Source organism: Cherax quadricarinatus, chromosome 8, assembly GCF_038502225.1.
Source record: "Cherax quadricarinatus isolate ZL_2023a chromosome 8, ASM3850222v1, whole genome shotgun sequence".
NCBI classification, from domain to species: domain Eukaryota; kingdom Metazoa; phylum Arthropoda; class Malacostraca; order Decapoda; family Parastacidae; genus Cherax; species Cherax quadricarinatus.
The window spans coordinates 16,614,402-16,758,580 of record NC_091299.1 but is presented as its reverse complement, the minus strand read 5'-3'; the positions used below and the strand labels follow the sequence as shown (position 1 = coordinate 16,758,580).

The window sequence follows — 144,179 nt, the reverse complement described above, 5'->3', positions numbered from 1 at the left end:
TTTTGTTGAAAATAAGAAAAAGTTTTGGAGTGAGATTAACAAGTTAAGAAAGCCTAGAGAACAAATGGATTTGTCAGTTAAAAATAGGAGAGGAGAGTTATTAAATGGAGAGTTAGAGGTATTGGGAAGATGGAGGGAATATTTTGAGGAATTGTTAAATGTTGATGAAGATAGGGAAGCTGTGATTTCGTGTATAGGGCAAGGAGGAATAACATCTTGTAGGAGTGAGGAAGAGCCAGTTGTGAGTGTGGGGGAAGTTCGTGAGGCAGTAGGTAAAATGAAAGGGGGTAAGGCAGCCGGGATTGATGGGATAAAGATAGAAATGTTAAAAGCAGGTGGGGATATAGTTTTGGAGTGGTTGGTGCAATTATTTAATAAATGTATGGAAGAGGGTAAGGTACCTAGGGATTGGCAGAGAGCATGCATAGTTCCTTTGTATAAAGGCAAAGGGGATAAAAGAGAGTGCAAAAATTATAGGGGGATAAGTCTGTTGAGTATACCTGGTAAAGTGTATGGTAGAGTTATAATTGAAAGAATTAAGAGTAAGACGGAGAATAGGATAGCAGATGAACAAGGAGGCTTTAGGAAAGGTAGGGGGTGTGTGGACCAGGTGTTTACAGTGAAACATATAAGTGAACAGTATTTAGATAAGGCTAAAGAGGTCTTTGTGGCATTTATGGATTTGGAAAAGGCGTATGACAGGGTGGATAGGGGGGCAATGTGGCAGATGTTGCAAGTGTATGGTGTAGGAGGTAGGTTACTGAAAGCAGTGAAGAGTTTTTACGAGGATAGTGAGGCTCAAGTTAGAGTATGTAGGAAAGAGGGAAATTTTTTCCCAGTAAAAGTAGGCCTTAGACAAGGATGTGTGATGTCACCGTGGTTGTTTAATATATTTATAGATGGGGTTGTAAGAGAAGTAAATGCGAGGGTCTTGGCAAGAGGCGTGGAGTTAAAAGATAAAGAATCACACACAAAGTGGGAGTTGTCACAGCTGCTCTTTGCTGATGACACTGTGCTCTTGGGAGATTCTGAAGAGAAGTTGCAGAGATTGGTGGATGAATTTGGTAGGGTGTGCAAAAGAAGAAAATTAAAGGTGAATACAGGAAAGAGTAAGGTTATGAGGATAACAAAAAGATTAGGTGATGAAAGATTGGATATCAGATTGGAGGGAGAGAGTATGGAGGAGGTGAACGTATTCAGATATTTGGGAGTGGACGTGTCAGCGGATGGGTCTATGAAAGATGAGGTGAATCATAGAATTGATGAGGGAAAAAGAGTGAGTGGTGCACTTAGGAGTCTGTGGAGACAAAGAACTTTGTCCTTGGAGGCAAAGAGGGGAATGTATGAGAGTATAGTTTTACCAACACTCTTATATGGGTGTGAAGCATGGGTGATGAATGTTGCAGCGAGGAGAAGGCTGGAGGCAGTGGAGATGTCATGTCTGAGGGCAATGTGTGGTGTGAATATAATGCAGAGAATTCGTAGTTTGGAAGTTAGGAGGAGGTGCGGGATTACCAAAACTGTTGTCCAGAGGGCTGAGGAAGGGTTGTTGAGGTGGTTCGGACATGTAGAGAGAATGGAGCGAAACAGAATGACTTCAAGAGTGTATCAGTCTGTAGTGGAAGGAAGGCGGGGTAGGGGTCGGCCTAGGAAAGGTTGGAGGGAGGGGGTAAAGGAGGTTTTGTGTGCGAGGGGCTTGGACTTCCAGCAGGCATGCGTGAGCGTGTTTGATAGGAGTGAATGGAGACAAATGGTTTTTAATACTTGACGTGCTGTTGGAGTGTGAGCAAAGTAACATTTATGAAGGGATTCAGGGAAACCGGCAGGCCGGACTTGAGTCCTGGAGATGGGAAGTACAGTGCCTGCACTCTGAAGGAGGGGTGTTAATGTTGCAGTTTAAAAACTGTAGTGTAAAGCACCCTTCTGGCAAGACAGTGATGGAGTGAATGATGGTGAAAGTTTTTCTTTTTCGGGCCACCCTGCCTTGGTGGGAATCGGCCAGTGTGATAATAAAAAAAAAAAATATATATATATATATATATATCCCCTTTCTGGCTAGCTTGTTCACGCTGTGTGCTACATCACAGTTTGTCGTTAGCCAACCTCTCTTAATTCTATTTGATCTTTTCTCTTTAGTCACTCGCTTTGTACTTTGTATATTTGTAACAATGTGGCAACAAGTGCCAACTAGGCCTCAACGAACTGGCACTTTGAAATTTTGTTGTATAATTTCAGGCTTTCTCTCGCCTTTACTTTATTTATTTTTGCTAATACTTTGGTTATCACTTGTAGGGTTGTTCACTGACGTTGTCACTAACACTGGTTGCTTCTAGCTGCTAAAACACGCCCTAAAAGCACTAAGATTCTCGGAGCCTGGCGCTTGTGACCCACTACACTACGTGTGTGTGTGTGTGTGTGTGTGTGTGTGTGTGTATTATTGTGCCTGAAGAGCTAATATAACTAAGTGATAATTAAGGGGTTCAGGGAAACTGGCTGGACGGACTTGAGTCCTGGAGGTGGAAAGTACAGTGTCTGCACTCTGAAGGAGGGGTGTTAATGTTGCAGTTTAAAAACTGTAGTGTAAAGCACCCTTCTGGCAAGACAGTGATGGAGTGAATGATGGTGAAAGTTTTTCTTTTTCGGGCCACCCTGCCTTGGTGGGAATCGGCCAGTGTGTTAATAATAAAAATAATAATAAAGGAGCAGTGTGGTATGGTGGGCCAGGTAGTGTTGAAACCGGTGGGATGTGTGTCAGGGATGCAGGTGACAGTGATGGTCGCTTGGGTCTTGTTGACGGTGTTCGGTGAAGAGTGTCGTAGTCTTGAAGACTACGACACTCTTCACCAGCTACAAGACTGAGGGACTGATTACCTTATCTACGACTTCAAGGGTGATGGACTGATTACATCGTCTTCACATCTCTACTGCTCCTGCCTAGTTTCTGTACTCGACTGAAGAAGCCTACTGTGTAGGCGACACGTTTCGAAATAAAGTTGCCTAAATGTTGCCTATGTGTCTTATCTACCAACCTCATCTTTTGTATATAGTTTTATATTCTTCACATTATATCCTTGTATTGACGAAGCCACTGGATGGCGAAACGTCTACAGTAAAGATACCCAGATGTTGCACAGGTCTATAATTCTTCCTTCTATCGTTATTATATACCATCCATATAGAACAGTTGAAGAATGAGACATGCAACATATGCGAATCTTTACTGAAGAAACGTTTCGCCACACAGTGGCTTCATCAGTCTAATACAAATCAGAAGGGTGTAAGGAGAGGAGGAGTTTGAGGTAATCTGTCCCTCAGCCTGGAGTCGATGTGTTCAGTCCATTAATCTTGACTGATGGACAGAACACATCGGACGAAACTCAGGTTGAAAGTAAATAAAAATATGGTCAGAACACAGCAGCTGCCGTGTGACGGAGTGTGAGGGAGGTGCGGAGAACCTCTAGTATATTAAATACGTTAATTTTCCGCAGGTGTAGCTCTAGGCCCTGTCAACACCGACCAGGCGAGTGGGGCGCACCTGAGGAATAATACAAAAAAAAAGAAAAGAAAAAAAATCGCATAGGAGAGGTAGCAAAAATATCTGAGGGCAACAATAAGTGCTGAATGTTAGTTGTGTCACCTGTACGTGAGGTCACTACAATCACCTGTTACCAAATAAACGCAAAACATGCAGTCTTACCAGAGCAAGTGGGAGTCTGTAATGAAGTGAGTCCCAACTGACGCCCAGCTTGCCAAGTGTGATACATGGCGCTGCCAACGGTCACCCTTTAACTCCAGTTAATTATCATTCCAAATTACAGTTCCTTAATTTATATACTAGACGTTTTCCATTACGATGAACGCTGCCAGCCCTACACGACCACACCCAGCCCTACACGACCACATCCAGCCCTACACGACCACACCCAGCCCTACACGACCACACCCAGCCCTACACGACCACATCCAGCCCTACACGACCACATCCAGCCCTACACGACCACACCCAGCCCTACACGACCACATCCAGCCCTACACGACCACATCCAGCCCTACACGACCACACCCATCCCTACACGACCACATCCAGCCCTACACGACCACATCCAGCCCTACACGACCACACCCAGCCCTACACGACCACATCCAGCCCTACACGACCACATCCAGCCCTACACGACCACACCCAGCCCTACACGACCACATCCAGCCCTACACGACCACATCCAGCCCTACACGACCACATCCAGCCCTACACGACCACACCCAGCCCTACACGACCACACCCAGCCCTACACGACCACACCCAGCCCTACACGACCACATCCAGCCCTACACGACCACACCCAGCCCTACACGACCACACCCAGCCCTACACGACCACTCCCAGCTCTACACGACCACACCCAACCCAAGACCACCCCATCAGTCTTACATGACCCCCTACACCAATACGACCCCCTCCATCCTAAAACGACCACCACCCACCCCTAAACAGTCACACTTATTTTTAAACTGGAAAGCGCCATGTGTAAAGTCAAGCAGCGCCTGGGTAATGTAAGATGACATCTGAGGATGATGACCCAGCTGGCTCCCATTCTGTGGATCAACATCCTTTCACAGGCATCAGGGTGCCCCTTCCCCTCCCCAGCTCCGAGGATAACTACTGATAGTAAGTTTCGTCAGGAATAATGATGGTGGTGGAGCCTCGTGAGTGAGATCAACCAGACTGTGATGTGTCGGCTCCTTGTTAACCTGTGGTACTTCTAGCCACACTCCATCTGTGCCTCTCTTTACTTTACTTATCATGATGATGATAATAATAATAATAATAATAATAATAATAATAATAATAATAATAATAATAATAATAATAATAATAATATTATTATTATTATTATTATTATTATTATTATTATTATTTGTGCTGTTAACGGTTTTTGATGCTATTATCGTATTTTCAATTTTCTTACTGTTATCATATTCTGACCTTTTTAAGTCACCGTTCCTTGTCAGTTTTGGGAGCGCGGTTCGAGCCCCTCCTGAACCCTTCTGTTTATTTGTCGACAGTTGTTTACCGTACCTTAATTTTTGTTTATACACGATGTGAGCTTGAGAGAGGTAAGAAGAGATCTACTGTTAAAGCTCCTGGGCCGAGGGAAGGAGTTTAGTTGAGTTATAGTTGCTGTCTCTGACGGAATATAATATAATATAATATCGCCTCCGAATCCAATCTTTCAGAGGCCTGGGTGGGCCTAGAGGCCAGAGGTCGGGGAATCAGGGCTAATTATCCCAAATGGGGAAAAATGAAAATCTCGGGGGTAATGAAGGCTCAATGAACAAATAAATAAATTTGCACAAAAATTTATTATTTAATAAATAAAAGCAAATTATATTGTTGTATCGCGTATGATATATACTTTTCAGGTTGTATGACTGTATTCTCCATACAAATAGGTTCAATACACTTTTCTGAATTTGAATGCTCGTTGTGTTCTCCGGATTCTGTGGACTTTCAAGTCTAGTGGGTAATTTCCCTGTGCACATATTTGTTTTGGAGTAATACCCAAAAAAAGTTCGCTGTGGCCTAGACGGTACAGCGTCGGACTATCAATTTACGGAGAGCGGTTCGAGCCCCACGTCCACCCTCTTGTTCTGCAGAAATACAGGATCCTAGCTGCACCGGTGCCATTACCGAATGAGAGATTCTCGCTGCTTCAGTAACAAAACCTCGTGCATCACTGGCCTACATGTTATGCACCTTTTCAACGATGGGATCATCTTAACTGGACTTTTTGTCCAGTTAAGATGATCCCATCGTTGAAAAAGTGCATAACAACATGCTCAAAGATGCAACATCCAAAAGGGAGATTACCTGTCTCAAAGCTGTGAATGCGCCTCACTCTGGGGACTTCCTCCAAACAGTTTCCATTTCGGCAATGGGAACACCACTTGGCCCATAGACCCTCCGTAATGTACACGCTCTCCGCCTTGCTGCCCTAATTCAGACGGCATAATAAGTATATTCACGGCGATGCGCAAGCCGACCATTATGGTCTAAACTGCTTCCAAACCAAGGGCTGGCACGCAAGACACAATGAAATCAAGGACAATATGAAGAGGAGCCATGCTACAGCTGGATCCCCGGCTGAGACAGCCCCGATCCCTAGCATTTAACAGTGCTCACAGTCACACAAACTACCCCGATGGGATCACCGTCTATCCTTAGAAGAATGGCAGGCTTTTATCATGGGACTATACCTACGTGTCGACGCTGCCTAACACCTACATCTGTCAGTGTTGGGCAACAGATAGGAGCTGCTGATCACAGGGAGGAGTACAAGATCACCAAGTACAGAGACATAAGGATCAGAGACCTTAGGATCATGGGGAAAGAACGCCACACGTTTACTCAAAGGACTGGTTTCCAGACTTAGTGACACCACCACGACCACTTTCATGTTGCAGTCTGGCCACCCAGATACATACATACATATATATATATATATATATATATATATATATATATATATATATATATATATATATATATATATATATATATATGTATGTATATATATGTATATATTTATATATATATATATATATATATATATATATATATATATATATATATATATATATATATATATATATATATATATATATATATATATATATGCAAAACAACCACTCTGAAAGAATAGAGAAATTCCAAGCGCTTTCGTGACTACTCACATTATCAAGGAACTATGAAAGTAAAGCATCCAAGGAAGCTATATAAGGGGTCTGGTCGGCACCTCATTATCAGATCCCACAACGGTTTAAACACGTGACGCGCGGCGAGCCAACTTGGAAAGGTCCTTGGCACAACTCACACCACAAATTATTCTACCCAAGAAATAAGAAATTTTAAAGATTATTTGTCCAGTGTATTATTAAATTCTTCCCAAATTCTATTAATTATAAATGGATCTAATTTATATAAACCAAAGGAAATATTCATATTATTGTCAAAACTGCTTTTTATGAAACAAGATTCAATTATATTCCTGTCGACCATGGACTTGCTTGATACTACTTTCTCAACTTTTTGAAAATCAATTGGATGGTTAAAATCTCTTACATGAATAAATAGAGCATTGGAATCTTGTAAATCTTTTAAAGTTGCCAGAAATACTTTTTACAATCCAAAAAGGGACAACCAGCCTTATTCAAATAAAAATATGTTGGTTCTCCCTTACCATGAAAACTTGGTTGATATGCCTTCTCTTCTTAAGACTTTTAATATTAAAGTTGTATTCAAAAATCTCGATACAGTAAAAAAACTTTTGATAAAGAATTCCCCCCAAAATGCTGATGGATGTGTCTATAAGATTCCTTGTAAAATTTGCGATAAAGTTTATTACGGTCAAACTGGTAAAAATCTCGAACTAAGATTAAAACAACATAAATATAGCATTAGAACTGGACAAGATTCCAATGCTCTATTTATTCATGTAAGAGATTTTAACCATCCAATTGATTTTCAAAAAGTTGAGAAAGTAGTATCAAGCAAGTCCATGGTCGACAGGAATATAATTGAATCTTGTTTCATAAAAAGCAGTTTTGACAATAATATGAATATTTCCTTTGGTTTATATAAATTAGATCCATTTATAATTAATAGAATTTGGGAAGAATTTAATAATACACTGGACAAATAATCTTTAAAATTTCTTATTTCTTGGGTAGAATAATTTGTGGTGTGAGTTGTGCCAAGGACCTTTCCAAGTTGGCTCGCCGCGCGTCACGTGTTTAAACCGTTGTGGGATCTGATAATGAGGTGCCGACCAGACCCCTTATATAGCTTCCTTGGATGCTTTACTTTCATAGTTCCTTGATAATGTGAGTAGTCACGAAAGCGCTTGGAATTTCTCTATTCTTTCAGAGTGGTTGTTTTGCATATTCTGAACTCACCTGTTTACTGTGATCTTATTGCATATATATATATATATATATATATATATATATCTATATATATATATATATACATGTATATATATATATATATATATATATATATATGTATATATATATATATATATATATATATATATATATATATATATATATATATATATATATATATATATATGTATATATATGTATATATATATATATATATATATATATATATATATATATATATATATATATATACATACATATACAAACATATATATATATATATATATATATATATGTCGTGCCGAATAGGCAGAACTTGCGATCTTGGCTTAAATAGCAACGCTCATCTTGCCATATAGGACAAGTGAAAATTTGTGTATGCAATAATTTCGCCAAAATCATTCTGAACCTACCGAAAAAAATATATTTGATTGTGTTTGTTTAGTATTAAATTACTGTAAACAAATTTAAAATATATTTAGTTGGGTTAGGCTAAAATAAATTGTTCTTGTTATAATAAGGTTAGGTAAGTTTTCTAAGATTCTTTTGGTGCAAAATTATATATTTTTTGCATCAACATTAATGAAAAAAATATATCTTTAAACGTATAAGAGAAAATTTCAGAAAGGACTTAATTGTAAATGAGTTCTTGCTAATTGACCAGTTTTACATATTCGGCACGACATATATATATATATATATATATATATATATATATATATATATATATATATATATATATATATATATATATATATATATATATATATATATATATATATATTATATATATATATATATATATATATATATATATATATATATATATATATATATGTATATATATATATATATATGTATATATATATATATATATATATATATATATATATATATATATATATATATATATATATATATATATATATATATACACATACATATACAAGCATATATATATATATATATATATATATATATATATATATATATATATATATATATATATATATATATATATATATATATATATATATATATATATATGTATATATATATATATATATATATATATATATATATATATATATGTATATATATATATATATATATATATATATATATATATATATATATATATATACATACATATAAAAACATATATATATATATATATATATATATATATATATATATATATATATATATACATATATGTATGTATATATATATATATATGTATATGTATATACTTACAGTAAAGTATTCTGTAGGATTTAGTTTAAGATGTAGTTCTTGTCTCACAAATCAACTATTTCCATGCATGGCATTAGCAAATAGATATATTTAAGCAATATAAAAATTGAGGACTTGGTGAACATGTTTGAATATGATGGTGAGAACATGTATAGGATCCCTAGCTTTATTGACAAGTTATTTTCAGGTTAAGGATTCCAAACTTTATTGACAAGCTAAGAGCTGTTACCTACATCAGCTCACTTGAAAGCATTTTTATTGTTATGAGACATACAAGTAGGGAACAGGATGAAGTTGGAGCCATCTGTGGGCCAGCATTTTCATTTGATCAACTGACTTTATCTCGTTGACATCATTATGCTGTACGAATGTGTTCCATACTCGAGTCATCCTGGGTATATGTGATCTCAGATGGAGTGATGTTCTGGAGAAGGGTACAGCCAGAGTGAAGTTGCTGCTTTCTGCCCGTCTTGTGGCATAAAAGCTTGTTTCACGCTGTCCTCGAAGTGGATCCAAGTGTGGTACTTTGACAATATTGGCCTTGTACATAACAGTAAGGCCACCCACATCCCTCCTGTGTTGAAGGCTCTGCTGAAATGACAGATCTATCCAGGATGGGTCCAGGCGAGAGATGAGACGTCTTGCTCTGTTCTCTACTCTGTCAAGCAGTCGCAGATGAGAGGGGAGGGGGGCAGGCAAACCAAGAAAGTGGAGCATACTCAAGGTGTGAGCGTACTTGTGCCTCGTACAGAATCTTGCAACCCCTACTGTCAAGCAGATGCGAGATACGGCGAAGTGCTGTAAGCTTCCTGGTGCCTTGTTTGCAAGATTTACAACATGGTTCTTCATGGTAAGTTTGGAGTCAAATTTCACCCCAAGGATATCGACTTCTTCTCCAGGTGCCAACACCCTCCCATTCATCCTTACTACTGCACCAGCATTACCATCATGGTGCCTAGAGACGATCATCACTTGCGTTTTCTCAGGTGCAAATGTTACTTGCCATCTATTTCCCCAAGCTGATACAGCTCTCAGCTGGTGATTGATGTAGCTTAGAGCAGCTGGCATTTATTCTCTTGGATAAGTGAATGTCAGTGTACAGTCGTCTGCATATGCATGTGATTCTGGGATGAGATGAAGAAGGTCGTTGAAGTAGACATTCCATAACAATGGACCCAGCACGCTTCTTTGTGGAACACTTGTCCCAATAGGATGTCTTGCTGATTCCGTTCCATTGAGAACTACACTTAGAGATCTACCATGAAGGTAATCACTGAGGAGATATAGCGTAGAGCCTGCAATTCCCAGTGCTTGAAGTTTTGCAAAGAGGCCCTGGTGCCACACCCTGTCGAAAGCGCCAGCAATGTCCAGTGCTACCACACAGCTGACTTTGGATTCATACAGTGACTGGTGCAACTTAGTGAAGAGGTTTAACAACACATCTCTCTCTCTCTCTCTCTCTCTCTCTCTCTCTCTCTCTCTCTCTCTCTCTCTCTCTCTCTCTCTCTCTCTCTCTCTCTCTCTCTCTCTCTCTCTCTCTCTCTCTCGATAATGGAAGCATCACCCAAAGCACAATTTTTTTGGAGTGTGATGGGTGAGGAAGGATAAGGAGAGAGTGAGGGAGGTAGGCAGGGTGAGAAGGAAGGGCGGGGGCAGGGAGGGAAGGCAGGAAGGGAGGGCAGGCAGGGAGGGCAGACAGGGAGGGCAGGCAGGGAGGGCAGGTAGGGAGGGCAGGCAGAGAGGGCAGGCAGGGAGGGCAGGCAGGGAGAGCAGGCAGGGAGGGCAAGAAGGAGGACAGGCACAGAGAGCAGGTAGAGAGGGCAGGCAGGGAGGGCAGGTAGGGAGGGCAGCCAGGGAGGGCAGGCAGAGAGGGCAGGCAGGAAGAGCAGGCAGGGAGGGCACGCAGGGAGAGAGGGCAGGCAGAGAGAGAAAGGGCAGGCAGGGACGGCTGGCAGGGAGGGCAGGCAGGGAGGGCAGGCAACGAGGTCAGGCAGGGAGGGCAGGCAGGGAGGGCAGGCAGGGAGGGCAGGCAGGGAGGGCAGGCAGGGAGGACAGGCAAGGAGGGCAGGCAGGGAGGGCAGGCAGGGAGGGCTGGCAAGGAGGGCAGGCAGGGAGGGCAGGCAGGGAGGGCTGGCAGGGAGGGCTGGCAGGGAGGGCAGGCAAAGAGGGCAGGCAGGGAGGGCTGGCAGGGAGGGCTGGCAGGGAGGGCAGGCAGCTAGGGCAGGCAGGGAGGGCAAGCAGGGAGGGTAGGCAGGGAGGGCTGGCAGGGAGGGCAGGCACCGAGGGCAGGCAGGGAGGGCTGGCAGGGAGGGTATCCAGGGAGGGCAGGCAGGAAGGGCAGGCAGGGAGGGCTGGCAGGGAGGGCAGGCAGGGAGGGCAGGCAGGAAGAGCAGGCAGGGAGGGCAGGCAGGGAGGGCAGGCAGGGAGGGCAGGCAGGGAGAGAGGGCAGGCCGAGAGAGAAAGGGCAGGCAGGGACGGCAGGCAGGGAGGGCAGGCAGAAAGGACAGGCAGGGAGATCAGGCAGGGAGGGCAGGTAGGGAGGGCCGGCATGGAGAGCAGGCAGGGAGGGTAGGTAGGGAGGGCTGGCACGGAGGGCAGGCAGAGAGGGCTGGCAGGGAGGGCAGGCAGGGAGGGCAGGTAGGGAGGGCAGGCAGAGAGGGCAGGCAGGGAGGGCAGGCAGGGAGAGCAGGCAGGGAGGGCAAGAAGGAGGACAGGCACAGAGAGCAGGTAGAGAGGGCAGGCAGGGAGGGCAGGTAGGGAGGGCAGCCAGGGAGGGCAGGCAGAGAGGGCAGGCAGGAAGAGCAGGCAGGGAGGGCACGCAGGGAGGGCACGCAGGGAGGGCAGGCAGGGAGAGAGGGCAGGCCGAGAGAGAAAGGGCAGGCAGGGACGGCAGGCAGGGAGGGCAGGCAGAAAGGACAGGCAGGGAGATCAGGCAGGGAGGGCAGGCAGGGAGGGCAGGCAGGGAGGGCAGGCAGGGAGGGCAGGCAGGGAGGACAGGCAAGGAGGGCAGGCAGGGAGGGCAGGCAGGGAGGGCTGGCAGGGAGGGCAGGCAGGGAGGGAAGGCAGGGAGGGCAGGCAGGAAGGGCTGGCAGGGAGAGCTGGCAGGGAGGGCAGGCAGGGAGGGCTGGCAGGGAGGGCTGGCAGGGAGGGCAGGCAGCTAGGGCAGGCAGGGAGGGCAAGCAGGGAGGGCAGGCAGGGAGGGCTGGCAGGGAGGGCTGGCAGGGAGGGCAGGCAGGGAGGGCTGGCAGGGAGGGTATTCAGGGAGGGCAGGCAGGAAGGGCAGGCAGGGAGAGCTGGCAGTGAGGGCAGGCAGGGAGGGCAGGCAGGTAGGGCAGGCAGGGAGGGCAGGCAGGGAGGGCACGCAGGGAGGGCAGGCAGGGAGAGAGGGCAGGCCGAGAGAGAAAGGGCAGGCAGCGACGGCAGGCAAGGAGGGCAGGCAGAAAGGACAGGCAGGGAGATCAGGCAGGGAGGGCAGGTAGGGAGGGCCGGCATGGAGAGCAGGCAGGGAGGGTAGGTAGGGAAGGCTGGCACGGAGGGCAGGCAGAGAGGGCTGGCAGGGAGGGCAGGCAGGGAGGGCTGGCAGGGAGGGCAGGCAGGGAGGGCAGGCAGGGAGGGCAGGCAGTGAGGGCTGGCAGGGAGGGCAGGCAGGGAGGGCTGGCAGGGAGGGCAGGCAGGGAGGGCTGGCAGGGAGGGCAGACAGGGAGGGCTGGCAGGGAGGACAGGCAGGGAGGGCTGGCAGGGAGGGCAGGCAGGGAGGGCAGGTAGGGACGGCAGGCATGGAGAGCAGGCAGGGAGGGTAGGTAGGGAGGGCTGGCACGGAGCGCAGGCAGAGAGGGCTGGCAGGGAGGGCAGGCAGGGAGGGCAGGCAGGGAGGGCAGGCAGGGAGAGCAGGCAGGGAGGGCTGGCAGGGAGGGCACGCAGAGAGGGCAGGCAGGGAGGGCAGGCAGGGAGAGCAGGCAGAGAGGGCAAGAAGGAGGGCAGGCACAGAGAGCAGGTAGAGAGGGCAGGCAGGGAGGGCAGGTAGGGAGGGCAGCCAGGGAGGGCAGGCAGAGAGGGCAGGCAGGGAGGGCAGGTAGGGAGGGCAAGAAGGAGGGCAGGCACAGAGAGCAGGTAGAGAGGGCAGGCAGGGAGGGCAGGTAGGGAGGGCACCCAGGGAGGGCAGGCAGAGAGGGCAGGCAGGAAGAGCAGGCAGGGAGGGCACGCAGGGAGGGCAGGCAGGGAGGGCAGGCAGGGAGAGAGGGCAGGCAGAGAGAGAAAAGGCAGGCAGGGACGGCAGGCAGGGAGGGCAGGCAGAAAGGACAGGCAGGGAGATCAGGCAGGGAGGACAGGAAGGGAGGGCAGGCAGGGAGGGCAGGCAGGAAGGACAGGCAAGGAGGGCAGGCTGGGAGGGCAGGCAGGGAGGGCTGGCAAGGAGGGCAGGCGGGGAGGGCAGGCAGGGAGGGCTGGCAGGGAGGGCTGGCAGGGAGGGTAGGCAAAGTGGGCAGGCAGTGAGGGCTGGCAGGGAGGGCTGGCAGGGAGGGCAGGCAGCTAGAGCAGGCAGGGAGGGCAAGCAGGGAGGGCAGGCAGGGAGGGCTGGCAGGGAGGGCTGGTAGGGAGGGCAGGCAGGGAGGGCTGGCAGGGAGGGTATTCAGGGAGGGCAGGCAGGGAGGGCAGGCAGGGAGGGCTGGCAGGGAGGGCAGGCAGGGAGGGCAGGCAGGGAGGGCAGGAAGAGAGGGCTGGCAGGGAGGGCCGGCAGGGAGGGCAGGCAGGGAGGGCAGGCAGGGAGGGCTGGCAGGGAAAGCACGCAGGGAGGGCAGCCAGGGAGGGCAGGCAGGGAGGGCTGGCATGGAGGGCAGGCAGGGAGGGAAGGCAGGGAGGGCAGGCAGGGAGGGCAGGCAGGGAGGGCAGGCAGGGAGGGCAGGCAGGGAGGGCTGGCAGGGAGGGCAGGCAGGGAGGGCTGGCAGGGAGGGCAGGCAGGGAGGGCTGGCAGGGAGGGCAGGCAGGGAGAGCTGGCAGGGAGGGCAGGCAGGGAGGGCTGGCAAGGAGGGCAGACACGGAGGGCTGGCAGGGAGGGCAGGCAGGGAGGGCTGGCAGGGAGGGCAGGCAGGGAGGGCTGGCAGGGAGGGCAGACAGGGAGGGCTGGCAGGGAGGGCAGGCAGGAAGGGCTGGCAGGGAGGGCAGGCAGGGAGGGCTGGCAGGGAGGGTAGAGAGGGAGGGCTGGCTGGGAGGCCAGGCAGGGAGGGCTGGCAGGGAGGGCAGGCAGGGAGGGCAGGTAGGGAGGGCCGGCATGGAGAGCAGGCAGGGAGGGTAGGTAGGGAGGGCTGGCACGGAGGGCAGGCAGAGAGGGCTGGCAGGGAGGGCAGGCAGGGAGGGCAGGCAGGGAGGGCAGGCAGGGAGAGCAGGCAGGGAGGGCTGGCAGGGAGGGCAGACACGGAGGGCAGGCAGGGAGGGCAGGCAGGGAGGGCAGGCAGGGAGGGCAGGCAGGGAGGGCTGGCATGGAGGGCAGGCAGGGAGGGCAGGCAGGGAGGGCAGGCAGGGAGGGCAGGCAGGGAAGGCAGGCAGGGAGAGCAGGCAGGGAGGGCTGGCAGGGAAGGCTGGCAGGGAGGGCAGGCAGGGAGGGCAGGCAGGGAGGGCAGGCAGGGAGGGCAGGCAGGGAGGGCAGGCAGGGAGGGCTGGCAGGGAGGGCAGGCAGGGAGGACTGGCAGGGAGGGGTGGCAGGGAGGGCAGGCAGGGAGGGCTGGCAGGGAGGGCAGGCAGGGAGGACAGGCAAAGAGGGCAGGCAGGTAGGGCAGGCAGGGAGGGCTGGCAGGGAGGGCTGGCAGGGAGGGCAGGCAGGAAGGGCTGGCAGTGAGGGCAGGCCGGGAGGGCTGGCAGGGAGGGCTGGCAGGGAGGGCTGGCAGGGAGGGCAGGCAGGGAGGGCTGGCAGAGAGGGCTGGCTGGGAGGGCAGGCTGGGAGGGCTGGCAGGGAGGGCTGGCAGGGAGGGCAGACAGGGAGGGCAGGCAGGGAGGGCTGGCAGGGAGGACTGGCAGGGAGGACTGGCAGGGAAGGCTGGCAGGGAGGCCTGGCAGGGACGGCTGGCAGGGAGGGCTGGCAGGGAGGGCTGGCAGGGAGGGCTGGCGGAGGGCTGGCAGAGAGGGCTGGCAGGGAGGGCTGGCAGGGAGGGCTGGCAGGGAGGGTTGGCAAGGAGGGCTGGCACGGAGGGCTGGCACGGAGGGCCGGCAGGGAGGGCCGGCAGGGAGGGCCGGCAGGGAGGGCTGGCAGGGAGGGCTGGCAGGGAGGGCTGGCAGGGAGGGCTGGCAGGGAGGGCCGGCAGGGAGGGCCGGCAGGGAGGGCTGGCAGAGAGGACTGGCAGGGAGAGCTGGCAGGGAGGGCTGGCAGGGAGGGCTGGCAGGGAGGGTTGGCAAGGAGGGCTGGCACGGAGGGCTGGCAGGGAGGGCTGGCAGGGAGGGTTGGCAAGGAGGGCTGGCCCGGAGGGCTGGCAGGGAGGGCTGGCAGGGAGGCCTGGCAGGGAAGCCTGGCAGGGAGGGCAGGCAGGGAGGGCCGGCAGGGAGGGCCGGCAGAGAGGGCTGGCAGGGAGGGCTGGCAGGGAGGGCTGGCAGGGAGGGCTGGCAGGGAGGGCCGGCAGGGAGGGCTGGCAGGGAGGGCCGGCAGGGAGGGCTGGCAGGGAGGGATGGCAGGGAGGGTTGGCTGGGAGGGCGGGCAGGGAGGGCTGGCAGGGAGGGCTGGCAGGGAGGGCTGGCAGGGGGGGGCTGGCAGCGAGGGCAGGCAGGGAGGGCTGGCAGGAAGGGCAGGCAGGGAGGGCTGGCAGGGAGGGCTGGCAGGGAGGGCTGGCAGGGAGGGCTGGCAGGGAGAGCCGGCAGGGAGGGCTGGCAGAGAGGGCTGGCAGGGAGGGCTGGCAGGGAGGGCTGCCAGGGAGGGCTGGCAGGGAGGGCTGGCAGGGAGGGCCGGCAGGGAGGGCTGGCAGGGAAGGCTGGCAGGGAGGGCTGGCAGGGAGGGCTGGCAGGGAGGGCTGGCAGGGAGGGCTGGCAGGGAGGGCAGGCAGGGAGGGCTGGCAGGAAGGGCAGGCAGGGAGGGCTGGCAGGTAGGGCTGGCAGAGAGGGCTGGCAGGGAGGGCCGGCAGGGAGGGCCGGCAGGGAGGGCTGGCAGGGAGGGCTGGCAGGGAGGGCTGGCAGGGAGGGCTGGAAGGGAGGGCTGGCAGGGAGGGCAGGCAGGGAGGGCAGGCAGGTAGGGCTGGCAGGGAGGGTTGGCAGGGAGGGCTGGCAGGGAGGGCCGGCAGGGAAGGCTGGCAGGGAGGGCCGGCAAGGAGGGCTGGGAGGGAGGGCTGGCAGGGAGGGCTGGCAGGGAGGGCTGGCAGAAAGGGCTGGCAGGGAGGGCCGGCAGGGAGGGCCGGCAGAGAGGGCTGGCAGGGAGGGCTGGCAGGGAGGGCTGCCAGGGAGGGCTGCCAGGGAGGGCTGGCAGGGAGGGCTGGCAGGGAGGGCCGGCAGGGAGGGCTGGCAGAAAGGGCTGGCAGGGAGGGCTGGCAGGGAGGGCTGGCAGCTAGGGCTGGCAGGGAGGGCCGGCAGGGAGGGCTGGCAGGGAGGGCTGGCAGGGAGGGCTGGCAGGGAGGGCTGGCAGGGAGGGCTGGCAGGGAGGGCTGGCAGGGAGGGCTGGCAGGGTGGGCTGGCAGGGAGGGCTGGCAGGGAGGGCTGGCAGGGAGGGCAGGCAGGGAGGGCAGGCAGGGAGGCCTGGCAGGGAGGGCTGGCAGGGAGGCCTGGCAGGGAAGCCTGGAAGGGAGGGCCGGCAGGGAGGGCTGGCAGGGAGGGCTTGCAGGGAGGGCAGGCAGGGAGGGCAGGCAGGGAGGGCTGGCAGGGAGGGCTGGCAGGGAGGCCTGGCAGGGAGGGCAGGCAGGGAGGGCAGGCAGGGAGGGCTGGCAGGGAGGGCTGGCAGGGAGGGCAGGCAGGGAGGGCAGGCAGGGAGGGCTGGCAGGGAGGGCTGGCAGGGAAGGCTGGCAGGGAGGGCTGGCCGGGAGGGCAGGCCGGGAGGGCTGGCCGGGAGGGCTGGCCGGGAGGGCAGGCAGGGAGGGCAGGCAGGGAGGGCTGGCAGGGAGGGCTGGCAGGGAGGGCTGGCAGGGTAATATTGCTCGTCACTTTAAAGTTACATAAAAATACTCGTATTTTGTGTCTCCTTAAGTACTGAAGCTGACCCCGTGTGTCACTGTGACCCCGTGTGTCACTGTGTGACCCCGTGTGTCACTGTGTGACCCCGTGTGTCACTGTGACCCCGTGTGTCACTGTGTGACCCCGTGTGTCACTGTGTGACCCCGTGTGTCACTGTGTGACCCCGTGTGTCACTGTGACCCCGTGTGTCACTGTGTGACCCCGTATGTCACTGTGTGACCCCGTGTGTCACTGTGTGACCCCGTGTGTCACTGTGACCCCGTGTGTCACTGTGTGACCCCGTGTGTCACTGTGTGACCCCGTGTGTCACTGTGTGACCCCGTGTATCACTGTGTGATTCCGTGTGTCACTGTGACCCCGTGTGTCACTGTGTGACCCCGTGTGTCACTGTGTGACCCCGTGTGTCACTGTGTGACCCCGTGTGTCACTGTGTGACCCCGTGTGTCACTGACCCCGTGTGTCACTGTGTGACCCCGTGTGTCACTGTGACCCCGTGTGTCACTGTGTGACCCCGTGTGTCACTGTGTGACCCCGTGTGTCACTCTGTGACCCCGTGTGTCACTGTGACTCCGTGTGTCACCCCCGTGTGTCACTGTGTGACCCCGTGTGACTGTGTGACCCCGTGTGTCACTGTGTGACCCCTGACCCCGTGTGTCACTGTGTGACCCCGTGTGTCACTCTGTGACCCCGTGTGTCACTCTGTGACCCCGTGTGTCACTCTGTGACCCCGTGTGTCACTGTGTGACCCCGTGTGTCACTGTGTGACCCCGTGTGTCACTGTGTGACCCCGTGTGTCACTGTGTGATCCCGTATGTCACTGTGTGACCCCGTGTGTCACTGTGTGACCACGTGTGTCACTGTGTGACCCCGTGTGTCACTGTGTGACCCCGTGTGTCACTGTGTGACCCCGTGTGTCACTGTGTGACAACGTGTGTCACTGTGTGACCCCGTGTGTCACTGTGTGACCCCGTGTGTCACTGTGTGACCCCGTGTGTCACAGTATGACCCCGTGTGTCATTGTGTGACCCCCGTGTGTCACTGTGTGACCCCGTGTGTCACTGTATGACCCCGTGTGTCACTGTATGATCCCGTGTGTCACTGTGTGACCCCGTGTGTAACCGTGTGACCCCGTGTGTCACTGTATGACCCCGTGTGTCACTGTGTGACCCAGTGTGTCACTGTGTGACCCCGTGTGTCACTGTGTGACCCCGTGTATCACTGTATGACCCAGTTTGTCACTGTGTGACTCCGTGCATCAATGTGTGACCCCGTGCTTCACTGTGTGACCCTGTGCGTCACTATGTGACCCCGTGCGTCACTGTGTGACCCCGTGCATCATTGTGTGACCCCGTGCGTCACTGTGTGACTCCGTGTGCGAGTGTGTGAACCCGTGTGTCACTGTGTGACCCCGTGTGTCACTGTGTGACCCCGTGTGTCACTGTGTGACCCCGTGTGTCACTGTGTGACTCCGTGTGTCACTGTGTGACCTCGTGTGTCACTGTGTGACCTCGTGTGGCACTGCATGACCCAGTGCGTCACTGTGTGACCCCGTGCGTCACTGTGTGATCCCGTGCATCACTGTGTGACCCCGTGCGTCACTGTGTGACTCCGTGTGTCACTGTGTGACCCCGTGTGTCACTGTATGACCCCGTGTGTCACTGTGTGACCTCGTGTGTCACTCTATGACCCCGTGTGTCACTGTATGACCCCGTTTGTCACTGTATGACCCCGTGTGTCACTGTGTGACCCCTTGTGTCACTGTGTGGCGCAGTGTGTCACTGTGTGACCCCGTGTGTCACTGTATGACCCAGTGTGTCACTCTGTGACCCCGTGCGTCACTGTGTGACCCTGTGCGTCATTGTGTGACCCGGTGCGTCATTGTGTGACCCCCTGCGTCCCTGTGTGACTTCGTGTGTCACTGTGTGACCCCGTGTGTCACTGTGTGACCCCGTGTGTCACTGTGTGAGCCAGTGTGTCACTGTATGACCCTCGTGTGTCACTGTATGACCCCGTTTGTCACTGTATGACCCCGTGTGTCGCTGTGTGACCCCGTGTGTCACTGTGTGACGCCGTGTGTCACTGTGTGACCCCGTGTGTCACTGTATGACCCAGTGTGTCACTGTGTGACCCCGTGCGTCACTGTGTGACCCTGTGCGTCATTGTGTGACCCGGTGCGTCATTGTGTGACCCCCTGCATTCCTGTGTGACTTCGTGTGTCACTGTGTGACCCCGTTTGCCACCGTGTGACCCCGTGTGTCACTGTATAAACTCATTATGATCCCGTGTATAGTATATATTTTAATGTTTGCTTGTTAGGTTTAAAGACTGTCGACTACACGACGGTCATCAGGCTGACTTGACACTACCTATCAACACCATGGTGTAGACGGAAGGATTTAAACCATATAATTACCTATCAAGAACATTTGTATACATGTATAATACATTGTTTTTTTTATTATAAAACGGTTTGTCTTGCATTTTACCTCAAGCGCACACACACACACACACACACACACACACACACACACACACACACACACACACACACACACACACCACACACACACACACACACACACACACACAGAACACACACACACCACACACACACACACACACACACACACAGACCACACACACACCACACACACACACACACACACACACACACACACACACACACACACACACACACACACACACACACACACACACACACACACACACACACACACACACACACACACAAACACACACACACACACACACACAGACCACACACACACCACACACACACACACACACACACACACACACCACACACACACCACACACACACACACACACACACACACACACACACACACACACACACACACACACACACACACACACACACACACACAAGCAGGGATCCAAGCAGGGATAACAGGGAAGGCACTACAATGGATCAGGGAATACTTGTCAGGAAGACAGCAGCGAGTCATGGTACGTGGCGAGGTGTCAGAGTGGGCACCTGTGACCAGCAGGGTCCCGCAGGGGTCAGTCCTAGGACCAGTGCTGTTTCTGGTATTTGTGAACGACATGACGGAAGGAATAGACTCTGAGGTGTCCCTGTTTGCAGATGACGTGAAGTTGATGAGAAGAATACACTCGATCGAAGACCAGGCAGAGCTACAAAGGGATCTGGACAGGCTGCAGACCTGGTCCAGCAATTGGCTCCTGGAGTTCAATCCCACCAAGTGCAAAGTCATGAAGATTGGGGAAGGGCAAAGAAGGCCGCAGACGGAGTACAGTCTAGGGGGTCAGAGACTACAAACCTCACTCAAGGAAAAAGATCTTGGGGTGAGTATAACACCAGGCACATCTCCTGAAGCGCACATCAACCAAATAACTGCTGCAGCATATAGGCGCCTAGCAAACCTCAGAACAGCATTCCGACATCTTAATAAGGAATCATTCAGGACCCTGTACACCGTGTATGTTAGGCCCATATTGGAGTATGCGGCACCAGTTTGGAACCCACACCTAGCCAAGCACGTAAAGAAACTAGAGAAAGTGCAAAGGTTTGCAACAAGACTAGTCCCAGAGCTAAGAGGTATGTCCTACGAGGAGAGGTTAAGGGAAATCAACCTGACGACACTGGAGGACAGGAGAGATAGGGGGGACATGATAACGACATACAAAATACTGAGAGGAATTGACAAGGTGGACAAAGACAGGATGTTCCAGAGATTGGACACAGTAACAAGGGGACACAGTTGGAAGCTGAAGACACAGATGAATCACAGGGATGTTAGGAAGTATTTCTTCAGCCACAGAGTAGTCAGTAAGTGGAATAGTTTGGGAAGCGATGTAGTGGAGGCAGGATCCATACATAGCTTTAAGCAGAGGTATGATAAAGCTCACGGCTCAGGGAGAGTGACCTAGTAGCGATCAGTGAAGAGGCGGGGCCAGGAGCTCGGACTCGACCCCCGCAACCTCAACTAGGTGAGTACAACTAGGTGAGTACACACACACACACACACACACACACAGAGCAGCCTCCAGGGACATTAACAGTCAATCACTAAGATTAAAGACAGTCTTCCCTGGAGGTAGTCGGAGCTTGATAAACAAACCAGTGATAAACAAACCAGTGATAAACAAACCAGTGATAAACAAACCAGTGATAAACAAACCAGTGATAAACAAAACAAACCAGTGATAAACAAACCAGTGATAAACAAACCAGTGATAAACAAACCAGTGATAAACAAACCAGTGATAAACAAACCAGTGATAAACAAACCAGTGATAAACAAACCAGTGATAAATAAACCAGTGATAAACAAACCAGTGATAAACAAACCAGTGATAAACAAACCAGTGATAAACAAACCAGTGATAAATAAACCAGTGATAAACAAACCAGTGATAAACAAACCAGTGATAAACAAACCAGTGATAAACAAACCAGTGATAAATAAACCAGTGATAAACAAACCAGTGATAAATAAACCAGTGATAAACAAACCAGTAATAAACAAACCAGTGATAAATAAACCAGTGATAAACAAACCAGTGATAAACAAACCAGTGATAAACAAAACAAACCAGTGATAAATAAACCAGTGATAAACAAACCAGTGATAAACAAACCAGTGATAAATAAACCAGTGATAAACAAACCAGTGATAAACAAACCAGTGATAAACAAACCAGTGATAAACAAACCAGTGATAAACAAACCAGTGATAAACAAACCAGTGACAAACAAACCAGTGACAAACAAACCAGTGATAAACAAACCAGTGATAAATAAACCAGTGATAAACAAACCAGTAATAAACAAACCAGTGATAAATAAACCAGTGATAAACAAACCAGTGATAAACAAACCAGTGATAAATAAACCAGTGATAAACAAACCAGTAATAAACAAACCAGTGATAAATAAACCAGTGATAAACAAACCAGTGATAAACAAACCAGTGATAAACAAACCAGTGATAAACAAAACAAACCAGTGATAAATAAACCAGTGATAAACAAACCAGTGATAAACAAACCAGTGATAAATAAACCAGTGATAAACAAACCAGTGATAAACAAACCAGTGATAAACAAACCAGTGTTAAACAAACCAGTGATAAATAAACCAGTGATAAACAAACCAGTGATAAATAAACCAGTGATAAACAAACCAGTGATAAACAAACCAGTGATAAATAAACCAGTGATAAACAAACCAGTGATAAACAAACCAGTGATAAATAAACCAGTGATAAATAAACCAGTGATAAACCAGTGATAAACAAACCAGTGATAAATAAACCAGTGATAAATAAACCAAAAACCAGTGATAAACAAAACAAGCCAGTGATAAACAAACCAGTAATAAACAAACCAGGGATAAACAAACCAGTGATAAACAAACCAGTGATAAATAAACCAGTGATAAACAAACCAATAATAAACAAACCAGGGACAAACAAACCAGTGATAAATAAACCAGTGATAAACAAACCAGTAATAAACAAACCAGGGATAAACAAACCAGTGATAAACAAACCAGGGATAAACAAACCAGTGATAAATAAACCAGTGATAAACAAACCAGTAATAAACAAACCAGTGATAAACAAACCAGTAATAAACAAACCAGTGATAAACAAACCAGTGATAAACAAGCCAGTGATAAACAAACCAGTGATAAACAAACCAGTGATAAACAAACCAGTGATAAACAAACCAGTGATAAACAAACCAGTGATAAACAAAACAAACCAGTGATAAATAAACCAGTGATAAACAAACCAGTGATAAACAAACCAGTGATAAATAAACCAGTGATAAACAAACCAGTGATAAACAAACCAGTGATAAACAAACCAGTGATAAACAAACCAGTGACAAACAAACCAGTGATAAACAAACCAGTGATAAATAAACCAGTGATAAATAAACCAGTGATAAACAAACCAGTGATAAACAAACCAGTGATAAACAAACCAGTGATAAACAAACCAGTGATAAATAAACCAGTGATAAACAAACCAGTGATAAACAAAACAAACCAGTGATAAACAAAACAGTGATAAACAAACCAGTGATAAATAAACCAGTGATAAACAAACCAGTGATAAACAAAACAAACCAGTGATAAACAAACCAGTAATAAACAAACCAGGGATAAACAAACCAGTGATAAACAAACCAGTGATAAATAAACCAGTGATAAACAAACCAGTAATAAACAAACCAGGGACAAACAAACCAGTGATAAATAAACCAGTGATAAACAAACCAGTAATAAACAAACCAGGGATAAACAAACCAGTGATAAACAAACCAGGGATAAACAAACCAGTGATAAATAAACCAGTGATAAACAAACCAGTAATAAACAAACCAGTGATAAACAAACCAGTAATAAACAAACCAGTGATAAACAAACCAGTGATAAACAAGCCAGTGATAAACAAACCAGTGATAAACAAACCAGTGATAAACAAACCAGTGATAAACAAACCAGTGATAAACAAACCAGTGATAAACAAACCAGTGATAAACAAACCAGTGATAAATAAACCAGTGATAAACAAACCAGTGATAAACAAACCAGTGATACGTTTTTCGCACCACATTATCTTATCAGTCACGGCAGTATCTTTTTATGTCGAAACGTTTCGCCTACACATGATGTTTCTTCAGTGGAATGTGGAGGAGACTAAATGTGGAGTTAGATTAAGCAGTGGAAAGGTGGAGATGATGTGATTCCCACAGCCTTGAGGAGGTAGTTTTAAGGTGGCATCAAGGTACCCAATCATCAAGGCACCCCGGCATCAAAGCACCCCGGCATCAAGGTACCATAGCACTGAACCACCCCAGGCTTCAAGTCACCCTGGCATCAAAGCACCCCGGCATCAAGGCATCCCAGTATCAATGCACCCCGTCATCAAGGTACTCCCGGCATCAAGGCACCCCGGTATCAAGGAACCCCATCATCATAGTGCCAGCATCAAGGCACACCAGCATCAAAGCACCGTGACATCAAGGCACCCCATTATCAAAGTGCCAACATCAAGGAACCTCAGTGTCAAGCCACCCAAGCATCAAGGTACCCCAGCATCAAGGCACCTCAATATCAAAGAACCTCAATATCAAAGCACCATAGGCATCAAGAAACTAACGACATCAAGGTACCCCAGCGTCAAGGCACTCCCGTCATCAAGGCATTAACGGCATCAAACCACCATGGTATTAAAGGCACCCTGGTATCAAGGCACCATGGCATCAAGGTATCCCTGCGTCAAGGCACACCCGTCAAGGTGATCAAGCACCATAGCACTCCCGTCATAAAGGTACTACAGCATCAAGGCACTTCCATTATCAAGGTATTCAGGCATCAAGACACTAGAGTATCAAAACACTCCCGTCATCAAGGTACTCCAGCATCAAGGCACTCGTATCATCAAGGTACTCCAGCATCAAGGCACTTGCATCATCAAGGTACTCCAGCAACAAGGCACTCGTATCATCAAGGTACTCCAGCATCAAGGCACTCGCATCATCAAGGTACTCCAGTATCAAGGCATTCGCATCGTCAAGGAGCTCTAGCATGAAGGAACTCGCATCATCAAGGTACTCCAGCATTAAGGCACTCGCATCATCAAGGTACTCCAGCATCAAGGCACTCGCATCATCAAGGTACTCCAGCATCAAGGCACTAGCATCATCAAGGTGCTCCAGCATCAAAGCACTGGCATCATCAAGGTACTCCAGCATCAAGGCACTCGCATCATCAAGGTGCTCCAGCATCAAAGCACTCGCATCATCAAGGTACTCCAGCATCAAGGCACTCGCATCGTCAAGGTATTCCAGCATCAAGGCACTCGAATCATCAACGTATTCCAGCATCAAGGCACTCGCATCATTAATGTACTCCAGCATCAAGGCACTCGCATCGTAAAGGTACTCCAGCATCAAGACACTCGCATCATCAAGGTACTCCAGCATCAAGACACTCGCATCATCAAGGTACTCCAGCATCAAGACACTCGCATCATCAAGGTACTCCAGCATCAAGACACTCGCATTATCAAGGTACTCCATCATCAAGACACTCGCATCATCAAGGTACTCCAGCATCAAGACACTTGCATCATCAAGGTACTCCAGCATCAAGACACTCGCATCATCAACGTACTCCAGCATCAAGACACTCGCATCATCAGGGTACTCCAGCATCAAGGCATTCGCATTAAAAAGGTACTCAAGCATCAAGACACTCGCATTATCAAGGTACTCCAGCATCAAGGCACTCGCATTATCAAGGTACTCCATCATCAAGACACTCGCATCATCAAGGTACTCCAGCATCAAGACACTTCTATCATCAAGGTACTCCAGCATCAAGACACTCGCATCATCAACGTACTCCAGCATCAAGACACTCGCATCATCAGGGTACTCCAGCATCAAGGCATTCGCATTAAAAAGGTACTCAAGCATCAAGACACTCGCATTATCAAGGTACTCCAGCATCAAGGCACTCGCATTATCAAGGTGCTCCAGCATCAAGACACTCGCATCATCAAGGTACTCCAGCATCAAGATATTCGCATTAACAAGGTACTCTAGCATCAAGGCACTTGCATCATCAAGGTACTCCAGCATCAAGACACTCGTATCATCAAGGTACTCCAGCATCAAGACACTCGCATCATCAGGGTACTCCAGCATCAAGGCATTCGCATTAACAAGGTACTCAAGCATCAAGACACTCACATTATCAAGGTACTCCAGCATCAAGGCACTCGCATTATCAAGGTGCTCCAGCATCAAGACACTCGCATCATCAGGGTACTCCAGCATCAAGGCACTCGCATTAACAAGGTACTCAAGCATTAAGACACTCGCATTATCAAGGTACTCCAGCATCAAGGCACTCGCATTATCAAGGTACTCCAGCATCAAGACACTCGCATTATCAAGGTACTCCAGCATCAAGAAACTCGTATCATCAAGGTACTCCAGCATCAAAGCACCCGCAATATCAAGGTACTCAAGCATCAAGACACTCGCATTATCAAGGTACTCCAGCACCAAGACACTCGCATCATCAAGGTACTCCAGCATCAAGACACTCGCATCATCAAGGTACTCCAGCATCAAGACACTCGCATCATCAAGGTACTCCAGCATCAAGACTCTCGCATCATCAAGGTACTCCAGTATCAAGAAACTCGCATCATCAAGGTACTCCAGCATCAAGAGACCCGCATTATCAAGGTACTCCCGCATCAAGACACTCGCATTATCAAGGTACTCCAGCAGCAAGACACTCGCATCATCAAGGTACTCCAGCAGCAAGACACTCGCATCATCCAAGTGCTCCAGCATCAAGACACTCGCACTGTCAAGGTACTCCAGCATCAAGACACTCGCATTATCAAGGTACTCCAGCAGCAAGACACTCGCATCATCAAGGTACTCCAGCATCAAGACACTCGCATCATCAAGGTACTCCAGCATCAAGACACTCGCATCATCAAGGTACCCAGCATCAAGACACTCGCATTATCAAGGTACTCCAGCATCAAGACACTCGCATTATCAAGGTACTCCAGCATCAAGACACTCGCATTATCAAGGTACTCCAGCATCAAGACTCTCGCATTATCAAGGTACTCCAGCATCAAGACACTCGCATTATCAAGGTACTCCAGCATCAAGACACTCGCATTATCAAGGTACTCCAGCATCAAGACACTCGCATTATCAAGGTACTGCACCATCAAGACACTCGCATTATCAAGGTACTCCAGCATCAAGACACTCGCATTATCAAGGTACTCCAGCATCAAGACACTCGCATTATCAAGGTACTCCAGCATCAAGACACTCGCGTCATCAAGGTACTCCAGCATCAAGACTCTCGCATTATCAAGGTACTCCAGCATCAAGACACTCGCATCATCAAGGTACTCCAGCATCAAGACACTCGCATTATCAAGGTACTCCAGCTTCAAGACACTCGCATCATCAAGCTACTCCAGCATCAAGACACTAGCATCATCAAGGTACTCCAGCATCAAGACACTCGCATTATCAAGGTACTCCAGCATCAAGACACTCGCATTATCAAGGTACTCCAGCATCAAGACACTCGCATTATCAAGGTACTCCAGCATCAAGACACTCGCATTATCAAGGTACTCCAGCATCAAGACACTCGCATTATCAAGGTACTCCAGCATCAAGACACTCGCATCATCAAGGTACTCCAGCATCAAGACACTCGCATCATCAAGGTACCCAGCATCAAGACACTCGCATTATCAAGGTACTCCAGCATCAAGACACTCGCATTATCAAGGTACTCCAACATCAAGACACTCGCATTATCAAGGTACTCCAGCATCAAGACACTCGCGTCATCAAGGTACTCCAGCATCAAGACTCTCGCATTATCAAGGTACTCCAGCATCAAGACACTCGCATCATCAAGGTACTCCAGCATCAAGACACTCGCATTATCAAGGTACTCCAGCATCAAGACACTCGCATTATCAAGGTACTCCAGCATCAAGACACTCGCATTATCAAGGTAATCCAGCAGCAAGACACTCGCATCAAGGTACTCCAGCATCAAGACACTCGCATCATCAAGGTACTCCAGCATCAAGGCACTCGCATCATCAAGGTACTCCAGCATCAAGACACTCGCATTATCAAGGTACTCCAGCATCAAGACACTCGCATTATCAAGGTACTCCAGCATCAAGACACTCGCATCATCAAGGTACTCCAGCATCAAGACACTAGAATCATCAAGGTACTCCAGCATCAAGACACTCGCATTATCAAGGTACTCCAGCATCAAGACACTCGCATTATCAAGGTACTCCAGCATCAAGACACTCGCATTATCAAGGTACTCCAGCATCAAGACACTCGCATTATCAAGGTACTCCAGCATCAAGACACTCGCATTATCAAGGTACTCCAGCATCAAGACACTCGCATTATCAAGGTACTCCAGCATCAAGACACTCGCATCATCAAGGTACCCCAGCATCAAGACACTCGCATTATCAAGGTACTCCAGCATCAAGACACTCGCATTATCAAGGTACTCCAGTATCAAGACACTCGCATTATCAAGGTGCTCCAGCATCAAGACACTCGCATTATCAAGGTACTCAAACATCAAGACACTAGCATCATCAAGGTACTCCAGCATCAAGACACTCGCATTATCAAGGTACTCCAGCATCAAGACACTCGCATTATCAAGGTACTCCAGCATCAAGACACTCGCATTATCAAGGTACTCCAGCATCAAGACACTCGCATCATCAAGGTACTCCAGCATCAAGACACTCGCATCATCAAGGTACTCCAGCATCAACACACTCGCATCATCAAGGTACTCCAGCATCAAGACACTCGCATCATCAAGGTACTCCAGCATCAACACACTGGCATCATCAAGGTACTCCAGCATCAAGACACTCGCATCATCAAGGTACTCCAGCATCAAGACACTCGCATCATCAAGGTACTCCAGCATCAAGACACTCGCATCATCAAGGTACTCCAGCATCAAGACACTCGCATCATCAAGGTACTCCAGCATCAAGACACTCGCATCATCAAGGTACTCCAGCATCAAGACACTCGCATCATCAAGGTACTCCAGCATCAACACACTGGCATCATCAAGGTACTCCAGCATCAAGACACTCGCATCATCAAGGTACTCCAGCATCAAGACACTCTTTTTAACGGAGTGTAACAGTTCAATTTTTTTTATCACAAAATATGGTCTATATGTTTTATAATGTCACCGTATTACAGAATGGATATAAATTCTCTGGAAAATGTACAAAGGAGGATGACAAAGATGTAGACAGGACTCGCAGCAATGGTTTTAAGTTGGAAAAATTCAGATTCAGGAGGGATATAGGAAAGTACTGGTTTGGTAATAGAGTTGTGGATGAGTGGAACAAACTCCCAAGTACCGTTATAGAGGCCAGAACGTTGTGTAGCTTTAAAAATAGGTTGGATAAATACATGAGTAGATGTGGGTGGGTGTGAGTTAGACCTGATAGCTTGTGCTAACAGGTCGGTTGCCGTGTTCCTCCCTTAAGTCAGTGTGACCTGACCTGACTAGGTTGGGTGCATTGGCTTAAGCCGGTAGGGACTTGGACCTGCCTCGCATGGGCCAGTAGGCCTTCTGCAGTGTTCCTTCGTTCTTATGTTCTTATGTTCTTAAACCAGTGATAACTGGTATAGTATTAAGATAATTAACCAGTGATGACTGGTATAGTATTAAGATAATTAACTAGTGATAACTGGTATAGTATTAAGATAATTAACCAGTGATGACTGGTATAGTATTAAGATAATTAACTAGTGATAACTGGTATAGTATTAAGATAATTAACTAGTGATAACTGGTATAGTATTAAGATAATTAACCAGTGATAACTGGTATAGTATTAAGATAATTAACTAGTGATAACTGGTATAGTATTAAGATAATTATCTAGTGATAACTGGTATAGTATTAAGATAATTAACCAGTGATAACTGGTATAGTATTAAGATAATTAACCAGTGATAACTGGTATAGTATTAAGATAATTAACCAGTGATAACTGGTATAGTATTAAGATAATTAACTAGTGATAACTGGTATAGTATTAAGATAATTAACCAGTGATAACTGGTATAGTATTAAGATAATTAACCAGTGATAACTGGTATAGTATTAAGATAATTAACTAGTGATAACTGGTATAGTATTAAGATAATTAACCAGTGATAACTGGTATAGTATTAAGATAATTAACCAGTGATAACTGGTATAGTATTAAGATAATTAACTAGTGATAACTGGTATAGTATCAAGATAATTAACCAGTGATAACTGGTATAGTATTAAGATAATTAACTAGTGATAACTGGTATAGTATTAAGATAATTAACCAGTGATAACTGGTATAGTATTAAGATAATTACCTAGTGATAACTAGTATAGTATTAAGATAATTAACCAGTGATAACTGGTATAGTATTAAGATAATTAACTAGTGATAACTGGTATAGTATTAAGATAATTAACCAGTGATAACTGGTATAGTATTAAGATAATTAACTAGTGACAACTGGTATAGTATTAAGATAATTAACCAGTGATAACTGGTATAGTATTAAGATAATTAACTAGTGATAACTGGTATAGTATTAAGATAATTAACCAGTGATAACTGGTATAGTATTAAGATAATTAACTAGTGATAACTGGTATAGTATTAAGATAATTAACCAGTGATAACTGGTATAGTATTAAGATAATTAACTAGTGATAACTGGTATAGTATTAATATAATTAACCAGTGATAACTGGTATAGTATTAAGATAATTAACTAGTGATAACTGGTATAGTATTAAGATAATTAACCAGTGATAACTGGTATAGTATTAAGATAATTAACTAGTGATGACTGGTAGAGTATTAAGATAATTAACCAGTGATAACTGGTATAGAATTAAGATAATTAGCTAGTGATAACTGGTATAGTATTAAGATAATTAACCAGTGATAACTGGTATAGTATTAAGATAATTAACCAGTGATAACTGGTATAGTATTAAGATAATTAACTAGTGATAACTGGTATAGTATTAAGATAATTAACTAGTGATAACTGGTATAGTATTAAGATAATTAACTAGTGATAACCGGTATAGATAATTAACCAGATAACTTATAGTATTAGGATAATTAACTGATCACTTATATAGTGATAATTAACCTGGTATAGTATTAAGTGATAATTATTAAGATAATTAACCAGTGATAACTGGTATAGTATTAAGATAATTAACTAGTGATAACTGGTATAGTATTAAGATAATTAACCAGTGATAACTGGTATAGTATTAAGATAATTAACTAGTGATAACTGGTATAGTATTAAGATAATTAACTAGTGATAACTGGTATAGTATTAAGATAATTAACCAGTGATAACTGGTATAGTATTAAGATAATTAACTAGTGATAACTGGTGTAGTATTAAGATAATTAACCAGTGATAACGTATATAGTATAAAGATAATTAACTAGTGATAACTGGTATAGTATTAAGATAATTAACTAGTGATAACTGGTATAATATTAAGATAATTAACCAGTGATAACTGGTATAGTATTAAGATAATTAACTAGTGATCACTGGTATAGTATTAAGATAATTATCGAGTGATAACTGGTATAGTATTAAGATAATTAACTAGTGATAACTGGTATAGTATTAAGATAATTAACCAGTGATAACTGGTATAGTATTAAGATAATTAACTAGTGATAACTGGTATAGTATTAAGATAATTAACCAGTGATAACTGGTAAAGTATTAAGATAATTAACTAGTGATAACTGGTATAGTATTAATATAATTAACCAGTGATAACTGGTATAGTATTAAGATAATTAACTAGTGATAACTGGTATAGTATTAAGATAATTAACCAGTGATAACTGGTATAGTATTAAGATAATTAACTAGTGATAACTGGTAGAGTATTAAGATAATTAACCAGTGATAACTGGTATAGTATTAAGATAATTAGCTAGTGATAACTGGTATAGTATTAAGATAATTAACCAGTGATAACTGGTAAAGTATTAAGATAATTAACTAGTGATAACTGGTATAGTATTAAGATAATTAACCAGTGATAACTGGTATAGCATTAAGATAATTAACTAGTGATAACTGGTATAGCATTAAGATAATTAACCAGTGATAACTGGTATAGTATTAAGATAATTAACTAGTGATAACTGGTAAAGTATTAAGATAATTAACCAGTGATAACTGGTATAGTATTAAGATAATTAACTAGTGATAACTGGTATAGTATTAAGATAATTAACTAGTGATAACTGGTATAGTATTAAGATAATTAACCAGTGATAACTGGTATAGTATTAAGATAATTAACCAGTGATAACTGGTATAGTATTAAGATAATTAACTAGTGATAACTGGTATAGTATTAAGATAATTATCCAGTGATAACTGGTATAGAATTAAGATAATTAACTCGTGATAACTGGTATAGTATTAAGATAATTAACTAGTGATAACCGGTATAGTATTAAGATAATTAACCAGTGATAACTGGTATAGTATTAAGATAATTAACTAGTGATAACTGGTAGAGTTTTACGATAATTAACCAGTGATAACTGGTATAGTATTAGGATAATTAACTAGTGATAACTGGTATAGTATTAAGATAATTAACTAGTGATAACTGGTATAGTATTAAGATAATTAACCAGTGATAACTGGTATAGTATTAAGATAATTAACCAGTGATAACTGGTATAGTATTAAGATAATTAACTAGTGATAACTGGTATAGTATTAAGATAATTAACTAGTGATAACTGGTATAGTATTAAGATAATTAACCAGTGATAAATGGTATAGTATTAAGATAATTAACCAGTGATAACTGGTATAGAATTAAGATAATTAACTAGTGATAACTGGTATAGTATTAAGATAATTAACCAGTGATAACTGGTATAGTATTAAGATAATTAACTAGTGATAACTGGTATAGTATTAAGATAATTAACTAGTGATAACTGGTACAGTATTAAGATAATTAACCAGTGATAACTTGTATAGTATTTAAATAATTAACTAGTGATAACTGGTATAGTATTAAGATAATTAACTAGTGATAACTGGTATAGTATTAAGATAATTAACCAGTGATAACTGGTATAGTATTAAGATAATTAACTAGTGATAACTGGCATAGTATTAAGATAATTAACTAGTGATAACTGGTATAGTATTAAGATAATTAACCAGTGATAACTGGTATAGTATTAAGATAATTAACTAGTGATAAGTGGTAGAGTATTAAGATAATTAACCAGTGATAACTGGTATAGTATTAAGATAATTAACTAGTGATAACTGGTATAGTATTAAGATAATTAACTAGTGATAACTGGTATTGTATTAAGATAATTAACCAGTGATATCTGGTATAGTATTAAGATAATTAACCAGTGATAACTGGTATAGTATTAAGATAATTAACTAGTGGTAACTGGTATAGTATTAAGATAATTAACTAGTGATAACTGGCACAGTATTAAGATAATTAACAAGTGATAACTGGTACAGTATTAAGATAATTAACTAGTGATAACTGGTACAGTATTAAGAAAATTAACTAGTGATAACTGGTACAGTATTAAGACAATTAACAAGTGATAACTGGTACAGTATTAAGATAATTAACTAGTGATAACTGGTATAGTATTAAGATAATTAAGCAGTGATAACTGGTATAGTATTAAGATAATTAACTAGTGATAACTGGTAAAATATTAAGATAATTAACCAGTGATAACTGGTATAGTATTAAGATAATTAACTAGTGATAACTGGTACAGTATTAAGATAATTAACCAGTGATAACTGGTATAGTATTAAGATAATTAACCAGTGATAACTGGTAAAGTATTAAGATAATTAACCAGTGATAACTGTCATAGTATTAAGATAATTAACTAGTGATAACTGGTATAACATTAAGATAATTAACTAGTGATAACTGGTATAATATTAAGATAATTAACTAGTGATAACTGGTATAATATTAAGATAATTAACCAGTGATAACTGGCATAGTATTAAGATAATTAACTAACCAGTGATAACTGGTATGGTATTAAGATAATTAACCAGTGATAACTGGTACAGTATTAAGATAATTAACCAGTGATAACTGGTACAGTATTAAGATAATTAACTAGTGAAAACTGGTACAGTATTAAGATAATTAACTAGTGATATCTGGTATAGTATTTAGATAATTAACCAGTGATAACTGGTATAGTATTAAGATAATTAACCAGTGATAACTGGTAAAGTATTAAGATAATTAACGAGTGATAACTGGTATAGTATTAAGATAATTAACTAGTGATAACTGGTATTGTATTAAGATAATTAACCAGTGATAACTGGTATAATATTAAGATAATTAACCAGTGATAACTGGTATAGTATTAAGATAATTAACCAGTGATAACTGGTATAGTATTAAGATAATTAACCAGTGATAACTGGTATACTATTAAGACAATTAACCAGTGATAACTGGTATAGTATTAATATAATTAACCAGTGATAACTGGTATAGTATTAAGATAATTAACTAGTGATAACTGGTATAGTATTAAGATAATTAACCAGTGATAACTGGCACAGTATTAAGATAATTAACAAGTGATAACTGGTACAGTATTAAGATAATTAACTAGTGATAACTGGTACAGTATTAAGAAAATTAACTAGTGATAACTGGTACAGTATTAAGACAATTAACAAGTGATAACTGGTACAGTATTAAGATAATTAACTAGTGATAACTGGTATAGTATTAAGATAATTAAGCAGTGATAACTGGTATAGTATTAAGATAATTAACTAGTGATAACTGGTACAATATTAAGATAATTAACCAGTGATAACTTGTATAGTATTAAGATAATTAACTAGTGATAACTGGTACAGTATTAGGATAATTAACCAGTGATAACTTGTATAGTATTAAGATAATTAACCAGTGATAACTGGTAAAGTATTAAGATAATTAACCAGTGATAACTGTCATAGTATTAAGATAATTAACTAGTGATAACTGGTATAACATTAAGATAATTAACTAGTGATAACTGGTATAATATTAAGATAATTAACTAGTGATAACTGGTATAATATTAAGATAATTAACCAGTGATAACTGGCATAGTATTAAGATAATTAACTAGTGATAACTGGTATAGTATTAAGATAATTAACCAGTGATAACTGGTATAGTATTAAGATAATTAACTAGTGATAACTGGCATAGTATTAAGATAATTAACTAGTGATAACTGGTATAGTATTAAGATAATTAACCAGTGATAACTGGTATAGTATTAAGATAATTAACTAGTGATAAGTGGTAGAGTATTAAGATAATTAACCAGTGATAACTGGTATAGTATTAAGATAATTAACTAGTGATAACTGGTATAGTATTAAGATAATTAACTAGTGATAACTGGTATTGTATTAAGATAATTAACCAGTGATATCTGGTATAGTATTAAGATAATTAACCAGTGATAACTGGTATAGTATTAAGATAATTAACTAGTGGTAACTGGTATAGTATTAAGATAATTAACTAGTGATAACTGGCACAGTATTAAGATAATTAACTAGTGATAACTGGTACAGTATTAAGATAATTAACTAGTGATAACTGGTACAGTATTAAGAAAATTAACTAGTGATAACTGGTACAGTATTAAGACAATTAACAAGTGATAACTGGTACAGTATTAAGATAATTAACTAGTGATAACTGGTATAGTATTAAGATAATTAAGCAGTGATAACTGGTATAGTATTAAGATAATTAACTAGTGATAACAGGTATAGTATTAAGATAATTAACTAGTGATAACTGGTACAATATTAAGATAATTAACTAGTGATAACTGGTACAGTATTAGGATAATTAACCAGTGATAACTTGTATAGTATTAAGATAATTAACCAGTGATAACTGGTAAAGTATTAAGATAATTAACCAGTGATAACTGTCATAGTATTAAGATAATTAACTAGTGATAACTGTTATAACATTAAGATAATTAACTAGTGATAACTGGTATAATATTAAGATAATTAACTAGTGATAACTGGTATAATATTAAGATAATTAACCAGTGATAACTGGCATAGTATTAAGATAATTAACTAGTGATAACTGGTATAGTATTAAGATAATTAACCAGTGATAACTGGTATAGTATTAAGATAATTAACCAGTGATAACTGGTTTAGTATTAAGATAATTAACCAGAGATAACTGGTATAGTATTAAGATAATTAACCAGTGATAACTGGTATGGTATTAAGATAATTAACCAGTGATAACTGGTACAGTATTAAGATAATTAACCGGTGATAACTGGTACAGTATTAAGATAATTAACTAGTGAAAACTGGTACAGTATTAAGATAATTAACTAGTGATATCTGGTATAGTATTTAGATAATTAACCAGTGATAACTGGTATAGTATTAAGATAATTAACCAGTGATAACTGGTAAAGTATTAAGATTATTAACCAGTGATAACTGGTATAGTATTAAGATAATTAACTAGTGATAACTGGTATTGTATTAAGATAATTAACCAGTGATAACTGGTATAATATTAAGATAATTAACCAGTGATAACTGGTAGAGTATTAAGATAATTAACCAGTGATAACTGGTATAGTATTAAGATAATTAACCAGTGATAACTGGTATAGTATTAAGACAATTAACCAGTGATAACTGGTATAGTATTAATATAATTAACCAGTGATAACTGGTATAGTATTAAGATAATTAACTAGTGATAACTGGTATAGTATTAAGATAATTAACCAGTGATAACTGGCACAGTATTAAGATAATTAACAAGTGATAACTGGTACAGTATTAAGATAATTAACTAGTGATAACTGGTACAGTATTAAGAAAATTAACTAGTGATAACTGGTACAGTATTAAGACAATTAACAAGTGATAACTGGTACAGTATTAAGATAATTAACTAGTGATAACTGGTATAGTATTAAGATAATTAAGCAGTGATAACTGGTATAGTATTAAGATAATTAACTAGTGATAACTGGTACAATATTAAGATAATTAACCAGTGATAACTGGTATAGTATTAAGATAATTAACTAGTGATAACTGGTACAGTATTAAGATAATTAACCAGTGATAACTGGTATAGTATTAAGATAATTAACCAGTGATAACTGGTAAAGTATTAAGATAATTAACCAGTGATAACTGTCATAGTATTAAGATAATTAACTAGTGATAACTGGTATAACATTAAGATAATTAACTAGTGATAACTGGTATAATATTAAGATAATTAACTAGTGATAACTGGTATAATATTAAGATAATTAACCAGTGATAACTGGCATAGTATTAAGATAATTAACTAGTGATAACTGGTATAGTATTAAGATAATTAACCAGTGATAACTGGTATAGTATTAAGATAATTAACCAGTGATAACTGGTATAGTATTAAGATAATTAACCAGAGATAACTGGTATAGTATTAAGATAATTAACTAACCAGTGATAACTGGTATGGTATTAAGATAATTAACCAGTGATAACTGGTACAGTATTAAGATAATTAACCAGTGATAACTGGTACAGTATTAAGATAATTAACTAGTGAAAACTGGTACAGTATTAAGATAATTAACTAGTGATATCTGGTATAGTATTTAGATAATTAACCAGTGATAACTGGTATAGTATTAAGATAATTAACCAGTGATAACTGGTAAAGTATTAAGATTATTAACCAGTGATAACTGGTATAGTATTAAGATAATTAACTAGTGATAACTGGTATTGTATTAAGATAATTAACCAGTGATAACTGGTATAATATTAAGATAATTAACCAGTGATAACTGGTAGAGTATTAAGATAATTAACCAGTGATAACTGGTATAGTATTAAGATAATTAACCAGTGATAACTGGTATAGTATTAAGACAATTAACCAGTGATAACTGGTATAGTATTAATATAATTAACCAGTGATAACTGGTATAGTATTAAGATAATTAACTAGTGATAACTGGTATAGTATTAAGATAATTAACCAGTGATAACTGGTATGGTATTAAGATAATTAACCAGTGATAACTTTTATAGTATTAAGATAATTAACTAGTGATAACTGGTATAGTATTAAGATAATTAACTAGTGATAACTGGTAAAGTATTAAGATAATTAACCAGTGATAACTGGTATAGTATTAAGATAATTAACTAGTGATAACTGGTATAGTATTAAGATAATTAACCAGTGATAACTTATACAGTATTAAGATAATTAACCAGTGATAACTGGTAAAGTATTAAGATAATTAACCAGTGATAACTGGTAAAGTATTAAGATAATTAACTAGTGATAACTGGTATAGTATTAAGATAATTAACCAGTGATAATTGGTATAGTATTAAGATAATTAACTAATGATAACTGGTATAGTATTAAGATAATTAACCAGTGAAAACTGGTAAAGTATTAAGATAATTAACTAGTGATAACTGGTATAGTATTAAGATAATTAACTAGTGATAACTGGTATAGTATTAAGATAATTAACCAGTGATAACTGGTATAGTATTAAGATAATTAACCAGTGATAACTGGTATAGTATTAAGATAATTAACTAGTGATAACTGGTATAGTATTAAGATAATTAACCAGTGATAACTGGTATAGTATTAAGATAATTAACAAGTGATAACTGGTATAGTATTAAGATAATTCACCAGTGATAACTTTTATATTATTAAGATAATTAACTAGTGATAACTGGTATAGTATTAAGATAATTAACCAGTGATAACTGGTATAGTATTAAGATAATTAACTAGTGATAACTGGTATAGTATTAAGATAATTAACCAGTGATAACTGGTATAGTATTAAGATAATTAACCAGTGATAACTGGTAAAGTATTAAGATAATTAACCAGTGATAACTGGTGTAGTATTAAGATAATTAACCAGTGATAACTGGTATAGAATTAAGATAATTAACTAGTGATAACTGGTATAGTATTAAGATAATTAACCAGTGATAACTGGTATAGAATTAAGATAATTAACTAGTGATAACTGGTAGAGTATTTAGATAATTAACCAGCGATAACTTGTATAGTATTAAGATAATTAACCAGTGATAACTTATATAGTATTAAGATAATTAACTAGTGATAACTGGTATAGTATTAAGATAATTAACCAGTGATTACTGGTATAGTATTAAGATAATTAACCAGTGATAACTTATATAGTATTAAGATAATTAACTAGTGATAACTGGTATAGTATTAAGATAATTAACCAGTGATAACTGGTATAGTATTAAGATAATTAACCAGTGATAACTGGTATAGTATTAAGATAATTAACCAGTGATAACTGGTATAGTATTAAGATAATTAACCAGTGATAACTGGTAGAGTATTAAGATAATTAACTAGTGATAACTGGTGTAGTATTAAGATAATTAACCAGTGATAACGTATATAGTATTAAGATAATTAACTAGTGATAACTGGTATAGTATTAAGATAATTAACCAGTGACAACTTATATAGTATTAAGATGATTATCTAGTGATAACTGGTATAGTATTAAGATAATTAACCAGTGATAACTGGTATAGTATTAAGATAATTAACCAGTGATAACTGGTATAGTATTAAGATAATTAACCAGTGATAACTGGTATAGTATTAAGATAATTAACTAGTGATAACTGGTATAGTAATAAGATAATTAACCAGTGATAACTGGTATAGTATTATGATAATTAACCAGTGATAACTGGTACAGTATTAAGATAATTAACTAGTGATAACTGGTATAGTATTAAGATAAATAACTAGTGATAACTGGTATAGTATTAAGATAATTGACCAGTGATAACTGGTATAGTATTAAGATAATTAACTAGTGATAACTGGTATAATATTAAGATAATTAACCAGTTATATCTGGTATAGCATTAAGATAATTAACTAGTGATAACTGGTATAGTATTAAGATAATTAACCAGTGATAACTGGTAAAGTATTAAGATAATTAACCAGTGATAACTGGTATAGTATTAAGATAATTAACCAGTGATAACTTGTATAGTATTAAGATAATTAACTAGTGATAACTGGTATAGTATTAAGATAATTAACCAGTGATAACTGGTATAGTATTAAGATAATTAACTAGTGATTACAGCACCTTTCAAGGCAGGTGAAATTGCTGTACCTAGAAAATGTACAGAGAACTTTCACGGCGCGCATAACGGAGATAAAACACCTCAATTACTGGGAGCGCTTGAGGTTCCTAAACCTGTATTCCCTGGAACGCAGGAGGGAGAGATACATGATTATATACACCTGGAAAATCCTAGAGGGACTAGTACCGAACTTGCACACGAAAATCACTCACTACGAAAGCAAAAGACTTGGCAGACGATGCACCATCCCCCCAATGAAAAGCAGGGGTGTCACTAGCATGTTAAGAGACCATACAATAAGTGTCAGGGGCCCGAGACTGTTCAACTGCCTCCCAGCACACATGAGGGGGATTACCAACAGACCCCTGGCAGTCTTCAAGCTGGCACTGGACAAGCACCTAAAGTCAGTTCCTGATCAGCCGGGCTGTGGCTCGTACGTTAGTTTGCGTGCAGCCAGCAGCAACAGCCTGGTTGATCAGGCTCTGATCCACCAGGAGGCCTGGTCACAGACCGGGCCGCGGGGGCGTTGACCCCCGGAACTCTCTCCAGGTAAACTCCAGGTATGGTATTAAGATAATTAACTAGTGATAACTGGTATAGTATTAAGATAATTAACCAGTGATAACTGGTATAGTATTAAGATAATTAACCAGTTATAACTGGTATAGTATTAAGATAATTAACTAGTGATAACTGGTATAGTATTAAGATAATTAACTAGTGATAACTGGTATAGTATTAAGATAATTAACCAGTGATAACTGGTATAGTATTAAGATAATTAACTAGTGATAACTGGTAAAGTATTAATATAATTAACTAGTGAAAACTGGTAAAGTATTAAGATAATTAACCAGTGATAACTGGTATAGTATTAAGATAATTAACCAGTGATAACTGGTAAAGTATTAAGATAATTAACTAGTGATAACTGGTAAAGTATTAAGAAAATTAACTAGTGATAACTGGTAAAGTATTAAGATAATTAACCAGTGATAATTGGTATAGTTTAAGATAATTAACCAGTGATTACTGGTATAGTATTAAGATAATTAACCAGTGATAACTGGTATAGTATTAAGATAATTAACCAGTGATAACTGGTATAGTATTAAGATAATTAACCAGTGATAACTGGTAAAGTATTAAGATAATTAACCTCTAGAGAAGACCCGGGCCGGAAGTACCGGCAAATCTCTAATGAATGAATGATAATTAACCAGTGATAACTGGTAAAGTATAAAGATAATTAACCAGCGATAACTGTTAAAGTATTAAGATAATTAACTAGTGATAACTGGAAAGTATTGACGCAATTTACCAGTGGTAACTGGTAAAGTATTAAGATAATTAACCAGTGATAACTGGCAAAGTATAAAGATAATTAACCATTGATAACTGGTAAAGTATTAAGATAATTAACCAGTGATAACTGGTATAGTATTAAGATAATTAACCAGTGATAACTGGTAAAGTATTAAGATAATTAACCAGTGATAACTGGTATAGTATTAAGATAATTAACCATTGATAACTGGTAAAGTATTAAGGAAATTAACCAGTGGTAAGAGGTAAAGTATTTACGTACCGGTCTGTGAGTTTTAGAACTCACTTGCTATGGGTTCAAACCCCATCCGTTCCCTTATAAACAAAAATCCAGGTCTCAGGTCATGCTGTCACGGTAGAAAAACCCACGAAACCTTCCACAGGTATGCTACAGGTAATCTTTAGCATACACACACACACACACACACACACACACACACACACACACACACACACACATATATATATATATATATATATATATATATATATATATATATATATATATATATATATATATATATATATATATATATATATATATATATATTAGTTGAGTGTTGAAATGGGGAGGTGTTTGTAGGTACAGACACAATTGTATGGACTGACAGATGTGAGACTACTCCCAAGAGACAGACAGGGCAATACAGAGAGAGAACCAACTCTCCCAGGGCAAGGTATGAAGGCACAGCTCCCCCTGTCCACGAGGACAAGGCAAGGAGAACCTCATCTCCCCCAGACCACGAGAACTAGGCAAGGAGAACCTCATCTCCCCCAGACCACGAGAACTAGGCAAGAACCTCATCTCCCCCAGACCACGAGAACTAGGCAAGGAGAACCTCATCTCCCCCAGACCACGAGAACTAGGCAAGGAGAACCTCATCTCCCCCAGACCACGAGAACTAGGCAAGGAGAACCTCATCTCCCCCAGACCACGAGAACTAGGCAAGGAGAACCTCATCTCCCCCAGACCACGAGAACTAGGCAAGGAGAACCTCATCTCCCCCAGACCACGAGAACTAGGCAAGGAGAACCTCATCTCCCCCAGACCACGAGAACTAGGCAAGGAGAACCTCATCTCCCCCAGAAAGCCAGGAAAATTTGCTGCACATAAGGAGATTGTAGTGATCCAGCATTGAGTGGTGGGTCAATCGCTGCCTTATTGAGAAAGATTCACGTGCACCTGGATGTTGGGCGAGCAACTCTAGCCCACAAATATCACAAAAGAATACCATAAGCACAGTGGTTGAGGTAAAGCCTTAAACCCGAGTGGGCTTTTCACTGTAACGTAGCCATGATCTCAATCTGAAATTAAATTCTGGCGCTTCTGAGGTCACTGGTCATTACAACAAAGTGAACATTAGCATCGGTTTGAGGGACGAGTTGGGTGAGTGTGTGATGGACGGCCTACATGTATGTCCTATAGAATTATTGGTAATTTGTATATTATATAATTTAAAATATTATTCCACTAACCAAGGTGTGCTGTAAAATAAACTATGTTGTAGCTTCATTTTATACAATTAGTGCATGTCTCGCAGATAATAATAATAATAATAATAATAATAATAATAATAATAATAATAATAATAATAATAATAATAATAATAATAATTCTTATTTCTACAAGTACATGATATAACTTATACAGGCAATAGCTGACATCAATGACATACTATATAGAGCCGCTTGTTATGCAGAGCATTTCGGGCTACCTAAGTTAATTTTGTCCCCCCACGATGCGACCCACACCAGTCGGCTAACACCTAGATACCTACTTGCTGTTTGGTTAACGGGCACAGAAAGTGTAAGGAAACAGGCCCAACGTTTCCACGCGAACCGGGGATCAAACCACGGACACTCAGTGTTTGAGCTGAGTGCGCTACCAACAGATCTTCGGACTCCTACAGCGCATTAGTACCCCTTTTTTCATCCACTCTATGGTTTTTAGCTCTGTGAGAACAAGTGGTGTTTCGAGGTCGTTCAACTGCAGTACCTCATATGACTGTGTTTTGAAGAGCGAGAATAAACTGCCCTGTCAGATTTGAGGACACTGATATCTTCATTACGAATTTCCTTTAGAGGTGAATTATAGCAGCATACTGGGAGTCGTGGTGACCTTTGTTAATCAGCCTGAATTTGTTGTCTACTGATGGTTTGTCATGCCCGGTCTGAGACAAGAAAACACCTGCCAACCTTCACCATCTTGTATTTCTGTAGTTGGGATGGTTATCTGTTGATGCATTCCTATCCCAGTGGCCCGGCTGCTTTCACTTGTCTCGCTGTCAGATGAGACCAGCAAATGGTCTCGCAGCTTCCCCAACATTGTGCCCTACATTTCCTCATCAGAGTCCTCGGCTGTGTCCTTGTAACATCCTCATGTCCTCTTTCTTTCTAAAGAAGCCATGTGCAACAACACTGCTGTACATGGCTGGTGACGCGGCTATTATATGACCTGACTCCTCCACAAGATGTTTACCAGTGATTTGTTTTCTCCACTATTTATACTGTCGTGTTCTCTCTTGTATTATCAGCAGCGACCAACCTTCCAGTACAGGAATGTTTCAAATAAAAATGTCTTAAGTGAATATATGATACTCTAGTATTCTTTCTTCCATACTGTTGGTACTATTGTACCTTCTACTTTCAAGAAAGATTATCATAGCCAGTCCCATAAAGGTTATCATTGCCAGTCCCATGAAGGTTATCATAGCTAGCCCCATGAAGGTTATCATAGCTAGCTCCATGAAGGTTATCATAGCTAGTCCCATGAAGGTTATCATAGCTAGCTCCATGAAGGTTATCATAGCTAGCCCCATGAAGGTTATCATAGCTAGCCCCATGAAGGTTATCATAGCTAGCCCCATGAAGGTTATCATAGCTATCCCCATGAAGGTTATCATAGCCAGCCCCATGAAGGTTATCATAGCCAGCCCCATGAAGGTTATCATAGCCAGCCCCATGAAGGTTATCATAGCCAGCCCCATGAAGGTTATCATAACTAGCCCCATGAAGGTTATCATAGCCAGTCCCATGAAGGTTATCATAGCTAGCCCCATAAAGGTTATCATAGCTAGCCCCATGAAGGTTATCATAGCCAGTCCCATGAAGGTTATCATAGCCAGCCCCATGAAGGTTATCACAGCTAGCCCCATGAAGGTTATCATAGCTAGCCCCATGAAGGTTATCATAGCCAGTCCCATGAAGGTTATCATAGCCAGCCCCATGAAGGTTATCATAGCTAGCCCCATGAAGGTTATCATAGCTAGCCCCATCAAGGTTATCATAGCCAGTCCCATGAAGGTTATCATAGCCAGTCCCATGAAGGTTATCATAGCTAGCTCCATGAAGGTTATCATAGCTAGCCCCATGAAGGTTATCATAGCTAGCCCCATGAAGGTTATCATAGCCAGCCCCATGAAGGTTATCATAGCTAGCTCCATGAAGGTTATCATAGCTAGCCCCATGAAGGTTATCATAGCCAGCCCCATGAAGGTTATCATAGCTAGCTCCATGAAGGTTATCATAGCCAGCCCCATGAAGGTTATCATAGCTAGCCCCATGAAGGTTATCATAGCTAGCCCCATGAAGGTTATCATAGCCAGCCCCATGAAGGTTATCATAGCTAGCCCCATGAAGGTTATCATAGCTAGCCCCATGAAGGTTATCATAGCTAGCCCCATGAAGGTTATCATAGCTAGCCCCATAAAGGTTATCATAGCTAGCTCTATGAAGGTTATCATAGCTAGCCCCATGAAGGTTATCATAGCCAGTCCCATGAAGGTTATCATAGCTAGCCCCATAAAGGTTATCATAGCTAGCTCTATGAAGGTTATCATAGCTAGCCCCATGAAGGTTATCATAGCTAGCCCCATGAAGGTTATCATAGCCAGCCCCATGAAGGTTATCATAGCTAGCCCCATGATGGTTATCATAGCCAACACCATGAAGAAGGTTATCATAGCCAGTCCCATGAAGGTTATCATAGCTAGCCCCATAAAGGTTATCATAGCTAGCTCCATGAAGGTTATCATAGCTAGCCCCATGAAGGTTATCATAGCTAGCCCCATGAAGGTTATCATAGTCAGCCCCATGAAGGTTATCATAGCTAGCCCCATGAAGGTTATCATAGCCAACACCATGAAGAAGGTTATCATAGCCAGCCCCATGAAGGTTATCATAGCTAGCCCCATGAAGGTTATCATAGCTAGCCCCATGAAGGTTATCATAGCCAACACCATGAAGAAGGTTATCATAGCCAGCCCCATGAAGGTTATCATAGCCAGCACCATGAAGGTTATCATAGTCAGCCCATGAAGGTTATCATAGCTAGCCCAATGAAGGTTATCATAGCCAACCCCATGAAAGTTATCATAGCCAACACCATGAAGAAGGTTATCATAGCCAGTCCCATGAAGGTTATCATAGCCAACACCATGAAGAAGGTTATCATAGCCAGCCCCATGAAGGTTATCATAGCCAACACCATGAAGAAGGTTATCATAGCCAGCATCATGAAGGTTATCATAGCCAACACCATGAAGGTTATCATAGCCAACACCATGCAGAAGGTTATCATAGCAATCATCATGAAGGTTATCATAGCCAACACCATGAAAGTTATCATAGCCAACACCATGAAGAAGGTTATCATAGCCAGCATCATGAAGGTTATCATAGCCAACACCATGAAGGTTATCATAGCCAACACCATGAAGAAGGTTATGTCAGCATAGTTGCTGATCCTCCTTTACATGTGTTGTATGTATAGATTAGTTGAGTATCATAGTACCATCCATGTGTTTATATAGAAGATCCCTTAGGCCTGTGACTGTATGACGTCACGGGATGCAGCGAGCGAGTGGGTCGCTGTGCCTCGTTCTCACTCGGCGTATAGACATCCAGGCAGTAACACGGAAGGCTGGGCCCATCCCTTCCTTACCACAGTCTGACAATATATATATCGTTACCATCCAACAAGTGAGTTTACCTTATCCATCATTCTCCTACCGAACCCCCTACGACAGTTATCATAGCCAGCATCATGAAGGGTATCATAGCCAGCCCCATGAAGGTTATCAGAGCCAACACCATGAAGAAGGTTATCATAGCCAACACCATGAAGAAGGTTATCATAGCCAACATCATGAAGAAGGTTATCATAGCCAGCATCATGAAGGTTATCATAGCCAACACCATGAAGGTTATCATAGCCAACACCATGAAGAAGGTTATCATAGCCAGCCCCATGAAGGTTATCATAGCCAACACCATGAAGGTTATCATAGCCAGCCCCATGAAGGTTATCATAGCTAGCCCCATGAAGGTTATCATAGCTAGCCCCATGAAGGTTATCACAGCTAGCCCCATGAAGGTTATCATAGCTAGCCCCATGAAGGTTATCATAGCTAGCCCCATGAAGGTTATCATAGCTAGCCCCATGAAGGTTATCATAGATAGCCCCATGAAGGTTATCATAGCTAGCCCCATGAAGGTTATCATAGCCAGTCCCATGAAGGTTATCATAGCCAGCCCCATGAAGGTTATCATAGCTAGCCCCATGAAGGTTATCATAGCTAGCCCCATGAAGGTTATCATAGCCAGCCCCATGAAGGTTATCATAGCTAGCCCCATGATGGTTATCATAGCCAACACCATGAAGGTTATCATAGCCAGTCCCATGAAGGTTATCATAGCTAGCCCCATAAAGGTTATCATAGCTAGCTCCATGAAGGTTATCATAGCTAGTCCCATGAAGGTTATCATAGCTAGCCCCATGAAGGTTATCATAGTCAGCCCCATGAAGGTTATCATAGCTAGCCCCATGAAGGTTATCATAGCCAACACCATGAAGGTTATCATAGCCAGCCCCATGAAGGTTATCATAGCTAGTCCCATGAAGGTTATCATAGCTAGTCCCATGAAGGTTATCATAGCCAACACCATGAAGAAGGTTATCATGGCCAGCCCCATGAGGGTTATCATAGCCAGCACCATGAAGAAGGTTATCATAGTCAGCCCATGAAGGTTATCATAGCTAGCCCAATGAAGGTTATCATAGCCAACCCCATGAAAGTTGTCATAGCCAACACCATGAAGAAGGTTATCATAGCCAGTCCCATGAAGGTTATCATAGCCAACACCATGAAGAAGGTTATCATAGCCAGCATCATGAAGGTTATCATAGCCAACACCATGAAGGTTATCATAGCCAACACCATGCAGAAGGTTATCATAGCAATCATCATGAAGGTTATCATAGCCAACACCATGAAAGTTATCATAGCCAACACCATGAAGAAGGTTATCATAGCCAGCATCATGAAGGTTATCATAGCCAACACCATGAAGGTTATCATAGCCAACACCATGAAGAAGGTTATGTCAGCATAGTTGCTGATCCTCCTTTACATGTGTTGTATGTATAGATTAGTTGAGTATCATAGTACCATCCATGTGTTTATATAGAAGATCCCTTAGGCCTGTGACTGTATGACGTCACGGGATGCAGCGAGCGAGTGGGTCGCTGTGCCTCGTTCTCACTCGGCGTATAGACATCCAGGCAGTAACACGGAAGGCTGGGCCCATCCCTTCCTTACCACAGTCTGACAATATATATATCGTTACCATCCAACAAGTGAGTTTACCTTATCCATCATTCTCCTACCGAACCCCCTACGACAGTTATCATAGCCAGCATCATGAAGGTTATCATAGCCAGCCCCATGAAGGTAATCATAGCTAGCCCCATGAAGGTTATCATAGCTAGCACCATGAAGGTTATCATAGCCAACACCATGAAGAAGGTTATCATAGCCAGCCCCATGAAGGTTATCATAGCTAGCCCCATGAAGGTTATCATAGCTAGCATCATGAAGGTTATCATAGCCAACACCATGAAGAAGGTCATCATAGCTTACCCCATGAAGGTTATCATAGCTAGCCCCATGAAGGTTATCATAGCTAGCCCCATAAAGGTTATCATAGCTATCTCCATGAAGGTTATCATAGCCAGCCCCATGAAGGTTATCATAGCCAACCCCATGAAGGTTATCATAGCTAGCCCCATGAAGGTTATCATAGCTAGCCCCATGAAGGTTATCATAGCCAGCCCCATGAAGGTTATCATAGCTAGCCCCATGAAGGTTATCATAGCCAACATCATGAAGGTTATCATAGCCAACATCATGAAGGTTATCATAGCTAGCCCCATGAAGGTTATCACAGCCAACACCATGAAGAAGGTTGTCATAGCCAGCCCCATGAAGGTTATCATAGCTAGCCCCATGAAGGTTATCATAGCCAACACCATGAAGGTTATCATAGCCAACACCATGAAGGTTATCATAGCCAACACCATGAAGAAGGTTGTCATAGCTAGCCCCATGAAGGTTATCATAGCCATCATCATGAAGAAGGTTATCATAGCCAACACCATGAAGAAGGTTATGACAGCCAACACCATGAAGGTTATCATAGCCAGCATCATGAAGGTTATCATAGCTAGCCCCATGAAGGTTATCACAGCCAACACCATGAAGAAGGTTGTCATAGCCAGCCCCATGAAGGTTATCATAGCCAGCCCCATGAAGGATACCATAGCCAACGCCATGAAGAAGGTTATCATAACCAACACCATGAAGGTTATCATAGCCAGCATCATGAAGAAGGTTATCATAACCAACACCATGAAGGTTATCATAGCCAACGCCATGAAGAAGGTTATCATAACCAACACCATGAAGGTTATCATAGCCAGCATCATGAAGAAGGTTATCATAACCAACACCATGAAGGTTATCATAGCCAGCATCATGAAGGTTGTGGAAAATTGCATTTATCTGAATGTAACTAATTATGTACATAACAGTAAATGATAACAAAGATAATTATTATTTATCAATGTTACATAGACAAGTAGGAATTTGGGACACCTAGGTCGCAAAAAAATGTCCTCCTTCGATACCTACCACTGTCATAACTACAAGTTGCTATGGACCTATTAAGTAAATGAAATATACATATTGATCCTCACTTAGTGGAGCAGTGCCGCGTGCCTCATTGTGCTCCGGGTTTTCTCGTGTTTACACGGTCGCTCTTACGTGCTAGAACTTTAATTTGTGCCATCAATCCTATACGATACATCCCTCTAGCGCCTGGAACCAATCTTGGGCGGAAAACATTATATACTGAGTCAAAAAAGGAGAATTAGTGTGCAGTACCTAGCAGAGTTTACTGCCAGAGGGGAATCATAGGCCTGGGTGCCGTGTGCAAAATAATAATAATAGAACTTTTCTTTGTCAGAGGAAAGAAAGTCGCCCTGATAACATTGTGTATACATAGTGTATAGTGTATACTACAGTGGCTCCCTAGTATATAGATGATAAAGGCTAAAGTGTCATTTGAAAACAGGTGAATTTGTAAATGAAGTGATAAGCCTATAGAGGCAGGTGCCAGAAGTCGCCAGAAACTTACCACAGGTCAGCTGTTTTTAATAATCTTTCTGGCCTGCTAGTGTACTCGCATATAATCTAGTGATACCAGTGAATAGCAGAATACAGTGTTGTAGTAGCAACTAACCAGTATTATAATGGTACTTAGTGGAGTGGAGTGACTTTCATTAGTTTCTTTTTTCTTGAAATACCAGACGTATACTGTGAATTTCATATAACCTGTAGTTACCAGCGGTCGCAATATACACAACGAGAAGCAATTATTACTACAGAAAAAGCGTCCTTCCTCCAAAATTTCCACCAGTCAACTATAGTGATAATATAGCATTTATTGTGGTGGAGACGAAAAAAAAAAAACTAGAAAAGCTAGATACAGCGATTGATAAACACGGGTTGAGGCTCGACCGTTCGTCATTGTAGGAGCTGCCAGCAATCACCGGCTCTTCAACATGCAAGTTATACTTTTGTATCAATCAAATCACATATTACTCGGGTAGATAATTTCAAGTAGATCCTTCATGTGTTAGCCCAAATCACCGACTAGTATGTTTTAAATAAGTGACTCACTGATCAGATCAACTGGTCCGAACCCTTGACTGGTCCGAACCCTTGATGGTCCGAACCCTTGACTGGTTTCAAATGGATTCGTTGGACAATAAAGCAGACTGTAAACGGATGGGGTTGTAGGCGCCCTTATCAAACACAAACAATAAATGTAAATCAGGAACGTACACGGTAAGCTGTCCAATTAGTTAGAAATAGAAATACAAATAGCTAGAGCTTCATTTAAGGAGGTTATTAATAGAGTATTCAAGAGGTTGCTAGTAGAATTACAGTAAATCAACCACTCAAATCATTATGAAGCTCTGTATAGTCTGCAGTCAATCAAACAAACGGGCTTCCACATGGATAAATTGTCATTTTTCTGGAAATTGGTGTCACGCCCCTTGTGCAGATATCCAAGAACTAGCTACAAGCAGTATTAAAACAGGGAAGTGTTTTTGGGTATGCCCAAATGAGGAAAATCTGTGGACTAAAAACACAAGGGTATTAAAAGAGGATAACATCAAAGCTGCTTTCATAGACAACCTGGAAGCTTTCTACAACAGATGGGAACATAAAAAGTCTGGGCTGAATGGTACTGCCCTTGATACTGGCCATGTAGTCAGAAACTGTAAGGCTGGAGGTGATGTCCTGGTAGTCAGTAAATGTGGGGCTGATAGTGCTGTCCTGGGAGACAGTAATGGTGAAGCTGGAGGTGCTGTCCTGGGAGACAGTAATGGTGAAGCTGGAGGTGCTGTCCTGGGAGACAGTAATGGTGAAGCTGGAGGTGCTGTCCTGGGAGACAGTAATGATGAAGCTGGAGTTTTTGTCCAGGTAGTCGGGAATTATACGCAGGAAGGAATATATATAAATGACCTCATAGGAGACAGGAGCCGTAGTGGGGAAACAAGTGTAGTCAAAGATAAGATAAAACCAATATTGCAAACTAGAAATACCACAGGAAATAGCAAACAAGAGGACTCCACTAGCTATAGTGAGGATATATTACCAAAAACAACTGGTGGGAGCTCCATTGTTGGTGCTAGGGAGGATAGGAATAAGACAGGGAAACATGCACCAACAGGGAATACAGTCACAGAAACCCAAGGCAAACGGAAACCAAGCCTGTGCACATACTATGCACTTGGTATCTGCAGACATAGGAAATCTGGAAATACAGATGGGACGTGCAACTATGACCACCCTAGAAAATGACATGCCCATATGACAACAGGAAAATGCAAACTCCCTTCCTGTAAGCTTTTTCACCCTGAAATGTGTACCTCTTCAGTACAGAAAAGACTGTGCTATAACTTAAATTGCCAGGCACACCATCTAAAGGGTACAAAAAGATACAAAACATCAAGACCATGGGAAAACCTGGGTAGCCACAGCCACTCAAGAGGGAGAGGTTTTTTAGTGCCAGGAAGGAAAAAAAACTGGCAGGAAATGGCAGAAATCGTACACCAAATCCAGTCATTCCTGGAGTGGAACCACAGTCGATGGCCTCCACTCCAAACCAACAGATACAGATACTAATGCCGGAAAAAAAATTCCCCCCCAGTACAAACAATACCACCAGTCCGATGACATTCTTCTTTGCAAATATACAGGGTCTAAAGCCAGCAACAAACAACAAAATACCTTTCATCCGTGGACTGCTTGCAGAGGCAAAGGCAATGTTCGCGGCTTTCACTGAGACCAAACATAAAGGATAACTTGGACAACGAAATATGGATCCCAGGTTACAACCTATACAGATGTGACAGAGTGAACAGGCAAAAAGGGGGGGGGTTGGCCTGTACATTGCAGAGTCACTTGTTTGCACAGAACTGCTAAATGCCTCAAATGATGTAGTGGAAGTTTTAGCAGTAAAGGTCGAGAACCAAAACCTAGTCATTGTGGTAGTCTACAAGCCTCCGGATGCAACATCCCAGCAATTCCAGGAACAGCTGTTAAAAATTGATCACTGTCTGGAAAATCTTCCAGCTCCTGCACCCAACATCTTGCTCCAGGGGGATTTCAACTTAAGGCACCTAAAATGGAGGAATATAGCAAATAATATTGTTGCAGTAATAACACCAGGAGGCAGCTCTGATGAAAACTCACACTCACACGAGCTTTTAAATCTCTGCACAAAATTCAATTTAAACCAGCAAATAATAGAGCCTACTAGACTGTTGAATACACTAGACCTCTTCTTCACTAACAATGATGATCTGATAAGAAATGTCACCATATCAAAAACAATATACTCAGATCACAACATAATTGAGGTTCAGACATGTATGTGTGGAGCCCCAGACCGACATAATGAGACTAGTCACGAGGGAGCATTCACCAAATTCAACTTCAATAACAAAAACATAAAGTGGGACCAAGTAAACTATTACAACCTAGGATTTCAAATGGCCTGTTATCCCAGGTGTAATGGGAGCAAATAAACACAGTAGAAAAAGTTTAGACTTATATTATCCTTCACCAATTATAACAGCAATATGTACACTATGTACAGTGATAAATATAGTGCACTCCACGGTAAGCAAGGCAGAAATAGAAGCCACAAGATAGCACACCGTGCTTCAACCAGCTCTAGAGTGGGAATGACAAGGGCAGACAGGAGAGCGGTATCCACATAACCTCTGCGATTGTCAATCCCACCTTCTTATTGGCTAGAACCTGGTCACTAGTTGAACGATGGGGCCCCATCATCAACTCTTAGCAACCTGGTTCGCTGGTTGGGGGAGATAGCCTGTAAATGAGGGTGTGTCCATGCGCCGAATAAAGGTTACGTACTCTTTGCATGCCACACCCCCACCCCCGAGAAGGCTCAGGATTAGGCTGCCACCTCCCAGTGGTAACCGTGCCGCCATGGCACAAAATAATGGGACCGCCTATCCTCTCCACCATCCCACTCTTAGATAGAGCTCAGCTTTCCTAGTGACCAAAAGCCAAACCCTAAACTCAGAGTGAGACAGCAGTCAGATAGGCCAACATAGGTCCAAGATACAAGCGGACGGTAGCCCGTATCCCCTCACTAAAAAAAAACCCCCACATCAGGGGATAAAAAAAAAGAGCTTGAAAGGGGGGTTACCACAAATACATCCTAACCTAAATAAAATATTAAACTAGACTCTTGACAAAGAGTCTGCCAACACATTTTCTTTGCCGGCAATGTACTGAATTTTGAAATTGTAGGGCTGCAGCCTGAGCGTCCAACGCATAAGCCTTGTGTTGTGATTCTTCATGGCTTGGAGATAGACTAACGGGTTGTGATCACTGTAGACTGTGACCACCTGCGATGTCTGGCCCACATAAACATCGAAATGTTCCAAAGCCAGTACCAGCGCGAGGGCTTCTTTTTCAATGGTAGAGTAAGCTCTCTGATGTGGCTGGAACTTGGCTGAAAAGTATGCTACAGGCTGCAACTCCTTGTTCCCGATTTGTAATAGTACCGCCCCAACCCCAGACTCACAAGCATCAACCTGTAATGAAAAAGGTTTGGAGAAGTCTGGAGACAGGAGAATGGGTGCAGAGCACAATAATCTTTTTGCTTTATTAAAAGCAGTGTTACAATCTGACGTCCAATTAAAGGGAACTTTATGACTGGTAAGAGAGGTAAGAGGGGCTACAATATCTGAGAAATTCTTACAGAATCTTCTGTAAAATCCTATCATGCCTAGGAAACGTTGAAGAGATTTCCTATCATGAGGAACTGGATAATCTTTAATCGAAAGAACTTTAGCAAGTTTAGGTGCAACATTACCACTACCTACTTCATGGCCTAGAAAAGTGATAGTGGCCTGGCCAAAGGAAGATTTAGATAAATTAACTGTTAATTGGGAATTCTTAAAGGTCTCAAACAGAGCTTTAAGTCTAAGTAGGTGTTGATCCCAAGTATCAGACACCACAACAATATCATCTAGGTATGCTGCCGTGCCTTCAAGTCCTTTAATAGCCTGATGGATGAGTTTCTGGAATGAAGAGGGGGAATTTTTCATTCCGAAGGGGGTAACTGTATACTGATAATGACCTCCTGGAATTACGAAGGCAGAGATTTCCTTCGCCTTATCTGTCAAAGGTACCTGATAGTAACCTTTAAGGAGATCTAATTTGGACACAAAAGTAGCCTTACCCACAAAGTCAATTACGTCATCCAGACGAGGAAGAGGGTAAGCATCTGTAATTGTGACCTCGTTCACTTTACGGTAGTCTGTGCACATACGAAACCCTCCATCAGCCTTCTTTACTAGGATGCACGGTGAAGCCCATGGACTAGATGACTCCTCCACTAAACCATGTTCTAACAAGAAGTCTACTTCCTGCTGAAGTAGCCTTTGCTTTTCAGGATTAGCTCTGTAGGGGGAGAGTTTAATTGGTTTAGATTTTCCCACATCTACATCATGGTAACCTAACGTACATTTTTTCGGCACATCCGAAAAAATATTAGGATATGACTGTAGAAGCTCAGTTAAATTGGTTGCTTGTATTTCAGATAATCCATCCATTAAAGGGCTAGGATCCTTGAGGAGGACAGAATTGGAAAGTTTAGTATTAATTTCAGAGATAGAGTGCAAAGAGTCAGAGTCGTCCTCAGAGGTAGAGGACAGAGTCATTACTGGGACTTTATCTGGTGTATGAAAGGCCTTGATTTGATTAATGTGGTAAGTTTTTGTTTTTGAGGTCTTACCAATGGGAGCTACCACATAATTTAAATCAGATAATCTACTTACTATCTGCATAGGTCCCGTAAATCTAGCTTTCAAGGTGTGGCCAGGTATAGGTTCCTGCACCAACACCTTGTCTCCTGGATGGAAGGAGCGGAATTGTGCACTTTTGTCATACCTCTGTTTCATCTTACTTTGAGCTATCTTTAGGTTAGCCGTGGCTAACTCACGTGCCACCTGCAACCTTGAAGACGGGTTGTAGAGTGCTGAGCTTACGTCTTCTCCCATCCATCCTTCTTTGAGCACCCGAAGAGGACCTCGTACATTGTGCCCAAAGATCAGCTCAAACGGACTATACCCTGTAGACTCTTGCACCGTCTCTCGTACTGAGAACAGCAACAAAGGTAGTGATTCATCCCAATCTGTCGGAAAGTGCATGCAAAAACTTCTCATCATTGTTTTTAATGTTTGGTGGAATCTTTCCAAGGCGCCTTGGGACTGAGGGTGATAGGCAGTGGATAAGTTGTGAATTATCCCTAACCTAGTTAATACTTCCCTAAATGCTTTGGCAGTGAAGTTAGTACCTTGATCACTTTGTATAGTTTTAGGAATGCCAAAACAAGAAATGAATTTTGTTAAAGCTTTGAGAATAGCTTTAGTATTGATACTACGCATAGGGATTGCTTCAGGATATCTGGTTACTTTATCCATAATTGTAAATAAATACTGATTTCCAGACTTTGACTTAGGTAGTGGACCTACACAATCTATAATTAAATCTGCAAAAGGTTCTCCATCAGCAGGTATGGGTTGGAGAGGTGCAGGTTTAATGGAATGTCCAGGTTTCCCAACTTGCTGACATTCTCGGCAACACCTAATATGATTCTTCACATCTTTCTTTAATTTTGGCCAATAAAATTCTTTTGTGATTCTATACAAGGTTTTTGTAATTCCTAAGTGACCTCCTAATGACGTATTATGAGCTATATTTAATATCTGAGGTCTATACTTGGTTGGAACCACTAACCTGTCGTATAATTGCCGGCCCTCTATCTCCTTACCAGTCTCAGTGCATACCAAATAATCATTTTTAACTTCATACTTGACTGGATGACCCAAAGAGGATTTACCCATGGCTGCCTCAAAAGCGAATTTTAAAGAAGGGTCCTTTCGTTGTTCCTCCCGGAAGGACAGTCCCTCGGGCATGGAAACAGAGACATCTGGGAATCCTGCAACCTGGGAATAGGAAGGCTTGATCGGGGTCTGTTCACTTGATTTACGAGACTCCGGCCGGTGTGTCTCATAAAACAACGTGGCTATTCCGAGATCGGAGTCGTCCAAGGATAGGTCAACATTCTCCCCAGACAACCCTTGGGATGTTGCCCGAGTTATGGCCAACACTGGAGAAGCATTAATCATTATAGGTTCAGGACACGAAGTAACAGTAGTAATGTTATTACCCAGTAATAACATGGCATTTTTCATGGGAAATCCTTTTGAGATACCTACAGTCAAGTACCCAGTGTAATATTTGCACTGTACATAAATTTTATGCAAAGGAACTGAATATATAGCTCCTCCGTAAGCTTCCAATAAAACTGAGGAATTCAAGGAAGTATTCTCTGAAAGGGGTAATATTCCTTCTCTGACAAGTGAGCAATATGCTCCAGTATCTCTAAAGGTATTTACTTTAGTTGGTTCTGAGTTTTCCTGAAGGGAAATAAGACTTTCGCAATAATAAGGGGCCATACCTTTTTCTACTTCTCTAGGGGACATGTTACTAGGGATATTAGAGATTTTCCCGATGGGTTGAGGTTTTTGAGGGCAGTTGGAACTGATGTGACCTACTTTATTGCATCTGAAGCAGACGACAGGCTTGCCCTTTACTCCCTGATGACGTTGCAAGTGGTGTCGTTCTGGCTGGTGCCTCTCTGGATATTGTTGTCGAGATGCTCCATAAGTAGTTTGCCTCTCCGCAGGGGGACCATATGTTGAGAAGCGTGGCTCACCAGGTGACTTATTTGGATGACGTAGACGCTCTCCCTCCTGCTGGCACTTCATTCTCCAATGTTGTCGATCTCTGCTCACGCCAGACTGTTGAAAAGAGAGACAGGACCGCTCGGACAAGGAGCGGTTCGTTTCGAAGGTATCAGCCAACCTGGCCGCCTCCAATGCAGTGGTTAAGTCACGATCCTGCAGAAAGACACGAACCTCTGGTCCCACAGACTCCAGCAGGTTATCAATCAGAATAAGCTGCACCAGCTCCTCAAAGTTAGAGACACCACTCGCTTTATACCAGCTGGTAAAAGCTTTGGTTTGCTGTCTCACAAAGTCCACCAGGGATTGACCAAGCTGCCGCCTGTTCAATTTGAAGGTCTTACGATATTTAGCTGGGATACATGTATATGCTCCCAACACTGTGGTCTTCACTACTTGATAATCAGAGAATTCAGCGTCAGTTAATACCGACGTAAATTCCTGTGCCTTACCCAATAATGCTGTATGAACCAACGCTGCCCAGTGCTGTTCCGGCCACCTCAAGGCTCGAGCCTGATTTTCGAGGCTTTCGAAAAATTGCTCTGGTTCGGCCTCATTGAAGCGGGGAACAAGCTGTACTGCTTTTTGTAAACTGAAATCGTTTACAGAATGCGAAAACTGCCTCCTTTCTCTTTCCCTATCAAATTCTTCCCTTGCGAATGCTCTCTGTTCCCTAGTTTGCTCAAGATTGATTTTTGCCAGCTCAAGTGCCAACGACGCTGATTCACCCTGAGACAACCCAGCTGCACTATACTGACCATTTTGCTCCGTAGGTATATCATCTTCCTCCTGCGAGAACATAGTAGTTTTTGCCCTAGCTCCCGTAGAGGGAGGAGTTTGATGTGCCATCTCTTCTTCAATAAGTATGTCAGCAATAAGTGAACGCAGTTGCGCAGCTGTAAGAGTGCGTTTATAGGGAATGCCAATCGAACGAGCAATTTGCCAACAACGCTGTAGAGACAATTTAGGTAGGTTATGCAAAGTATATGCCGACACCAGGCGTCTGACTCGTCTAGGTGGCATAAGTTATTCGCTATGCACAGTACGAATACCCCAACGTAACACGTTAATTTGCAGAACACGCTTAGCTATGCACAGTACGATTGCAGAATACGCATACAAGCAAAGCCGACTGCACACAAGATTGACCGTAGCGAAGCGAGCACACTGAACAAGCTAGTAGCGAGCTGTTGAACGATCACACAATAGCAAGGCTGATCATAAGCAACTGACACGCAAAATTTTTAAAGCGAAGCGAAACAGCAAGCTACACAATGTTCCTGCTACAAGCTTCACCCTAAGCTCAACCGTTTCTCTAAGTTCAGCTCTCGGACAGGCTACCCATATTACAACCTAGGATTTCAAATGGCCTGTTATCCCAGGTGTAATGGGAGCAAATAAACACAGTAGAAAAAGTTTAGACTTATATTATCCTTCACCAATTATAACAGCAATATGTACACTATGTACAGTGATAAATATAGTGCACTCCACGGTAAGCAAGGCAGAAATAGAAGCCACAAGATAGCACACCGTGCTTCAACCAGCTCTAGAGTGGGAATGACAAGGGCAGACAGGAGAGCGGTATCCACATAACCTCTGCGATTGTCAATCCCACCTTCTTATTGGCTAGAACCTGGTCACTAGTTGAACGATGGGGCCCCATCATCAACTCTTAGCAACCTGGTTCGCTGGTTGGGGGAGATAGCCTGTAAATGAGGGTGTGTCCATGCGCCGAATAAAGGTTACGTACTCTTTGCATGCCACATAAACCAAGTCCTAACCGATATAAGCTGGGAAGATATACTAAGCAACGCAGACCCCAACGTATGCCTAGAACAGATTAACTTGGTGGCACTCGATGTATGCACAAGGCTTATTCCTCTAAGAAAAAGGAGGAGTAGATGTAAAATAGAAAGAGACAGGCGCTCCCTTTACAGGCGACAGAAAAGAATAACAGAGCGGCTAAAAGAGGTCAATATATCTGAAATGCGTAGGGAGACACTGGTCAGAGAAATAGCAAGCATCGAACTCAAGCTAAAGGAATCTTATAGGAGTCAGGAATCGCGGGGAGAACTAAAAGCCATAAATGAAATCGAAAGAAACCCAAAGTATTTCTTCTATGCCAAATCAAAGTCGAGAACAACATCCAGTATTGGGCCCCTACACAGATGACAGCAAGGAAATGAGTGAGCTACTCAAGTCCCAATATGACTCAGTTTTTAGCAAGCCACTAACCAGACTGAGAGTCGAAGATCAAAATGAATTTTTTATGAGAGAGCCACAAAATTTGGTTAACACAAGCCTATCTGATGTTATCCTGACGCCAAATGACTTCGAACAGGCGATAAATGACATGCCCATGCACTCTGCCCCAGGGCCAGATTCATGGAACTCCGTGTTCATCAAGAACTGCAAGAAGCCCCTATCACGAGCCTTTACCATCCTATGGAGAGGGAGCATGGACACGGGGGTCGTCCCACAGTTACTAAAAACAACAGACATAGCCCCACTCCACAAAGGGGGCAGTAAAGCAACAGCAAAGAACTACAGACCGATAGCACTAACATCCCATATCATAAAAATCTTTGAAAGGGTCCTAAGAAGCAAGATCACCACCCATCTAGAAACACATCAGTTACACAACCCGGGGCAACATGGGTTTAGAACAGGTCGCTCCTGTCTGTCTCAACTATTGGATCACTACGACAAGGTCCTTGATGCACTAGAAGACAAAAAGAATGCAGATGTAATGTATACAGACTTTGCAAAACCCTTCGACAAGTGTGACCATGGCGTAATAGCGCACAAAATACGTGCTAAAGGAATAGCAGGAAAAGTCGGTCGATGGATCTATAATTTCCTCACTAACAGAACACAGAGAGTAGTCGTCAACAGAGTAAAGTCCGAGGCAGCCACGGTGAAAAGCTCTGTTCCACAAGGCACAGTACTCGCTCCCATCTTGTTCCTCATCCTCATATCTGACATAGACAAGGATGTCAGCCACAGCACCGTGTCTTCCTTTGCAGATGACACCCGAATCTGCATGACAGTGTCTTCCATTGCAGACACTGCAAGGCTCCAGGCGGACATCAACCAAATCTTTCAGTGGGCTGCAGAAAACAATATGAAGTTCAACGATGAGAAATTTCAATTACTCAGATATGGTAAACACGAGGAAATTAAATCTTCATCAGAGTACAAAACAAATTCTGGCCACAAAATAGAGCGTAACACCAACGTCAAAGACCTGGGAGTGATCATGTCGGAGGATCTCACCTTCAAGGACCATAACATTGTATCAATCGCATCTGCTAGAAAAATGACAGGATGGATAATGAGAACCTTCAAAACTAGGGATGCCAAGCCCATGATGACACTCTTCAGGTCACTTGTTCTATCTAGGCTGGAATATTGCTGCACACTAACAGCACCTTTCAAGGCAGGTGTAATTGCTGATCTAAAAAATGTACAGAGAACCTTCACGGCGCGCATAATGGAGATAAAACACCTCAATTACTGGGAGCGCTTGAGGTTCCTGAACCTGTATTCCCTGGAACGCAGGCGGGAGAGATACATGATTATATACACCTGGAAAATCCTAGAGGAACTAGTACCGAACTTGCACACGAAAATCACTCGCTGCGAAAGCAAAAGACTTGGCAGACGATGCAACATCCCCCCAATGAAAAGCACGTTAAGAGACCATACAATTAGTGTCAGGGGCCCGAGACTGTTCAACTGCCTCCCAGCATACATAAGGGGGATTACCAACAGACCCCTGGCAGTCTTCAAGCTGGCACTGAACAAGCACATGAAGTCGGTTCCTGATCAGCCAGGCTGTGGCTCGTATGTTGGTTTGCATGCAGCCAGCAGTAACAGCCTGGTTGATCAGGCTTTGATCCACCAGGAGGCCTGGTCACAGACCGGGCGGCGGGGGCGTTGACCCCCGGAACTCTCTCCAGGTAAACTCCTGCTTTTTCTTAAAGGAATAAGCCTTGTGCATACATCGAGTGCCACCAAGTTAATCTGTTCTAGGCATAAGTTGGGGTCTGTGTTGCTTAGTATATCTTTCCAGCTTATATCAGTTAGGACTTGGTTTACTTGGTCCCACTTTATGTTTTTGTTATTGAAGTTGAATTTGGTGAATGCTCCTTCGTGACTAGTCTCAATATGTCGGTCTGGGGCTCCACACATACATGTCTGAACCTCAATTATGTTGTGAGTTTTCATCAGAGCTGCCTCCTGGTGTTATTACTGCAACAATATTATTTGCTATATTCCTCCATTTTAGGTGCCTTAAGTTGAAATCCCCCAGGAGCAAGATGTTGGGTGCAGGAGCTGGAAGATTTTCAAGACAGTGATCAATTTTTAACAGCTGTTCCTGGAATTGCTGGGATGTTGCATCCGGAGGCTTGTAGACTACCACAATGACTAGGTTTTGGTTCTCGATCTTTACTGCTAAAACTTCCACTACATCATTTGAGGCATTAAGCAGTTCTGTGCAAACAAGTGACTCTGCAATGTACAGGCCAACCCCCCCCCTTTTGCCTGTTCACTCTGTCACATCTGTATAGGTTGTAACCTGGGATCCATATTTCGTTGTCCAAGTGATCCTTTATGTGGGTCTCAGTGAAAGCCGCGAACATTGCCTTTACCTCTGCAAGCAGTCCACGGATGAAAGGTATTTTGTTGTTTGTTGCTGGCTTTAGACCCTGTATATATGCAAAGAAGAATGTCATCGGACTGGTGGTATTGTTGGTATGGGGGGGGGGGGTTTCCCCCCTGCTGCAGCCGCAGCAAGCAGCAACAAGGCTGCTCCTATATCTTGCCGTCCCCTGGGCCTATCCGAACTCCAGTGATGGCCAAATTTGCAAGTACTGCTGGCATTCAAGTACCAGACCTGCTGCCAGACGTGAAACAGACACGAGACGTTTTCCACTACAATGAAATAACTGACCTTCATATCAACTGCACCAGTGTTTAACGGGAAGACAACATGGCAGAAAACCTGATCAACTAAATCTCCAAGGAAATGACAGGTCTGTAGGACTTTTTTCTTCAGTGCCAAACAAGGGAAAGAATTGAGCCTTTAAACATGGCTGACCAGCATCCAAACAGCAGCTACTGCCAGACGTACAACTAGCGAAGTGAAATTCTCATCTTTACTGACGTTCATCTGTTGACAGTAGCATCATATCTGTACCACCATCATATCACCTGTACCAGTGCTAACGAGAGGGAAACACAGGAGACATCGTCAAATCAACAGTACAAAACTCCAAGGTATAGGACGGTTATCCCTCAGTGCCAGTCGTGGGAAAGAAGTGAATAGTTAAATAGTCAAGGTTAATGTTTTAGTAGCTGACCTATATTCAGCTGACGAGTGTACAGTGAGAGAATCATAGCAGAAAAAGCCAAATATACCTATAAACTCAAGGAAAGTCAGGTTGTAGGTGGCATTACTCCCCTCAGTGTTTTAAAAATGGCTGAGTCAGCAGAACAGGTCAGGAGACAACAACACGACACAACCCCTGATAAATGGAATTGAGGGGGATTTGGAAGGATAAAACCATTGATTAAACCTTTCTGGTCTACCAGAATGGAAAGGAGTTAGAAGTTAATTGGTGAAGCCAGACTGTGAAGTGAGGTGGGTAGGGGAGTGTGTAATAAGAGGTTAACTGTAAGGGTTTTGTGAAGTTAAGGGAAAAGTGAGCAGTGAAGAGGGTTTTGAAGAGGAAATTTTACTAGTAATTCAGTGTGATTGCTAAAGCAGATACTAAGTGTACTAGGGACTGGAAAAGAGAAATAAATATTATTGTATATGAGTAAAAGAGCGAAGAGTGAAAATGGCAGGCATTAGAGGGGTACAGGCTGCCATAATTATATTTATATTTCTTCTTCAATTCCATGAAGAAAGAAATCAGTCATGGGGGCTGGAAAAGGTGAATGGAGTAACAGCGCCCTGGACAGTAAAAGCCCAACAGTTGCCATCCTACCAGAAAAGTAAACCTCACTATCGCCGCAAGGTATGGCAACACCGCATACCCAAACAAAAACAGTGGCACACAGCTCTTATTGTAGCGCTCTTAAGTGGTGATATCCAAATTAATCCAGGACCTCAAACTATTGTGCAGAGGCAAAACAGACAGATAAATGACGGCGATAATGACGGTCTAGTAGCTAGGAATGATAACCTTAACTCCATATGTAATGCATACATAGGTCAATGTGAGACAATACAGCCATTATTATCTCAAACACTACCAAACAGGTGCATACACTGTACTAAAGTACGCATGAAAAACAGAAAAGGCACCTTATGTAAAATGTGTAAGGGGTGGGTGCATGATGGATGTATGTACAATTATAGCAATGGTGCCAGAATTCATTTTGTGTGTAACAAATGCACTTTGGCACAGTTACCCTTTAGCAGTGATGACATTGATTTACCTAATTTTAATACAAATGACCCATTGCCATATATTGATGATTGATGATTGTTTTATGAAAACAGGCCTTCACTTTATTCATGTCAATGCAAGATCACTTCTTCCTATATTGGCAGAGATTAGGATTCTAGCTAACAAAATTAGGGCGGCAGTTATACCCATCTCTGAATCTTGGTTGGATGATACGGTGACTGACGATGAGGTCAAAATAGAAGGTTACAATATAAAACGCTTAGATAGGAACAGAAAGGGTGGCGGAGTATGTGCCTACATTAGAAATGACTTAGCTTACAACCCAAGACCTGATTTAAATAACAATAAACTGGAGATTCTATGGTTTGAAGTGCTGCTTCCCAAGACCAAACCCATCTTAGTAGGAACTAGTTACCGCCCTCCTACCCAGGACCAGTTCTTAGAAGACTTTTCCAGAGTCTTGTCCGGAGTTGAAAACAATTGCGAGACAATAATACTGGGCGACTTCAAAATCTGTTTTCAGCAGCAAAATAACGGGCTATGCAAAAGGTATAAGCAAATTCTAGGATTAAATAGCTACACCCAACTAATTAATACACCAACCCGGATCACACAGTTCTCAGCCACCCTAATTGACCACATACTTTGTAACCCCACTGAGAACATTAGTCAGTCAGGCGTCATTACCACAGGTCTTAGTGATCATTTCATCATTTACTGCACCAGGAAAATCACTAGGGATAGGATAGGCCTACACAGGACAATAAAAATGAGGTCAACTAGAAACTACAGTAAAGAAACACTGGTAAATAGGCTACACAATTGTGACTGGACAGAGATAACAAGTTGCACGGACGTAAACGATGCCTGGGAAAAATTCAAAACAATGTTCACTACCATTCTTAATAATATTGCACCAGTTAAAGAGGTTAGGATGCGTGTACCGCTCTTGAGAGCATGAAATGAAATATCTCTACCAACATGACGCAGGAGCGCTTTGCCAATACTATGGTCAGAAAGGTAGGCAGAAGTCAGTCTTAAAGTAAAGAATTTAGTTCATTGTGTGGTCCGAAACTGAGTGTGGAGAGGGAGTGCATGACATGTCGGTCTTTTCCGAGTAGAATGGGAAGGTAACGAAGGAGCATCATCAGAAGATTGACGTTGGCGTTTAGGAGTAGGACCGGAGTTGGTCCGGCGTGAAATGGGCGGGCGATTCGAAAATTGCCATACCCTAGAGGGAGAAGCCGGAAGCATAGTCAAAGGAGAGCGGAGTTCAGACAAATCGAAGGAGTCAGTGAAAGCCCCGGTACCTGAAGCGGGTGAGGAAACAGCACCAGCAAGAGGTACAGGGGCATCAGGAGTGTCCGAAGAATGGTCTAAAAACGAGGCAGGGTCAGAATGGGGTGCGGTATCAAGAAGGGGCCTGGGGGTAGTGGGTTCATGGATTGGGTTCTCCATGGTTAGGTTACTCCTTTGCTTTTTGTTTTTAAGAAAAAAAAGAAAGAAAAGAAAATAAAATTAAAAAAAAGAATAAAAAAAAGGGGGAAGCCGGGAGGAATAGTTCCCAGGAGGAATGAAAGGGCCGGAAATCTCCCTCCGCGCCCAAGAGGACCTCAGCACCGCTAGTAGGGCAGATGCAGCATGGAACCCGTGCCATACCCTACCCATCATGCTAGTAAACCAGCAATCCGGGATAGCAACCTCACATCTGCCGAGCTACCTCGGTGAACAAGAGAGGGCGGCCGGGTATCTGCCACAAAGCATACCTCCTTCGGCCACCACCCCCGGAATCCGAAAGGTGGCTTCCAGAGATACACCCGTCGCCCGAAAGACCCAAAGCTACTCCGGATACCAGAGAGGGATCGGGACATCCCCAAGCGATCCAGATTCCACAGCAAACTACACCACTGCCAAGAACCTCAATGGAATGGGATGGACCCCGGTATCCTTTCCCCTACCTAGGAACTAGCGTGCCTGTGGGAGAAATCCCAAAGTCCAAAAAGAGGAAGGGCAAAAGGGAGGGGTGGGGAGGAGGAGGAGGAGGAAAGGAAAAAGGGGAGGATGGGATAGGGGAGGGGAGATTGGGGGGTAATTAGGTTCAGTCTGAGGAAGACCGACAGGTCTAATTCCTCAGACCAAGAGCCTCTTCACCACGCCAAGGAGCCCTCCTTGAAGAGGAGCGAATGAACAGATCTTTTGGTATGTATGATATTATAATCAAAAGTGCTAAACCAAATGGAATGGTATACCAGAACGTACAAGACGTGCACTTTCATTAAGTTCCATCGGGAAAAGGAATGGATGAATGCAATAAAACAAATTATTATTATCAAAAGAAGGGTTAAACCACAAGGGTTATACAGTGCAATAAAACAGCCCGAGAAGCGATAGGCATTATTATTATAATCAAGGGGAAGCGCTAAACCCGTAGGATTATACAGTGCCTGTGGGGGGGATGGAAGGTATTCAGGGAACTGGAGCAGAGATCCAGTTCCCTAGATCAAGAGCCCCTCACCAGCATCAAGGAACCTTCCTTGAGGGGCGATAGGTAACAGTGGAGCGTAATTCAGGTCTTTGTAAACACACAAACTGGGAGAGCAACACCCTAAGCTCACCCAGATTACCCTTGACGCCACAAATATTCCACTGTAAATAAGTCACGATTTGCGAAGAGAAGTATACCGGTAACATGAAGCAGTATGTGACTACGGACTAGGAGGGTTAGTCAAGTCTACATGTGGAGGTAGCAGAAAACTAGTAAACAGCGAAAGACTGGAACGCTGCGAAATTGTGCAGATGATTTAGAAGAGTGAAGAGAAGCGATGGGAGGTGGATCAGGGTCTATTAATGGTTTTGTGTCTAACATTTTCGGAGAAAGTTTTCAAGAGTTTCAGAGGACAAGGATTATAATCATGGGGGAGCGCTAAAACAGACAAGGAAGTTGAATGTGGTACATCAGAGATAGAAGGGGAGGGTAGATGGATGAATTAGTTACCAAAGAGAAAGGAGGGAGGGGGGGGGGTGTAAGGTTAGAATTAATTTGGGAATAAACTGTTCGAGGGGGAGGATGAACCTCCACTCCTAACAAAGCTAGTGTAAGCTAAAGAAATAGGTACAGAGACTGGAAAAATGTTTGGTAAGGATAAGTGAAGGAGGGTTTAAGATTTGAACCTTGGGTGTTTTTTTAGACTGGAGTAGAGGCGAAGGGATGGTGTAGTTGTGCGAGCTTGAGAACATGCGAGAGATCGACCAAAGATTTTATTATAATCAAAAAGAGGCGCTAAGCCACAAGGGCTATACAGCGCTGCAATGGACTCAAGAACAGTATGAGGTGACGAGGTCCAGGACTGCAAAGGTTAGATACAGAGGTGACGATGTTCTGACCAGAGGCCTCTTAGTAACTCGAGAATATTCTAAAGTCTTTCAAGTCTCCCCTGGAGACAGATTAGACTGCCATGGCATACGTTGAACCCTCCTCTCTTAGACAACTAATTTCTCGATTTAGGTAAACTTGGCAACAGCGAGAATAAGCCGGGTGTCATTACAATTAAGGCAAGAGGGAGGCAAGTAGGCTGTAGGATGTGTTGGTATGGTCAGCAGTACCAGACTGGTATGTCATGAACCTACGATATTCCCCATGAACTATGACCCCTATGGGTTTGTAGATTCCCCATAAACCTTGGGTTTGTAGATTCCCCATAAACCTAAGTGCTAAACCCATAAGGGTCATGCAGCTCTGCAGAGGGGGGTAGGTATTAGCAGAGGTGGGAATTACAAGAGGAAAATGGAATTAAAGTTGGTGCATTATTATGATCATTATGTGCTAAACCCACAAGGGTAATACAGCACTAAAATATTAAATAGTAATAATACAGGGAGTGCATTCAAGGAGGGACTAAGCGAGGTCAGAGAGAGTTGCCAACAAGGAATCTCCCAAGGGATGATTGAATGGAAGGGGCAACTCAAAAACAGTGAAAAGAACCTTTTACTTATCTTTAGGGTATAGAGCCCTCCATCACCATCAAAGCACCCATATACACTTTTTTTAAGGTAACAGATCCAGTTGAAGCACTGAATCTACCTGGGAAATTAGTAGTTATCAGGTCTCATCAGAAGGAATGGTAAAATTAGCGGGATCAAGCACTCTTCACCTGCAGAGGCATCCTCTCCCTTAAGGGTCTCCATAAGGCTACATTTTCCACTAACTTCTTTACTTGCAGGTAGATGAAATGATAAAAATAATTAAGAGGCTTTATTTAGGAAGAGGTATCCAGAGCAGTGAGTTTCTCTTTGTCCTTTCCTTGTCTTGCAGCACGCCCTGCTGCTCTCCTTTCTATGATCTTCTTGCGGTCTTTGTCCATTTTGAGCTTCACCACGCATACCTAGAAAGAGATTTAATTATATCTTTAAATTAGCACTTCAATTAAGCTCATAAAATTCAAAATTAACCTTAACTCTAAAATGACTGAATTCAAAGCAATTAAAAATATTTAAGGGCTAAAATGTTTATACATATTTATATTCAGAAGCAGTTTACTCGTCTTAAGAGCCAGGCAAGTACATGCCTGGTGCAAAAGCTAGAAAGCCTGTGTGTCAGGTGGAGAGATGGACAAGAGAACCTTGCCCACACACCAGTGACTGCACACTGTGACAAAGCCACAACTTTCCAACCACTGCATCTCTCGGAGAATGGATTGCATTATCATCATGTTACACAAATTATACATAAGCATCAATATGGATTATCTAAATGGAAATTACCTTAGAGGGATGGATGCCAACATAAACAGAGGCACCATTTGCTTTTTCTCTCTGGATTCTCTCTATGTAGATGCAGTACTTCTTACGATACACACTAACAATCTTCCCTACTTGCTGGCCTTTGTAGTGCCCACGAACCACCTAGAGAACAAGAACATACATTAGACAAAAGTTGTTTTTAAACCCAGCGAGTTTTGTTGCATAACACCAGTAAAAATTCCCTGCAAAGAAATTAACTAATTTTTGTAGATCCACAAAGGTCTATCAATAAATATGGCATCTGAAGTGAGTTACCTCACTGCCACTTAATTTTACTGTCAACAAGTAATCTGTTGGACATCAACAGCTAATGCAAAAATTACTAATGCCCCATCTGTTAAGACTTCCAGAAATTGATTTATTCTCAATAAATTTTCATGAAGTACACACAAGATTGTTTTTCCACGTACAGTACACAAATAACCCACTCATTAATGGTCCAATTTGAACAGAAATGGTGTCATAATCTTCAGTCTCCCAAGTGTATTCCAGCCACTGCACAATACTTTGACATATTTTGACACTGCTTCCATTTGAACAAATTACAAACCAAACAAATCTCGATGCAAGAATACTTCACTAATGCAGCAAGTTAGGTTCCAGACTACCGCCATAAAAAAGTATCCCCTTAAAGTGAATAACAGCCTTATTTACCCCCCATTTGCCAGTGCATATAATTACCCCACTTGCCAGTGCATATAAAAGTCTAAAAAAATGTTTAAATAATTTATTAAATGCACAATAGCACTAGACCTAAAAAAAGTTACCTTAAAAATAAAAATGAATCGCTGGTGAAAAAATAAAAGCCAAAAATAAAACATGAATAATTGAAAAGCGTCACATTAATGAAGCACCCTAAAGCGAGGTATGCCCGTTATGTATTTTGTAGGTGAAATACCATCTTCAATATATTTGCTAAGAACATAAAAGCACAATACACACATACTTTTACTGGAACACACACAAACAACCCAGCATATAGGAGAAAGAAATTGACGATGTTTCAGTTCAACTTCAACCATGAAATACTCCCACACTAAAACATGAAGGTAAAGGAACTAAACTGCCACAGGCTTCCTTGTTCTCTGGAGGAACAAGGGTTAAGTTTTGGAGGAACACACTATCTTGAGTGACATTTTAGTTCTTATGCCAATTAACCCTTTTAGGGTTTCCTAAGTACAGTGGACCCCTGGTATTCGATATTAATCTGTTCCTGAGAGCTCATCGTATACCAAAATTATTGAAAGGCGAATTAATTTTCCCCATAAGAAATAATGGAAATCAAATTAATCCATGCAAGACATCCAAAAGTATGAAATTTTTTTTTTTTACCACATGAAGTATTAAGTTTAATGCACACAAACTGAAGAAGACATGCACAGTTTGTAGTACTCTACTAACAATAGAATACATGACGCTTACCTTTAATGAAGATCTGGTGATGATTGATGGGATGGGAGGAAGGGAGAGTGTCGTAGTTGTTAATGTTTAGAAGGGGAATCCCCTTCCATTAGGACTTGAGGTAGCAAGTCCTTTTCTGGGGTTACTTCCCTTCTTTTAATGCTACTAGGACCAGCTTGAGAGTCACTGGACCTCTGTCACACAACAAATCTGTCCATAGAGGTCTGTACCTCCCGTTCCTTTAAGATTTGTCTAAAATGGGCCATAACATTGTCATTGTAATAGTCACCAGCACGGTTTGCAATAGCTGTGTTAGGGTGATTTTCATCCATAAAGGTTTGCAGATCAACCCACTTTGCACACATTTCCTTAATTTTTGAAGTAGGCACAATGGATTCCACAACTGGCATAGGCTCCTCAGGGTTAGCCCCAAACCCTTCAAAATTTTTCTTAATTTCCATACTAATTCTCACCCTTTTTACCACAGGGTTGGCACTAGAAGCTTTCTTGGGGACCATGGTGACTTATTTTGCAGAAACAAGCACCAAAAACACCGTGATATTATTTATACCATTTCTACACTAGCATTAGTCTGCATAACAGTAAATCTTCTATTTTTGTGAGAATAAAAATTCAAAGTGGAAAGCAAAAGAAACAGAGAGGCCTGGGGACGTGACTAATGAACAGAGGAAATGATATTTTAGTGCCAGGAATGTCTGTCTCGTTTATTCTGGACCCTATTTGGAAATTGGCATCTTTTGAAATTTGTGTGAAATTGGCAAAATTGCTAATTTCTGACCACTTTATTGGATAGTTGAAATCGGTAAATGGGTGGTTTCTTGTACTCATTTGATAGAAAAAATGGAATTCTAGCGAAAGTTATGATTTTTGTCGATTAGTACACTGAAACTGACTGAAAATAGGGCTCAGAGTGGGCAAAATCGCCGATGCATAAACATCATCGAGACCGCTAACTTCACGAGAGCATAATTTCGTAAGTTTCCTATTAAATTTCATACTTTTGGTGTCATTATGATCGGGAAAAGATTCTCTATCTTTTCATAAGAAAATTTAATTTTTTTCCAAAAAAATTTTCGACCCTGAGAACCCATTTAGGAGAGGGCCTCTCGACCCTGAAAGGGTTAAAAAAAAAAAAAAAGGGGGATGGTGGCCTTTGCATTAAATTTTTGTTTTGGTTGCATCAATTTTAATATCAAAACTAAGCTCAATTGAAATCAGTCGTATTTCTTAGAGCCTAATAGTAAGATGCACCTAACTCTTGACAAAATGATTGCAGAGGCACAAGTCCCTCACATCTGCCTCCTTAAAGGTGGGTGCAGTGGGAGTTCCCCCATACATGCCTCCTGACATTCTGTGCGGGGCCAAGTCTCCTTGAGCACCCTCCCCCCAATAAAAGAAAAACAAACCCTAAGAATGGCTAATGAAAAATGTTCATTTTCACAGTTGTAGCATATCTTACAAGACTAATATATCAGGGCAACACCAGGTTATCCTGCTAATGTTATTAATAAAAGGTCTAGTTTATTATGCATTTTTCCACCAGCCCCAGGTAAATGCAACTGTAACAAAACCTCAAACTGCAAGCTTTCAGATCCTTTCCAGTGTAAGGAGACAATTCACCCTGTAATCACATAAATCTTACTGTATTCCTGTGAATTATCAATGAAACCTTGCAGTGTCATGCCCAACATGGCTGACAAGTATAAATCAGCTGATAAGTCATGCGACTGAAAAACTTCAACTTACAAAACTAGTAACATGTAGTAGACCAGAGCCTATTTTTTTTTTTTTTTGCTTTGACAATAATAAACTTACCATTCAACCAATTTACTCTTATGTATTTCTCTACATCTTAAAAGCAGTGTATGAAATAAGTGTGTGTAGTTACCGATTATTTACACGTAAATGAACACTTCTGTACAACTACACGTCCTCACTCATAACTACGCTGAAGACTGATTACTGTCAGGGTAAATTTGTAAACAGCATTGCTTGCAATGCAACTGGCCAATATTATGAAATTTTATAATACAGGTCCGCCATCACAAATCCGGCAATCAGTTATTCGGCACTAATTTCAGCTAGCATAATTTCAAATTTCCAGGGTCGCCACATCAACCTGCTGGTACTGTTTGGTGGCGCTACTTGCTGCATAAGTCATTATTTCTTTTTCTCCATTTATTGTTATAACCTGCTTACTTTTAGCCCTAGCCATGGTTCCAATGAATAAAAGAAATGCTTTTCGTTGTGTAAAGCACCTACACAGTAGTACAATGTCCATTAGATAAGGTGGCTTTGAAGCCACTGTCGGTTGCCATGAGCTCAGTCTCGTGATGCAGGGGGTTATGCTTTATTATTACGCTAATATCAACGCTACAGCTTATTGCCTACCACAATTGATCTAATATGACATAATAAACAATATAAATAATATAAAACATGTTAAATACTCCAGAATGAATAACATTTGGCATAATACCGAGCAGTTTGTCGGAGGTATGGGATACAAGTACCATTCTCCTATCCCAGTCTTGGGGGCTTATATTAGAGAAAACGGAGTACAGTGGACCCCCGCATAACTATCACCTCCGAATGCGACCAATTATGTAAGTGTATTTATGCAAGTGCGTTTGTACGTGTATGTTTGGGGGTCTGAAATGGACTAATCTACTTCACACTATTCCTTATGGGAACAAATTCGGTCAGTACTGGCACCTGAACATACTTCTGGAGTGAAAAAATATCGTTAACCGGGGGTCCACTGTATAGCACATGGCTGTGATATACACTCGTACTGTGCCATAAACCTGAAACAAAAAAGCTATTTTCTCTAGATTATTACATATAGCAGCATATGTGTAAAGAACCTAGGATAACCCAAAAAAGTCAGACAACATGGCTTATTTCTGGTACCTGGCTTGGGTTAGCCATATATGATTTTTGGTAAACATTCGATTACCAGTGAGGGTAGAAACACTGGGCATGTTCCTTTACACCTGTTGTCTATGTTCACCCATCAGTAAAATAGGTACCTGGGTGTCAGTGGACTGGTGTGGGGCACATCCTGGGACACACCTAATTTGCTTGAAATACTCTGCATAACAAGCAGCTTTCTACATAGTAGTATGTCACTAATATCAGCTAGACCTGTATACCTTGTACATGTAGTAAATAAAATTATTATTATTTTCTCAACGGTTTGTTGGATTATTTTATTGAAACTTGGGCAATGTATGATGGAAAGATACTTCTTAACATACACCAAAAAAGAAAGAAATCAGACCATAAATAGCAGAGTTCACTTCTCAGCCATTAGCGGCCACTTGGCGGAATATTTTTATGGTTTTCATTGTTATATTCTAGTTTTTTCGGTCTCATTTGACAGAATGGAAGACATATTACAGAAATAGATATGATTTTGAAGGTTTTCATGACGAAAAGTACCTCGAAATTGCGCTCACAGAAGCGGAAATGTTCCATTCTTTAGCGATGCTCAAGAGTAAACAAATGACATCACCGTCTAATACCTGTCCGCCTGCCTGTCCAAATTCCAATATGTAGACAAGAAAGGGTCGATATTATTTATACAATTATTATAATAATGCAGTAGTCTGTGTAACAGTAAATCTTCTATTTTTTTGCGTGAATCAAAATTCCAAATGGTAAGCAAGAGTAATATAAGAGGGGCCTGAAGCTGTGACTAATGAATAGAAAAAATGTTCTTTTAGTGCCAGGAATGTCTGCATTGTTTATTCTGGACCCTATTTTGAAACTGACATCTGAAATTTGTGTGAAATTTACCAAATTGGCAATTTCTGACCACTTTATTGGGTAGTTGAAACAGGTGAATGGGCAGTTTCTTGTACTCAGTCAACAGACTAGAAGGAAGTAAATAAGCAAGTTTATTCACGTATACGCAAATAGTTACACATTATCGTACATAGCAGCGTGTGTATAGAGAACCTAGGGTAACGCAAAAAAGTCAAAGTGACTTATTTCCAGTACCTGGCTTGGGCCTGCCATATATGATTTTTGGTAAATATTTTTTTTCTCAGTTGTTTGTTGGGCTATCTCATTGAAACTTGGGCAATGTATGATGGAATGATGCTTCTTAACATACCCCAAAAATAAAAAAGACGGAAAATAAATAAGGGAGTTCAGTTCTCGGCCATTAGCCGCCTCTTTGCGGCATATTTTCTTGTGGTTTTTATGGTGGTATTCTCGTTTTTTTTTGGTCTCATTTGATAGAATGGTAGATATATTACAGATATATCTGATTATCTCGCAAGTTTTTCGTTTACTTATATCTTAACACAGTGGCATTAATCCTCTGACTGTTGCAAGCCCCTTTCTGAAACTGTCATTCTATGATTGAAAATTTTTTGGGAAAAAAAAAAAAAAAAAAAAAAATTTTCTTATGAAATGATTGAGAATCTTTTCCCAATAGTAATGACACCAAAAGTATGAAATTTGGTTGAAAGCTCACGGAATTACACTCCCACGAAGTTAGCGATCTCAGCGACATACGCCTTGGCGATTTCGCCGACTTGGAGCCCTATTTTTGGCCAATTCCGTTGTTCCAGTTGACCAAACTCGTATTTCTTTAGAACTCCATTTTTTCTATCAACTGAGTACAAGAAACCGCCCATTTACCGATTTGAACTACCCAATAGTGGTCAGAAATTGGCAATTTGGCCAATTTCACAAAGTAAAAAAGATGCCAATTTCAAAATAGGGTCCAGAATAAATAATACAGACATTCTTGGCAATAAAATAACATTCTCTGTTCATTAGTCACGTCTCTAGACCCCTCTTGTATAACTACTGCTTTCTATTTTGATTTTCTATTCATACCAAAAAAAATAGAAAATTTACTGTTATGCAGACTATGTTTGTTAAAATGGTATAAATTATATCAATGCAGTAGTAAAAGAATATTAGACTCCCCAGTTGACGTGAATTGGACTTGTGGCGTGATCTACTTACTCTTGAACATTGGTAAAAATCGAACATTTCCGCTACTTTGAGCTCAATTTCAAGGTCAATGTCATCATGAAACTAATCAAAATCATCTCTATTTCTTTAATACGTTTTCCATTTTATCATGCAAGACCATGAAAGCAAGAATACAACGATAAATACTACACAAAAACACACCCAAGTCGGCATTTTAATCCAAAAAAAACGGTCGGAGTTTTTTTTTTTCTCATTATGCACTGTGTGCTGCAGGATTTATTTTCATATGGTGCACACTGACCACACAGACCCATTCTCTCACATGTGGGCCTACCAGCTTTCTCCTGCTGGATTTGAAGCTGCTAGAATTGAGTATATATATGTCCGAAACACTGGCTCGTAAGACGTATATATACGACCAAAACAGTTGAAGGGTTAATAATGATAGGCAACAAATTTCACAGAAGAAAAAAAAAAAAAAAAAAAAAAAAAAAAAAAAAAAAAAAAAAAAAAAAGAGCCCAATGGAAATAAGTCACTGATTTTTTTGGGTTACCCTAGGTTCTCTACACACATGCTGCTATGTATAATAATCTATGTAACTATTTGTTGTTTGTTGGACTATCGTATCGAAACTTGGGCAATGTATGATGGAAAGATGTAACGCAAAACAAAAATTAAAGAAATCGGACAATAAATAATGGAGTTCACTTCTCAGCCATTAGCCTTAGTGGTATATTTTCCTGTGGTTTCTGTGGTTGTATTCTCATTTTTCTGGTCTCGTTTGATAGAATGGAAGATACATTACAGAAATAGATATGATTTTGATTGGTTTCATGACAAAAAGTACCTTGAAATTGACCTCAAAGTAGCAGATTTTCAAGAGTAAACAAATGACGTCATCGTCCAATACATGTCCAAGTGGCCAGTCTAATATGCAGTCACGAATGGGTTGACATTATTTATACAATTCTATTTTTTTTGTGTGAATAAAAATTCAAAATGGAAAGCAAGAGGGACCTGGAAACATGACTAATGAACAGAGAAAATGTTATTTTAGTGACAAATGCAATCATGGGGTGATAGTGCACAAAATGAAGGCCATGGGCATTACGGGGAAGGTAGGCAGATAGATTTTCAGTTTCCTAACACACAGAACACAAAAAGTAGTAGTGAACAGGGCAAGATCCAGCATCAGCGAGGTCAAAAGCTCAGTGCCCAAAGGCACCGTCCTGGCACCTCTGCTGTTCCTCATCCTCATAGCAGACAAACAAAAACACCCGGCACACTTTTGTATCATCATTTGCAGATGACACTAACAACATGACGTTCAATGGTGATAAGTTCCAGCTGCTTAGGTATGGAAAGAATGAAGAATTCAAAAGGAGCACTATATACAAAACTCAAGTGTCACCAAATAGAATGTAAGGAACACGTAAAAGACCTAGGAATAATTATGTCAGCGGACCTTTCTTTTAAAGACCATAACACAAAGATCACGACAGCCAGGAAGATGACTGGGTGGGTATTGAAAGCTTTCAAAACAAGGGAAACAATGCCGATGGTGACTCTTCAAATCGCTAGTGCTCCCTCACTTAGAACACTGCTCAGTGCTGACGGCCCCAATCAGGGCAGAAGAAATATTGGAACAAATACTACAGAGAGCATTTACGGCTCACACTGAGCCAGTAAAGCACCTAAACTACTGAGAACGCCTGCAACTCTTGAACATGTACTCAATGGAGCGGAGGAGAGAGAGGTACATAATATATACCTGGAAGATACTCGATGGCTTGGTCCCAAATCTGCACACTGCCATAACATACAGGAGTGAGAGATATGGGAGGAAGTGTAAAATAAACCCAATGAGGAGCAGGGGTGTGGTGGGGACAATAAGGGAACACTGTATCAGCATCCGGGGTCCCAGACTTTTCAACATCTTACCAGAAGATATCAGAAACACTGCTGGAACAAGTGTTGAAGCCTTCAAGAGGAAACTAGACAAGTATCTTCACCAGGTGCCAGATCAACCAGGCTGTGATGGGTATGTGGGGCAGTGGGCCTCCAGCAGCAACAGCCTGGTTGACCAGGCAAGCACCAGATGAGCCTGGCTCATGGCAGGGCTCAGTAGATATACTCTCAAAATTCTTCAAAGGTATATCAAAGGAATGTATGCACCATTATTCTGGACCTTATTTTGAAATTGGCACCTTTGAAATTTGTGTGAAATTGGCCAAACTGCCCATTTCTGACAACTTTTCTCGGTAGTTGAAATAGGTGAATGGGTAGTTTCTTGTATGCAGTCGACAGAATAGAACTAAGTTTATTCAGGTATACACAGATACAGTTACATAGATCATCATCTTAGCAGCATATATGCAGAGAACCTAGGATAACCCAAAAAAGTCAAAGTGACTTATTTCCAGCGGGGGCCTTAAAGACTATCGTGTAGTCGATGGGTTTTAACACAATAAACTAGCTAGCCATTTTGTATAACAAACCAGAAACAAGAACAGATCTTGCAAGAACCCTTGCAAGATCTGTTCTTGCAAGAGATGAACTGAAGTGCAACACTTGTATAAACCTTGCTGAATTTAAACAGCACTACAAAAGAAATACTAGCAAAATAGCCAAGTTTGGTAGACTGGAATAATGGAATGGGCCAAATGTTGGACATAAATTGAGTGAAATCACCGATACATAAATATCGCCACTGGATTAAGTTATTCTAACCAAACCACGCTGTAATCCGGCTAAGTCACTAATACGGCACCCTACAGGTCCCGATGATGCCAGATTAGCAATGGCCGTGCGAGGGAAAAGTTCAACAGACAGGAGTAGCGAGCGAGTATATGGTAACGATAGTTTGATTGCCAGCTGCTCGTTAAGGTAGGGTAAGTCTAGCTCTTGCTATCCCCCCCCCTTTCTCCCCACCCCAAAAGGTGGCGTGTGGGGCTCCGGCCAAACAGTAATCAGTCGACTCACAGCTCCCAGCACAACTGTAAGTAAAAGCCTGCTCTTATTCTAGTGTATATTTGTTGAAAGCTTCACTTTTGACCAATAATAAACTTCGTCCTTTCAGTTTTAAGCTCCACATGAGACTTTTAAGATAATCACCACCTTTTTTAAGTATCTTACACTTATCATGGAGAGTGATTTCTTAAGCAGTGGGTAGCCTGTCTCTCTTTCCAGCTTGGAATGACAGATCGGGTCACCTACCAACCAACGAGAAGTGTTGAAGGAAACCGGTCTCGAGACGTCACTTTATGATCTACCTACCTGATTAATTGTACAGGACACTACCCCTCATCTTTGCAGTATTAAAGAACCTGCGTTCCTGTCATCTGGACTGCCTATTCAAGGCAATAGACTCTGTGAAGAACTAGTCGTTGGGTTGTCACCAACACCTGTGATCCCCCCCCCCCCAATCATCAGTAACAGCTACAATTTCTACAAGACTGTGTCAACCTCCACCAGATACCCAATTATAACAGTATATATTTTCGTTGAATTCAAATGTCATATTTTTATTTCATTTTTCATTTTTCTTTCAAGTAGGATACACCTTCATATTTCAATGTTTATCTTTGCATTAATAAATAATAAAGTGTTTATCTTTGTAAATTATTATTTATTTTTCTATTCATTAATTTTCCTGAGCCAGCCAGCCTTGGTAATACTGTCTGCAGTTGTTACAGGGCTGAGTAAGCCTTCACAGGCCGACCTGTATTACAATCCAGTAATACTCTTCAAAAAATGGAAATTATTCACATTGTTTGACCTTACTGGGTTATCCTGGGTTAAATATGAATAAGTCATCTTAGTGTCACTTGCACACCTTGTTTGCTGGCAGGGATGCTGGTGGTGGAACAACAGCTTCTGGTTCATTGTTTACTTTTGCTAGTTAGGCATGATAACTATTATCTCAGACAATGTAAAAAGAGAGCAAATGAGAGAGTGGGTGAGATGTTATCAACAAATTTTGTTGAAAATAAGAAAAAGTTTTGGAGTGATATTAACAAGTTAAGAAAGCCTAGAGAACAAATGGATTTGTCAGTTAAAAATAGGAGAGGAGAGTTATTAAATGGAGAGTTAGAGGTATTGGGAAGATGGAGGGAATATTTTGAGGAATTGTTAGATGTTGATGAAGATAGGGAAGCTGTGATTTCGTGTATAGGGCAAGGAGGAATAACATCTTGTAGGAGTGAGGAAGAGCCAGTTGTGAGTGTGGGGGAAGTTTGTGAGGCAGTAGGTAAAATGAAAGGGGGTAAGGCAGCCAGGATTGATGGGATAAAGATAGAAATGTTAAAAGCAGGTGGGGATATAGTTTTGGAGTGGTTGGTGCAATTATTTAATAAATGTATTGGAAGAGGGTAAGGTACCTAGGGATTGGCAGAGAGCATGCATAGTTCCTTTGTATAAAGGCAAAGGGGATAAAAAAGAGTGCAAAAATTATAGGGGGATAAGTCTGTTGAGTATACCTGGTAAAGTGTATGGTCGAGTTATAATTGAAAGAATTAAGAGTAAGACAGAGAATAGGATAGCAGATGAACAAGGAGGCTTTAGGAAAGGTAGGGGGTGTGTGGACCAGGTGTTTACAGTGAAACATGTAAGTGAACAGTATTTAGATAAGGCTAAAGAGGTCTTTGAGGCATTTATGGATTTGGAAAAGGCATATGACAGGGTGGATAGGGGGGCAATGTGGCAAGTGTATGGTGTAGGAGGTAGGTTACTGAAAGCAGTGAAGAGTTTTTACGAGGATAGTGAGGCTCAAGTTAGAGTATGTAGGAAAGAGGGAAATTTTTTCCCAATAAAAGTAGGCCTTAGACAAGGATGTGTGATGTCACCGTGGTTGTTTAATATATTTATAGATGGGGTTGTAAGAGAAGTAAATGCGAGGGTCTTGGCAAGAGGCGTGGAGTTAAAAGATAAAGAATTACACACAAAGTGGGAGTTGTCACAGCTGCTCTTTGCTGATGACACTGTGCTCTTGGAAGATTCTGAAGAGAAGTTGCAGAGATTGGTGGATGAATTTGGTAGGGTGTGCAAAAGAAGAAAATTGAAGGTGAATACAGGAAAGAGTAAGGTTATGAGGATAACAAAAAGATTAGGTGATGAAAGATTGAATATCAGATTGGAGGGAGAGAGTATGGAGGAGGTGAACGTATTCAGATATTTGGGAGTGGACGTGTCAGCGGATGGGTCTATGAAAGATGAGGTGAATCATAGAATTGATGAGGGAAAAAGAGTGAGTGGTGCACTTAGGAGTCTGTGGAGACAAAGAACTTTGTCCTTGGAGGCAAAGAGGGGAATGTATGAGAGTATAGTTTTACCAACGCTCTTATATGGGTGTGAAGCATGGGTGATGAATGTTGCAGCGAGGAGAAGGCTGGAGGCAGTGGAGATGTCATGTCTGAGGGCAATGTGTGGTGTGAATATAATGCAGAGAATTCGTAGTTTGGAAGTTAGGAGGAGGTGTGGGATTACCAAAACTGTTGTCCACAGGGCTGAGAAAGGGTTGTTGAGGTGGTTCGGACATGTAGAGAGAATGGAGCGAAACAGAATGACTTCAAGAGTGTATCAGTCTGTAGTGGAAGGAAGGCGGGGTAGGGGTCAGCCTAGGAAAGGTTGGAGGGAGGGGGTAAAGGAGGTTTTGTGTGCGAGGGGCTTGGACTTCCAGCAGGCATGCGTGAGCGTGTTTGATAGGAGTGAATGGAGACAAATGGTTTTTAATACTTGACATTCTGTTGGAGTGTGAGCAAAGTAACATTTATGAAGGGATTCAGGGAAACCGGCAGGCCGGACTTGACTCCTGGAGATGGGTAGTAGTGCCTGCACTCTGAAGGAGGGGTGTTAATGTTGCAGTTTAAAAACTGTAGTGTAAAGCACCCTTCTGGCAAGACAGTGATGGAGTGAATGATGGTGAAAGTTTTTCTTTTTCGGGCCACCCTGCCTTGGTGGGAATCGGCCAGTGTGATAATAAAATAAAAAAAATTCCTAACCCGAGTAGTTAACCATGATACGCTGTGTGAAACTTGCTGACCTTGTATTTTTTTTGAACATATGAATAGATGGAAGATCAAAAGTTACACCGAGGTCAAAAATACTAACAGGTGGCAGATTTGCAGGTATGAAAAATTGTATATACAGTGGAACCTAGGCTTACAAGTTTAATCTGGTATGTGATCTTGCTTGCACCCCGATCTACTAGTATGTAGTCAATTTTCCTCATTTAAATTAACTGAAATTCCATTAATTCATTCCAGTAGAATTACTGCTCTGGGAGGCAGAACAAAAATGCTTCAATATGATGCTAATATCAACTCTACGGCTTATGTATCTATCACAATTCATCTAATGACATAATAAACAATATAAATAACAAACCTGATCTATACTCTAAAATGAATAAAATATGTCATTATGTGACAAGTGGCGGCTATTCCCTACCTCAAGTGGCTGCCTTGTTGTGGGTCCGCGGGGAAGACTTCCCGCCATCCCGACACTCACTCCCGACACCACCATCCCAGCTTCATGAATACATGTTCAGTTTCACTTCTCTCCTACAAGCTAGGTGTGTTTGTGAACTGTGTTTTTATCTTTTAATTACCATATCTTTTATCTGCCAAACAATCATGACACCCAGTAGGTATACCAGTGTTGCTGACTTACTGACTTGACTGACATTCTGAATGACTTAAAGTTACTTTTATTGAAGAGGACCCTGAAACGATGTCTAGAGCAGCTGATGCCGTACCATCAGTTGTATAATGAACTGCAGGGTAAAATAGAACAGAGATCCATTACAAAATTTATGCACATTCCAGTACAATCACCAATTTCAGCCCAGTAGGGCCACAGTATAACTCTTCATAATCATCAACAAACACCAGCACCCAGAATTTAAGGTAAGAAATACTATTACGTATTTCTGTTGCAGTTATAGTCTTAAGAAGTAAAAACATAATAAAACATCATGACAATGAGCTACATTCATGGGTGATGAATGTTGCAATGAGGAGGCAGTGGAGATGTCATGTCTGAGGGCAATGTGTGGTGTGAATATAATGCAGAATGACAGTGTATAAATCTGTAGTGGAGGGAAGGCGGGAAAGGTTGGAAGGAGGGGGGTAATGGTTGTGTGTGCGAGGGGCTTGGACTTTCAGCAAGCATGCATGAGCATATTTGATAGGAGTGAATGGAGTCAAATGGTTTTCAATACTTGACATGCTGTTGGAGTGTAAGCAAAGTAACATTTATGAAGGGATTCAGGGAAACCAGCAGGCCAAACTGGAGTCCTGGAGATGGGAAGTACAGTGTCTGCACTCTGAAGGAGGGGTGTTAATACTGCAGTTTTATAACTAGTGTAAAGCACCCCTCTGGCAAGACGGTGATGGAGTGAATGATGAAAGTTTTTCTTTTTCGGGCCACCCTGCCTTAGTGGGAATCGGCCGATGTGTTAATAAATAAATAAATAAATAAATAAATAAATAAATAAATAAATAAAAAAAAAAGATCTGGAGGTTTAAAGAGTTGTTTGAGGGGAAAGCTCACATCCTAAATTTTTGCTCATATCCAGAAACAAAAAATTGACTGAACAATTGCTCGTATCCTGAAAAACTCATATGGTGGAGCACTCCTAAGCCGAGGTTTCACTGTACTAGTACATTGAGCAAATACAACAGCATTTGCATACTAAACCACTGGACACAATTAAAAGGCTAAGAGTTAACATACCTGAACTTCATCATCCTTGCGAATAGGAATTGATCGAACATTGTACTTCTGTCTCAGTTCTTTAGAGAGGGGGGCAGACATGAACCTTCGACGTATGTGGGAAGGTGCATTGAAGTAACGATTTCGGTTCTTGCGCCGAGAAGCTGTTTTCAGCTTATTAAGCTTCATGGTGGATACTGAAAATAAAGAATTTATTAACACACAGTATGTAATTTATTAGTATATAAATTGAGAAAAGGAAAACATGGTTCAGCAGTCTTTTCTGAATCCTAGAGCCAGGAGGACAGTACCTGGTGTAGAAGTTAGAGAGCCTGTGTGTCAGGTGGAGATCTAGACAAGAGAACCTTGCCTATACCCCAGGGACTGCACACCATGACGGACAAGGTCACAACTCCCTAACAGCTACGTCTCTCAGAGAATGGATTGAGTTGTCATCATATGAACAGAGCAAGATAATACTAGCCACTTCCCAAGGTAAAACAACCAAAAAAATTAACTTTAAAAATAAATGCATATAAAACTATGGAAAATATGTATGGCATGGGTCCACAATGTATGTCACAAATTGGAGAATAATACAGTATAGAATAGGGTAGTAGCACACTGCTAATGTATCCAATTTTTAGTAATAAAAAGTGATACAGCATCTACATCAATAACCAATGGTCACACTATGTACGATTAATTTTACTTACGTGTACTTGTGTCTAAATAAGCTTACTAACACAGGAAGTCCTCAGAAATTCGTTGACTTTTTTTCATGAGAACTTTAAGCTACTAGTTCCCTCACTTTGTAGTTTCACATAATGCACATCAGTTCTTATCTGGCAACTCATTTCTTCACATAATTCACTCGCTACATGCAGCACACACACACACATGGGCGATAGGAACAAGAAGATTGTATTGTGGGGCACAGTGGGAAGCACAACATATCAAAAATCCCTCATTATTAACAGTAGTGTTGGCATCTCAGATTCTGGAGACTACTTGGGTGTCTGCAGTTGTGAACTGCATTATGGCCTCTCATTGTCCTAAATCATCTAGTCCTGTCCCTGAGCCATCAAAGCTTCAACACTGAGATGAGATAAAGATTTTGAATAGTTCTCATGCTGAGAACTATTAATGTTTGTAGAATTACCGACAGTATGTTAGGTAAAAAGGAGAAGTGCACTAACGTGACATTTTATTGTGGCAATGTTCCACTCTCCAGGAGTTTTGTCAAGCCATAACAGCTTGAGAAAGCTCCTGGAGAGTGAAACGTTTCCACAATACAATGTCACATTAGTTGCACTTATGTCCTTTTTACCTAACATACTGTTGGTAATTCTACCAACATTAATACAAGAACATAAGAAGGGGCACTGCAGTGGGCCTAATGGCCCATGCTAAGCAGGTCCAAGTCATCTCCCAGCCTAGGCTACTGGCCATAGCCAGTCAGGTCCAAGTCACATCCACTTAAGGATGGAGCACTGCATTAAGACCGACCAGCCCAAGCCAGTCAGGTCCAACTCACACCCCACCGACGCTTGGAATATACCTGGTATACTTTGTATATTTGTTTAACCTATTTTTAAAACCACACGATGTTTTAGCTTCAATGATGGTACTCAAGTTTGTTCCACTCGTCCAAAACTATTACCAAACCAGTGTGTGCCTATATCCATTCTGAATCTAATTTTTTCCAACTTGAAGCCATTGGTATGAGTCATGTCTTTTAGCATGTTATTTACATCCCCTATATTTATTTCCATTTTTCGTTACACACTCAATCATGCTTATTATATTATTTCATCTAAATTTGTTTACATTTCTCTAGACTGTAATCACTTGTGTGCATGTTTTGATAAATTTTAACTTTTTATGAAAGATGTGTATATTTTTGATAGTAAATAAAAAATAGACTAGTATCTACATATATTTTAAGCATTCACAACATACCTAACTTTCTTAATTTTTTTCCAGTAGCAAATCTTCAAAAAAATTTATTACCTGGAGTTTACCTGGAGAGAGTTTCGGGGGTCAATGCCCCCGCGGCCCGGTCTGTGACCAGGCCTCCTGAAAAAATGCCACATAAGTGGACCCGCACAGTTCCAACCCTTGTTGTTCAAGGGTAAACTGTATACATAAATGATAGAGCAGGGAATAAATAGCAACATCAGGTGGTCTGCCAATAACTATTATTATTATTATTATAACCAAAAAGAAGCGCTAAGCCACAAGGGCTATACAGTGCCAATAACACTAGAATAGGCAGTCAGATAAATTCTGATGACACTGCACTAAATAAAGATATGAAGAGATTGATCCAGTGGTCTGAGACGTGGCAGATGCATCTTAGTAGACAAATATAGGTCTGGGAGGAGAATTATGGCACTTATAGTGAATAATGAACATCTTAATCAGTAAGTGCAAGTTCTGATTAGCAGTAATCTTAAACCAAGACAACTGTGCATAAGTGTTCAAAATGAAGCTAATAAAATTCTCAGCTTCATATCGAGAAGTATAAATTACACGAGTCCTCCAGTTAAACTTTAACTTTATAGCCTTGGCAAGACCTCGTTTAAATTATGCCACACAGTTCTGGTCACTATTACAAAAGGGACATAATTATTATTATTATTATAAAAGAAGCGCTAAGCCACAAGGGCTATACAGCAACAAAAGGGACAAATATGCAGGAAAAAGTACAACAAAGTTGATCCCATGCATGGAAATCTTTCCTACAAGGACTGACTGAGGGCACTGAATTTGCTCTCTGGAAAAGCATTGAATAAGAGGTGATATGACTTGTGTATAAATGGAAAACAAGAATGAAAGATATATAAATAGTTGGCTAAAAATATATCACCAGGACGGGATTCACAGCAACAGGGTAAAGTCTGAAAAATTTAGATGTAGAGAGGATACAGGAAAACATCAGTTTGGTAATAAAAATTATGGACGAGTAGGGCAAAGTAATTTTAAAAATAGGTTAGGTGAGGATGAGGTATGCGAGCTCAACCTACCCAGCGTGGGTTAGTAGGCCTGTTGCAGTACTGCTTCTGATGGTCTTGAGAACAAGACGGACAAATTTGTTAGAAACTTGAATGTTAGGACCTGACTAGTATTGGCTGGTAGTGTTCCTCCATTCCTAGTTCATGCTTTACTGTTTCCGTTCTTAACGTGAAAACAAAAAAAAAGATAGGCCTTGAAAGCGTATATAGGCTATAGCACAATCAAGTAAAATTAAACTATGATGACGATAAAAGTCTAAAATTTCCATTAGGGTGGTTCAGTAAGTTAGGATTTTTCTAGAATTAGCAAAGCCTAGGGAAGCGATTTCTATAAAACAATGATTATGAAATATTACCACAACAATACCAATAAAGGCTAGAAACGCTCTAAAAGCTGCATTTAATAAGGGAAATATTCACGTGTTTACATTGACCGTGTACCAGCAATCATCACCCACACCAACATTCAATCTCAACTTCAGGCCTAAAATACACAATCATCTACTTCCAGAATGCATGGAAACCCTCAGCCGCCAGGGCATCAGGTCCCCAGCAGTGCCTGAAGATGTAAGTAAGACTAAAATACATGACGATACCGTGGATTGAGGCGGATAACAAGAAGTGTCGAGCGGTACGTACATGCTGACGCAGCCACCAGTGTAAAGGAGACCGCCAGGGCTGCCAACCCACCGCCGCCGCCTGCTGCATTATGGGTAACTCCCCCCCCCCCCACCTCCACACACTCATATATAAAATAAAATAAATAAAATATATTTATATACAATAAAATAATGAACCATTTCCACGTGATACATGGGTTTTTACGGAATTGGACACTATTTAAATCTAAGGTTTAAAACCTAATAGAGCAGGATACAACTTATTCAATATTCTGCATATATGTATACAAAGACATCGTAGTTATTTTCATTGGGACGGGGTTATACAGCGCCTGGGTGAGGACCCAGGTTCGATTTTTGGCGAGGGTAGAAACATTGGGAGTGTTTCCTTACACAGGTTGTTTATGTTCACCCATCAGCAAAATGGGTTCCTGGGTGTTAGCGGACTGGTGTGGGTCGCATCCTGGGACGAAATTAACCTAATTTGCCCGAAATACTCCGCATAACAAACTGCTTTCCATATAAGTAGTATGTCATTCTCTACACATATGATATGATAATTCAGTAACTATGGTATACTGAATATACTTACTTACTTACTTACTTATTGTACATATGTACACATGTACACGTAGTAAATTATTATTATTATTATTATTATTATTATTATTATTATTATTATTATTATTATTATTATTATTATTATTATTATTATTTTCCTTAATATCAAGGACTCCAGTGGAAATAAGTCACTTTGTCTGATTTTTTGGGGTTATCCTGATATGTGTACCTGTACCTGAATAAACTTTTACTCATGAATGGATACTGCAACGTATATTTGTTAGTTTATAATATATACTTTATTATATATTTATAAATGAAACATAAAACCAAAACAAAAATTTAGTATACAAATGAAACAAAGATTAGTAAACTTTAAGTATATATATTTATACACAGATATACACAGTACTCGATGTGTACATCCCTGCAACGTTGCTCATAAAAAAGGATGCTGTGGATTTTTTTAAGCCAATATTATTCTTCACAATAATGTGATTTATTTCTTATATGTTTAAAATTTTAAATATATTTTACAAACTGAATCAGCTGACAGAAGGTGGCAGCCTTGAGTCCAGGTAAACAACAACATGGCGCTGCTGTGGAGGTCGCTGCCCAGGACTCTCGTCAGTTTTTATTGTTATTATCAAGCTTGAAATAGTTGTATGCTTGTTATTGATTATTATGTACATTATTAATGTGTGTATGCTTGCCTCCTAAGCCCCTCGCTCACCAAACTCATTTGAATCACTGAGAAATGAGTTTCGAAAAAAAAAAAAGCCGACAAATTCTGAGGAAGTTTTTATTCTGATTATTATTAACCCGGAGGGCTAATAATCAAGTTAAATTGGGATGCCGTCGGACTCTCTTGTTTTCCTTAGGGTTCTTTAATCCACTTAGCTATGATGCGACCCACACTAGTTGCCTAACACCCAGGTACTTGTTAGGTGAACAAGTGTAGCAGGTATGAGGAAACATTGTAGATGGATGGTTCAGAGAACCGACACGTTGATAAATTAGACACATGTGCAACTCTTGGGTATCTTTATTGAGGAAACGTTTCGCCACACAGTGGCTTCAACAGTCCATACAAAGGAGAATCTTGAAGAACAGGAGGAGAATGAGGTAATCAGTCCCTCATTCTATTCAAGATTGATGGACTGACCACATCGACTCAAGGTTGAGGGACTGATTACCTCATTCTCCTCCTGTTCTTCAAGATTCTCCTTTGTATGGACTGATGAAGTCACTTTGTGGTGAAACGTTTCCTCAATAAAGATACCCAAGAGTTGCACATGTGTCTAATTTATCATGAGGAAACATGTCCAACGTTCCTGTTCGTCTGACGGTTGAATCCCGGTCCACTGTGTGTGAGCTGAGACTTCTACCAAGTGAGCCACGAGCATTTAGCAGTTTGTAACAAACAGATTGCAGTTATATGAAACTTCGTTTATACATTGTTTTGTCTGTGCAGCAGGCCCTTTCTAGGCAATAGAATATACCTGGCGGAAGGTTATTATATAGGCAGAAGCGAGGAAAGGTCAGATGGAAGTAGATGTCACTTTGGTATCAACCAGTAATCTGTTCCATGACCTCTGCAACTGACCTCTTGTTATATACAAGAGGTCAGTTGCAATTTTGTAGATAGTCTTAAGTCAATGTTAGAAATGTTAGGGTTTTGTAGATTTAAAAGTGCATTACGGGCTTCCAATGACCCTCTTCATATATATGAATTTGGGATTGCTTTGCCGACCATTATTTTTATCCTGTGCCTTATATGGTATAAGGTGTATTTGTCTATATAGGTATCTCTGTGTACAGTACATAGGATATACTAATTTGTTTTCTCATGCAGTACAGTAAACTGTATTTAGGTACAGGTAGCAATAAAAAGTAATAAAAATGTACAAAAATCTTTGCTCAAATAAACATCAGAGTTTACTATTTTGATGTAATTATGTGCTGTTGTGGTGTTTCCTTCAAGTATTTGAAAATTATCCTGATAACAGCATGTATTGTAGATTACATTTTTTTTTTATTTTTTATTTGTCTTTATTTCAAATTACAGTAATTTACATATATGTACTGGATAAATGTTATATGACAAGTACAGTGCTGCATTTCTTTTTATATGACATACAGTATGCCATACAGTATGCCATACTATTGAAGGTATACAATACTGCAGTTGATGAATAAGACACCAGTGTAAATAAGTACAATTATCATACATAGTGTAAATTACCTAGGAAAACCCAAAAAAGTCAGATTTATTTCCCTTGGGTATCTTTATTATTGAAACACTTGTGTCTTTTCATACTATACACAGTATACCATTTTGCAAATGAATGTATAGTATCATGAATGGGACTTTGTCTTTTCAATTGATGATAAAAAATTATCTCTCAGGTTTTATCCACAGGCTTGTACCAGTCTCAGATCCCTGAATTCTCGACTGCTTCACAAAGGAGCTGGGGCTAGTCTGTGTCATCATCAAGTTGCACGAAAGTTTGAAGTGGCCAGAGGGCTTAATCCCTCTCCACTGACAATTCTCTCAAAAGATGAAGAGATGATGAAAGAAACAGGTGAAGTAGTTTTTGGCATTTATGTTACCATAAACTCTCATAGCATGCCTGATTAAAGCTTAATATTAGTAATATATACTTCAAAATCTGCTCTGCTTCATTTTTCTGAGTTTTAAATGTATTCTGTTTTGTTTGCTGAGGTACAGTATATAAATTTAGCTAGTTATGTCAGGTGAATATTTTTTTTTTAGCTCATATTGTAAGTGCATTATTTAATTAAGAGAGATGTCCCATTGATTTGTTTGAATTTTTTAGTTACATCTGAGTACATTATTTACATTGCACTTAGTATTTTATTAAGAGTACTAATTATTATAATCAGTTTTTTATTGTGATAATTTCCTCTGGGAATTTTATCAACATTACTGTATTTGTATATAGTATGCCCTTTATAATAATAACTTGCTTGTATTTCATATTTTATATATAATTATTGCACAGTGGATGATATTGAAGCTCTTTAATAAAGACAGTAAAAAAATTAGTAGTCAAGAGTTTCCTCTCCCAATTGGGGGTTAGTTGTGAATGGTTCTAATTACTAAGTTTCACTGGCTTCTGTGAGCTGTGAGTTTCGGTAGTGTCGAATGAGTTGGGTGGCACTTGGTTTGCTAGCAGTTTGTAGTAGAGTGGTGCATTTAGCTAGGGTATGGCAGGCATTGAAGGGGATGCACCATCTTGATCATCTGGCAGCTTCAAATGTGTCTAGGGCCTCCACAGTGGTTGGGAGAGTTGTGAAGATTAATTTATTGTGCAGTAACTATTGTTTCTTAATTTCTTGTACTCATCAGGTAGTTTATCAAACCTGTGAGTAACCTCTGTCTGAAAGATCCCAGACATCTGCTCCCCACCTTGCTGTCTCTGAAATCCTGTCTACCTATTTGATCCAGTCCATCTTGCCTATTTCTACACACAAGCCTCCATGTACTTGCTTGAGCAAATCCTTTCTCAGATCTACATTGCTGTTAAATCTACCTTTAACTGTGAGACATGGACTCAGTTTTTTTTATGCTCCAAATTTCACTGGTAAAATGTTTGATAATGATAAATTTGCCCACAAGCACCCTGTCTTTGATTGGCCACCATGTGTGAACAAGGTGTTTCTCAAATTGATCCTCTTCAAACTCCAGTAGGTGGCTACCATCCTTCACTATTATGCACCATAACCAGTTGCAGGAGACATCCACATTAAACTCAGTCTTCAAGGCTTTATCCAATCCTCTTGCATTTGCTGTCACTATCTTAGCATAATGTTTAAAATTTCAATTAACCTCTGCTCTCTCCCATCAGTGCTCCATCTAATTGGTTAGCAGATGGTGCTAACTTGTAGTTGCAAATCTGCAACTCACTCCACAGCATTACCAATACTGCTTATACTGCTTGAACACCCAGAAAAGTACTTCCAATTACTGTTTTGCTTCTTTCCCTAGATCCTACATTTATATCTTGCTTTTGTTCAACTAAAACCCCTCCACGAATTTCATCTGGATTTAACCTCTTGTACTGTACTTTCTGTGCTTCTTGAACTTTCATTGGCATTATCAAGATGTTATCCTATAGCATTAAGCCAGATGATAATACAGTACAGTATACATTCTCATTCTGCAACATTTACACCCTAAGTCACTTTCCTCTTATCCTTCTGTTAAATCTGGTCTGCCAGTATTTTATCCCTTCAGTTAAAAGCTGCAGTATGCCTCTCTCTGAAAATCTGGCATGTTAAGGCATAATCCATTGCTCCTTCCATTAGCACATAATTAACAAGAGATTAATATGTTTTTTGGTGATCCAGAATTGTCTTTTTTAACCATTAGTTTGATTATAGACTTACCTATTCCATCAAGGACCCTTTTCTTCATCTAGAGAAGGCTTTTGCCACCACTTGGCAATATATCTTGTCCCAGTACTAGCTACCACTCTTTTCTAGAGACCCTGGCAGCCAGGTGTTCTTTGGTAATTGGATTAATAATAACTTTTTCCTGTATACTCCAAAGGTATGTACACAGCACCACCATGTTTCTAACCAGCATTGGTGAACTTCTCACAGTTTCCTGGGGGGAAGTTTCATATTCCTGTATGTGGACAGTTTCACTTTTGTGTATGTTGGCACTGTTGAATGCTTCATTGTTGCATGCCATTGACTGTACTTCCAGTTGGGCTACATCACACAGCTTCAAGAGCTTTTGTAATTTTCACAAAGTTTCCTGTTATTTCCTAGGCCCTGCTGTCCATACTGGATATTGTTTTCTTATTATGACATTTTCATATGTCATAGAAGCATTACATGATTCTCTCTCTACTAGGCATGTGTCATAGTAGACTGCCTCAGTCAAAGATTTTGTTTTGCTATTTCCCTGTGGACCAATAGATGAACTCTTCTCCATGTTCATTGGGCCTTGGTCTTATCTTAATTATACTGGGGACAAGGTGTATTCCTCTACTCTGGTTACTCTTACTGGTCTTGATGTCATTAATCTCAGGGATTCCATTTATGTTCAGAAATTTCAGACCAAAAGCCTGTGTGCATTGTGTAACATCCCTTTACTGTATTGTGATAGTGTTGTGATACCTATTTTCTCTGTAATCTTGTTTATTTCCATGGCCTTTATGTTCTTAGAAGCTTTAGGACTACAGTATTATGGATATTAATAAAGCTGATAGTTTCAGTTGTCACCCCTCTATTCTATATCTTTAAGTTACCCCTTCAGACTCTCATAGAGTCCCAAGGCCTATCTCATTCTTCTATTTTTCTTGATTTTTACTGCCTCCTTCCTCCTTGGAAAGTCTGTGTTGTGTAATTCTGCCCTTCCTTACCTTTCCATTCTTGAAGGCTAAACTTCTCCACTTGTGAGCACTTGTTTGCTCACCCCTGAACATATTCACTCTTATGCTAATGCTGTACCATTGGTGGCTTAAAATAACGGAAACTAATTTACTACACTAACTGTGATTCTCTCCTCCTGCTTTTGTGCTCAGTCTTAACATTTATAGCACTTCCCATATAGCACTGTTGGCCCATGTAGGTTTAGCACTTTTCATAAATACTGGTACATTGGACCTCTGCTTAATGACCTAGATATGGTCATTAACTGGATAACTTATGTTGCAGACCTAGATGATAACACTTCATATCTAATTCCAATTAATATTTAATTGAGACTTTAAGAAATAAGTACTCACCAGAGACGGGTTCATAATTTAGTAGAGGCATAGTGGTGTTATAACCCCATCCACTCTATATTAAGAGTCTATAAGACACAATAAATAATAAAATTCATATTTAAATATGCCATTTAAGAGATATGCATTTACCAGAAATAGACACATTGTTTAATGTAGAGATATAGTGTTATTACTAAATGTAAAAAGAAGAAAAGCTTTTGTTTCTACTTTTTTGAGTTTCCCTGCCTCAGTGGGAGACATCCTGGTTGTTAAAAAAAACAAATAGTAGTGATTAGAATCAGCATCAGCACTTGTTGGGGCTAGGAGAGAGAAAAGGAGGGAGTTATGGTGAATTGAGCTGTGTCGTGGAGGTGGGAAGTACAGTGCATGTGTCAACAGTGATACCTGTGTAGTACACCCTCTCCTCACTTAACGATGGAGTCCTGTTCCTAAGACCACGTCGGTAAACGAATTCGTTGCTAAGCAAGGAGCATACTACAATGGTAGTGAGTTTGTGTCAACCATCTTTGATATTGCTTTAATGTCATCTTTGCACCACTTATAACATTTTTAGCATATTTTTAAATGTTTATACAGTAGTGTACCATATGTTGTAATAAACAGAATAGAGGAAATCAGCTCTAATATACATTATTTATGTATACATACTGGTCAGAGAGCCCGTCATTATTCTGAGTCGTTGGTAAATGAGTACGTCGCTGAGTGAGGAGAAGCTGTATATATATAATTGACATGCACTCTTAAAGGATGAGAGGCTCATCATGAATGTATCAGCAGTGAAGAGGGGCTACACTCTTCCTGTGAATATCTAGCAGTGATAACCTTAATCTATGAAAATCATTAACCCCTTTCATTGTCGAGACCTCTCCTCTCAAACTTGCTCTCGGGTCGAAGTATTTAAAAAAAAAAAAATTATCTAAGGGAATGATAGAGAATCTTTTTCTGAAGGTAATGAAACCAAAAGTATGAAATTTGATGGAAATTTATGGGATTATACTCTTGCAAAATTAGCAGACTGCAATTTTTATGCATCGGCGCTTTCACCTACTTTACGCTTTGTTTTTGGCCACGTCCATTGTTTCAGTCCACCAAACTCATAGCTATTTCACTAGCAATCCTTCTATTCTTTTGAATGAGTACAGGAAACCACCCATTTACCTACTTCAACTATCCAATAAAGTGATCAGAAATCAGAAATTTGGGAAATTTCATACAAAATTCAACAATTGCCAATTTGAAAATAGCATCCAGAATAAACAGTGTAGACATTCCTGGCACTAAAATATCATTTTCTCTATTCATTAGTCATGTCTCCAGGCCCCTCTTATATTTCGCTTGCTTTTCTTTTTTTAATTTTTATTCACACAAAAAATAGAAGATTTACTGTTATGCAGACTATTGCATTATTGCAATAATTGTATAAATAATGTCAGTGCATTCATAAATACATATTAGACTGGCCAGTTGGACATGTATTGGACAAGTGACATCATTTGTGTACTCTGGAATATCTGCAAAATTCAAACATTTCCTCTACTTTAAGCTAAATTTCAATTTACTTTCAGTCCTGAAACTGATCAAAAATCATCTCTGTTCTGTAGTATATCTTTCATTCTATCAAATGAGACCGAGAAACCGAGACTGCATCCATAAAAACTGGATGAAAATACAGTCTCTCCTCACTTAACAACGTACTCATTTAAAGACCGCTTGGACTTAAGACCAGCACTCTGACCAGTATACATACCTAAATAATGTATATTAGAGCTGATTTCTTCTATTCTGTTTATTACAATATACAGTACACTACTGTATAAACATTTAAATATATACCAGAAATGTTATAGATGATGCAAAGGTGACATTAAAACAATGTCAAAGATGGCTGACGTAAACCGTTATAGCATGGTCTTCATTTACCGATGTGGTCTTAGGAACGGAACTGTCATAAAATGAGGAGAGGCTGTATAAACATTTAAAAATATGCTAAGAATGTTATAAATGGTGCAGAAGTGACATTAAAACAATATCAAAAGATGGTTGACACAAACTCACTACTAGTATAGTATGCTCCTCGCTTAGCGACCAATTCGTTTACTGACCTGCTCTTAGGAACAGAACTCCTAAGACCACATTGGTAAACGAATTCGCTGCTAAGTGAGGAGCATACTATAATGGTAGTAGGTTTGTGTCAAATATCTTTGATATTGCTTTAATGTCACCTTTACACCGTTTATAACATTTCTGGTATATTTTTAAATGTAGTGTAGTGTACTGTAAATTTTAATAAAGAGAATAGAGCCAATCAGCTCTAACATATATTATTTAGGTGTGCACACTTGTCAGAGAGCCCGTCGTAAGTCTGAGTCGTCGTAAACAAGTACGTTGCTGAATGAGGAGCGGCTGTACTGCAAAGTTGCTGTTTTAAATATAAAACACGGTTTTATTTTTTTTTCTCATTTTGCACTGCCTGCTGCAGGATTTATTGATATAGTGTACATTTAACACACAGACCTTCATATCTAGGCCCAGATTTACCACTCACAGTTTATCTGAGTGAGCTGATCTCACGGTGTCATAATATTGGACCAACACTGACTTCAAAGCTGCAATGCAACGGGACCGACACTATATTTTCTTTTAGATATTGTTCATAATAATAATTGTGACTTCCTTCCAAGCTTCATCAATGATATTGATGGTATTTAGGATATTAAGTTTCTTCCAGAATTTGTTTAATTGTTGGCCTGTTTTCTCCGTCAGTGTCTGTAATGAGTTTTGCAAAAGTTTTCACAACATAAAATGACTTAAAAGATTTAATATCACACATCCATTGGTTGCATTAAAGCTGTGGATTTCTTAGGAAGGAACTCAGTCCAGACATGTTTGGAAGTGTCTTTTGGTTTTGCTGGATGCATTGTTGTATTTTCAACAAGCAGCAGTGCTTTGTGAGCAAGATTGTTATCAATGCCATATTTTCAATGGCAAGACAAAAGTGTCAAACCAATCAGTAACAAGTATGTTGGTTATACCCACATTCTTGTTGGCACTCCAAATTATAGGAGGATCATCTTTTTTCAATATTTGTTTTAACTCGCTGGTTCTCTAAGAGAAGCTTAAGCTTGAAATCTCTCTCTGCATTGGCCCCCTACTAGAAGAATTAGTTGATCCTTAGCTAGTTTGAATCTTGAAACCCTCTTCTCTTCTCTTGATATGAATGTTCTTGATGGTATACACTTCCAGTATAGTGCAGTTTCATCCACATAATTTTCTTCAGGTCATTAGGATATTAGGCAGCAGTATCAGCATCAACACTAGCACTCTCATTACTCAATATCAGGCTATGGAAGTTGTCATGCTTCCTGAGTCTGTTGGATCCCTTACTGGCTTTGAAAGTAATGTATTCTGCACCCCTCCCCCTTTTTTTTTCTTTAAATACTCAAATAAACTTACAACCTTTAAAGAGTCGGCATATTAAATGGCATTTTTTTTTTTCTGTTTCTGGTCCTTCATCCACACACTGAGATACCTCTGTGTTTTCTCACAATTTATTCCATCTGTGAGTCACTATAGCAGCAGCAACAGGATTAGCATAGCCAGAACTTTTTGTAACTGGCTAATCTTTTTACCTAGGATGGCTTGTACAGTAGACTTAGCCAGGAAAAGATGTTTGGTAATGCCACACGGATTCTCTCCCACATCCACTCATCAAAAAATCTCCACTTTAGTGTCCAAAGCAATGCTCTTCCTCTTGGTTATTGCAAACCTGCCACCCTGCCTTTACAGATTTTTTATTATTTTTTTATTATTATTATCACACTGGCCGATTCCCACCAAGGCAGGGTGGCCCGAAAAAGAAAAACTTTCACCATCATTCACTCCATCGCTGTCTTGCCAGAAGGGTGCTTTACACTACAGTTTTTAAACTCATGAATATGTTAATTTTTTCAGTCTGTTCCTTTATATTCTTTCAATGCTTTTAGAAAATACCTAAAGTTGTTTGAGAGTTTTTAATAATTTGAATTCTGTTCATGTCCACAGTGGCAAAATTTGCCCGTGAGAAGATTTTCCCTCTTGTCCGAAAAATGGATGCAGAGAGTAATATGGATGAGTCTGTTTACAGAGGCATGTTTGATAATGGGGTAAGTTTAAGCAAAGAGTAATTCAGACTGTGCATGAGACTGACTTTTAAACATTCATTAATAATTGTACAATACTTTGATATTTAACCCTTTGACTGTTTCAGGCCCCTCTCTGAAACTGTCATTCTATGTCGCTCAATTTTTGAAAAAAAAAAAAATTATTTTTTCTTATGAAATGATAGAGAATCTTTTCCCGATGGTAATGACACCAAAAGTTCGAAATTTGGTCGAAAACTCGTGGAATTATACTCCCGCGAAGTTAGCGGTCTCGGCGACATATGCGTATCGGCGATTTCGCCTACTTTGAGCCCTATTTTCAGCCAATTCCATTGTTCCAGTTGACCAAACTCATAGCTATTTCTTTAGAACTCCATTTTATCTATCAGCTGAGTACAAGAAACCTCCCATTTACTAATTTGGACTACCCAATATGGTGGTCAGAAATTGGCAATTTGGCCAATTTCACGCAAAATAAAAAAGATGCCAATTTCAAAATAGGGTCCAGAATAAACAAGGTAGACATTCGTGGCACTAAAATAACATATGCTCTGTTCATTAGTCACATCTCTAGGCCCCTCTTATATTATTATTGCTTTCTATTTTGATTTTTTATTCATACAAAAAAATACAAAATTTACTGTTATGCAGACGACTGCATTATTGTAAAAATGGTATAAATAATATCAGTGCACTAGTGAAAGAATATTAGACTCCCCAGTTGACGTGTATTGGACGTGTGGTGTGATTTATTTACTCTTGAACATTGGTAAAAATCGAACATTTCCGCTACTTTGAGCTCAGTTTCAAGGTCGTTTTCATCGTAAAAGTAATGAAAATCATCTCTATGTCTGTAATATGTTTTCCATTTTATCACCTAAGACCATGAAAACGCGAATACAACGATAAATACTATACGAAAATACACCTCAAAGTCGACATTTTATTCCAAAAAAACGATCTTTTTTTTTTCTCATTACGCAATGTGTGCTGCAGGATTTTTTTTATGTGGTGCACACTGACCACACAGACCCATTCTCTCACATGTGGGCCTACCAGCTTTCTCCCACTTGATTTGAAGCCGCTAGAATTATTGAGTATATATACGTCAGAAACATTGGCTCGTAAGACGTATTTATACGTCGAAAACAGTCAAAGGGTTAAATATTTAAGTCTTTTCAACACCTTACAGTTGACCCAACAGTTTAGGAGCAGCACATTTATAACTCATTTTAATTTGTTTTCAGTCATACTATATAGCATAACATGAGATTTTCTTACCTGCATTCTCAGCAGCTACAAGATGTGAAGTTTATGTTTGGTTTCTGTTACATGTGTATTTGTTGTTTGTTATGTTCATCAGGAAGTTCTAAATCTGTAGGGGTCTTACAGCACCTGGGGAATGGAATGTAATCTGGATTAATCAGAAAAAGGGGAGAATAGCTCCACTTTCTTGGATTAAGAGTCCTTCAGTGGCATGAGAGGTACAGTATTAGTTACTTGTGGTATTTATGCATACTGTGCCTATTATGTATGTACAGTAATTAGTATTCTTGATGCTTGTAAGATTATTATTTTTTTTTTTTAAGAACTGAGCATAGTAGAGCTAAGAGTCCATTGATTAAGAGAAAAATTAAGCTGTTAATATTTATATCCTAGACTAAGAATATCACTATGGTAGCTTATTAACTAAATTATTTTGCACTTCAGCTATTTCCCATCAAAATAAGGTGACCCAAGAAAAAGAAATGTATTTCATCGTCACTCATTTAATAGCTTTCTTGCCAAAAGTTCATGGACATCAGTGTTCACTTAACTCTCCAAACTGCAACATCCTTACCCATGATAAAAATGGTATATTATGCCAACAAATTGAAGAGTAAGACACATACGCAACAGTTGGGTCTCTTAATTTTTGATTGAAACATTGTGCCTACATGGTAGAATTCTTCAGTCAGGTACAGAAATGAATGCAGTGGAGGCAGTTGGATTAATAGCAAGGTAAAGATGATGTAGTCAGTCCATCAACCTTGGAGAAATAGTTTGAGGTGGTCAGTCCCTCAACCTGGAGAAGAATTCAGCACCATAGCTTCTGTATTTGATTGAAGCAGCCTACCATGTAGGCAAAATGTTTCAGTCAAAAAATAAAGATACCCAACTGTTGCACATGTGTCTTACTCTTCATCTTTACCCATCTTTCAGAATGTAGGTGTTGTACTTTTCAGCCCCAGAATTCTAATCTGATTGTCCAGCCCAGCTTTCCTCAGTCCCTTCACAGATGTAACTGCTCACACTTTAACGGGACTCTAACATCCTCAAGTGGCACAGGAGTTATAAATCAGTACCCTCAAGTGGGTCAGGAACTATAATAATCCAAACCTTCCTTTAATTAACATGCAGTACATCAGCATTTGACGTGTTGAAGCCTACCATTATGGACTTGGAAAAGTTGTCCCATAAAAGCAAATATTAGAATTGCTTCAATACAATTGGTATATTGGTACCAACATCACCCAAGACCACCCTGATCATTCCTTTAAGTAAAATAGTATGTATGTTTGGAAATTTTGAAGCTGATCAGAAAAGGCATCCTCTAGTTATTTTTTTTTTTTTTTTTTTTTTATTATCACACCGGCCGATTCCCACCAAGGCAGGGTGGCCCGAAAAAGAAAAACTTTCACCATCATTCACTCCATCACTGTCTTGCCAGAAGGGTGCTTTACACTACAGTTTTTAAACTGCAACATTAACACCCCTCCTTCAGAGTGCAGGCACTGTACTTCCCATCTCCAGGACTCAAGTCCGGCCTGCCGGTTTCCCTGAATCCCTTCATAAATGTTACTTTGCTCACACTCCAACAGTACGTCAAGTATTAAAAAACCATTTGTCTCCATTCACTCCTATCAAACACGCTCACGCATGCCTGCTGGAAGTCCAAGCCCCTCGCACACAAAACCTCCTTTACCCCCTCCCTCTAACCCTTCCTAGGCCGACCCCTACCCCGCCTTCCTTCCACTACAGACTGATACACTCTTGAAGTCATTCTGTTTCGCTCCATTCTCTCTACATGTCCGAACCACCTCAACAACCCTTCCTCAGCCCTCTGGACAACAGTTTTGGTAATCCCGCACCTCCTCCTAACTTCCAAACTACGAATTCTGTGCATTATATTCACACCACACATTGCCCTCAGACATGACATCTCCACTGCCTCCAGCCTTCTCCTCGCTGCAACATTCATCACCCACGCTTCACACCCATATAAGAGCGTTGGTAAAACTATACTCTCATACATTCCCCTCTTTGCCTCCAAGGACAAAGTTCTTTGTCTCCACAGACTCCTAAGTGCACCACTCACTCTTTTTCCCTCATCAATTCTATGATTCACCTCATCTTTCATAGACCCATCCGCTGACACGTCCACTCCCAAATATCTGAATACGTTCACCTCCTCCATACTCTCTCCCTCCAATCTGATATTCAATCTTTCATCACCTAATCTTTTTGTTATCCTCATAACCTTACTCTTTCCTGTATTCACCTTTAATTTTCTTCTTTTGCACACCCTACCAAATTCATCCACCAATCTCTGCAACTTCTCTTCAGAATCTCCCAAGAGCACAGTGTCATCGGCAAAGAGCAGCTGTGACAACTCCCACTTTGTGTGTGATTCTTTATCTTTTAACTCCACGCCTCTTGCCAAGACCCTCGCATTTACTTCTCTTACAACCCCATCTATAAATATATTAAACAACCACGGTGACATCACACATCCTTGTCTAAGGCCTACTTTTACTGGGAAAAAATTTCCCTCTTTCCTACATACTCTAACTTGAGCCTCACTATCCTCGTAAAAACTCTTCACTGCTTTCAGTAACCTATCTCCTACACCATACACTTGCAACATCTGCCACATTGCCCCCCTATCCACCCTGTCATACGCCTTTTCCAAATCCATAAATGCCACAAAGACCTCTTTAGCCTTATCTAAATACTGTTCACTTATATGTTTCACTGTAAACACCTGGTCCACACACCCCCTACCTTTCCTAAAGCCTCCTTGTTCATCTGCTATCCTATTCTCCGTCTTACTCTTAATTCTTTCAATTATAACTCTACCATACACTTTACCAGGTACACTCAACAGACTTATCCCCCTATAATTTTTGCACTCTCTTTTATCCCCTTTGCCTTTATACAAAGGAACTATGCATGCTCTCTGCCAATCCCTAGGTACCTTACCCTCTTCCATACATTTATTAAATAATTGCACCAACCACTCCAAAACTATATCCCCACCTGCTTTTAACATTTCTATCTTTATCCCATCAATCCCGGCTGCCTTACCCCCTTTCATTTTACCTACTGCCTCACGAACTTCCCCCACACTCACAACTGGCTCTTCCTCACTCCTACAAGATGTTATTCCTCCTTGCCCTATACACGAAATCACAGCTTCCCTATCTTCATCAACATTTAACAATTCCTCAAAATATTCCTTCCATCTTCCCAATACCTCTACCTCTCCATTTAATAACTCTCCTCTCCTATTTTTAACTGACAAATCCATTTGTTCTCTAGGCTTTCTTAACTTGTTAATCTCACTCCAAAACTTTTTCTTATTTTCAACAAAATTTGTTGATAACATCTCACCCACTCTCTCATTTGCTCTCTTTTTACATTGCTTCACCACTCTCTTAACTTCTCTCTTTTTCTCCATATACTCTTCCCTCCTTGCATCACTTCTACTTTGTAAAAACTTCTCATATGCTAACTTTTTCTCCCTTACTACTCTCTTTACATCATCATTCCACCAATCGCTCCTCTTCCCTCCTGCACCCACTTTCCTGTAACCACAAACTTCTGCTGAACACTCTAACACTACATTTTTAAACCTACCCCATACCTCTTCGACCCCATTGCCTATGCTCTCATTAGCCCATCTATCCTCCAATAGCTGTTTATATCTTACCCTAACTGCCTCCTCTTTTAGTTTATAAACCTTCACCTCTCTCTTCCCTGATGCTTCTATTCTCCTTGTATCCCATCTACCTTTTACTCTCAGTGTAGCTACAACTAGAAAGTGATCTGATATATCTGTGGCCCCTCTATAAACATGTACATCCTGAAGTCTACTCAACAGTCTTTTATCTACCAATACATAATCCAACAAACTACTGTCATTTCGCCCTACATCATATCGTGTATACTTATTTATCCTCTTTTTCTTAAAATATGTATTACCTATAACTAAACCCCTTTCTATACAAAGTTCAATCAAAGGGCTCCCATTATCATTTACACCTGGCACCCCAAACTTACCTACCACACCCTCTCTAAAAGTTTCTCCTACTTTAGCATTCAAGTCCCCTACCACAATTACTCTCTCACTTGGTTCAAAGGCTCCTATACATTCACTTAACATCTCCCAAAATCTCTCTCTCTCCTCTGCATTCCTCTCTTCTCCAGGTGCATACACGCTTATTATGACCCACTTCTCGCATCCAACCTTTACTTTAATCCACATAATTCTTGAATTTACACATTCATATTCTCTTTTCTCCTTCCATAACTGATCATTTAACATTACTGCTACCCCTTCCTTTGCTCTAACTCTCTCAGATACTCCAGATTTAATCCCATTTATTTCCCCCCACTGAAACTCTCCTACCCCCTTCAGCTTTGTTTCGCTTAGGGCCAGGACATCCAACTTCTTTTCATTCATAACATCAGCAATCATCTGTTTCTTGTCATCCGCACTACATCCACGCACATTTAAGCAACCCAGTTTTATAAAGTTTTTCTTCTTCTCTTTTTTAGTAATTGTATACAGGAGAAGGGGTTACTAGCCCATTGCTCCCGGCATTTTAGTCGCCTCATACGACACGCATGGCTTACGGAGGAAAGATTCTTTTCCACTTCCCCATGGACAATAGAAGAAATAAAAAAGAACAAGAGCTATTTAGAAAAAGGAGAAAAACCTAGATGTATGTATATATATATATGCATGTGCGTGTCTGTGAAGTGTGACCAAAGTGTAAGTACGAGTAGCAAGATATCCCTGTTATCTTAGCGTGTTTATGAGACAGAAAAAGAAACCAGCAATCCTACCATCATGCAAAACAGTTACAGGTTTTTGTTTCACAGTCATCTGGCAGGACGGTAGTACTTCCCTGGGTGGTTGCTGTCTACCAACCTACTACCTATTGCAGAGAAATGTCTATTACTAAGTTGGTAAACTTGAACCTACATGACTTAAAATTATTGGAAATCATCCCTCTCACATGAGGGATGATTGAGTCATATAAAAAGAGGCAATCCTGGGTTATTTAAAAAAAATAACAGACTATTTTAAAAATAAAATTGGCACTTACATACTCCAGTAACACTGAACCTTTTATTAAACAGGACATACCAGAGTTAAAAGTTTGAAGTTTATCACAAGAGGCTTTCTTGAGTTAATCTCATGTACACCTAAATCAGGAATGACTTTATTCAGTTGACAGAAGATCCATAAATAAAATTTTCTCAAATTGGGACTAACACAGTGAAACAGTGCTGAGGCTATAAAGCCAACCAGAAGAGCTATTCTTCAGTTATGTGAAATCCAGTAGTTTTGAGCTTGTTAATTATGTTAGTAAATAAGTATCATCCTTTTCATCAGATGCATCACCCATTAATGACTGAAGCTGTTCTGATGAAGTATATTCATATTACTGTATTTCTTTTTTTTTATTTATTTAACACACCTCCCATCTCCCACCTAGGTAGTGTGCACTGTATCTCCCACCTCCAGGACTCAAGTGTGGTTAACAAGTTTTCCTGAATCCCCTCATAAGTGCTTTCTTGCTCACATTCCAACAGCGTGCAAAGTTATTTCATGGACAAAATACCACACCAGTTTAAAAATAAAATTAGATGAGTGGCACTTGCACACTCCACCAGCAATTCCATCTTGCTCTTAATTAGAATATACCAGCATTTAAAACTTCGAAGCCGATCAGAAGAGCCTTTTTCAAGTTATAACAAGAAATCAAAATCAGGAGTGGCCTTGTTCAGTTCACCTAAATATGGCAGTAATTGCGTGAACCTTTTCATAGTTGTATTAATGTTGGTAGAATTACCGACAATATACACAAATAACCCGCACATAAAAGAGAGAAGCTTACGACGACGTTTCAGTCCGACTTGGACCATTGACAAAGTCACACTAACAGAGGTGGAGCAGGACGGCTATATATAGGCAGGAAGAGGTGGAGGTGGTGGTAGTAGTAGTAGTAGTAGTAGTACAGTGGACCCCCGCATACCGTACGCATCGCATACCGTTCAATCCGCATACCGCTCGCTTTTATCGCAAAAATTTTGCCTCGCATACCGCCCAAAAACCCGCTCACCGCTCTTCGTCCGAGACGCGTCCAATGTGCGCCCTTAGCCAGCCTCACATGTGCCGCCGGTGGCATTGTTTACCAGCCAGCCTCCGCGGTAACATCCAAGCATACAATCGGAACATTTCGTATTATTACAGTGTTTTTGGTGATTTTTTCTGGAAAATAAGTGACCATGGGCCCCAAGAAAGCTTCTAGTGCCAACCCTACAGCAATAAGGGTGAGAATTACTATAGAGATGAAGAAAAAGATCATTTATAAGTATGAAAGTGGAGTGCATGTCTCCGAGCTGGCCAGGTTGTATAATAAACCCCAATCAACCATCGCTACTATTGGTGGTACAGCTGCTGCTGCTGTTGTACCACCGTCAGCTGCTGCTGCTGCTGTAGTACCGTCTGCTGCTGCTGTAGCATCGTCTGCTGCTGCTGTAGCACTTGTCAGCTGCTGCTGCTGTTGTACCACCGTCAGCTGCTGCTGCTACTGTAGTACCGTCTGCTGCTGCTGTAGCATCGTCTGCTGCTGCTGTAGCATCGTCTGCTGCTGCTGTAGCACTGTCAGCTGCTGCTGCTGCTGCTGTAGCACCGTTGTTGGTGTGGCTTATTGAGAATACCAAGAAACAATTAACCCCAGAGGATTTACCACCCAGGATAACCCAAAAAAGTCAGTGTCATCGAAGACTGTCTAACTTATTTCCATTGGGGTCCTTAATCTTGTCTCCCAGGATGCAACCCACACCAGTCGACTAACACCCAGGTGAACAGGGAAAAATGCCTGGAACTAGTGCTCATATTGGTGAATTTAAAGCCAGCAAAGGTTGGTTTGAGAGATTTAAGAATCGTAGTGGCATACACAGTGTGATAAGGCCTGTTCTGGAAGAAAATGCCAAACAGGACCTACGGTACTCAGGAGGAAAAGGCACTCCCAGGACACACTGTCTCATCAGTCATTGCTGCATCTTCAATAAAGGTAAGTGTCATTTATTCTTCATTTAGTAGAGTAGTACATGCACAATATATATTGTGCATGTACTACTCTACTATTGTGCATGTATCCTTCTCTTTGTGTGTAGGAAAATGTATATTTCATGCGGTAAAATTTTTTTTTTCATACTTTTGGGTGTCTTGCACGGATTAATTTGATTTCCATTATTTCTTATGGGGAAAATTCATTCGCATACCGATCATTTCGCATAACAATCAGCCCTCTTGCACGGATTAAAGTCGCTATGCGGGGGTCCACTGTAGTAGTAGTACAAGAATTGTATATAATACCGACAAGATGAAATTAAGACACATGCACAACACCCGGGCATCACCATCGTAGACGTTTCGCCATCCAGCCAGCCACTGGATGGCGAAACGTCCACAACAAAGACAACCAGACGCCGCACATGTGTCTTAATTTCATCAGTAGTTGTAGTAGTAGTAGAAGAAGAAGAGGTAGTAGTAGTGGTAGTGGTAGAAGTGGGAAATAAGGATGACGAGCCAGTCAAAAACAAAGGAAGGGGAGCACTGCATCTAGCTCTCTTGCAGTGCTCCCCTTCCTTTGTTTTTGACTGGCTCGTCATCCTTATTTCCCACTTCTACCACTACCACTACTACTACCTTCTTCTTCTACTACTACTACTACAACTACTGATGAAATTAAGACACATGTGCGGCATCTGGTTGTCTTTGTTGTGGACGTTTCGCCATCCAGTGGCTGGCTGGACGGCGAAACGTCTACGATGGTGATGCCCGGGTGTTGTGCATGTGTCTTAATTTCATCTTGTCGGTATTATATACAATTCTTGTACTACTACTACTACTACTACCTCCACTTCTTCCTGCCTATATATAGCCGTCCTGCTCCACCTCTGTTAGTGTGACTTTGTCAACGGTCCAAGTCGGACCGAAACGTCGTCGTAAGCTTCTCTCTTTTATGTGCAGGTTATTTGTGTATCGTTCCAGTCACGGTATTGTGCCTTTTTGTTATTTACCGACAATTTGTTAGGTAAAAGAACACATTAGTTGCACTTGTAACCTCTTACCTTTCCATAGTTACAACACAGGGGATGAAAATGAGGTATATTACAGTATTTTTCATCTAAAAATTGATTTGCCATAGCTTTTTCACTAGCCAGCGCCCAAAAAATTTTTGGCAGTGCGAATGGATCAGTCATCAAACCAGTGTTGACAACTCCAATTTTTTACATTGACAATTATGTATAAAATGTGTTATTTTGGGGCCAAATCTTACTTAAAAACCTTCATCTGACCTAACTTAAATTAGCATAATTTTTTAACAAAATTCTATTATATATAGCACTGGTCAGTTTAAATTTATTTAATATTTATTACACCAGCATAGAAAATTTGAAGCCAGTCATATGAAGCTTTCCCAGGTTATAAATGAAAGCCATAGAGGAAGAAAAGAAGTGTTCTTTCACCCACTTAAAGGCACCCCTTCCACAGACATACCTAATTATTAATTCCCTTACTGTATGACTTATTATCTTTTTCCTTTTTTTACAGTTCATGGCTATAGAAGTAGAAACAGAATATGGTGGATGTGGATCTACTTTTTTTGTTGCCAATTTGGTTATTGAGGAGTTGGCTAAAGTAGATGCTTCAGTAAGTGTTACGTGCGATATCCAAAATACCCTGATAAACACACTCTTCCGTAACTTGGGCACAGATGAGCAAAAGGACAAGTACCTGCCTAAGCTTGCTGCTGAATATGTAAGTCATTTAGAATATCTTTAAAAATAGATTTATCATTTCATGACTTTAGAGAGGAAACCTTAAATGACATTTTGGTCTGTCCTAGACAAGGATAGACTAGAAAAAAAAAGAACCCATGCAAAAAAACAGATGTGCACACACAAAACATGAACACACATGACTGGCATATTTGAGAGTGGAATTCAGGAATCTCAACGAAGTGTCATTCCAAGTGCCTTTACAACATGTATCAGGCCTATCTTGGGATGCTCAGTACCAGTATGGATCCTGCACCTAAGAAAGCAGTTTAAGAAATTGGAGAAAGAGCAGGAGTATGCAGTGAGACTAGTTCCAGAGCTAAGGGGATATGCACTATGAGGAGATGCTAAAGGAATTAAATCTAAAGACATTGGAGGACAGAAGAACCAGAGGGGGACATGATAATAACATAAAAAATGCTCACAAAAATTGATAGGTAGACAAGGACAGACTGTCTGAGAGGGAAGGAAACAGGTACTTGGGGGAACACAACTGGAAGTTAAGGACATGGATGAGTCACAGGGATGTAAGAAAGTATTTCTTCAGTCTCAGGGTGGTCAGGAAGTGGAATGATTTTGATGAGGAAGTGGTGGAGGCAGACTCCATACATAGTTTTAAGAGCAAGAACAATAGAGCCCATGAGGCTAAGAGGGAGTGAATCTGAAAAATAGTAAATTAACCCTTTCAGTGTCGAGACCCCTGCTCACAAACTTGCTCTCAGTGTCGAAGAATTTAAAAAAAAAAAAAAAAATTTCCTATGAAATGATAGAGAATCTTTTTGCGATAGTAATGGCATCAAAAGTACAAAATTTGATGGAAAATTTACAGAATTAAGCCCTCGCTAAGTTAGTGGTCTCAGCGATACATACACATTGGTGATTTCGCCCACTTTGGGCCCTATTTTTGGCCAATTCCATTGTTCCAGTTGACTAAACTCATACCTATTTGACTAGAACTCTATTTGTTCTATTGAGTGAGTGCAAGAAATCGCCCATATACCAATTTCAACTACCCAATAAAGTGATCAGAAACTGGGCAATTTGGCCAATTTCACACAAATTTCAAAAAATGCCACTTTCGAAATACAGTCCAGAATAAACAGTGCAGACATTCCTGGCACTAAAATAACATTTCCTTTGTTCACTAGTCACATCTCCAGGCCCCTCTTGTATTACTCTTGCTTTCCATTTTGAATTTTTATTCTCACAAAAAATAGATTTACTGTTATGTGCACTACTGCATTATTGTAATAATTGTACAAATAATGTCAACCCATTCATGACTGTATTAGACTGGCCAGTTGGACATGTATTGGACGGTGATGTCATTTGTTTATTCTTGAACATCGGCAAAAATCTAACATTTCTACTTCTTTGAGCTCAATTTCATGGTACTTTTCATTGTGAAACCAATCAAAATCAATTCTATTTCTGTAATATATTTTCCATTCTGTCAAATAAGACCAAGAATACAACCATAAATATCATATGAAAATACACATCAGAGTCGACGTTTTAAACCAAAAACACAGTCAGATTTTTTTTCTCATTATGCACTGTATGCTGTAGGATTTTTTTATACTGCACACACTGATGACGCAGACCCATTCTCACATGTAGGTCTACCAGTTTTCTCCTGCTAGATTGGAATCTGCTAGAATTTTGGCGTAATACTATGGCACCAACACTGGCTTGCAAGCCATAATATTACGGCACCAACAGTGAAAAGGTTAAGAGACAGGGCCATAATCTAAGAATTGACCCTACAACCATAAATGGGTGACTACACACACACAAACAGACACGCGAACACACACACACACAAACAAACAAAACACGTGCACACTCACCCTCCCCCTCTTTCTTCATATCTCTTCCTTTCTCTCTTGCCTTCTTGCTGCCTCCCCTCCCTCATCAACCCTTATTCCCTGGGCAAGTTACACATTTTGCTATACTAGTCTTTCAAATACCTGTGCTTATTATATATTTAAAATAAAAAAATTGACACATTTAGAGCTTGGACATGCAGCAGGCATGTGTGAGTGTGTTAGATAGGAGTGAATGGAGACAAATGGTTTTTGGGATTTGATGAGCTATTGGAGTGTGAATAGGGTAATATTTTGTGAAGAGATTTGGGGAGACCAGTTAGCCGGACTTAGAGTACTGAATGTGAAAGTACAATGTCTGCTTTCTAAGGAAGGAGTTTGGGATATTTGCTGTTTAGAGTTACATCTAAACTGTCATATCTGTACACCTCTGGCAAGACAGTGATAGTGTGAATGATGGTGAAAGTGTTTCTTTTTCAGGTCACCCTGCATCAGTGGGAGATGGCCAGTGTGTTAAAAAAAAAATTTAAGAGTTTAAGCAGGATCTAGTTTAAGAATGAATATTTCTCAAATTATCCCATTGGAACTTTGTCAATCAATTTTTTTTTTTGTTAATCCCACAAGAGAAACTGTGATGAAAGGATGTTTGTTTTGTACACAAAGCATGAATTGCTTTGCAGTATCATTAATTGAATTTCTGTTAAACTTTAATTTTTTTCCTTAGACAGGAAGTTTTTGTCTGTCAGAAGCAGAAGCCGGTTCTGATGCCTTTTCAATGAAAACAACTGCTGTGAAAGATGGCAGCCACTTTGTTATTAATGGTTCCAAGATGTGGATATCATCGGCTCCCCATTCTGGTGTTTTCTTGGTCATGGCAAATGCGAATCCTTCTGCTGTGAGTTACAAAATAAGGTTTCTACTTGTCTATGTCCTTTTCTGTGCATTTAATATTTTTTCACGTTCAGAAGGTTTGGAGGAATGTAAAGTAGGTATGGGGTTATTAAGATTATCAGTACTGTTTCACTTATTACAGTTTGTGATTGGGTTCTCACTTGGTGAATATTTTTATAAATTTGCTTTTCCTTACAGTATTCTGGTGTATTATGATGGTTTTATCCACATTTAACTGTGTGGACATAAAGATTTTATTTCAGAATTTTTAAGCTATTTCTTCATTCATTTTATTTTCAAAGAAAAACAATATGTAGGAAATCTAATGAAGACAAGACTTTATGTACTTGACAACATTGTTCCCTGCAGGGTAATTTTAAGAAGTTCATATACCATATTTACTCTCTGTACTCACCTAGTTGTGGTTGCAGGCTACTAGGTCACTCTTCCTGCTCCAGATATATATATATGTGTGTGTGTGTGTGTGTGTGTACTCACCTAGTTGTGGTTGCAGGGGTCGAGTCACAGCTCCTGACCCCGCCTCTTCACTAGCTGCTACTAAGTTACTCTTCCCGCTCCATGAGCTTTATCATACCTTGTTTGTTCATGTTTGTTTGTTCTAGAATTATCTACAGTAGATCCATTAAAACTTTCAAAATATATTCATAAGTGCTTTTATGAAATTAGTTGCACATATTAGACCATCTCTCTCGATTCATCTCTCTGCATTCATCAGGATCATGATCTTGATTATATTATTAAACAGAAAATATCTTTAAGATAAGACTATAACAATAGTATTTAACCCATTTAGCACTATTATCTCCTTGAGCTAGCTAACAAAAGTAATTGCCCCTCTGTAAACATAATACACGTATTGATACAGTTCTTTCTTCTTTCAACGTACCAGCAGTATCCCACTGAGGTGGGGTGGCCCAAAAGAAAAAACTGAAGTTTCTCCTTTTAAATTTAGTAATATATACAGGAGAAGGGGTTACTAGCCCCTTGCTCCCGGCATTTTAGTCGCCTCTTACGACACGCATGGCTTACAGAGGAAGAATTCTGTTCCACTTCCCCATGGAGATAAGAGGAAATAAACAAGAACAAGAATTAGAAAGAAAATAGAAGAAAACCCAGAGGGGTGTGTATATATATGCTTGTACATGTATGTGTAGTGTGACCTAAGTGTAAGTAGAAGTAGCAAGACTTACCTGTAATCTTGCATATTTATGAGACAGACAAAAGACACCAGCAATCCTACCATCATGTAAAACAATTACAGGCTTTCGTTTTACACTCACTTGGCAGGACGGTAGTACCACCCTGGGCGGTTGCTGTCTACCAACCTACTACCTAGGATTGATACAGTTACCCTCATAAAAATACTGAATTACTCCTAGTATGGAGTATAATTATCTTAGAGTTAAATATCACTAGACCAAAGCATATTACATATATTAAATTCACTTAAACTAGGAAAACCATCAGTCCAATATATTATATACACAGTATTTTGTATATTTTTAATAAATTATGTGCTGTATATCTTTCATTTATACATAGTCAGTTTTTATCAGTATTTCTTTGTAGGGCTACAAAGGCATTACTTGCTTCATTGTTGATGCTGGCACACCAGGTCTGAGTATTGGCAAGAAAGAGGACAAGTTAGGCCTCCGAGCCTCTAACACCTGCAGTGTACACTTTGACAATGTCAGGGTAAGTAATGCAGTACTCTGTGTATTTTTATTCTTGAGGACGAGATTTGATTTTTATTGAACACCCTTTCACTGTCCAGACATACAGAATTAAAATTTCTCTCTGTGTCTACATTTTTAAAAATATATATATATTTTTTCTTCTTAAATAGTAGAGAATCTTATTCTGAAGGTAATGACTCCAAAAATACGAAATTTGATGAAAAGCTTACAAAATTATGCAGGCGCAAAGTTAGAAGTCTGGGTACAGTTTACACATTGGTGATATCCCCCCATATTGAGTCCTATTTTAAGCCAATTCCTTTGCTTGCTTTGAACAGATTCTTAGCTGTTTTGCTTGTATGCCTTATGTTCTATCAATTGAGCACAAGAAACCACCCATTCAACTATCAGAACTACACTATAATGTGCACAATAGTTGGCAGTTTGGCCAATTTTACACAAAATAAACACTGTAGACATTTTTTTTTTTTTCAACAAGTCGGCCGTCTCCCACCGAGGCAGGGTGACCCAAAGAGAAAGAAAATCCCCAAAAAGAAAATACTTTCATCATCATTCAACACTTTCACCTCACTCACACATAATCACTGTTTTTGCAGAGGTGCTCAGAACACAACAGTTTAGAAGCATATACTTATAAAGACACACAACATATCCCTCCAAACTGCTAATATCCCCAAACCCCTCCTTTAGAGTGCAGGCATTGTTCTTCCCATTTCCAGGACTCAAGTCCGGCTATATAAAAATAACCGGTTTCCCTGAATCCCTTCACTAAATATTACCCTCCTCACACTCCAACAGATTGTCAGGTCCCAAATACCATTCGGCTCCATTCACTCCTATTGAACACGCTCATGCACGCCTGCTGGAAGTCCAAGCCCCTCGCCCACAAAACCTCCCTTACCCCTTCCTTCCAACCTTTTCGAGGACGACCCCTACCCCGCCTTCCTTCTACAGATTTAAATGCTCTCCATGTCATTCTACTTTGATCCATTCTCTCTAAATGACCAAACCACCTCAACAACCCCTCTTCAGCCCTCTGACTAATACTTTTATTAACTCCACACCTTCTCCTAATTTCCACACTCCGAATTTTCTGCATAATATTTACACCACACATTGCCCTTAGACAGGACATCTCCACTGCCTCCAACCTCCTCCTCGCTGCTGCATTCACAACCCAAACTTCACACCCATATAAGAGTGTTGGTACTACTATACTTTCATACATTCCCTTCTTTACCTCCATACATAACATTTTTTGACTCCACATATACCTCAATGCACCACTCACCTTTTTTCCTTCATCAATTCTATGATTAACCTCTTCTTCTTTCTTTCAACACACCGGCCGTATCCCACCGAGGCGGGGTGGCCCAAAAGGAAAAACGAAAGTTTCTCCTTTTACATTTAGTAATATATACAGGAGAAGAGGTTACTAGCCCCTTGCTCCCGGCATTTTAGTTGCCTCTTACAACACGCATGGCTTACGGAGGAAGAATTCTGTTCCACTTCCCCATGGAGATAAGAGGAAATAAACAAGAATAAGAACTAGAAAGAAAATAGAAGAAAACCCAGAGGGGTGTGTATATATGTGCTTGTACATGTATGTGTAGTGTGACCTAAGTGTAAGTAGAAGTAGCAAGACGTACCTGAAATCTTGCATGTTCATGAGACAGAAAAAAGGACACCAGCAATCCTACCATCATGTAAAACAATTACAGGCTTTCGTTTTACACTCACTTGGCAGGACGGTAGTACCTCCCTGGGCGGTTGCTGTCTACCAACCTACTACCTATATGATTAACCTCATCCTTCATAAATCCATCCGCCGACACGTCAACTCCCAAGTATCTGAAAACATTCACTTCTTCCATACTCCTCCTCCCCAACTTGATATCCAATTTTTCCTTATCTAAATCATTTGATACCCTCATCACCTTACTCTTTTCTATGTTCACTTTCAACTTTCTACCTTTACACACACTCCCAAACTCATCCATTAACCTTTGCAATTTTTCTTTAGAATCTTCCATAAGCACAGTATCACCAGCAAAAAGTAACTGTGTCAATTCCCATTTTGTATTTGATTCCCCATAATTTAATCCCACCCCTCTCCCAAACACCCTAGCATTTACTTCTTTTACAACCCCATCTATAAATATATTAAACAACCATGGTGACATTACACATCCCTGTCTAAGACCTACTTTTACCGGGAAGTAGTCTCCCTCTCTTCTACACACCCTAACCTGAGCCTCACTATCCTCATAAAAACTCTTTACAGCATTTAGTAACTTACCACCTATTCCATATTCTTGCAACATCTGCCACATTGCTCCCCTATCCACTCTATCATATGCCTTTTCTAAATCCATAAATGCAATAAAAACTTCCCTACCTTTATCTAAATACTGTTCACATATATGCTTCAATGTAAACACTTGATCTACACATCCCCTACCCACTCTGAAACCTCCTTGCTCATCCGCAATCCTACATTCTGTCTTACCTCTAATTCTTTCAATAATAACATTACCGTACACTTTTCCTGGTATACTCAATAAACTTATTCCTCTATAATTTTTACAATCTCTTTTGTCCCCCTTCCCTTTATATAAAGGGACTATACATGCTCTCCGCCAATCCCTAGGTACCTTCCCCTCTTTCATACATTTATTAAACAAAAGTACCAACCACTCCAACACTATATCCCCCCCTGCTTTTAACATTTCTGTCATGTTCCCATCAGTTCCAGCTGCTTTACCCCCTTTCATTCTACGTAATGCCTCACGTACCTCCCCCACACTTACATTCTGCTCTTCTTCACTCCTAAAAGCTGGTATACCTCCCTGGCCAGTGCATGAAATTACCACCTCCCTTTCTTCCTCAACATTTAAAAGTTCCTCAAAATATTCTCGCCATCTACCAAATACCTCCCTCTCTCCATCTACTAACTCCCCTACTCTGTTTTTAACTGACAAATCCATGCATTCCCTAGGCTTTCTTAACTTGTTTAACTCCAAAAATTTTTCTTATTTTCATTAAAATTTCTTGACAGTGCCTCTCCCACTCTATCATCTGCTCTCCTTTTGCACTCTCTCACCACTCTCTTCACCTTTCTTTTACTCTCCATATACTCTGCTCTTCTTATAACACTTCTGCTTTGTAAAAAACCTCTCATAAGCTAACTTTTTGTCTTCTATCACACCCTTTACTTCATCATTCCACCAATCACTCCTCTTTCCTCCTGCCCCCACCCTCCTATAACCACAAACTTCTGCCCCACATTCTAATACACTGCATTTTTAAAACTCATCCAGCCCTCTTCAACCCCCCCACTACTCATCTTTGCATTAGCCCACCTTTTTGCCAATAGTCGCTTATATCTCACCCGAACTTCCTCCTCCCTTAGTTTATACACTTTCACTTCCCTCCTACTTGTTGTTGCCACCTTCTTCTTGTCCCATCTACCTCTTACACTAACTGTAGCTACAACTAAATAATGATCCGATATATCATTTGCCCTTCTATAAACATGTACATCCTGGAGCCTACCCATTAACCTTTTATCCACCAATACATAATCTAACAAACTACTTTCATTATGTGCTACATCATACCTTGTATATTTATTTATCCTCTTTTTCATAAAATATGTATTACTTATTACCAAATCTCTTTCTACACACAGCTCAATTAAAGGCTCCCCATTTACATTTACCCCTGGCACCCCAAATTTACCTACTACTCCCTCCACAACATTTTTACCCATTTTAGCATTGAAATCCCCAACCACAAGTACTCTCACACTTGGTTCAAAACTCCCCACGCATTCACTCAACATTTCCCAAAATCTCTCTCTCTCTCCTCTACACTTCTCTCTTCTCCAGGTGCATATACACTTACTATAACCCAATTTTCACACCCAGCCTTTATTTTACTCCACATAATCCTTGAATTAATACATTTATAGTCCCTCTTTTCCTGCCATATCTTATCCTTCAACATTATTGCTACTCCTTCTTTTGCTCTAACTCTATTTGAAACCCCTGACCTAATCCCATTTATTCCTCTCCACTGAAACTCTCCCACCCCCTTCAGCTTTGTTTCACTTAAAGCCAGGACATCCAGCTTCTTCTCATTCATAACATCCACAATCATCTCTGTCTTATCATTTGCACAACATCCGCGCACATTCAGACCTCCCTCTTTGACAATTTTCTTCTTCTTATTCTTTTTAGTAACCTTTACAGGAAAAGGGATTACTAGCCCATTGTTCCTGGCATTTTAGTTGACTTTTACAACACGCATGGCTTACGGAGGAAAGATTCTTATTCCACTTCCCCATGGATATAAAAGGAAAAGTAATAAGACCAAGAACTATTAAGATAAAATAAAAAAAAAACTCAGATGAGTGTGTATAAATAAACGTGTACATGTATGTGTAGTGTGACCTAAGTGTAAGTAGAAGTAGCAAGACATACCTGTAATCTTGCATATTTATGAGACAGACGAAAGACACCAGCAATCCTACCATCATGTAAAACAATTGCAGGCTTTTGTTTTACATTCACTTGGCAGGACAGTAGTACCTCCCTGGGTGGTTGCTGTCTACCAACCTACTACAGTCAGTAAAGCACTTCTTCTGTTCATTAAAATAATAATAATAATAATAATAATTTCAGCATGATACAATGTTTGTATAAAGGTGAATAACATTTGAGTATACATGCAGAAAGCCCCTTTATTATTAACGCATTGGCCATTTCCCACCAAGGCAGGGTGGCCCGAAAAAGGAAAGCTTTCACCATCATTCACTCCATCACTGTCTTGCCAGAGGCATGCTTACACTACAGTTAAAAAACTGCAACATTAACACCCCTCCTTCAGAGTGTAGACACTGTACTTCCTATCTCCTGGACTCAATTGTGGTGGCCATATTGAATGGTGTGTGGAAAAAAACACTTTCACAAATTTGCCAGTGCTTGCTATAGATTCAACGTAAGTCCAAGACATACACCTGGGATTTCATGGGCCAGGGATGTTGGAATTGGAAATGCTGCTGAGACTGATGTGGAAGAATTATTATTATCTCATGGGGAACTCTTTCCAATGAAAATTTGATGCAATATGGAGAACAGATGACCGTGTTGGAGGATAGGATGGGAAGAACGAAAGCCCTAAAGCATCCGAGGATTACGTTTAAAGTTTTAAACCATTTTTAAACACATTTGGAACTCTTCACGAGTTCTTTGGTATGGCGGTCAACAGCGTGTTGCAGTACTTCATAACACTTTTAATCAGTAAAACCTTCAAAAGGAAAAATTTGTAGGTTAATCTCTCTACAGCCAAGGTAGCCCAGAGTTTAAACTTGTAGTTACAGTAAGATGCTTTACAGCCAAGAAAACCACAGTTTGATCCTGGGGTGGGTGGAGATGGTAAGTATGTTCCCTTAAACCTGTTGTCCCATTTCATCTAGCAATAAATAAATACCTGAGTGTTAGCTGACTGTTGTGAATTGTATCCTGGGAAAAGAGAGCTGGTGACATTACACCTTAGACAGGGCTAGGATTTTAAATGAGCCAAGGTAAGATAACACATCCTAGCCTATACAATTCAGCTGTTTATCTATATGAAAAAAGTAGTTAAGACTTTCTGTATTTACAGTAAGACTCAACAGCAAGGCAACTGTAGAGTTGAGACCAGAAACTACAGTAAAGTCTGCTGCAAGCAGTATTACCTCAGCAACAGCCTCCAAAAGCTGATCTCTCAGATGAGGCAAAGAATTTTATTCTGTTTCTGACAGTAAAACCCAGCTCTCCACCACACCTTCCTTCATGTGCAACAAGCTGACCATTTTTGTACAGTCTTTTTATATATACTTTTGACTATGCTGTAGTTTGTTTCTTGGATACTATATTTGCCATTAATGTACAATAGCAGGACTATAATTCAGAGTTTTTTCTTCCAAGAAAGTTTCATTAATTGTATGGAAAGACATGTTCTAAAACTCTCTATAACATTTAGCTTCACCCTTTCATTGTCTCATGTAGATCTGTGTTACTGAGACCATGGCTCCTATGTGGATCTACTTACATCTTTATCATAGCGCCCTCAAATATGCTGAGAGTGGTAAAATTTGGCTTAGATGTGATCTGTATGGTGTGCATACACAATAAAAAAATCCTGCCCTATGTATTGAATGATGGGAACAGCTAACCTTGGACTTTGTGCTTGAGTTAAAATAGTGACTTTGAGATGTTTCCTAGGGTGACTTTTATGGAAATGATTTGAAATTGACTTCATAGTGGTGGAAATACTTTATTTTTGGTAATTTTCCTAAGGAAAAGTAGGGCTGTCCACCTTCTCCCATGTCTGTTTTCTGGGTTTTTATTAGGTCTGCTTCACGTATTCGGATGATTTAACCCTTAAATGGTCCAAACGTATATATACGTTCTTTCACGTAGCACCCCAAACGTATATATACATTTCATTTGTCATTCATTCAACATTGGCACGATATGTCTGAGTCGCCTAGACATGAGAGAATGGGTGTGCGCTCTCAGTGTGAGCCATATGAAACAAATTGGGGACACCTGGGTACCACATGCTTTTTTTTTCCTATAAAAAAATTTTTTTTCTCCCAAAATATTCGGAGCGCTGCGCAGGTGAACGTATATATACATTTGGAACGTTTAAGGGTTAAATCATGACCAAGCAGTCTTCGCTATATTTTATTAGTCAAAAAATAGGAAAGTTTTGTGTGATGATGGATTCAAAATACAGGCCAAGTTTATATAGGAGAGGCCTGGGGACATGATTAATGAACAGAGGAAAGGTTGTTTTACTAGCTGGCATGCCTACAGCATTTCTTTTAGACTGTTTTGAAATTGGAATTTGTTGAATTTTGTGTAAAATTGGCCAAATTACTAACTTCTGGTCTCTCTATGGGCAGTTACTGCACTCAGTATAGTATGGAAGACAGACAAACAACATAGCCAGGAAATGGGTGAGTGAGAGCACTAAAATAGGCCTCAGGGAGTAAAATTACAATTGCATAAGGTACTCCCCAGCCACCAATTTTATGTCTGCATCCATAAGTTGGTATTTCAAATTTTTGCACTTTTGGGGTTATTACCTTTAGAAAAATATTCTGTACCATTGTAAAATATAATTTTTTTTTTTAAACTGCAATACACGGGTCAATTAATTTTGGGGTTTGCAACCATTAAGAAGTTCAGGAAGGTTTTTGATCAAAGCACTAATATACAATACCAACAAGCTGATAAATAGGGTACACATGCAACACCTGGTTTTGTTCATCCTGAAGATGGTTCACCAACTTGTGGCTTTATGAAGGGCCTGATAATTTTTTCTTTTACTGTCTCCAGTTTCAGCTCCTTCAAATAACCTCTGTATTGAATTGATAAAGCCACTGATTGGTGAAATGTCTTAAGAATAAAATTCTCCAGGTGTTGTACATGCGTCTTATTCATCAAAGGCTTTCGAAGAAATTTTAAAGTTGGGAATTGCTATACATGTGTAGTATTTGTCTTGACAAGTTACTATTATGCTTTATTTTCAGAAACTTTCTGAGGAAAAATCCACTTATGCTGTACATGTATTCATGCATACTGTACTTGTGTACCCATACTTAAAATACCTTAAAGATATATTAGATTTTTTATTATCAAGTAAGAACTCCTTAATCCTTTCTTGAGTTAGGTATTACAATAATATAATAATATATTTTTATTTACTAAAAGTACATGTACAAGGTATACAGGCCTAGCTAACATCAATGACGTACTACTATATAGAAAGCCACTTGTTATGATGAGCATTTCAGGCAAATTAGGTCAGTTTTGTCCCAGGATGTGACCCACACCAGTTCACTAACACCCAGGTACCCATTTTACTGATGAGTGAACAGGGACAGCAGGTGTCTTATGGAAATACTCCCTAATGTTTTCCAACCTTACTGGAGGAGATTCGAACCCCGGACCTCAGTGTGTGAGCTGAGTACACTAGCTTTTTTTTTTTTTTTTTTGTTAGGGAGAACATGAATTAAAAAAAGAGATGCAAATTTTAAATATTGTATACAGTGAACTCACATTAAGTTGTAATAAACAACTATCAATGAATAAACAGAAAGATGGATGAGAGACTTGAACCTTGGTCCATAAATTGACAGTCCAGTGCTCGCTCTGCTGTCTCAGTCATTGGGCTTCTAATACTGTATTACAATGGACCATTGGTTATCGGCCGTTCCACTTATCAGCCAACTCGGTTATCGGCCAGGTTTTTGGCTTCCGGTTATCTGCCGTTATTTCACTTATTTGCCATATGGGACATTTCAACCTGCTGCCACCAGCCGCTCACGTGTCAGTCTCGCTTTGCCTCTGGGTAAGTGAGGAAGCTTCTGCTCATTCGTCCAAACATTTCACTATAATATGGAGGGAGGGAGTGTAGCAGGCAGGGAGTGTAGCAGGGAGGCAGGGAGTGTAGCATGGAGGGAGGGAGTGTAGCAGGCAGGCAGGGAGTGTAGTAGGTAGGCAGGGTGTAGCAGGGAGTGTAGGAGGAAGGCAGGGAATGTAGCAGGCAAGCAGGGAGTGTAGTAGGGAGGCAGGGTGTATCAGGGAGTGTAGGAGGAAGGCAGGGAGTGTAGTAGGGAGGCAGGGAGTGTAGGAGGAAGGCAGGGAGGCAGGGTGTAGCAGGGAGTGTAGCAGGCAGGCAGGGAATGTAGTAGGGAGTGTAGGAGGAAGGCAGGGAATGTAGCAGGCAAGCAGGGAGTGTAGTAGGGAGGCAGGGCATAGCAGGGAGTGTAGCAGGCAGGCAGGGAGTGTAGTAGGGAGTGTAGGAGGAAGGCAGGGAGTGTAGCAGGGTGTAGCAGGGAGTGTAGCAGGCAGGCAGGGAATGTAGTAGGGAGTGTAGGAGGAAGGCAGGGAATGTAGCAGGCAAGCAGGGAGTGTAGTAGGGAGGCAGAGTGTAGCAGGGAGTGTAGGAGGAAGGCAAGGAGTGTAGCAGGCAGGCAGGGAGTGTAGGAGGAAGGCAGGGAATGTAGCAGGCAAGCAGGGAGTGTAGTAGGGAGGCAGGGTGTAGCAGGGAGTGTAGCAGGCAAGCAGGGAGTGTAGTAGGGAGGCAGGGTGTAGCAGGGAGTGTAGCAGGCAAGCAGGGAGTGTAGGAGGAAGGCAGGGAGTGTAGCAGGGAGGCAGGATGTAGTAAGGAGTGTAGCAGGGAGGCAGGGTGTAGCAGGGAGTGTAGCAGGCAGGCAGGGAGTGTAGCAGGCAGGAAGGGAAGTAACCCCAGAGAGGGCTTTGATACCTGAAGTCCTTATGGAGGGGGATTCCCCTTCCAAACAATAATCAGTCCTCCCTCTTTCCTTCTCCGTCTTCCATAAGCCAACCAGAGTCTTCAATAAAGGTATGTAATAGTGATTTGAATGTTCATTTATTTATTTTATTTAGTTCTCATTGTTTTGTGTATGTAAAGCTATAATGAATCTTTAAAAAAATATATTTTTTGTTAATGTTTTTGGGTGTCTGGAATGGATTAATTGTACAGTGGACCCTTAACCAGCGATGGCATCGATTAACGATAAATCTGACTAGCGATACATTTTAACGCAAAAATTTTGCCTCAACTAGCACTTAAAAACCCGACCAGCGCTATTCGGTCCATACGAGACGCGTCCACTTTGGCCTGAGCGCACTTCGCTTGTCCCTTGGGTGCCAGTGTTTACAAGCCAGCCAGCCACCGCGGTCGCTTCCAAACATACAACAGCTGGAACATTTCATATTATCACAGCCTTTGTAGTGATTGCACCTGCAAAATAAGTCACCATGGGCCCCAAGAAAGCTTCTAGTGCCAACCTTACAGCAAAAAGGGTGAGAATTACTATGGAGATGAAGAAAGAGATCATTGCTAAGTATGAAAGTGGAGTGTGTGTCTCTGAGCTGGTCAGGTTGTATAATAAACCCCAGTCAACCATCGCTACTATTGTGGGTAAGAAAACGGCAATCAAGGAAGCTGTTCTTGCCAAAGGTGCAGCTGCTGCTGCACCACAGTCAGCTGTTGTGGCTGCACCACCATCAGCTGTATTACTCAAAGATGTGGAGAGAGTGTTGTTGGTGTGGCTTAACGTGAAACAATTACCGAGAAACCATTAACCCCGGGGGTTAGCCACCCAGGATAACCCAAGAAAGTCAGTGCATCATCGAGGACTGTCTAACTTATTTCCATTGGGGGTCCTTAATCTTGTCCCCCAGGATGCGACCCACAACAGTTGACTAACACCCAGGTGAACAGGAAAAAATGCCAGGAACTAGTGCTCATATTGGTGAGGTTAGTGGGGAGGATGTGGAAGAGTTGGTGGAGGAGGACAATGAAGAACAAACCACTGATGAGCTGCTAGATCATCTTCAACAGTAAGAGGCCACACCTGAGGAAACTGCTTCGGAGGAGGGGAGAGAGAAATTGAAGAAGTTGCCTACTTCAAAGATTAAGGAAATGTGTGCAATGTGGCTTAAAGTGCAAACCTTTTTTGATGAAAATCACCCTCACACAGCTATTGCAAGCTGTGCTGGTGACTATTACACTGACAATGTTGTGAAACACTTTAGGATAAAGGAACGAGAGGTACAGGCCTCTATGGACAGATACGTTGTGCGACAGAAGTCCAGTGACTCTGAAGCTGGTCCTAGTGGCATTAAAAGAACAAGGGAAGTAACCCCAGAAAAAGACTTGCTACCTCAAGTGCTAATAGAAGGGGATTCCCCTTCTAAACACTAACAAGCTCAACGGGCTCCCCTCCTCCCATCCCATCAATCATCACTAGATCTTCAATAAAGGTAAGTGTCATGTAACTGTGCATGTCTTCTTCAGTTTGTGTGTATTAAAATTAATATTTCATGTGGTAAAAAAATTTTTTTTCAATACTTTGGGGTGTCTTGCACGGATTAATTTGATTTCCATTATTTCTTATGGGGAAAATTAACTTGACTAACGATTATTTCGATTAACGATGAGCTCTCAGGAACGGATTAATATTGCTGGTTGAGGGTCCACTGTATTTACATAAATTCTCATGAGAAATATTATTTCGGTTTTAGGCTGACCTTTTGGAACGGATTACGGCTGATAACCAAGGGTTCGCTGTACTTCCAATTCCTCTCTGTTAGAAGCCCAGTGGCCAAAATGGCAGTGTTGGACTGTCAATTTATGGACTGCTGTTTGAGCCCCTTGTCCATCCTCTTGTATATTCATTGTATACAGTGTATATAACAAGTAATCTTGTGAATCAGGAAGTAGAAAAGTTCCTTCTGACCTATTTTTTCCTTATACTTTCCAAAGACCATAATCTTGTCTTTGTGCTTACCTCCTAACTGATTCAGGATGACAAGTTACAAGGAGGGGTGTTAATGTTGCAGTTTAAAAACTGTAGTGTAAAGCACCCTTCTGGCAAGACAGTGATGGAGTGAATGATGGTGAAAGTTTTTCTTTTTCGGGCCACCCTGCCTTGGTGGGAATCGGCCAGTGTGATAATAAAATAAAAAAAGTTACGTACTGACACCAATAATGCTCTTTTCTGTCATGTTAGAGATCACAGTCTGGTCCTCTGCTAAAACTGTCTACCCTACTTCTGACTTTCACAGTCGCTGTCTTGTTGAATCATCCCTTATTCACATCTTTCCTTGTATGAATCTTACTCTTGCCTTTATCTCTGTAGATGCTTTCCTTTCTCCTTTCTCATTACATTGTCAGATGCTCTGAACGTCAGAACACATTTGACTAAACCTGATCCTTTCTTCTCCTCTTTCTGCTTCTTCTCCTTTCCTATTTTTCCTTTTTCTTTCTTTGTTTTTTCTTTCTTCTGCCTAAGGTTGTCCTGCCCTTCAGTTTCCCTCCCATCTCCATGTTTTTGTTCCTACGTCTTGTGGGCCCTTAGCTCTCCTGCAATGCTCCTGTTTCTTCTTTGACTGACCCCACTCCTACTACTTTTGCCACTGCCTTTACTTTTGTCTTCCTTCACCCTTCACTTCTCATTTCTATATCTTGTCCCACATAAACCACTCTCCCTACTTTATTCTACCACTACTACTGCTACTGCTTTCACTATCAGCCTTATCTCTATCACTACGACTTTTTCCTACCTTTCTTGGTCCTGTCCCTGTCTGCCCGCCTATACTGGCTCCCTCTATCTTTCATGTTAGCGTGACTTTCTAAATAGTTCAAGACAGACTGAAATGTCGTCATAAGCTGCTTCTCTCCAATGTTCGGGTTATTTGCGTATTTTTCTAGTCATGGGATTTGCAGTTTTGTTCTTCAGAACTAAACTTTATTATATGCTTTTCTTTTCACTTAAAGATTCAACATTATTACCCAGTATGGAGAATATTCATTGCACATCAAGTTAACACTTGTTACACCTTTGAATTCACAGGTTCCGGAAGAGAATATTCTTGGACAATTAGGGCAAGGCTACAAATACGCCATTGAGATGCTCAATGAGGGCCGAATTGGTATTGGTGCTCAGATGGTAGGACTTGCACAAGGTTGCCTCGATTCTACTGTACCTTACATTCTCCAACGAAAGCAGTTTGGGAAGAGGCTTTTTGATTTTCAGGTATTGTACATTGTGCTTAATCTGATGTAATATGTAGAACAAAAATTCTGAGTGTTATAGTAGAGATCCCAGATGGTAGTATTCTAGTAGTATGTTCCCAATTTTATAGATGTCCTATCCTGCCTTATAGTAACCTTTTAGCATCTTATCATAACATTTTCTCTTGCTAATATACAATATGGTAATACTTGTAGCATTAGTATTAGATGACAGTTACAATTGTTAGATTCACACAGGTTAACAAGCAAATTTTATTAATGATGTGGGAATTGGCTTTCTGTTTTTGGTAATAAAATGTGTCCTCAGTTTTCCCTTCTGGAAATTTAACCTAACCTTTAAAGAATCCTGAAATCTTTCGTACTATCCAACCATTTCAAGTTTTCCAGTCTCCTTTTTTCCACTCACACTAAATATTCCCTTGTGAATACAGTATTACTTATTTTGAACACCCCAGGTGTTTCAGATCACACTCATGAAGTTACCAAATTTTATATCCACGAAACTGCATTATAATGTTTAGTGACCGAATTCATGAATGTGTAAACTCAATACTGTTTTTCTGAATTCAGTAAATTTTACAAATTTCCATAGTAACTTAGCAAACACAAATGCTGGGTTTCAGTTCCTGGACTCATTATGTGCCTTAATTCTTTGACAAGTGTTGATTAATACATTAACCGAAGTGATGTCATTTATTAATACATTTCACTTGTGAGTACTTTTTCAGTACTGTACATAAAAAAAATGAAATACTAAAACCTTGAATAGTAATCTATGGTGCAAGAGTCAGGTGTATAAGTCAAACATGTCAAGGTTTAGGTTTAAGAGAGATATTGCAGGCAGTGTACCAGCCCACATTATACTTACTTTGTTCATAAACATTGTGCACTATAGGGGTTGCTACTGTGATCATCATTTGGTAGATGAAATCAATCACATCAGCAAAAATCAAACATTTCTGCTACTTTGACCTCAGTTTCAAGCCATTTTCAATACTATAACCAATCAAAATCATCTCAATGTCTGGAATATATCTTCCATTTTGTCAAATGAGACCAAGAAAGTGCAAATACAACTGTAAAAAAACATACGAAAAAACACTGCAAAGTTGCTGTTTTGATAAAAAAAATACGGTTGCAGTTTTTTTTCTAATGCACTGCGTGCTGCAAGATTTGTTTTATGTGGTGCATACTTACCACATAGATGTATTCATTCATATCTAGGCCCAAATTACTGCTCACAGCTTATCTGAGTGAGCTGAGTTCAAGCTGTAGAACTATGGCTTGGACCCTGGCTTCAAAGCCATAGAACTATGGGACAGACCCTCAAAGGGTTAAAAAGAGAAACTTCTGTTTTTTCTTTTAGGCCACCCTTGCCTTGGTGGGATACAGCCAGTTTGTTGAAAGAAGAACTTGATAAAGCCAATTTGTAGTGAAACATACCAATAAAGAGTACCCTGCAGTTAGTGTCTTACTCACCAGGATGACTGATCAAGTTCATATCTGTTATGTATTTGAAAAAGCCCATCTATGGGTATACAGTGGACCCCCGCATAACGATTACCTCCGAATGCGACCAATTATGTAAGTGTATTTATGTAAGTGCGTTTGTACGTGTATGTTTGGGGGTCTGAAATGGACTAATCTACTTTACAATATTCCTTATGGGAATAAATTCGGTCAGTACTGGCACCTGAACATACTTATGGAGTGAAAAAATATCGTTAACCGGGGGTCCACTGTACTTGTACCAACAAAGGACTTGAGAGCAATCAGTGTTTCTGTCACTACTTGTGGGTGTTATGCCTCCAGTTTGCACCGATCTTTTGCCTACTGCTCACAGGATGGATATGGGGGTTCATAATAAAGATATTAAACAAGATGTCAGCATATGTAAAATTTAGATAATTGTCTTGGAGATAAGCTACTTTATTTGTTACTTGAGATGTTTTATAAATTTTTGTTGAGAAAGTTTTAAGATAAGTAAACCTTTTACAGGCTATGCAGCATACTGTTGCTTATTTAGCAACAGAAATTGAAGCTGCTCGGTTACTGGTGTACAATTCTGCTAGACTGAAGGAGGCTGGTCATCCCTTTATAAAGCAGGCAGCCATGGCTAAACTATATAGTTCAGGTATGTCTTAGAAATTCCATGGGGAAGTGGAACAGAATCCTTCCTCCATAAGCCATGCGTGGCGACTAAAATGCCGGGAGCAAGGGGCTAGTAACCCCTTCTCCTGTATATATTACTAAATGTAAAAGGAGAAACTTTCGTTTTTCCTTTTGGGCCACCCCACCTCCGTGGGATACGGCTGGTACGTTGAAAGAAGAAGAATGTCTTAGAAAATAATGTTTTTGTAGTCAATTAGATTACATTTTTTCTTATGCAGTTTACATTTTGAATAATTGCCATTGTTTGTTAGTGCATGTGAAATATTACAAATGGATTTGTTGGGACATCCTTCTATTTTTTCTTTATTTTAGGTGACTGCTTCCTAGTACCCTAACTAATTCACATCTTGTTTAACTTCACTGATCTTTGGTTTTCAGGATGGGCTAAAATACTGAATTAACCAAGATCCAGAGGGAAAAATGAGTGCCTCTCAGCTCTATGTTAATTTTCGGCACTTACCAGCTCTTTTCATAATTTATTATAATAGATTATGCTTAATGTCAAATATGTTTATTTTTTACATTTTTTGTTTTTTTACATAAAATCCATTTCTTTTATATTAACTTAAGAGTACACTTCTTTTTTCTCTTGAGACATTGAAGGCCTTTTTCTTTTTTTGTTATCTAATTACATGTTTGTCACAGTTACCCCTTAAACTGTCCAAAAGTGGATTTATGTTGTTACTGCTAGCATTTCAAATGTAAATCAACGTTTTATTTTTCCTGTCTTCAAATTTGGCATGATTGACCTAAGATGCCTGGTCAGTATAGAATGGGTCTTAATACTTGGTGGGTGCAGTATTAAAAAATCTGGGACCACTTAGTGCCTTGTGGGAGCACCAGTTCAATTGTGTGCCAGCTAGAGCAAGTGGCATAACAGACACCAGGGCTTCACTGATGCCATGTTGTATTAACACTTCCCTTTTAAGAGGAAAGTAATTATGACCCTGAGTTTAGTGGCTTTGAGATGGATGTGTCCACAAGTGGTTGAGGAAATATAAAAAAAAACGATAATAACCCATTTCTGGCATCATCCTGCCAGAATGCCCTATAACTATGCCCTAAGTAAAGAGAAACGATTCTGGAATGTGTAATACGTACTCGGCAGGCCGGCTGGCTAGGTAGGTGGCTGGCTGGCTGGCTGATTGACTTTGGCTATCTCTATCTCTGTCTATCTCTCTGTCTTTGTCTATCTCTGTCTCTGTCTCACAGGTACACATAAGTATGGTTATCATACATACAGCCTCTCCTCACTTAACAATGGAGATAGGGGCCTAAGACCCTGTCGGTAAACGATTTCGTTGCTAATCGAGGAATCGCCCCTTACAGATGCATGGCGAACTGATAAAGAAAATGCCTGGAACCAGTGCTGATGCTAGTGAATTTAAGGCCAGTAGAGGCTGGTTTGACAGATTTAAGAAGCGTAGTGGCATACATAGTGTGGTAAGGCTTGGGGGAAGCAGCAAGTTCAGACAAATGTGCTGCTGAAAACTTCATGAGTGAATTTGAGGGGTAGATAGAGACTGAAAAATTTAAACCCCAACAGTGTTCAATTGTGATGAAACAGGCCTGTTTTGGAAGAAAATGCCAAAGAGGACCTACATTACTCAGGAGGAAAAGGCACTGCCAGAACACAAGCCTATGAAAGACAGGCTCACTCTTTTGTTCTGTGCTAACACTAGTGCCAGCAAGTCTCTTCAATGAAGGTAAATAAATGTTATTTTAAATGTTTATTTAAATTTTAATTTATCTGTATAATATACATATACAGCAGGGCCCCGCTTTACGGCGTTTCACTTTACGGCGTTCCGCTAATATGGTCATTTCAAATTATGACCAAAACTCGCTATACGGCTCCCCCCACCTGACTTTCTAATACGGTCACCGCGCCCCACCTTGTTTGTTTACATTCTTCGTGAGCTCAGTAAGCACTAAGTCTCCAACATAGATCTACGTTCACTTGTATAGCGCTCCAAACGTAGATCTACATTTTTTTTGCATAAGAAAGCATGTAAAATAGAACATAGATCTACATTCGGAGTGCTACACAAGTGAACGTAGATCTACATTTGGACAGTTTAATGGTTAATTTTTTTTTTTTTCTTCTTTTTTTTTTCAAAAATATTCAGAGCTCTGACAGTGAAAAATATAGATTTATGTTTGGACAGTTTAAGGGTTTGGACAGTTCTAGGCTTATCACTACAATTTTTTTTTTTCTACAGAAGTGGCAACACGGGTCACCTCAAAATGTATTGAGTTAATGGGTGGTGTCGGCTTCACAAAAGATTATCCAGTCGAAAAATTTTACCGTGACTGCAAGATTGGTACAATTTATGAAGGGACATCTCACATACAGCTTAACACTATTGCAAAGCTTTTGGAAAAGGATTATATTTCATAGATCATTTGGTTGCACCTAGAATGAAAGAAACTGTGTGTAATTTGTTCTGTTTAGATAGAAACAAATGGTCTGCATAATATTCTACCCAAAAAATTTTTTTTCAGGAAATTCATTCCAAATATTCACTAGAAGAATTGCTGTGGCTTTAGAGTCTCATTCTTTGAATTGCTTACAGCTAAATCTTTAAAAAGATCATGTATGATAGACTGTAAAGTAGTTTGTATAGTGTAATATATATGAATTATATTTGTATTTTGTAGGAATTTATTTTAGGTTGTGTGAATCATAGATTCACACAACCATAATGTGAAATTAACAGTATTTGCCATGTAAATAATTAAAAAAAACTGATTGCTACACATATTTTCAAAATTGAGGAACCATGTGCTAGACCTGTAAGAGTCAGACAGTTCCTGGGAACTGGAAGGTAATCAGGTTGGCATAAGTAATCTTTCATATGAAAATAGATTGAAAACCTTGAATCTGCACTTTCTTGAAAGTTGTAGAGTGAGAGGAGACATGATTGAAGTATACAAGTGGAAGACTTATAAATGCAATATAAATGGAATACTAAGGATTTCCAGTTAATAGAAAAATCAAAATAACATATAATTGGATAAATTTTGATTTGGTAAGAACATAAGAACGAAGGAACACTGCAGCAGGCCTACTGGCCCATGCGAGGCAGGTCCAAGTTTCCAAGTTGACTTAAGGGAGGAACACGGCAACCGTCCTGGTAGCACAAGCTAATCAGGTCCAACTCACACCCACCCACACCCACTCATGTATTTATCCAACCTATTTTTAAAGCTACACAATGTTCTGGCCTCTATGACTGTACTTGGGAGTTTGTTCCACTCATCCACAACTCTATTACCAAACCAGTACTTTCCTATATCCTTCCTGAATCTGAATTTTTCTAACTTAAAACCATTGCTGCGAGTCCTGTCTAGGCTAGATATTTTCAGCACACTATTTACATCCCCTTTATTTATTCCTGTCTTCCATTTATACACCTCAATCATATCCCCCCTAATTCTACGTCTTTCTAGAGAGTGTAGATTCAGGGCCCTTAGTCTATCCTCATAGGGAAGGTTTCTGATACATGGGATCAACTTTGTCATCCTCCTTTGTACATTTTCCAGAGCATTTATATCCATTCTGTAATACGGTGGCCAAAACTGTGCAGCATAATCTAAATGAGGCCTAACCAAGGATGTATAGAGTTGAAGAACAACCTGAGGACTCCTATTATTTATGCTTCTTGATATGAAGCCAAGGATTCTATTAGCTTTATTGCGAACACTTATGCACTGTTGTCTTGGTTTCAGATTACTGCTAATCAGAACTCCTAAATCTTTTTCGCAATCCGTAATATTAAGATCTACATTATTTAGTTTATATGTGGCATGGTTATTGTCCTGTCCAACATTTAGAACTTTGCATTTGTCTATATTAAACTGCATCTGCCACCTCTCCGACCACTGCATCAGTCTACTCAAATCTTCCTGGAGTGCTCTAATGTCCTCTTCAGAGTGTAGGAGAGTACTGGCTAAGCAATAGATCTGCCTGATGAGTGAAACAATCTGCCACAGTCATTGGAGCTACAGCCTTGGGTGGCTTAAATAGGTTAGACAAATATATAAGTGAGAAGGGGTTGGATTTGAATCAGACCTTTCTAAAATGAGTTATTGAAGGTAAGTCCTTGGGAAGCTTCAGGAATAGTTTAGACAAATATGTTGGTGAGAAGAGTTGGATTTGGAAAGGACCTGCCAAGTATGAGCCAGTAGACCTGTGTTTGATCCAAGGAAGGGGATGGTAGCTCCAGTTCCTTGGATTCAAGAGCTGTCACCAGCTTCAAGGCACCTTTCATCGCTGGGACCATGTTTTGTAAAAGTTGGTATAAACTTTTGGTAATAAACACCAAGTTGGTTTAGAAAGACACATAAGCAAATACTAGGATATATTTATTAGAAAATGTTTTGGTCCTGGGACCTTGATCACTTCTAACATAGAGAGGTTAAAAAGACAGTATATGTAGGCGGTGCATTGCAACCACCTACCCAATGACACAGGAGCCTCATGATCTCATTGTCTACCTGTTTTCATCCCAATATGTCATTCTTCAGGTCACCATACGTCACTCACACCTCACTCTCTGCCTATATATACTTTCTTTTTAACCTCTGTATGTTAGAAGTGATCAAGTCCCAGGACCGAAACATTTTCTAATAAATATGCCCTAGTGTTTGCTTACATGTTTTTCTACACCAGTATAAAAGGTATTTATTAGGGACTTTCTATAACCTTTATTTGGTTGACATCTGAAATATAATGTCTGTATTTTTTTTTTTTTTTATTTATTTATTTATTATCACACTGGCCGATTCCCACCAAGGCAGGGTGGCCTGAAAAAGAAAAACTTTCACCATCATTCACTCCAGCACCCAGAAGGGTGCTTTACACTACAGTTTTTAAACTGCAACATTAACACCCCTCCTTCAGAGTGCAGGCACTGTACTTCTCATCTCCAGGACTCAAGTCCAGCCTGCCGGTTTCCCTGAACCCCTTCATAAATGCTACTATTTGTATTACAGAAATTAATTGAATTGTGTATTATGTCTTGTAAATAATTGATTTATTAGTAACCATAATTTTAGTTTTGCTTTAAATTGTCAGAAATTTTGTTTATTGTATAGAAGTATGATATACATTATACTGGTATTGTGCATTGACATTTTCTCATTTTCCTATAGTTATTTTACAGTTTAAATTAATCCTTGATTTTATTTTTATTGGAATCGAGTCAGAGGGATATCTATTCACTGATGATACAAACAGATGAGGACAGGGAAAGGTTTCAAAAGAATCTGGACTATCTCCAGGGTTGATCAGATAAGTGGTTACTTGAGTTCCACTCCAGCATATGCAGTGTAATGAAGATTGGGGAAGGAGCTAGAAGACCACACACAGGGTATAGACTCAGGGGGACAGAGGCTACCATTCTCATTTAGAGAGGACATGGGAGTAAGCATAGTGCCTGCCATATCACCAGAGGTTCACATCAACCAATTAACCTCTATAGCCAGTGCTTACCTGGCAGATCTGAGAATGGCCTTCAGGAATCTCAGCAAAGAGTGATTCCAGCTGCTTTATACAACATAGGACGATCTTGGAATTTGCAGCACTAGTATGGGGCCCACACCTGACAAAGCATGTTGAGAAACTGGAGAAGGTACAGAAGTATGTAGTGAGACTAGTTCCAGAGCTAATGGATATGAGCTGTTACAAGGAAAGGCTAAAATAATTTAATTCTAAAGACCCTGGAGAACAGATGGACCAGGGGAGACTTAACAGCATACAAAATACTCGGAGGAATTAATAGGACAGACAGGGACAGGCTGTTGGAGAAGTGGGAAACAGATACTTTGGAGCTCAGTTGGAGGCTAAAAACAGATGAGTCACAGGGATGTCATGAAGTATTTCTTCAATCTCACGGTGGTCAGGAAGTGGAATGACCTCACTGAGGACGTGATGGAGGCAGACTCTATGCATAGTTTCAAGAATAGTTACAATAGGGCCCACAGGGGTAGGAGAGAGAATTAATTTGGCAACCAGCAACTTGGGATGCATGGCCAGGAGTTAAGACCTGTTCCCTGCAATCCCAGTAGGTGAGTACTGGTTATGCCATTGAACAATGAAACAATTTTCATGTTTTTTTTTTTGTGATGGAAATTTAATTTTGAGAACCCACTAGAGAAATAGTCTTATTTTTTCTTAGTGTCAGTTGATAGTGAACACACATGTAAATATAAATAACCTTATTCCTAGTTTTTTTTTTTTTTTTTAACACAGCAGTTTACCACCGAGGCATGGTGACCCAAAAAGAAAGAAAAAACTTTCATCATCATTCAACGCTTTCACCATCATTCATACATAATCACTGTCTTTGCAGAGGTGCTCAGATATGATAGTTTAGACATCCCTCCAAACTGCCAATATCCTAAACCTCTCCTTGAAAGTGCAGGCATTGTACTTCCCATTTCCCGGACTCAAGTCCAGCTAACTGGTTTCCCTGAATCCCTTCACAAAATATTACCCTAATCACACTCCAACAGCTCATCAGGTCCTAAAAACCATTCGTCTCCATTCACTCCTATCTAACACACTCATGTACACTTGCTGCAATTCCAAGACCTTTGCCCACAAAACTTCCTTTACCCCCTCCCTCCAACCTTTTTGGGGATGACCCCTACTCAGCCTTCTACCCCAATAGATTTATACGCTCTCCAAGTCATTCTACTTTGTTCTATTCTCTCTAAATGACCAAACCACCTCAACAGCCCCTCTTCAGCCCTCTGACTAATACTTTTAGTAACTCTACGCCTCCTAATTTCCACACTATGAAATCTCTGTATAATATTTACAACACACATTGCCCTTAGACACATGTCCACTGCCTCCAGCCACTCCTCGTTACAGCATTTACAACCCATGCTTCACACCCATATAAGTGTTGGTACCACTATACTCTCATACATTCCCTTCTTTGCCTCCATGGATAATGTTCTTTGTCTCCAGATACCTCAGTGCACCACTCACCTTTTTTCCGTCATCAATTCTATGGTTAACCTCATCCTTCATAACCCATCCATTGACCAGTCAACTCCCAAATATCCGAAAACATTCACTTCTTCCATACTCCCTCTCTCCAATGTGATATCCAATTTTTCTTTATCTACATTATTTGATACCCTCATCAACTTAGCGTTCACTTTCAACTTTCTACCTTTACATACCTTCCCAAACTTGTCCATTAACCTTTGCAACTTTTCTTTAGAATCTCCCATAAGCACAGTATCATCAGCAAAAAGTAAATAACAAAAAAAGGCACAATACCATGACTGGAACGATACACAAATAACCCGCACATAAAAGAAAGAAGCTTACGACGACGTTTCAGTCCGACTTGGACCATTTACAAAGCCACACTAACCAGAAGTAGAGCAGGATGGCTATATATAGGCAGGAAGAGGTGGTGGTAGTAGTAGTAGTAGTAGTGCAAGAATGGTATATAATACCGACGAGATGAAATTAAGACACATGCGCAACACCCGGGAATCTCTATCGTAGACGTTTCGCTATCAAGCCAGCCACTGGATGCCGAAACGTCCACAACAAAGACAACCAGACGCCGCGCATGTGTCTTAATTTCATCAGTAGTAGTAGTAGTAGTAGAAGAGGTAGTAGTAGTGGTAGTGGTAGAAGTGGGGAATAAGGAGGACGAGCCAGTCAAATACAAAGGAAGGGGAGCACTGCAAGAGAGCTAGGTGCCCACAGAGGGAGAGCAAGCGCACAGAGGTGCGTGAAAGGGGAAGTGGTGAAATAAATGGAGAAGGAGCAGAAACACGAGACAGAAGAGAGAAAGACAACCCAGAGGAGAAAAAGGAAAGAGGAAAGGGGAAGAGGGAGAAGAAGAAAAAGAAAAAGAAAAAATGAGGAGTCAGGTTAAGTCACGGGTGTTCTGAAGTTTGGAGCATTTTACAATGTAGTGGGAGAGGAAGGCATCTACAGAGACGAAGCCAGGGCTAAGATTCATGCAAGGAAAGTTGTGTATTAGAGAGGATTCAACTAGACGGCGACTGTTCGAGTTGGAAGTAGGGAAGACAGTTTTAGCAGAAGACCAGTCAATAGGATGGCTATGATCTCTGACGTGACAGAAAAGAGCATTGTTAGTGTCGGCAAGCCTAACACTATTTTTGTGCTCCCTAAGTCTGTCAGAAAGAGATCAACCAGTTTCTCCGAAGTATTGAAGAGAACAGGAGGAGCAAGAAATAGAGTAGACACCAGGAACATCTGTAAAGGGAGGAGAGGTATGAACGAGATTAGTGCGAAGAGTGTTAGTCTGGCGGAAGGTAAGCTTGATGTCTAAGGGACGGAGAGAATTGTTGATATTAGAAAGACCGGAAATGTAGGGAAGGCAGAGGATAGAAGAGTTCCCAGGAGTAGAGAGTTTTGGAGAGAAGAAATTGCGTTTAGCATGTGAGAGGGCAGAGTCTATGAAATGGGAAGGGTAGCCAAGATGGGAAAACGAATTATGAAGAGTGGAAATTTCTGCGCACTAATCTCGTTCATACCTCTCCTCCCTCTACAGGTGTTCCTGGTGTCTACGCTATTTCTTGCTCCTCCTGTCCTTTTCAATACTTCGGAGAAACTGGTCGATCTCTTTCTGACAGACTTAGGGAGCACAAAATAGTGTTAGGCTTGCCGACACTAACAATGCTCTTTTCTGTCACGTCAGAGATCATAGCCATCCTATTGACTGGTCTTCTGCTAAAACTGTCTTCCCTACTTCCAACTCGAACAGTCACCGTCTAGTTGAATCCTCTCTAATACACAACTTTCCTTATATGAATCTTAGCCCTGGCTTTGTCTCTGTAGATGCCTTCCTCTCCCACTACAATGTAAAATGCTCCAAACTTCAGAACACCCGTGACTTAACCTGACTCCTCATTTTTTCTTTTTCTTTTTCTTCTTCTCCCTCTTCCCCTTTCCTCTTTCCTTTTTCACCTCTGGGTTGTCTTTCTTCTGTCTCGTGTTTCTGTTCCTTCTTCATTTATTTCACCACTTCCCCTTTCACCCACCTCTGTGCGCTTGCTCTCCCTCTGTGGGCACCTAGCTCTCTTGCAGTGCTCCCCTTCCTTTGTATTTGACTGGCTCGTCCTCCTTATTCCCCACTTCTACCACTACCACCACTACTACTACCTCTTCTGCTACTACTGCTACTACTACTACTACTGATGAAATTAAGACACGTGCGGCGTCTGGTTGTCTTTGTTGTGGACGTTTCGCCATCCAGTGGCTGGCTTGATGGCGAAACGTCTATGATAGGGATGCCCAGGTGTTGCGCATGTGTCTTAATTTCATCTTGTCGGTATTATATACCATTCTTGCACTACTACTACTACTACTACCACCACCTCTTCCTGCCTATATATAGCCGTCCTGCTCCACTTCTGGTTAGTGAGACTTTGTAAATGGTCCAAGTCGGACCGAAACGTCGTCGTAAGCTTCTCTCTTTTATGTGCGGGTTATTTGTGTAGCAAAAAGTAACTGTGTCAACTCCCATTTTGTATTTGATTCCCCATAATTTAATCCCACCCCTCTCCCGAACACCCTAGCATTTACTTCTTTTACAACCCCATCAATAAATATATTAAACAACCATGGTGACAATACACATCCCTGTCTAAGACCTACTTTTACTGGAAAGTAACCTCCCTCTCTTCTATACACCCTAACCTGAGCCTCACTATCCTCATAAAGACTCTCTACAGCATTTAGTAACTTACTACCTATTCCATACACTTGCAACATCTACCACATTACACTAAGTGCCCCCTTCAAGGCAGGTGAAATTGCTGATCTGGAGAGTGTGCATAGAACTTTCACAACACACCTAAATTATTGGGAATGGTTGAAGTCCCTTGATTTGTATTCCCCTGGAACACAGGTGAGAAAGATACATGATAATATACACATGGAAAATCCTAGTGGGACTAGTACCAAACTTTCACATGAAAATTACTCCCTATGAAAGCAAAAGATTCGGCAGGAGATGCAACTTTCCCTCGATGAAAAGCAGGGATGCCACGAGTATACTGAGAGACAACATAAGTATCAGGGGCCCAAGATTGTTCAACTGCCTTCCAGCACACACAAGGGGGATTACCAATAGATCCCTGGCTGTCTTCAAGAAGGCGCTGGACAGGCACCTAAAGTCAGTACCTGACCAGCCGGGCTGTGATTTGTACGTCAGTTTGCAGGCGACCAACAGTAACAGCCTGGTTGACCAGACAGACCCTGATCCACCACAAGGCCTGGTCTCAGACCAGGCTGTGGGGGCATTGACCCCTGAAACCCTCTCCAGATATACTCCAGGTGTGGCCTTTGAAAGTGAAATTCTCTGACATTATCACTCTCAGGTCCTTCACATTAGTTTTTCACTCTGTTGTGTGGTTGGAATTTGTTTTATACAGCTCCCAACTCAAACAGTTATGTAAGTGTATTATTGTAAGTGCTTTTGTAAGTGTATTTTTTGAGGGTGTGAAATGGACTAATCTAATTTATATTATGCCTTATGGGAACAAATTCATTCAGTAATGGCACTCGAACAGCCTTCTGGAATGAATTGTGGCCGAAACTCTGGGTACCACTGTACTCCGATGCAGTTTTGATCTCCTCAACTTTGACATATCTCTGTCTATGTCAGATATGAGGATAAGGAACAGAATGGGAACAGAGCTTTTCACTGTAGCCATCTCAGACTTTACTCTGTTCACTATTACTCTTTGTGTTCTATTTGGTATAAAGTTATAGATCCATCTACCAGCTTTTCCTGTTATTCCTTTATCATGCATTTTGTGTGCTATTACACCATGGTCGCACTTGTCAAAGGCTTTTGCAAAGTCTATGTATACTATATCTGCATTTTGTTTATCCTCTGGCACATCCAGGACCTTGTCATAGTGTTCCAATAGCTGGGACAGTTAGAAGTGACCTGCTATAAACCCATGTTGCCCTGGGTTGTGTAATTGAGGAGTATGTAGGTGGGTGGCAATCTTGCTTCTTCGAACACTTTCAAAGATTTTTATGGCATGGAATGTTAGTGCTATCAGTTTGTAGTTCTTTGCTATTGCTTTACTGCCACCTTTGTAGAGTCGGACCGAAACGTCGTCGTAAGCTTCTCTCTTTTATGCGCAGGCTATTTGTGTAGCAAAGAGTAATTGTGTCAACTCCCATTTTGTATTTGATTCCCCATAATTTAATCCCACCCCTCTCCCGAACACCCTAGCATTTACGTCTGTTTTTAGTGACTGTTTGACAACTGATGTCCATGCTCCCTCTCCATAGAATGCTGAAGGCGGAGGAGGAGCCAGTCAAATATAAAGACAGGAGCACTGCAAGGGAGCTAGGAGCCCACATAGGGAGAGCAAGTGCACAGAGGTTGGGGGAAGGGGAAGTGATGAAATAAATAATGAAGGAACAGAAACACGTGACAGAAGAAAGACAAAAGAGGAAAGGGGAAGAGGGAGAAGAAGAAAAAATGAGGAATCAGGTTAAGTCACAGGTGTTCTGAAGTTTGGAGCATTTTACAATGTAGTGGGAGAGGAAGGCATCTACAGAGACGAAGCCAGGACTAAGATTCATACAAGGAAAGTTGTGTATTAGAGAGGATTCAACAAGATGGCAACTGTTAAAGTTGGAAGTAGGGAAGACAGTTTTAGCAGAAGACCAGTCTATAGGATGGCTGTGATCTCTGACATGACAGAAAAGAGCATTGTTAGTGTTAGCAAGCCTAACACTATTTTTGTGCTCCCCAAGTCTGTCAGAAAGAGATTGGCCAGTTTCTCCAACATCGTCGTAAGCTCCTCTCTTCTATGTGCGGGTTATTTGTGTATCGTTCCAGTCACGGTATTGTGCCTTTTTTTTTTTTTTTTTTGTTATTTAGAATCTTGTGGAACTGGAGAAGACTCAGGAGTAGAAGAGTGTGAATTTAATAGCCCCCTAATCTTAGAATTCCAGCCGAATGCTTATATTAGTCAGTCCCGAGCACAACTACAGTTCACATATTGATTGTTTTTTCATCTCATATCTTCTACCCATCAAGTGTGCTGCTGTGGCCAAGTACTAGTACAGCCGAAACCCTGAAAGGGTTAAATACCAACAGTTTTTTTAAAAACAAGTTCATATCTATATAGAATATTCTTGAGCACTAATACAGTGGGCTTAGAATTAAATTCATATATTCATAAAATCATATATTCACATACGGTGCAGCATATTTGGACGAGAATAGCAAATCAGATGGAGAAAAAGCAAAGGTACCTGAGCTCTTGTATTTAGAGACTACAGATCTGCAAGGTTTTGTGTGCTTCCCTCTTACAGTTTACTAAACTAATGACACCACTATTATGCATAAACACAAAACAAATAATGCCTGCTAGTTTTCTTAGTCTCAAGTTTAGTACATGTACAAAGCCACAAAGTGTTACATATATAGTAATTACATTTATGGTGTTTTACCAGTCTGGTCTTTGAGAAAATATTTATACTGTATTGTAAATTAATTCATTTTTAGTCATTGAAATAAAACGTAAACTTAATTTAAAATAAAACTGGTTGGTTAATGGGATTTTAAAGCCTAACTGACTACACTAGGATCATTAAGGTTGTGTGTTACCTTATCACCAGACAAGAATACTTTAACCCATGAAATAGAGATTAGAGTACACTTTTAGTATATATACACAGAGAGGTACACTCCTTGGGAATTCATTGGAATTCATTACCTGTAAATATAAAAGAAACACTACCTGTTTATAAATTCAAGTCTCTACTCAAAGATCACTTACTCACCCAAAACCAAATAAATACTGAATAACTGAACCTTATAAATTGTATATCTTAAATGTTTCTCACAATTATATCACATAAATGTTAAACCTAAAACCCAATCTAACTTTATTATTTTTTAAATACACTACCTAACAGAATCCTTCATATGACCTGTCTTTGTAATACTCACTTGTGCTTTATAGTAATCTGTTTACATTAATGTTTTATCACTGACTTCATCATTGCTTAATTAATCTTAAGTTAATTTTAAGCCAGCCCGTAATGCTATGCATAGTATAAGTGGCTTTGGCATACTGCTCTTATCTGTATTTTTTTGTACCTCTGTATGTGTGCACAAATTTATAATAAATAAATAAATAAAAAACTCGTATAGAATTCCAGGTTAGGTTAGGTAAGGTAAGGTAAGGTTTGTCAGGAAAGAGGACAAGTGTTTCTTGATGTGGGTCTTATTCATATCATGACCCGCCACTGGAGATTTTTGGTCATCTGACTGAGGCCTTCCGCTGGCTTACCAGTCCACCCATTTTAAAATTATGGTTATTATAATTTTTCATAAAATTCCATTTACAGTGACTAATGTATATGCATTGTACTGAAGATTCACAGAGTTTTAAAGATAAATATTTAATTACATTCAACACTGAGTGTAATGTGGCTACCAGTACTATAGTACCTGAAACTAGTACAATAAACATTACAATATTTTCCTGCTAGATAAATAAATAGAAAACAATAAAACACTATTTAATGTGCCAGGTTGCTACCTACAATGCGCTGTTTAGCCTTAATTATCTAAGAAAATTATTTTATTAAAGCTATATATTTTTTTTGTTATACTGTAATTTAATTCAGCTGACCCTGTTTCCAGGATTGAGGTTATTCAGATTATAACAAAGAATTCTTGATAATCATTGAAAAAATATCAATTTAGCAAAAAAGATCCAGCATCCATTGACGGACAGGAAAGTAACACGTCCAAAGGATATTACAGCTGATTAAATAAGTGATTGACTAAATCACTCGACAAAATGGTCAAACGTTCACTAGGTGTTAAATTGCTAAACATATACACTCAAATACACAGCGAGTGATCCAAAGATTAACCCTAAGAAAAATTAGACCATCTGAGCCTTGATCCAGTCCACGTAATGGCCCACTCTCGTGTATACTCCTGGAAGTTTTTCATCTGTGCAAGATCCAGAACCGAAGGACACTAAGCCCACCTGGACATAAATTCCAGAGCCTGCAGGTTCCTCCATGATAGATGGACCACCACTATCACCCTATAATTGGAAAACAGGATAAGCTTAGGTTAAAAAGGTGAAAATTTATGACACAGTACATAAAAACAGCAGCCCAGACAGAGCAGATACCTCAGGCAGGAATGTGCCATTAAAAATTCTGCACAACTCATTTTAAATATTCCTCCTCCTCCAGGCTGGCTCACCTTTGCATGGTAGAGATTCTATAGACTGTGCTTAGGTTATTACCATCTCTCAAGCATTGTTGCTGGATGAAGAACTAACCATTTTCTTTGGTTTAACCCTTTCAGGGTCCAAGGCCCAAATCTGGAGTCACGCACCAGTGTCCAAGAATTTAAAAAAAAAAAAAATTGTTATTTTTTCTTATGAAATCGTAGAGAATCTTTTTGTGAAGGTAATAAAACAAAAAGTACGAAATTTGGTGGAAAATTGACGAAATTATGCTCTCGCGAATTTTGATGTGTCAGCGATATTTACGAATCGGCGATTTTGCCGACTTTGACTCCCATTTTAGGCCAATTACATTATTCCAATCAACCAAATTCTTTGCTATTTCACTAGTATTACTTCTATTCTATCGATTGAGCACAAGAAATCGCCAAGTCAACTGTTTCAACTACAAAATAAAGTGATCGGAAATTGTTAATTTGGCCAATTTAACACAAAGTTCAAAATATTCCAATTTCAAAATAGGGTCCAGAATAAACAATGTAGGTATTCCTGGAACTAAACTAACATTTCCTCTGTTCATTAGTTACATTTTGAGGCTTTACAAATAAATTCCATTTTTATTTTTTATTCACATAATGAATTTTTATTCACACCAAAAAAATAGAAGATTTACTGTTATGCAATACTGTAATAATTGTATAAATATCATCACCATATTTGTGAATGTATATTAGACCCACCAGCTGACGTGTATTAGACGTGTGAGGTCGTTTGTTTACTCTTGAATATCGGCAAAAATTTAACATTTCTGCTACTTTGAGCTCAGTTTCAAGCCATTTCCAGTGCTAAAACCAATCAAAATCATCTCTATTTCTGTAATATGTCTTCCATTCTATCAAATGAGACCAAGAAATCGCAAATACAACTATAAAAAACATACGAAAAAACACTGCAAAGTTGCTGTTTTAATCGAAAAATCATGATTTCATTTTTTTTCTCTCATTATACACAGTGTGCTGCAGGATCTGTTTTATGTGGTGCACACATACCACATAGATGTATTCTCTCATATCTAGGCCCAAATGTACCACTCACAGTTTATCAGAGTGAGCTGAGCTCATGGCGTAGATCTACGGTTTGGACCCTGAACGTAAAGCCGTAGATCTATGGGACGGACCCTGAAAGGGTTAAATGATTAGGATATTAACTAAACAAATTGCTCTACAAGACTCACTTTTGCATTAATAAAATGTCATTCCAAACAAACCATTGTAATTAGCAAGTTTTTCATTTTGAAGTCTAAGACTTGTCCATACATCAGCAAGTTATATAAAATGCTTGAAAATACAACACAGTGGAACCCTGGTTGTCAGCTTTACTCTGTTCCAGAAGGTCGGCCGAAAACCGATTTCTACGAAAACTCAAGTAATATTTCCCATAAGAAATAATGTAAATCCAATTAATCCTTTCTAGAAACTGAAAAATATTAACAAAAAATACATTTTATAGAGAATAACTAAAGTTTTACATACAGAAAACAATGAGAAGGAAATATAAATGATTAATGAAATGGATAAATGAACATTTAACATCACTTTTACCTTTATTGAAGACTCTCATTGACGTATGGAAGACGGCGAGGAGGAGGGAGGGAGAAGTTATTGTTTGGAAGGGTAATCCCCCTCCATAAGGACTTCAGACATCTAAGCCCTATCAGGGGTTACTTCCTTTCTTTGTCATTTACTGGCACTAAGACCAGCTTGAGAGTCACTGGACCCCTGTCGCACAAAAAAATCTGTCCAGAGAGGTCTGTTTCTGGCATCTCTAAGATTTGCATAAAATGGGACACGGCACTGTCATTGAACATGTTGATGACACGGCTTGCAACAGCTTTGTTAGGGTGATATTTCTCCACGAAACTTTGTACCTCGCTCCACTTTGCACAAATGACCTTAATCGCTGAAGAAGACACATTTTCCCCTCTCTCTTCCTCCTCCTCTGAAGCAATTTCCTCAGCTAAGGTCTGTTGCTGTCACAGATGAAGGTCTTGCAGCTCTTCAGTGGTTAGCTCTTCCGTGTGGTCCTCCACCAACTCTTCCACATCCTGGTCACTCACCTCCAACCTTATGGACTTCCCCAAAGACAGATTCCACAACAGGCGTAGGGTCATCAGGATCACCCTCAAACCCTTCAAAATCCTTCTGGAGGACACATTCTGGCCACAATTTTCTCCAAGAAGAGTTAATCGTCCTGGAAGTCACTCCCTGCCAAGCCTTATCTATAAGGCTTATGCAATTGAGGATACTGAAGTGATTCCTCCACCACACTGTGTATGCCACTTCGCTTCTTGAATCTGTTGAACCAGCCTTTGCTGGCTTTAAATTCACTAACAGCAGCACTCGTTCCAGGCATTTTCTTTACAAGATCCGCAAGCAATTGCTTTGCCTTTTTGCAAATTATTGCCTCCACAACACTATCTCCCGGAACTGTTTTTGGCTGAGCCACACGTTACAACTTCTCAACCTCTTCGATTTGCGATCTCTGTTTCGTTAGCACATTTACCCCTTTTGCAACATCAGCTTCCTTGATTTCTTTTTTCTTCACCAGGATGGAACCGATCGTTGATTTAGACTTCTCATACATCCTGGCGAGCTCAGCCACACGTACGCCACTTTCATATTTTTCTACAAGTTCTTTCTTGAATTCTATCGTGTTTCTCACCTTCTTTACCAAAGGGCTGGCATTCGGAACTTTCTTTGGCCATATGGTGGCTTATTTAGCAGTCGCAAGCACAAAACACTGGAGTATTACAAAATGTTTCGGATGAATGCTCAGAGTAATGCCTACTGAATGAGTAACAAAGGCAGACCGAATCACGAACATATGAGCGGCCATGTCACGCAGGCAGGTGTACGCGTCTGGTATGGATGATTTCCGAGCGGATGTATGAAAATGAGGAAAATTTCACCGAAGTGGTCGAAAACTGAATTGCACGATAACCCGACCGGACGAAAACCAGGGTTTCACTGTACCTGCACATTACTTTTCATAGTTCCACTTGGTATGTTTAACAGATTAAAAAAAATGGAATGGGGCAACATAAGAAATTTGACGAATTTAATATTTTTAAATTATCAGTACTATACGCTGTTAGGTTATTTTGCTAACATGATAACCTTCAGCGTTCGTGATTACCAAGTCCAAACTGCTATCAATGAAAAGAATCTCCATCCCACCAACTATGCTCTGAGAGACTGACATAAAAAGCTTTTTCATTGTTTAAGATCTGCTATAGTGGTAGTTTTAGCCTGAGTTTTTTCTTCACACTTTGCCTTAAAATTGCTGAGCATAGTTCCAGACTACATTTCAAAAAAGTTGCATTTAGCCTACTGTAGTTGTATTTATGGGCCCTTCTTTCACTTTACACCTATGCTATGAATATGTTATTTAATCCTAGATAAAATATACTAAATTTCATGAAGGATTTGCTACTTAATTATAATATACTCTCTTCAAAGAGAAAGGGTAGCCCAAATAATTGAATAGCCTTCAGCTCCGAAAGTTATTTTATAAATTATTTTAATGTACACTATAAATTTTACTACATTTCTACATTCTAATTAAATATGATATACGTACTAAATAAGTTGCAAACTGACTTTTACGAACTGGGAACTGGAACTACCTTCCTCTACCTTACATCAACCCTATGAATATGATACACAGAATGACACAAATGAATAATTTGTTAAAGGAATGAAGATGACTTCAGTTAGCACAGGAAATCATGAAATTTTGTATTCTGCATGATTAGAGAAAAAGTACAGATAAT

The 144,179-nt window shown here is 40.8% G+C and overlaps 3 protein-coding genes across 5 annotated transcripts in view; 1 reads left to right on the top strand and 2 right to left on the bottom strand.

Moving 5' to 3' along the window:
• Nucleotides 1–67,981: 67,981 nt before the first annotated feature.
• Nucleotides 67,982–86,358, bottom strand: RpL26 (ribosomal protein L26). The gene is made up of 4 exons (XM_053771914.2): nt 86,293–86,358; nt 82,658–82,833; nt 68,506–68,646; nt 67,982–68,126 (listed from the first exon to the last, which is right to left on the bottom strand). The coding sequence occupies exons 2-4, from the start codon at nt 82,823–82,825 to the stop codon at nt 68,001–68,003; spliced, it is 435 nt and encodes a 144-aa protein (XP_053627889.1). The 5' UTR covers nt 82,826–82,833; nt 86,293–86,358; the 3' UTR covers nt 67,982–68,000.
• Nucleotides 86,359–87,403: 1,045 nt separating this feature from the next.
• On the top strand, nt 87,404–131,228 carry LOC128685388 (short/branched chain specific acyl-CoA dehydrogenase, mitochondrial). 3 transcript variants are annotated; one of them, XM_053771913.2, is made up of 9 exons: nt 87,404–87,473; nt 89,257–89,419; nt 96,641–96,741; nt 106,637–106,843; nt 109,414–109,584; nt 111,171–111,296; nt 123,741–123,923; nt 125,921–126,056; nt 128,317–131,228. In XM_053771913.2, exons 2-9 carry the CDS (start codon nt 89,404–89,406, stop codon nt 128,493–128,495), a joined length of 1,119 nt encoding a protein of 372 aa, XP_053627888.1. In that variant the 5' UTR covers nt 87,404–87,473; nt 89,257–89,403; the 3' UTR covers nt 128,496–131,228. The 3 variants fall into 3 exon arrangements, with proteins under 3 accessions (XP_053627888.1, XP_053627886.1, XP_053627887.1); XM_053771911.2 differs by having other exon boundaries at nt 87,409–87,460; XM_053771912.2 differs by lacking the exon at nt 128,317–131,228 and adding an exon at nt 127,424–127,823 and having other exon boundaries at nt 87,409–87,460.
• Nucleotides 131,229–139,854: 8,626 nt separating this feature from the next.
• The window catches only part of LOC138852406 (mite allergen Der f 3-like), a 7,899-nt gene continuing 3,574 nt past the window's right edge, over nt 139,855–144,179 (bottom strand). Inside the window, exon 2 of the mRNA XM_070082906.1 lies at nt 139,855–140,197. Within this exon, the coding sequence (XP_069939007.1) occupies nt 140,030–140,197 (168 nt within the window). The 3' untranslated portion in view covers nt 139,855–140,029. The remainder of the gene's footprint in view (nt 140,198–144,179) is intronic.

Excerpts from the sequence above, each read along its gene's own strand:
- RpL26 (XM_053771914.2), bottom strand. The coding sequence starts at position 82,825 with ATGAAGCTTAATAAGCTGAAAACAGCTTCTCGGCGCAAGAACCGAAAT. Across the intron at positions 68,647-82,657 it reads GCAAGGATGATGAAGTTCAG|GTGGTTCGTGGGCACTACAA; the intron begins GTATGTTAACTC and ends CTTGTTCTCTAG. Across the intron at positions 68,127-68,505 it reads TTGGCATCCATCCCTCTAAG|GTATGCGTGGTGAAGCTCAA; the intron begins GTAATTTCCATT and ends ATCTCTTTCTAG.
- LOC128685388 (XM_053771911.2), top strand. The coding sequence starts at position 87,425 with ATGGCGCTGCTGTGGAGGTCGCTGCCCAGGACTCTC. Across the intron at positions 96,742-106,636 it reads GAGGCATGTTTGATAATGGG|TTCATGGCTATAGAAGTAGA; the intron begins GTAAGTTTAAGC and ends CTTTTTTTACAG. Across the intron at positions 106,844-109,413 it reads CTAAGCTTGCTGCTGAATAT|ACAGGAAGTTTTTGTCTGTC; the intron begins GTAAGTCATTTA and ends TTTTTTCCTTAG.